This window comes from Ictidomys tridecemlineatus, chromosome 9 (genome assembly GCF_052094955.1).
Source record: "Ictidomys tridecemlineatus isolate mIctTri1 chromosome 9, mIctTri1.hap1, whole genome shotgun sequence".
Taxonomy (NCBI): Eukaryota; Metazoa; Chordata; class Mammalia; order Rodentia; family Sciuridae; genus Ictidomys; species Ictidomys tridecemlineatus.
The window spans coordinates 134,334,183-134,478,361 of NC_135485.1; the positions used below are offsets into that span (position 1 = coordinate 134,334,183).

Genomic DNA, 144,179 nt, shown 5'->3' on the forward strand with positions numbered 1-144,179 from the left:
TATCTTTAGTTCACTTTCCTAATTTTCAACATGGAGTGATGAATGAGTTGGACTTCAAGTTATGTTTCAGCTCCAAAATTTTATAAAGATCCGCTTTCTTGAAGACTGAATCCTACTTAAGCTCAAGAACTTGACATTTTACAGTTATTTAAATGATTCTTCTCACCACCGACTATGCCATATTTACTGATTAGCCTGGAATTGACAACCATCTTCTCAAAAACAAGTTTTGTAGGAGTCGTTCTTTGCCAGTAAGAAAATCCTAGGCCCAAGGGATATCCCATAACACCTGTCTCCAAAGACAGTCTTCTGCGAGTTTCCAGGAAGGAATCAAAGGAGGTCTTCTGCACACAAGGTCATGAGAAGTATCTCTGCTCCATCAGCTTTCTTGGGGCATGGGCAGAAGTGTTCCTCTAGTATCATGGGTAACCTCTTGGGATTTTGGAGCAAGGAGCTCCGTGTCTACTTCCCACACACATGTCGTTCTTTCTTGAGATTTCAAAAACTTTATTCTTTCTGTAGACTACTTAGGAATTCCATTTTATTTTTGTTACTCTGTAAAACCGTCAGTACTCACTGTGTACCTAAAGGAACTCTCCTTCAAAAATTTGACTGTTACAGATTGCAATCATTCATCATGGTAACCACACATTTATTCAGTCACTCATTCCTTTTCTTTTTTAAATATTTATTTTTTAGCTTGGTTGACACAAAACCTTTATTTTATTTTATTTGTATGTGATGCTGAGGATCGAACCCAGGGCCTTGTACGTGCTAGGTGAGTGCTCTACCACTGAGCCACGACCCCAAACCAACTTATTCCTTTTCTTACTCAACTCCTAGCATACTTCTTTGAGGGAGCAACTAGCTCTCTCACAGTGCTCCGGATAAATGGCTTCTACTCAGTACCTCAAATAGGCTGAGCTCCTCTGTGCGTGAAGCCACCCCAGTGGTTCCACCCATCTGCAGTTCACAAGGTTTGCTCCTTCGCAACTGCATGCTCAGAGAGGGCCTCCTGGCCACCTTAAGCAGGCCAGTTGAACTCTATTCCTACAACAACTTAGGCCTTCTATATTACTGTTTGCCTTTTGGTGGAATCCTATCAGTTTGTGAACAGAAAACCTGCCTCGTTGGTTATCCGACACTAAAGTGCTCATTCATGGAAGCTGAATTGGTCATTTGCTTGTCCCAAGTCTTTGAAATCATCACATGAAAAATGTTCAAAGGAGCAGTGATTGGTTGTCTCAAAGCTCTGCCAAGGGTCTTTGTGACTATAAATAGCTGGGTCTTTTCTTCTTTCTTCAGAGACTTTGAACTCCCTCTCCTCCTGTTCCCAAATTAACTTCAATAACTTCAGGAGAAGAGTAGATGTGTTAGTTTGTTTGAGGTTGCACAACAAAATACCGCAGACGGGTTTCAAGGACAGTCCTTCTCACAACTCTGGCGGCTGGAAATCCAAGATCAAGGTGGTGGCAGATTCCGCTGTTGGTGAGAGCCCTCTTCCTGGCTTGCAGAAGGCTGAGAGCCTTCTTGCTGTGTCACATGGTGAAGTCAGGAAGTCCTGGTTTCTCCTCCTCTTCTTAGGAAGATTTACCACCATCCTGGGGCTGCTCCCTCGTGGTCCCACCTAAACCAGGTTACCCAAAGCCCCGTCTCCTGGGACCTTCACATTGGGTGTTGGCATTTCGACATAGGAATTTTGAGGAGACATCAACTCTCAGAGCCTGCTCTGGGGCTGCTATAATAGAGTACCAGAGACTGGATAATGTATAAAGTAAACAAGTGCCTTAGCTCAGGGTTCTGGAGCCTGGCAAGTCTAAAATGAAGGAGACACCTCTGCTGAGGGCCTTCTTGCTGTGCCATCCCATGGCAGAAGGTGAGATGGTCAGAGAAGGACAGAGAGAAAGGGTTTGGGGACCAAGCTTGCCATTTTGTAATGAGCCCACACCCACTATAATGACAGGAACCATTCATTGTGACAGAGCCCTCATAGCCTTGCAGTAGGCCCAGTTCCCAACACTGTTGCCTGGGGAATGTATTTTCCAACACATGCTTTGGGGTAGATACATCCAAATACAGCCCCCATGTTCCATCCACAACCGTAGGCTCCTTATCTTCCAGCCTGTGCCCGCCTTCAAAACCATCAACTACGGCCAGAGCAATGACTTTTGCCTTTTGAACTTGGTTGCCCTTTCTGTAACCTTGATCACTTTTTGAACATTCTTTTGAAGCACGGGATCTAACCATAATGCATATGTAGAAAATGTATTTTCCTCAATTTCTGGGGTCTCTCTAAACATTTCCTTCCTACAGCTTTCCCATGAATGTCCTTATAACTTTCCATATTGAGATATTTTTTAATACCTGGCATTCTCTAGGGCAAAGAGGAAAAAAAGATACTTGCTTTTTTATATCAGGTGCCAATCTCCAAATATCTCAATGGCTTATTCGAACCAGGGCTCAAGAGCTTCTTCCTCTTGCATAAGTCCCCGCACTTGAACGACCTCCAGGTTTCCATGAAAGGTCAGACAATATAGACGATTCTGTCCATCCCATTAGACGGGTCTGTTTCTCAGATACCATGCTTTAGGGGGGAATGGCAATTTGTAAGACTTGGGCCACTTTTATATAGGGTCTCCTTCTTTCTTTAAGATTGAGGTTGAATTAAAAAAAAAATCAATGCCAGAGTCAGTGTTTGAGAATTACTCTCTAGACATTCTTCTTCAACAAGAACTCCCTAGAGACTGCAAAGGAATCAGCATTCTCAACATACTGTGTCAAAGCTGCTGTGGTAAGATTCCCACTTGAACTTCTAGCCAAGCACTTTATGTCTAAGTAGAAGCTTTGAAGAAGCAGCTGGAGAATCCTCACTTCTAGCATTTTCTCAGACTCTGGCATTTCCCCAACCTGCACTGATCCTCGATAACCTAAGTAAAAACTTTCACATCCGTCCTCAAAAATGCCATGGTTATTATTACAAAACACACATTGCATCTATTTGTAGATGCAATTAATGACAGATTAGAATTAATGACAGTCTGTAGTTGAATTCAGTTATCAATCTTTGAACTTTTTCACTGTCTTATTGAGAAAATCTGAAACAGGTGAAAAACAAAATCTTGCAATTTTTTTTTAACTTTTCTTCCCTGTTACCTTTTAATGAGATTTTAACAGATCTAGAATTTCCTGTCACTTTTTTAGGGGGAAAAAAAAAGTTCAGTCTGATCTAGACTAGTTTCGAATTTCAGTTTTCTTTCTGATTTAAAATCATTTTCTTCTCCCCTCACTAAGCCTTAAGTAGGGAAAACTCTAATCCTGAGATAGTATCTCCTTTCTCTCAGATTTAGCAAAAAGACAAAAAAAAAAAAACAAATAAAAAAAACATTCAAAACAGCAAAAGTTGCCCAACAAAATTTGAATTTCAGATAAACAGCAAATATTTTAAATGTAAGTGAATTCCAAATATTGCACATGACATGTTTAGACTAAATTTTCTTTTTGTTTATTTGGAATTCAAATGTAAGTGGGAATCTTGTATTTTATCTGACACCCTGTTCTTAACAGCCTCCAGATCCCCCTGGGTGTTGGAGCTAGGAAAAAGGAAAAAAAGAAGAAATAAATGTCTTGCATAACTGAGCAAATGAGTACAAACAGTTTCCTCTTGCTTGCTTCTCTGAGTCCCGCTTTGTTGCCCTAAGTTACAGAAGCTCAGATGGGGGCTTTCTTCTGGGGGTGCATAGAAAGTCTTGGGAGCTCTGTAGAGGCTTGCCAGTGCCCAGGTTCTTTCCCAGGGAGTGCGTGACTTCTGTGGAGTCCTCTCAGCTTCTCCTCTAGAAGGAGCATAGAGGGCAGTTCAGCAAGTCTACTGCATAAGAATCAGCAGAAGCTCAAGTGCACTTGTGAACCTTGTCTCCACTTTGGGTTGACAGCCACCACTCTCTCTTTGAATAGTTTTGTTGATGACGTCCCTGAACACCCACCTGGTTTGGGTGGATATATCAGTTTGGGTGAAAACAGATATTAGATTTAAAAATGAGTCAATAGGAGGGAAGGTTTAAAAACTTTTAAAAGAAGATTATCTGAAAAGGTGTGGGAAGGATATAGAAATAATGTAATTCCCCAGAACTCTTAACAGCAGAGTGCAGTGATTATCACTAAGACGGAAATGGTAGGGGGCAGTGGTCACTAGAGCTGGAGATGGAGAGCTGTGCCCTCAACCTGACAGGTACTGCTCTCTCTAAGTGACGCTGGAACTCTCTCCTGCCTCCATCCACTGCCAGTGTACCCCACAAGTGGCACCCAAAAGGAGCCAGAAGGCAAGAGAACCCACCGATGCCGTCGAGCCAGGCCAGCTTCTGGGGAGAAGAGCTCATAACGCTCCCTCCTCTGTCACGACTCTGCGTTCTTAGGCATTCTCCCTGAATTTTTAAAGTCTGTTTTTACATGAGGCTGAGGAGCTGGGGGAAGGAGTACCATGTTTAGGGTCTTGTGTGGATGTGTCTGTTGGCATTCGCTGGAATGTGAGTCATGTTTAGCATCTATCACAGGCAACTTTGGAAGCCTTGTAGCAATATCAAAAGTATTAGAACAGTCCCATTCAGCACCTTGATTCAGGTATCAGTGACAGAAAATTATTAGTGATCTATCAAGAGGCGATAGAGGTTTTGTGGAGCCTGAAGCTTATGCAGTTTTGTAAAACCTCTTTGAGGAAAATGGTGCAAAAGTATGAACACAAATTTACATATGAGAGAGACCATGATAAGGAAATAGAAAACCACTTTATCAATTGTAAAGCATTGCTAATTAAAAAAAAAAATCACAAAATCTCTTTAACACAAAGATACCTCTTTTCTCTTCCTATTCTCTGAACACCTCTTTCTATGAGCAAGATTATATAATGTTTTCTATAAAATAACATTGGTGTTCTCCCTCCATCCCATCTAAATATCTGGTAGAATAGTATGGCCTGAACTTGATCCTCCTCCTCTGGAATGGCGGATTGGAATTTGCTTTGATTTATATAGAGTTTCACTACTTATTAATCCTATCAATTTTCAGCATTGCTATAAAATTTACAAAAATCTCTACACTACATTACTGTATACATACTTATTTGTCAAATATACTCAGTTCCTTTTGACGAGGTATCCATTTGAGTCGATTCTCTATTTTTGCCTCTGGGCCGTTCATATTTTGTTTCCTTGCTACCCATCAATGCTTCTACAGAGTTTGTTCACACTGTGTTCTGACCCTTGGACCCATCTCATGGTGTCCATGATGCTGGTGCGTCCACGTGGTCGTCTATCCTCAGGGCCTGGTCCAGGTGGCCATAATGTAATTGCACAGAGAAATGTTGAAAAACCATAGAAATATATTTCACTAAGCCCAATATAAATATATCTCCTCTTCAGTTTCCACTTTGCTAGATCCTTAACTGCCCACTTGCTACTTCCACACCACAGCAGAGATGGGGTTGGAGAGAGTTGATGGTCTCTAGTGGGCGGAGGTAAAATATCATCTTTGCTAAATTTTCAAAAATTCCCAGAAACGCTTCTTTAGACCCTCTTAGCACGCTGAGTGTCCCTGAAGCTCAAGCTTCATTTGCTTCGTGAGAAACACATCTCTGCTTCCCAACACGGTTTATCTTGACACACACTAAATGCTTGCCCTGAGAATAGGTACGGCCCGTGTCTTGGAGGCTCAGATCTTCCGGTGACCCCCCAGGGTCTCCACCTCTGTAACTGTTGAGTCCTTTGGCTCCTTCTCCTCCAGCTTGAGGAAATATTTAGAAACCCAAAATTGTAAGTTTCCCTTTCCCTCCAGGAAACTTTATCCCCCAGGGAAATCAACATGTGCAACCAGATATTGAGATAGACTACAAATACGGGAGCTCCAGCCTGTGGCTGATCAGAAAGCCAGGTACATAACAAACCAGAGAAACTTCAGAAGGACTGGGATGGAGGTGCCTGGGACAGCCGCTCTGCTCACTTGAAAACCTTCAGGAATGTCAGAAATACATTGGCAAAAATTGTTCAGAAAACTCTGCAGGCACGTGTTAATATTCATTTCATTTTTAATCATCTAGATGAAGAATTAAGTCTTGAAACTACTTTTGAATAACTGACGATTTTACTGTGAAGGCACTTGAATGAGCTGATCATGCTCGTAATTTTAAATGAAGCCAGAATTGGATGAACTTCAGATTAATACTCCTGTTTTTTCAATCTGGTAAATTATGGGTAGAATACCAAACTCAAAAAGACCTCTTTTTTGGAGTAAGAAAATAAAGTATTCCTCATAACATTGAATTCTGCTGCTGCTTATTTTGTACTTTTGGTTGGCATTTCATTTTATTTTATTTTATTTTATTTTTTTATTGGTTGTTCAAAATATTACAAAGCTCTTGACATATCATCTTTCATACATTTGATTCAAGTGGGTTATGAACTCCCATTTTTACCCCAAATACAAATTGCAGAATCACATCAGTTACACATTCACAATTTTTACATAATGCCATATTAGTGACTGTTGTATTCTGCTACCTTTCCTATCCCCTACTATCTCCCCTCCCCTCCCCTCCCATCTTCCCTCTCTACCTCATCTGCTGTTGTTCAATTCTCTCCCTTGTTCCCCCCTTTCCCCCTCACAACCTCTTATATGTAATTTTGTGTAACATTGAGGGTCTCCTACCATTTCCATATGCTTTCCCTTCTCTCTCCCTTTCTCTCCCCCCACTCATCTCTGTTTAATGTTAATCTTTCCCTCATGCTCTTCCTCCCTGTTCTGTTCTTAGTTGCTCTCTTTATATCAAAGAAGACATTGGCATTTGTTTTTTAAGGATTGGCTAGCTTTGCTTAGCATAATCTGTTCTAATGTCATCCATTTCCCTGCAAATTCTGATTTTGTCATTTTTTAGTGCTGCATAATACTCCATTGTGTATAGATGCCACATTTTTTTAATCCATTCATCTATTGAAGGGCATCTAGGTTGGTTCCACAGTCTAGCTATTGTGAATTGTGCCGCTATAATCATTGATGTGGCAGTATCCCTAAAGTATGCTCTTTTAAGATCCTCAGGGAATAGTCGGAGAAGGGCGATAGCTGGGTCAAATGGTGGATCCATTCCCAGCTTTCCCAGGAATCTCCATACTGCTTTCCAAATTGGTCACACCAATTTGCAGTTCCACCAGCAATGTACAAGAGTACCCTTTTCCCCACATCCTCACATCCTCACCAGCACTTGTTGTTGTTTGACTTCATAATGGCTGCCAATCTTACTGGAGTGAGATGGTATCTTAGGGTGGTTTTGATTTGCATTTCTCTGACTACTAGAGATGGTGAGCATTTTTTCATGTACTTGTTGATTAATTGTATGTCCTCCTCTGTGAAGTGTCTGTTCAGTTCCTTGGCCCATTTGTTGATTGGGTTATTTGTTATCTTATTGTTTAATTTTTTGAGTTCTTTGTATATTCTGGATATTAGGGTTCTATCTGAAGTGTGAGGGGTAAAAATTTGTTCCCAGGATGTAGGCTCTCTATTTACCTTTCTTATTGTTTCTCTTGCTGAGAAAAAACTTTTTAGTTTAAATAAGTCCCATTTGTTTATTCTTGTTATTAACTCTTGGGCTATGGGCGTCCTATTAAGGAATTTGGAGCCCGACCCCACAGTATGTAGATCGTAGCCAACTTTTTTTTCTATCAGATGCAGTGTCTCTGATTTGATATCTAGATCCTTGATCCATTTTGAGTTAAGTTTTGTGCATGGCGAGAGAAAGGGATTCAGTTTCATTTTGTTGCATATGGAATTCCAATTTTCCCAGCACCATTTGTTGAAGATGTTATCCTTCCTCCATTGCATGTTTTTAGCCCCTTTATCAAATATAAGAAAGTTGTACTTTTGTGGATTGGTTTCTGTGTCCTCTATTCTGTACCATTGGTCCACCCGCCTGTTTTGGTTGGTTGGCATTTTAAATAAAGATCACATACATACCTTTGAGCTGTGTGCTGCATATGTGAAATGCATGTGCAGTCTTCTATTTTTTTAGATGTTTTAACAAAAACAATATCACATCTCTGCCAGAAGTGAGTGGTCTTTCCCTGGAACCAGACATATTAGTGTGTTCAAATATTTATGATAGGGATTGAAGTTAGATTGCTAATACTTCAACTATGTTTTGGGACAGATACATATAAAATGAACTCTTTATGATCTGCCTACCAGGTTAAGCTCAGGTGATTTTTTGCTATTATAGGAAAAGTACAAAACACAGCACTCAGTTGAATGCTAGGAGAGAAACCGGGATGCAGGAAGTGCTTAGGGTTTATAAGAGCTAAGTTACCTACGATATAGGTAAGTCCAAATGAAGTGGAGTTCATTCAAACACCTTGGAGAATGGAAACTACGGCGTCCATGCATAGTTTTGTTGTGTTTTACAATTTTGTTTCTCCGTATTTAAATTTAGTGACTCAATGATCTCCGCAGGGTAGGAAGAGTTCCTATGTTAAACATTCCCAGAGATATGAGGGAATTTTCTAAAAAAAAAGTTTGGGAGCCTTATCATTCTAATTATGCTCATTGAGTAGAATACAGTTTTCTAAAAGTAGTTTTCTTTAGCGCATTGCAGACTTCAGCAAATAATATCTTTGAAGACTTTTTATTGAGAAAAAACAAAGGCAAACAAAGATCTATTCATTGGCAGTCTTGAATAAATCCATAGCAATAAAATGCAAGATGAAGATCCGCCCAAATGCAGGGCCCCTGCGTTTCCCGTCTTCTCCCTATTCTTTTCTACCTGAGTGTGATGATGCTGACAAAGCTCACAGATGTTAGTAGTTACTGGTTCCGTTTTCTCTCCAAAGTTCACTCTGATTTTCTGAGTGAATTCCACAGAGTTAATATCAGAAATAAAAAGGAGTAAGAGATCTCCCTTTCTGGTCATTGTATTTACTTGCTTGTGATTTGTAACCCCATGAAATGTCCAAATTTGTGTTTGGTTTACAGACGTGAATAAAAATTTAAAATTGCATGCAACATTAATTTTAGCTGTGTGACTTTAATTATCCACTCCAATATAGCATACATATATAAACATATAATCAAGTATAACCATTATGTATATAAACATGACATTATTTTACCATAGGACCATAAAATATTAGATTTCCATCTTACTACTTTATGATGTGATATCCAAGTGGTAATAATAAGATTATGGACTAAATATTTACTTTATTGGATTATTCGAATTGTAAAGAAAAAAAAATCCTTTTGCTTAAAAGGACTGTGGTCTTAACCTGTAAATACTTTTTAAACCATAAAAAGAGTAGCACCCAAAATTTCTCTGACAGCTGAAGATCAAGAGTGCATATCAAACTAAAAAACAGACATAACATCTGAGTTTCCATTCTGACGAGTCGTAGCCCATACTTCAGTTTATGTCTTTTCTAATCGATTCAGCAGACCTGACATTGAGCAGCACGTAATATAACCAGTTTGATGAAGTGTGACCTGTCCTAAGGTCACAGGATAAGTTTAAAAAGCTTCTACATGTGTCCCTAAGTCTAGGGTTTCAAAATTGGACCCTGTTACTAGCAAACACATTTAAGAATAAAGTATCCAATTGCTGTGCAGTTTTAAGGTTGACTTGGCTGAAAATTTTGTTTGGGAAATAAATGGTAAGACTAGAGGCAGAATCAAGGCATATTCGTAATAGGAAAGAGTGTATTTTTGTAGGGCAGCAATGACTTTTGCATTTTGTTAATGAAACCCAAACCCTTTACTCTGAGATCTGGAGGTAAGTGGGAGAGTTGTGTTACTTCCTTTCTAGCTCTGAAAGTGTGTAAGTAAACAATAAAGATCAATATCCTGAGAAGAAAAGCAACACAGTGGCAAGGAGGTTTTCTCCTTATACTCCATTACTCGGATCTTTGGCTTCTCCTTTCCAGTGATGTTTTCCTTTCATATATCCTAACAGGAATCATCAAACGTAGGTCAAACCAAGCACTGAGTGATGAGATAAAGCAGGACACTTCCCGAAAGCAGCTGAGGAGTTTACAGGCACACCATCCTTGGTAGTTTGACTTAGGAAATGAACTATTTGCATATTGTTAGCAAATTCCTGAGCAAGACGACCTCTGCATCTGTTTGGAAGTGCTCAGGAGGGAGGAGCAAAACATAATTTGATTTCCACTCTCCCTGACGTTTTTCTTTCCATTACAAAAATCCATCTGAAAGAAGAAATATAGATACTTAAAAGTTCTTGTTTGTGGCAGCGACTGCAGACACAGTGCCCATCTCCTCGCTGCATCCCACACAGCCGTCAGGCACCAGACCCAGGGGCATCCACTTGAATCAATCTTTAGTATTAGCTGAAATAAGTGATTTTTAATAAGTACGTTATTTGTCCCTGGCACCTTGGACTTCAGTGCTAAATCTCTCCCCTGTCTGAATTCATTTTCTGCCACCACTGATGATCAGAGTTGATGTGGGAGGAGGCCGCGGTAAAGAAACACGCTTCATAAAAAGTGTGCCAGCATCCAAGCTTGGTAAATGAGTGTGATTTACTAAGATGGTATATTTGCTTTTGTCTTCTAACATTTCTCCTTGTGGAAGAAACCCTAACATAGCATTTCAAGTTGGGAGTAGATAGACAAAGATCAGGAAGAAAATGGGAGAGGGGAAATTTGGCAGAAGTATTTACACCCTAATAATGGGACCAACAACCCAAAGTAACACCATCCTTGGTCCTGCCTCACTGAGAAGATACTTACTTTTTCAAAATGACTTTAAAGAACTAGATCAATTTTGAGGGTACCTGATTGAAAACTTATGTGCAAAATTTTTATATTATCAATTTTTCCTTTCTTAATAGAGATTATGTTTATATACAGATTAAGGAAATATTTATTATAGAAACATTCTAAGTGGGATAAATTCTAAAACTGCTCCGAGTAGTATAGCTTAAAGTCTTAAAAGCGATAGAGCACTAATCTCCAGGATATATAAAGAACTCAAAAAACTTAACACCAAAACAGAACAAAACAATAACCCACTCAGTAAGTGGGCTAAGGAGCTGAACAGACACTTCACAGAAGAAGAAATACAATCAATGAACAAATATATGAAAAATGTTCATCATCTCTAGTAATTAGAGAAATGCAAATCAAAACTACTCTAAGATTTCATCTCACCCTGGTCAGAATGGCCATTATCAAGAAAACAAGAAATAATAAGTGTTGGCAGGATGTGGGGGAAAAGGTACACTCATACATTGCTGGTGGAGCTGCAAATTGGTGCAATCAGTATGGAGATACCTCAGAAAACTTGGAATGGATCCACCATTTGACCCAGCTATCCCACTCCTTGGTTTATACCCAAAGGTAAAATCAGCATACTACAGTGACACAGCCACATCAATGTTTATTACAGCTCAATTCACAATAACTAAACTGTGGAACCAACTTAGATTCCCTTCAGTAGACCAATGGATAAAGAAACTGTGGTAAATATACACAATGGAATATTATTCAGCCTTAAAGAAGAATGAAATTATGGCATTTGCAGGTAAATAGATGGAACTAGAGAATATCATGCTAAGTGAAATAAAATAATCCCCCAAAACCCAAAGCTGAATGTTTTCTTCGATAAGTGGATGCTGATCCATAGTAGGGCAGGGGGATAGGGAAGAATGAAGAAACTTTGGATTGTGTAGAGGAGAGGAAGGGGAGGGGTGGGACTGTGGGGATGGGAAAGACTGTAGAATGAGACAGACATTATTACCCTATATACATGTAGGATTATACTACTTGAGTGACTCTGCACCTTGTACAACCAGAATTAGAAGTTGTGCCCCATTTGTGTACAATATGTCAAAATGCATTCTATTGTTTAAAAAAATAGTGTTATAGGTTTGATTTTCAATCACAAAGAATGGATGCCACAGGTTTTTGATATAGAATGTGGTGATGAAATTCAATAATTTTCTTATAAATGATATTGTCCCAATCTTTAAAAAAACATGGAATATTTAGAAATTTTTGATAAAAATTTCAACCAAGTTAATACATATCAACCCCTGCACTTTGCAGCTGAGAAAATAGACAAGATGAATCATTTGCCTAATATCCCATTATCAATTCATTACCAAATGGGCACAAGGGCTATTCTTAACCTAACATATTCACTCTCTTGGGTAGGAATCTTTCTAGACTGTAAGACTCATATTAATATGTATGCAATCAAAATCCAGTGACAGCTCTGATAAGTGGATGCTGATTCATAAAGGGCAGAGGGCAAGGGAAAAGGGAGGAACTATAGATTGAGCAGAGAGGAGGGGGGAGGGGAGGGGTAGTGTGCGAGGGGAAGATGGTGGAATGATATGGACATTATTACCTTATGTATGAATGCACCAAGGGTGTGACTCTACATCATGTACAACCAGAGAAATGAAAAGTCGTACTCCATTTGTGTAGAAAAAAAAATTATTTTTTAAAAAAATCCAGTGTCAGGAAAATTTTATATAACTTCACATTGAAAATCTCTGATGTAACATAAGTAAAATATCTCATGGTTCTCATAAAGGTATTCATTCAGAGCACAACACTTGTTAATCCCAAGGTGATTGATTATTCAAACAACACGGACTCCTCGTGTAACTGTACACTCTATTTGGTTTTCAGGCACACAGTGTACAATTTATTAAGGGACAGAAGGCCTATGTTCACTGTTGCACTTCAGAGTTTTTATATGGAGGAAAAGAAATGTGCTTCACACTTAGGCAATCATTATTATACTTAGGAATTTGCGTCTGTAATCATGTAGTTTTTATAATTCTGTCTGGTAAAGATTAATGCTTCTTTATACACTGGGTAAGTTCCAATGGCAAAGACGCGGTCTCCTGGATGCAACCTTAAAAGTGTGCCATTTACCTAAGTTGAGGCACTGTTGAGAACAACTGAGACTTCAGATACGTTTGCTGTTTACCAAGAATCCAATAGAGAGAATAACAGATGTTCTGAAGCATACGTCCCAACACAAGGGGGAAAAATATCAAGAGGTCAGGGATTTTATAGATAGGTTAGAGATTGAAAAGAGGTGGAATCAACCCAAGGAAGCTTCAGAAAACAGGTAGATCTTGAAACAAACCATTAGACATCAGATTCAATATGCTTTCAGGAAATTGTTTCAGAAGACATGGTTTCACTGAGACTCATGGTCACTAGGAAGCAAAGAAGCATCCTGGCTAAGGGCATGAGATGGAGATGGTGAGAAATGAGACCAGGGAACAGCACTTTAGGGGAAGAGGATAGAACATTAAATATGCATACTCTGTATCTCTTCTGCACGGTTCCTAATTTCCTAAGTTCAGAACAAAATACAAAACTGTGGACAGGAACATGATGATGGAACCTCCATAATTTAAAGATTCTAACTGTCAAGTACAGATTATTTTAGTCACCAAACGTTTTGCCATTATTAAATTCTTATTATATGCCAGAAACCAAGCACTGTACACACACAAACTCAGTAAACACAATGATAATCCACTGCGGTAAGTTCCAATGCTCCTGTTGGGAGGACTAAATGGACCAAGGAATGTTGAGCACTGAAGTGGACTTAGCAGGGCCTCCCAAGTGTTAGCAATGGTCGTCATGGTCATGAGATGCTCTGCAAATTAAAATGAGAATAAATTCATTCAAGATCTAATTACATCTTTGTTGGAAGTGATATCACCACACTGAAAGAGTACATGAGTAGTTACAGCTGGAGTTATTTGTGAATCAAGCCTTATGTTAGTATTTGAAGATCAGAATCAGTCATTCTATAAATATTGTAAGGTTTTGTATTTGTGGGTTGTCTGTTCTCATTTATTCATTGTCTTTGATGAGGTGCCTGTTATTACTGAATCTACATGTATGCTCTGGAGTTTGGGTCCGGAGTGTTCCCTAAAGGTCGATTGAGGTCAAGTGCAAGACATTAAGTCATGGAAGGTGTGCTCTCAAAGAAGATGACAGGATGCAATTCCTTTTCTCTTTTTCATCCTGGCTGTGAGACGAATGGGCATCCTACTCTGTGACATGTTCACACCATGATGTACAGTGCAGTCACAGGTTCTGAGCAACAGGTCCAGTTGTAGACTAAAATCTCTAAATTATAAACCAAAATAAAGCTTTTGTCTTTTTCAGTTTGTTTATTTCAGGCATTCGTTAACAGTAATAGAAAGCTGACTCACACAACATGTCTTGAGAATTGATTTTTAATGAACATATTTTTTTTTTTGGTTTTGGCCACCTGATTTTGTTTAAAATAAATATAATATAAAATGTAGTATAAAAATCCATTGAATATAGTATATTATCAGATTCTGGTTGAATTTAGTTGATTCTTTTAAGAATTTTCACCCCTTGTCCACAGTCATGTTGAATGTTTCTCTCTTTGCCAAGGGCTGAAACACTTCACCAAGCACTTCATTCTTCTAAACAGAGATTTTCAGAAATAGCTAGACCCAAGGTTCTCCAATAGGTTGCAGCAGGTGATGATTCTAAGAGACTGCAAGTTAATGACTTTAGTTAAAACTGAAACATGCTTTCACATTCCCTTGGTCTGTGATAAAGAGCAATTAGAGTAAAGTAAAATTGTTATACTGACACTGATATCATGTATGTATCAGTAGTATCAGACGTAACTACTGAAGAAAAGGGCAAAAAACTAAGTCCTTGTGAATATTCACCCTAGGCAATCAGGAATAGAATTATAATTTGAATTAAATTCTATGGATTTTGATTAAAGTATAATTGTTACCTTAAAATTTTTAATTTTTCTGGCCTTTTAAATACTGTATTTACATATTGCAATTTAGTCCATTAAAAGAATTATTAATCAATAAGAGTAGCATGAGTCGATTTGCCAAATAAGCATAGGATTACTATTCTCCAGAAACCTGCAATTGGACAAATATAGGGATGTATTTTATGTGTATTTTTTAAAAAAATAGGAGAATGACACTAGTTTCTAAACAAAAAATATTCTGAGAGACCATTGAAAGTTATTTTTGCAATGCATTCGACTCAACATGGTGCTGTATTTTTCTGTGAGGATTAGGCTGCAACTTTTACAGATAATTGTTGAAGATATATGTTAAACTGAAAAGTGTCATAAAAGTGGAGGAGTCTAGCTCTGATATTTTTCATATTACCTCTCCCCTCCCCCCAAAAAAAAGAAGAAAAAAAGGGAGAAAAGAATTGGAAATAGATTTTGAAAAATATTTATGAGGCTAAAATAATGATCTCAATAAAAATTCAGGAATAACATATAGCTGTGCTGCTATAAACTGATAAACCTCCTTGGCCAGGCTCCAAGTGATACTCTTTCTGGGTAAGTTTTTTTCCCCCCTTAGGAAGATGCAATGTGCAATGTGCACATTGATATGTCAGGAAAATGAGCCCCTCCAGGATACTCTAACTTGGAGAGCATTATATGTGACCTACAAGATTGCATTTATTTATTTATTTGCTTATTTATTTAGTTTGGCTTACTTAGGCCAAAATCACTGTTTTTTAGAACATACAGTCCAAACACACTCCCCAAATAATATTACTTATTTCTCCATTTTTATTTTAATTTCTTTCTTAGCACAGAGAACTTGACTCAGAAAATGTTGTTGTCACCCCTTATTTTGTCTTCCAGGACTTATGTTCTGTGGAAAGTGGCTCTTTGTTCTAGTGGCTCTTAGTTCTTGGGTCTGACTTAAACCCTGCATGGATAACCTGGGGATTCTTCAGCCCTCCCCTTAACAACAGAGGTGACAATATACTTTTACAGTACACAGAGGACGTTTTGTTGCAATGCTGTATTTAGAGTTTACATATAAGACACATAAAAATAAAGCATTTGCTGATATTGGAATTTGTACAGGAGAAGCATTTTTATATATAATTTAATTTCTAATTTTTCTGTAGGGACCTAAGAAAGAAGGTGGTTTTTAGATATCAAAGCCCTTGGAAACCAATGTCAGATTCTCTACAGCTGAAGAGGCGATAATACAGCAGAGTACTGGGGGCCTAGAATTTGGAGAGAGGTATCTCTAAGTTTAAATCATTTTTCGTGGGACTTATACTCTCTGAGACTCTGTTCCTTCATCTGTAAAATAGGGATCATATTATATACCCGATAGGGTTATCATGAGCATTAAATGGTATAACGTGTGATCAGGAGAGTAAAACATCAATAGCAGAGATGACTATCATAATGGGGAAGAAAATTTGTGGAATTGAAATGAGGATTTCAGAGCTGTTTCCACGATAGGATATTTTCTAGTCATATTTGGTCTTCCCCTTTGAAAATTGAGAAGTCAAGTATGAGTCTGGGGTGTGTAAAAATAATTAGAAGGAAAGCCCCATTAACTACTTATTTCTGACAACAAAGAATAATAGCAAGAAACATACTATCCAAAGGACGGCAAGAAGGTGTGCAATGAACGATGGGCCACGGTCTGGGTCCCCCGCATTAGCAATAAAATGAAAGCATCCATTTCAAAAGGGGACTCGTTGAACATCTTGTATTTCGGTTACACTGTTCCAGGCAGAGGGAAGAGGGTAATGAATAAAAGAGGCAAAATGTCCTGATTTCTTAGAGTTTGCATATGGGTAGGAAAGACAGGTAATTGATACAATAAATGGATAATTTATAACATATAATAGAAAGGAAATAAGTATTTTAAAGGAAACTCAAGCAGAAAGAGACTGAGAATTCTCTAAAGGGTAAAGGACTAATTTTTCTGAGGGGATCAGGTTTTGTTGCTCATGACTTGAAAGTGGTTAGTGAGCAGCAGATATCTGAGGCTAAAGTATTCCAGGCAGAGAAAAGAGCAGGGCAAACACCCTGAGCCAGAAGGAAGGTGACATTTCCCAAGGACAACGTGAAAGGGAATATGAGCAGTGGAGAGGGGTAGCAGGAGCAATGCTGTCATAGACGTACCAGGGGACCTTCTAGCCACTATAAGGGCTTCTGCTTGGTATGACAGAGAAGAGAGCTGGTAGCATTTCATATTTGAGAACAAAAATCACTCTGGCTTACATGGTGTGAGTTCTCTGTGATCTATGAAGAAATAGGGAAGGTGAATTTTTTACATTGTTAAAACATGAAATTGAAGGGTAAATGATAAGAACAGTTTCTTAGTCCATTTTGTGCCGCTGTAACAGAATGTCTGAGACTAGGTAATTTATAAAGAGAAGAGAATTATTTCCCACAGTTTGGGAGACTGGGAAGTCCCAACGTCCAGGGCTCAAATCTGTCAAAGGCCTTCTTGCTCATTCATCCCATGGCAGAAGGCAGAAGGGCAAGAGAACAAAATTCACAGACTCCATCCTCTTAGAAGAGGCAGGCAATGATCCATTCATGAGGATTAACATCCCCGTTAAGCCCTCATCTCCCATCACTTGGGTTGGGGATTCAGTTTCCAACACATGCTTTTTGGGAGACACATTCTAACCCTAGCTTTCTGTCCCTGTTCCCCCACCCCCAAATTAAAGTCCTTCTTACATAAAGAAATACACTGACTACATTCCAATAATCCCAAGTCGTTGCTCATTCCACCACAAACTTGAATGTCCACTGTCCAAAATGTCTTTTAACTAAGACATGGGGGAGACTAAGGGCACGATGGATGCTGAGCCTGATTTCCTCCAGCTGTGAGCCTATAACTAAAACAAGGCATCTACTTCAATGGACGTTCAGACATGGGATAGACATTCCCATTCCAAAAGGAAGAAAGAGGTCAGAAGAGAAGAGTCGCTGGGTGTGCTAGGAAGCTTTCTGAGGCTGTGAACAAGACACCTGACAAAGAACAACTCAGGAGGAGGAAAGTTTACTTGGGGTTCACGGTTTTAGAGATTCAGTTCGTGGCTGGCTGACTCCTTTGCTCTGCTCCAGACAGGAGGCAGGACTTCACGGCGGAGGGTCATGGAGAAGGAAAGTTGCTCAGCTCAAGCAGCCAAAAAAGCAGAGGTAAAGAGTGAGGAGCTTGGGTCCCTAGTGACCTACTTCCGCCAGGCACACCCCACTGCCTACAGGTACTGAGCAGTCCATTCAGATTATGAGTCCATCAAACATATTAGTCCCCTCATGAGGTCACCTCTCCCATAAAAGTCCCACCTTCAAATATCCCTCACTGGGGATTATGCTTTCAAAGCAGGAGAGTTTTGAGGTCTAGATCCGAACTATAACACTGACTCAGTAAGTTTAAAGCCCAGCAGGAAAGACAAGATTAATCCTAAAGTTCTAGAATAATCTTTATGGATTCCGTGTTCTATCTTCTGGTTACACAGGGGTGGAGGCTGGGTCTCCAAGGCCTCCAGACAGCTCTGCCTCCCTGACTCTGCTGAGCACTGACTCTTCAGAGCTCTCACACTCCGGAGCACTGTCTTCCGTGGAGGTGAAGGGAACCAGGCCTTGTGGCTCTTGTATTTTGCAGCCTGTTGAATTAGTACCAATGGAGGCCATGGATGTGTATGGCTTGTACCTCCCAGGGCAGTGGCCTGAGCTGCACCTGGGACAGATCCTCAAGCCACAGTGTGACCCCGGGGGAACTAGGAGGCAGGGAATGGAGGCAGGGCTAGAAGTCAGCGATGGAGTCCAGTGGGCTCCTCTCTGTGAATGCCCTGAGGTTCCTCGGTTTCCTCCATGATCTCTGAGAGCCTTCAGGGTGGCCCGTGCACTGCCTGGACAGTGGGTAGGGCCTGGCTGCCTTTCTTCACATTCATCTCCTCAGTGAATGGTCCCTTGGTCCCACCTTTAGTATTCTCTCCCCAACGTGTTTTCTCATTTTATACCTAACTAGGCAGAGGTGTAACCAAATATTTCCCTTCTGCTTCCCCTTTAATTAAAAACCCCAGAAAGTCAAGTGTTGAATATTTTCTGTCATATGCAGGAGATAGATCAAAATAAGGGGGAGGGGGAGTGGTGGAAAGCCCATGAAAACAGAAGAACGGCCGCTGGAGTAGAGGAAGGGGATTGAGGGGAGGAGGAGGAGGGACAGGAGAGGGGAGAACTATGGAGGAAATCAACCGAACCACCCTAGGTGCAAATATGAATATACCACAGTGAATTTCACCTTCATGTGTATCTACAAAGCACTGATTTAAAACAACTATAAATAAATCAAAGAAAGACCGGTAAAGGAAAAAGAATTAGGGGATGGGGTGAAGTGCTGAGTACTAAACTGGAGCAAATTAAATTCCATTATTGTGTCATTATGTCAAAATTAACCCTAATATTATGTTCATCACTTGGGTTGGTGATTAATAAATACATATGTATGTGTGTGTGTGTATATATATATGATAAATATATATAAAATATGATACTATAATGAACCAATAAAAAATGTTTTTAGAATTCTGTCTTTAAGTCATTTCTCTTCCCTAAGTTTACTATAAATGGCCAAAAGGAGGCCTGGGTACTTGGAGGCTTAGTGTTTCCTTTGCCGGATATCTGGTTCATCACACACAAGTTCTCTTTCCACGAAGTCCTAGAACATGGACACAGTTCCACCTAGTTGCTTTGCAATCGTACAAATTGCCGGGCACCGTGGTGCATGCCTGTAATCTCAGTGGCTTGGGAGGCTGAAACAGGGGGATTGCGAGTTCAAAGCCAGCCTCAGCAATGGCAAGGCACTAAGCAACTCAGAGAGACCCTGTCTCTAAATAAAACACAAAACAGGGCTGGGGATGTGGCTCATTGGTTGAGTGACCCTGAGTTCAATCCTTGGTACTCCCGCCCCTGCCCAAAAAGTAAAGCAAATGCAACTGTACAAGTTGCAAGTGTTTTCTCCAGTTTCTATTACCTGTTCTTCTTTTCTATGTGTCCCATATTTCTACCACCATTCTAATCATGGCCACTTTAGCAATCTCTAAGAAAATTTAGACTCCACTTGCTGCTCCTGTTTTCTGAGCCCTCACCAAAATTGCCCTTAATTTTTCATTCAAAGCAAATGAGGTTTTTAATAGGCTCCTTCTCCAAATTCTTTTAGCCTCTATTCATTACACAGTTCCAAAATGGCTTCCACATTTTTTTGATATTTGTTATAGCAATAACCCCACTCCCAGTACCAATTTTATGTCAGTCTATTTTGTGCTTCTATAGCAGAATAGCTAAGCCTGAGTAATTTATAAAGAATAGAGATTTATTTCTTATAGTATTGGATGCTAGAAAACCTAACGTCTAGTGGGCTGCAACTGGGTAGGGTCTTATAACTGCATTATCCCATGGTATGGGTGGACGTAAAAGAGAACACATACACAAGATAGAGTCAGAGATACACATTGCAGCCTTCAGACCTTTTATAATTGTCATGAATGGACTAATTCACGAGGGTGGAGTCTTCATGACCTTAATGCTTCTGATTAGAACCCACCTTCCAACATGTTGAATTGTGAATTACATTTCTAACCATGCTTTTGGTGGGGCACATCCAAAGTTGCAAGTAATGACATGTATTAAGTGAAAATTTTAATATTTGCTAAGCCTACATACCTTTAACATTCCATAATATTATTTAATCCTCACAGCTTATATAAATGGTAGTACCTATATTACCCCAATTTTATCAACGGGGGAAAATAAGTGTACAGAATTTATGTAACTTTTCTAAGATCACAGGGCTAGTGAGTCACATAGAATAAATCTGATTCTAGAGTCCAGACTCCAGTAGGTTTTCTCCTTTGAGACATTAGATTAGATTTTTAAATTTCATACATTTTTGTATAGAGAGGTTCATTTCAGTTATTTCCTGAGATAGGCTAAATAATATCTCCCTAAAGATGTTCACATCGTAATCCCTGAAACCTGCCAATTGTCAATTTATGCAGATGTGTCTTGATTTACAATGGGATTATATTCCAACAAACTCATCGTAAATTGAAATTGTCAGGGGTCGAATGTATTTAGCATGCCCATGTTCCCTACCAAAGGTCATAGCTTAGGAACAGTATGCTCAGACTGTCAGTTGTTTTCCCTCGCGATCTTGTAGCCGACCGGGAACTGCCGCTCAGACTACTGCCCAGCACTGAGAGCATCTTAGGCATGTTGCTAGCCTGGGAATGGATCAAAATTCAAAGTACCATTTCACCTGACGGCATGTGGCTTTCACGCTATCAGAAAGTCAGAACATCGGAAGTGTACCTATTATACGTTGGGAACCATCTGTATTTGCAGATGTGGTTAAATTAAGGATCTTAAGATGTGGAGATTATCTTTGGACATCTGGATGGGCCCAATATCATCACAAGGGAGATCAGATAGAGACAGATAGGAGCTCCATGCTTCTGCTGCCCCTTCCTGCAACAATTTTCCAAGCAGAAGAGAATCTGTGAAGAAACCGAAACAGAGATGTAATCACCTGGGCGGGGCCAGTGTGTCCTGAGTTTGCAACAGTGTTAACAACGTGGGTGAGCAGAGGTACCTAAAACTAGGACCTTGGAGGAAATGAAAACAGGTCCTTCTGAGCTAATCTCCTGGTGTAGTGAGGCTGCTCATTCACTCAAAGTCCCCTGCCTGAAGACTCGAGAGAAATGAATCCTTGGATGATGGGAAACATAAAAATAGAGACGATGCCACTGTTCTCCAAACATAATCATAACTGGTCAGTGTCTAGCAAGGGTGGGCAACTTATTGGTCTATTAGGTGGTAGTATAATTACTCTAAAAACACATGGAATAAAAGACGGCTCCATCAGAATAAGCAATGTGTATTTTCAATGTTTCCATGCCCAAACAACTCAAAACAAACAAACAAAAACCTTCCGACTTAAGCCCCTAATTGATTTTCAGTACAAAACCAGTCTTTGGGGTTAAGGTTGAATCCGCCATTAACACTCATCATGAACTTCTCCAATAAATTTGCTTTCTTATTGTTGTAGGTAAAGTTAAAAATGTTTTCATTGAAGAAAGAATTAATTTGTGTGATACAGCGTTTAGTGAGACATGGATTCAGTCGGGAAAATTGAATAATCCAAAACATTACAAAAATATTCAGTTGAAAGGAGAGAAAAGGATGATCTAAGCTTGTCAACCATAAATTATTCCTAATTTGAACTTTCCTAAGTATGCCACTGAAAATTTTCTCCTTGGAAGACTTTGCATGCCACGGATAGCCCATACTTCATCTTTTAAAACAGCAAAAAAAATCTTCCAGTCGTGTCAAACCCATAAAAATTGTTGGCTGTAATTTCTTCCTCTCGTATTTAAAAAATGTGTCATACAAACATGAGTTATTATAATCAGATGCTTTTCTCATGGTTCTCTGCTTTAGTCTGTTTGGGCTGAAGTAACAAAGTACCATAGACCCAGTGTCTTATATACAGCCAAAATTTATATCAAATTGATCTGGTGACAGGAAAGTCCAAGGTCAAGGAATAAGCAGATTCTGAATCTGGTGACAGCTGTTTCCTGGTACATAGTTGGCACCTTCTCTCTGTGTCCTCACATTAATCCCATTCGTGAGGCTCTGCCTCCCCAAAGCCCCACCTCCTAACACTGTAACACTGATGATTAGATTTCTTTTACTCAGCTTTCTTGCCCTGGTGACCATGGATACAATGGTACAATGAGAACAATTTGGGAGAAGTAAAATTTTATTTGGGGGATCACAGTTTCAGAGGCTCAGTCCATAGATGGCCAACTTCATCCTTTGGGGTTCAAGGTGAGACACAACATCAAGGTGGAAGAGTGTGGTGTGGAGGAATGTAGCTGGGTACATGGCACCAGGAAGTAGAGAGAGTTCTGCTCAGCAAAAACAAACTATTGAAGTCATGGTCCCGGGAACCCACCTCCTCCAGTTATGCCCCAGCTGCCTGCAGTTACGACCAGTTAATCCCTAGCAGAGGACTAATGCACTGGTTAGACTCAGGTTCTCATAACCCCGTCATCTCACCTCTAAGCTTTCTTGCCTTGTTTCACACACGAGCTTTTGGGAGACCCCTCAAAATCCACCACAGCTGTTTTCAACATAAGGAATCTTAGGGGAACTCAAACGTCGACTATAGTACACTCTCAAAAGACCACAAAACACCCAACCATCTACAGATTTTTGAAGAATGACTCCCTTTTCTTTTTCCCTTCCTTTCTCCCTCATTTCCTTTCCTTAAAATGCCAACCAGTGTCCACTCGGTTTGCCGGAAGAGACTTGAGGCGATGACAGCCAATGACTACACGCCTTGACTTTAGGGAAAGGAGAAGGCCTCTCCCAAAGAAGGAGCTTCCTTCTCAGTGAGAGGTTTGCAAATTCCAAGCTACTGTCAATTAGGCTGGACTTGAGTGTGCTCCTGCCAACCAGAGCCTAACTGCCTGCTGTCCTTCAGAAGTTTGCTGACTCAGCTTCACTTACCCTCTCCCCTTCCTCCTCAGCCTTCCCAAGAACAGCTGTCAAGTGTGTTTCCTTTAATGTCCATACTCCTTGACACTTTCCCTGCACAGGATCCATGCTGCGGGTTAACTCCAGCCTGGCTGTCCTTTTTTAAGTTCTCTCACAGGCTGTTGTGCATCTGGCTGTTGTGGGGTTGGACAGGACAGACGCTGGTTTCCAGTTTGCTCATTTCCTTTGCAGGTTGATCAGAGTTTTGGTTGAAGGCTGAACATGGAGCACACTGATGTGCTTTGCTGTTTGCAGGGCTCCTTCAGACGCTCTCCTCTTTGCCCCTCACATTCACGGGTCCTGCCTTTTCACCTCAATCAGCCTCCAAGCCCTGAGACGCGAACAACATACTTGGCTTTGAGGGGACATCACTGTCCTGAATTTCTGAGGTTTCTGCTCTCGTTTGCCCGTTAGCCAGAGTCTTAACATTCTTTTTCTTTGTTCGTATGTTCTATTAGATTTTTTTTTTAAGAAACTGATAGGTGCACACATTAAAAATAAACTGTACAAAAACTATTTATTGGATAGAATCCTATTATAATAACTTCAATAAAACATGATCACTACAAGGCACTAGTCAGGACTTTTTTTTTTTTTTTTTTTTTTTTAAAGAGAGAGTGAGAGGCAGTGAGAGAGAGGGAGAGAGAGAGAGAGAGAATTTTAATATTTATTTTTTAGTTTTCGGTGGACACAACATCTTTGTTGGTATGTGGTGCTGAGGATCGAACCCGGGCCGCACGCATGCCAGGCGAGCGCGCTACCGCTTGAGCCACATCCCCAGCCCCTAGTCAGGACTTTTAAACCCTTTATTATCGCATATTTTACCTTTCAACATTATTCCTTGTGGACTTTTTTGTGTTTGCTTTTGCTTTATTTTATTTTACAATTATGCTCTTGGAATTGTCATAAAGAGAAAGAAAGACCCTGTGAGTCTGAGACCTGGGTGAAACAAACCTGTTTCTTGAGTCAAGGGACAAGGACAGGCTGCTTGACTTCAGGAGGACACCTCAGTGTCGGGCTGGGCTGGCTAGGAGGGAGGCGAAAACAGCAAATTGCTCTGTGTGCTAAATTAGAAGAACTCTCGGTTTCTCTGGACAGTCTGAGAAGGAGGGAGAAGATGAAAGTAGGTGAGGAAAGTCAGACTAGAAATTGAGGCAAGGGTTGACATTCTGTATGGTCTGCACACGTCACACTAAGGGCTCCCGAGAGGCCGAGAGCTTTCACAGACAGAGGCTGAGGTTGAGATGTGGTGGGAGATGATTGGCTCCACCCTCACCAGGGAGAATGCAGATCTGGCAGGAATGGACCAGGTCCCACGAGGGCCGGCTTGTGACAGAGTCAGCCCAGCCCTTTCTTACTCCCTTTTTTTCTTTCTGGACCTTGTGTCCCTTCCTGCAGCGGGTTCTGTTCTGCTTCTCTGCTGTGTTCTGATGCAGTCAGGGTCCCCTCCAGGATGCGGGTACCATGCTCTTTGGAACTCTAGCTGTCACAGAGCCGGGGCCTTCTGAGAGACTGAAGCACCGCGAAGACTCCCTCTCCAAACCTCGAATCTGGCGACCGAGTCAGAAAAACTTCAGACATGTCGCTCAGAGCAGCGGGAATGACTTCATTGAAGGAAGGAGAAAAGGGGAAGGAGACACCCAAGGGAGAGAGCAGGTCCTCTCAGAGAGGTGAGGGACCATGTGCCTCTCCTGCACTCCACTCTTATTGGGGAATTCCAGAAAAGTTTCCAGAGAGTTCCACCCAGGTTCACTTTTTGACTTTTGACAGACAGAAAGGTGACATCAGACTTTCAAGTCCCCATGGTGGTGTCAAGCCAAGGTCCCTTGGCCCATGCTGACTGGCTCTAATTGGATTCTTAACGTGCATCCTTACAGATTTTATGGTTAGAAGGAATTATCCTTATCTCCCAGAGTTTCAGGATCTGGTCACAAAAATCTCCTCCTTGAGGGTTACTTCAGGGTAATTGTCCTCTTCACAACATTATTTGGGGCCTGCATTTCTCTTGCAGTTAACAGGTAGTTTGTTGGAGAATGTGACTCCATATCCTGTCCACTGTGGCCAGACAGGGTTGCAGATAAATTGCTTCTTGGAATTAGAAAGCATGAGGGGGTCAGCACAGTGAGCCCACTTAATAGAATTATTCTCTTAACTTCTTGTGCCTACCATTCACATCTCTCGGTCCCCTAACACAGCCATCAGAAATCCCCAGCCAAATAAGTCTCTTTACTTTCTAAGGTACCCGGCCCTGGGTGTTTCATAGAGTAAGTCAACACGTACACCTGATTTTTGAAGTTGTTTGCTGTGTGACTCTGATACGTAAACTCCCCTGTCAACTCCCATGGCACCAAAACACCACCCTGGTCTTCCAGACACGTGCAAATAAACAGCTTCAATTGGTTGCTGTTTGAATACGTGTGATAAGGTCAGTGTCCAGGTGGGTATGCAGAGGTGAGGAAAATTAGAGTGTGGGCAACAAGCAAAGGCAGGGTAGGATTTAAAATTTAGTCCAAGTAAAAAAAAAAAAAAGCTCAGTGTCATTGGTGGCTGGCAGAATTGTAAGTGCTGTCCTCTCCTCCAAATTTGTACTATAAACAAGTGAGTTTGTCAGGTTTACTTAACGTGACCTGAGTACTGGTAGCATCCCGTGGGTCTCTGCACATTCAGGGAGTTTATTTACCTGAATATGGAGGGCAAGTGTGGGTTCCTAAGTTAAGATCAGGCCAGGATGTGGAAGAGGAGGAAAGACAGGAAGGAAAAGGTACCTTATTGTTAAGGTACTTCAGGGTACAGCATTGGCTTTCAGAGAAGAGAAGTGTTGGGCAACTGGGGCCACGTAGGGAGATTGGTGGAAAGTGGCCACACTCTTGAGCTCTCTCAGGAACAGCAGCCCTGTCTTTTAGATCAACTCCCTACTATTTGGACTCCCATTGGTCTCCTTTTTGGAATTTATTGCAATTACAATCCGCTTATTAATGCTTCTTGCTTACCAGATTGGAAATCATGAAGGCAGGGTCTGTAGGTTCTAACGTGACGCTGGGCATATAACACGCACTCTATTGTCATACACGGGTGTGTGTTCCCACCTGATACAATGCCTGGTAGGTGGTGAATACCCATTGAATGGTTGCCAGAGAAGAATAAATGCACTGATGCAAAGAGCAGAATCATAGACTGAAGAGGCCAATGGACTTTACAGACGGTTCCAAAGTGAATGCCCATCCGTGGCGAGCTGTCAGTCAAGTGGATAGTACTTGCATAATTCACAGGGTGTTGGAGTGGAAGCGGAATTGGCTTAGTAAAAGTTGGTCAAATACTTATTAACATAAACAGATTCTTAAAATGATTCAATCTTAGCATTTGATTGTTTTTTGATTTTAGAATTTATTTCCAGTTCCTAGAAAAACCTGCCATAGTGCCTTAATTATTTTAATAGGTATTATTTTAGTGATTCTGATGCTGAATTCCTCATTGAGATTTTTATAATTATTTTTTATAACGTATAGTTTATTATTTTTTGTTTAATATATAAAATGTCTTTATTTATGTCAGAAACTACACATCTTCATCTCTTTCCCTTTCAGTAATACTTTTATTTTATTTGTAACTATTTCCTCTGGTAAATATCTTCAGTAAGTGCTCTACCAGTGCAAAGCATCAAGTACAGGGCCTCTAAGAAATTATTCCAGTGAATGTTGACATTAGTCATATTGCACATATGCTGTTAGTATTAATGAAGGGAGTGTCCCTTTCAGAGATAATAAGGTTTCCTGCTTCTCAAAAGAGCAAGGAATGCAAATCCAAGTTGAGACTTGTTTGTGATTATATGTGATGAGTCAATATTGTGATTGAAATCAAGCCCCACAATTCTTTAATCATTTGCATTTTTGAAATGGAAACACCAAGGGAACTATGGTACTTCAGATATCTGTAGGACCCATATTTATACTTGCATTCAAAAATTGTTTATGTTGCTTCTACATATTTTCAATGGAGTTCACACATCTATTAAAAGAATCAGAGTAGAAAAAAGTCAAGATTTTAATTACCGTATTTATTCCAGATGTTTTGAAAATGCCCATTTATCAGTGATTGGACTCTGTTTAATACAACCTCAACAATCTGTTTCAAAAGAACACTTGCTGGATTCCCTGATGATTTATAAAAATTTATATCACAGGAGATTAAGTACTCATCCCCAAATCTTCTTCCTCTTTCACATAGAAATTAGGCTTAGTTGAGTGAAATAATTACAGGCAAGATCAGACATATCTAATGATTCCACAAATTCCGAAGATTCCCTGGTGGTGTGTGCTGGTGTGTGCTTACCACCCCTCCCGCTAAGGGAGGGGACAAGGCCTTACTGGAAGGAATGGTGCTCAGTAGGACTAGTAGAGTTTGAGATATCAGACTAATTCGTCAAGTAATTAAATTTCATTCCATTTATTGATGAAATAATTCCACTCTATAGAAAAAAAATTATAAAATAATATAATAAATCCAGGATGCCAATTTGGATTTAGCAGATGTTATTTTGCCACATTTTCTTGAGCTTACCAATTATTTTTATCTTAAAGAAATAAAACTAAGGATCTCAGCAAAACTTTGTCCAGGTAACTCTCTTCTCTCTTGTCTCCTGTTCAGGATTTGGTAATTTCCCATGAGTGTTCCCCCCCCCAGCCCCCAACCCCTTTTACTACTTGTAGAAAGGATTCCATAAACAAGATGCAAGATGGTGTACTTTTAAACTTTAGGTAAATGGTATCAAACTGTGCACATCTTACTGCAACTGGCTTCTTTCACTTAACCTAATGTTTTTGAGATGTTAATACATGCAAATTTAGTTCAGACACTACCTTAGGAATAAACCACAGCTTATCTACCCCCCATGATGTTTTCAAGTTTTTTGTTGTTTGTTTTTTTTTTTCCTGTTAGAAACAGAACTGCAGTGAAAGATCCTTTTGTTTGTCTTCTGAGCACTTATCCTAATATTAATTCTAGATGTTTCTAGGTTAACCTCTAAAGTCCTTTAATAAGTTCACACTCCAGGTTCAACATTTAGGTTATCCTTTTCTACTTTACAGGTAGCCATCTTTAATATGTTTCATGTTGAGAGAGTAAAATGTTAACTTTTCCTTCTTCTCCCTGATAAAATAGCTGCTTAAGATTTGTTACTAGGAAACCCGAAGGTACTTTTCACTTCCTGTAGGACCTCTGGCACAAGGAAGTTAATTTATATTTAGGATCACGATACAGAATCATGGTTAGCTTATGTGTGGCCATATTTTTTTACACTTGGGTTTGTTTATAAATCATGGCTTGGCGCTCGTGAACTCTCAAATCCTCTCCCTTTGCATCCCACCACCCTGAATTTCAAAGTGTTTATTATATCCGTGCCTTTGGGGAATTGTGTGTATGTGTGATTGTGAGTGTGCGTGTGTGTGGATTGCTTTTGCTTATTTCATGAAGAGTTTTGTGTAGAATGGTTTTGGGACCTTATTCTACTGATATTGTGTTAAGAGTCACCCATGGTTTTGCATGCAACTGGAGTTTATTATCCCACTTCATTGTGTGAATAAAACTCAGTTCACTTAACCTCCAATTGAAGAGAATGTGGATTGCTTCTAATTTTTTCTTTTTGATCGTTTCTGTCAACATTTCCTGGTGCATATGAATAAGGATTTCTCTTACTTAAATCACTACTTGTAGAATTGGTAGGTTTAAGGCATGCAAATTTCTACTGTACTGATCTTTGAAAATTTTTATAAGATCCATGGATGAAAGCTCTTTGGATCTTCTGTCAATTTTGTGTGAAGATTTTAACAACTCTTCAGTTTCTTTAACAGTTACCGTGCCGTATGGATGTTCAATGTCCTCACAGTTTTGTGTGGTTAAGTTCAACAGTTTGTCCATTCATCATTCTCCTAGGTTTTTGATCTAATTTGAACCCAGTTTTTGATATGGACTTGTTATCTTTCAATTGACTCATTATTATTTTACCCCTTTCATCATTCATAATCTGATACATCTCTTTTTGGTTAACTTCACTAGAGGTTTGTTTTTATTTTGTCACTCTGCAAAGAACTAGAATTTGTCAAACTGCCAATTTCATTTTCTATTTCACTATCTTAATTACCGTCTTTTTACTTTCAGCTTATTATCTGTTTTTGATTCTTCCATTGAATGTTTAGTCTTTCTTGTTGTCTAATGGAGCCGTTAAGGCTGTAAATCCTTCTCAGTGTGGCCTTAATTATTATTCACAAATTAAATGCAATATTATATTTTATTCATCACTAAGAATTTTCAATTTTTTACCATTTACTTTTAGATTCATGGAGTTTTTATGGGTATTCCAATTCTATTATTTCCAGCTTCTAAATTGTACTGTGGTGGGAAATCATGATGTCCCTCTCTCTCCTCAGAAGTCCTGGAGATGGTTCCTGTGGTCCTCTGTGCTGTTACATGTGTGTCTGAGAAGAACGTGGTTTTCCTTCTAGTTCCGTCTTGGATAAGGGTTACCTTGGCTTGAAGAAGCTGAGGAGAATGGATGGGGATCTTTGTTCACATCTGGGTGTGATGGAGTGTCATTTGTAATCAAACTGTGGACGGCGCACTTCTGAGATAGAGATAAACCTGACCCAGATGAGGTGGTTCTGGCCTGTGCCCAGATTAGTTTGCCTGCAGATTGTTTCACATCGTGATGACAGGCTGGGTCTGGAGAAGGGATGCAGGAAGCCCAGCGCTCACTGCTCTCACTCACAGGTTGTATTCCACCATGGGTAAACTTGAACTGCCCTCTGTGCTGGGGACGAGCTGAGATCTGCGGTATCCTAACTGCACTGGCCTCCTCCTCTATGCTTTAGGTAGGTAAACCCATTGGATTTTCATAAGCAATACTGTTTGCTTCAGCCAATGTTGTTCATTGACAAAATCCAATATAGTGATCATGTATCTATTAGGGTCATTTTATCTACTAAGGTCATTATTTTCTCTCTGGTGAACAATCTGATTAAATCCTCCTGCCTTTTCTTTCTTAAATTGTTTGTTTCTTTTTTTTTTTTTTTACATTTGCATATATATTTTTATAAATACTGTTTTATTGTTTTCCCTAATATGCAAAGCTGATATGATCTTTCAGAAATGGCTTATTCTTATCTTTGTAGTGATCTTCAGTGTACAGAAAAAAAATTAGTTTAATTTTATAAATGATTTTTTTTTTTTTTTTTTTAGAGTTTAACTACTGGTGAGTGCAGGAGTGAATTTTTTTTCAAATGCAATTCAGGAATCATCATGTCAGGTAGTAGGTCCTGGGGTTGCTTCAGCAAACACAATAGACAAAGACGACTCCCACCTTGGCAGTGATAATTATTGCTATAAAGAACAGTAAAACAGTGTGATGATGCAAATTGTAATAAGCAGTAAGTGGGAAGGCTGGTATTTCGTATCTGGTGGCCGAAAGAAAGCGTTTGTGACGAGGGGGCATTAGAGCAAGGGAGCAGGCCGTGTAGATGTCCATCTTAGATATTTTTTCACTATTCTGATGATATAAATGTACTCCTATACAAATATTTTTTAAAATTACCTTTTCATACTTAGGCCTTTAATATTCCTAAATTCTTTGTGTGCATAGTAGAAGCTAAAGATCTACCCTCGACATTTTCTCCATGGACAGCTAGTTATTCTAACGCCACATATTAAATAAGCCACCCTATCGCTACTCTTTGAAATGTGGTCAGTCATACTCCATTGATTCCATTTTTATTTTATTTTTTAAAAATATTTTTTAGTTGTAGATGGACATAATACCTTTATTTATCTTTATGTGGTGCTGAGGATCGAACCCAGGTCCTCACACATGCTAGGTGAGTGCTCTACCACTGAGCCACCATCCCAGGCTCTTGATTTCATTTTTAATTGAATGGGTTTTGTTGTTGTTAACTTTTTATTCTGTTCCATTGGTCTGTTTGGTTCTGTTCCAATACCACACTGGTTTAACTACTGTGTTTTTGCAATAAGTCCTGATTTCCAGTTGATGGAGGGAGTCTTCCTCTTACTAGGTTTGTTTGTTTCCTAATTTGTCTTGACTGTTCTTGAATTTTTACCTTCACATGTAGATCTGAAGATGACCTTGTCTAGTTTTATCAAATGTTAAATTATTATTTTAGTTTGAAGAATCAATTTATTTAATGAGAACTGCCATCTTAAAGTAAGATACTGAGACTTGTCATCCAAGAAAAGGGTGTATAGCTCTCTACTAACTTAAGCCTTCTTATAAATCTTTCAGTAAAGATGATAATTTTCTTTAAAATTTTTTAGGTACTCCATATTTCTTTCAATTACCATAGATACTTTTATTAAAAATTATCCTTCATGATTTTCTGTTTTTAGAAATTTATTTTTTTTGTATAAGGATCTGATATTCAGCAACCTATTGAATATCCTCATTGTTTTTGATAAATTGTAGTGAATTTTCATGGAGTTTCCACTTAGAGAATAATGTTTTCTGTGAATAACAAAAATTGTTTATCTTTTTTTGTGATTCTTAGCTTTTTTTTTCCTTGTCCTTTTGTCTTGGCTAGGATTTCTAATAAAATGTTGACTAGCATATGAGTATATATTTTATTACATATGCATATGTAAAATAGTATAAATGGTTGTAAATTACATGAAAATATTTATAATTTTAACATCCCTTCATTATGTAATTATACAATTTAAGAATTTTTAAAAATGTAAATCTCATATCTCGTAAAACTCAGTGTATAAATTTCAAATAATGTAGTTACAAACAATACATAATTAAAAGGTTATGCTGAATGGCTATTGTTTAATTGTCTTTTTATTCTGAGATATGCCTGATTAGATTATTATGGGTGATTAAATATGTTGAATAATTTGCTAATGCTTTTAGGACTTTTGTTAACACTTTAGCATGCATTTATCTAAGTTTTATGTAAAATCAGATTCTCATTGTCCTTGTTTTTACTTCTTTTCTACTTTTTTAAAAAAATATCAAAGTAACAATAGCTTAATAAAAAGAATTGGTAGTTTTTTTTTCTTTTAATACATAGGGTAAAAGTTTGCATGAGTAAAAAATCATGTGTCCTTTAAATGTTTGTGGATCTATCCTATAAGGTTTGCTTTTGTTCATTTGTTAATTGATTTCTTAACTGTTGATTAATTTCTAACTATAAAGAAATTCATCCAAATTTTCTGTTTCTCCTTCATTCTGTCGTAGTTGCTGCCTCTGTTTTCCTCTGAAGATCTCCTTGTGCCTTGTTTCTTTTTACCTGGGATCTTCCTGCCAAAAGTTTTAATTTGCTACATTTCAGAAAGCCACATGTAGCTCTTGCCTTTTCTCATTATGGTATTTATATCCGTTTCTGTTAATATCTTATTATTCCTCACTTTCTCTGCATTCTGTGGACTTCTCCACTATTCTTTTTTTTTTTAAGAGAGAGAGAGAGAGAGAGAGAGAGAGAGAGAGAGAGAGAGAGAGAGAGAGAGAGAGAGGATTTTTTAATATTTATTCTTTAGTTTTCAGCGGACACAACATCTTTGTTGGTATGTGGTGCTGAGGATTGAACCCTGGCCGCACGCATGCCAGGCAAGCGTGCTACCGCTTGAGCCACATCCCCAGCCCCTCCACCATTCTTTGTTACATTTTTTGTTGTTGTTATTCACTTACCTGATGGTAAAATATCAAACAGCATAAAACATGTATAGAATGAGAAGCTCTCTCCCACTCTTCCCCCTGTCTATTCAATATCTATGCAGAATTTTATGTGGTCACATGTGTGTGTATACACAATAATTGCTCTCCTTTGCTTAATATCATATATATATATACATATATATGATATATGATATTAAAATCTACTGATGGTGCACACATATAATCTCAGCAGCTCAGGAGGCTGAAATAGGAAGATCATGAGTTCAAAGCCAGCCTCAGCAAAAGCAAGGGGCTAACCAACTCAGTGAGTCCCTATCTCTAAATAAAATACAAAATAAGGTTGAGAATGATTGAGCTCAGGTGGAGCGCCTCTGAGTTCAATCCCTGGTACAAAAAAAAAAAAATCTTACTGTTATCAATACATTGACATTTTTAATATTTTTAACAAGCTGGTTAGTATTCCAATCTATATTTGAATAATTATTTGATGATTTCTTTTTCAGGGGGCACTGATGTTTCCAAATTTTTGCTGCTATGCAGTTTGATGTAATTACAGTAGTTTACAATGTTTGTTCTCTTTCTTCACACTTTTTTTTTTTTTTTGGATAAACCATGGGGCAACGAATTGCATACCCCATGATACCACACGTGTATATATTTCACATGCAATCTCTGAAGAATAATAATATTTTCCTATGCAATCACAATTTTATTGTCACACAAGAAAATTTACAATAATTTCAAAGATCAGGGATATAGCTCTGGGTAGAGCAGTTGCATAGTATGTATAAGGCCCTGGTTCCATCCCCAGTACCACAAATAAAATTCCAAATATCATCCAAGATATAATTCTTATTCACATTTTCTCAGTTGTCCCAAATATCTCTTTTTAAACATCTGGGGATTGGTCAAGCTTTACAAACTGCATGAGGTGATTACATCACTTTAGTTTCTTTTAATGTAGCATAGTCTTCCCCCTCCCTTTTTGATTTTTCTACATTGAACTGAATTTCCAGGCCATTTGTTCAATAGACTTTTTTTTTTTTTTTCATATTCTGGATTTTCCTGATTGTTTTCCCATCTCTGGATTCAGGTTCAAAAGTTACATGACATAAGTGGTACTGGACTATTAATATTGGTTATATCAACAGGCATTATTGATGATATTTACTTTGGTCACTGAAGACGTGGCCAAGCAGATCTTACTGTTGTAAAACTATCTTTTCTTTTTTGAAATTTTAAATAATCTTCAGGTAGATAATTCCAAAGTATGCTCATATTCTCTTTTTCAACTAGATTTCATCCAGTGTTTTTTGATACTCCTTTTTTTTTGATCCTTGTCTGAATGGATGATTGTATTGAATTACAGAATTTCTCTTTTTCTAATACTTTTACTGCTTTTAAACTACTATCTATGATCTTTTAAAAAACTTTCTTTCATTTTCTTCTCCTCCATTTCTTTCAATCCCCCTTATAAGCAAACTATGTTCATTGTTTGTTAAAAAAAAAAAAAGTGATAGCCCATAGACTCATTATCTTTTCTGATGCTCAAGTTATGCTAATTTTGGCCCACTTAATCTGTTTCTAGAAGGCGTCTCTTTTGACTAACTCCATTTGTGATTGAGCACATCTTAGATTTATGGAACTGCATTTGTCTCAATATGAGTAAGGAAGAGTATTTTTGACGTATATAAAAGCCATTTGCATTTCCTTTACTGTGAAGAAGTTATTAATATCCTTTGCTCATTTTCTGTTGAGCTGTTTACTGTCTTCCTAATGACTTGTATGAAATGTTGAAGAGAACAGAACTTTGGCTATGATGTTAAATATATCATTCCTATTTTATTTTTTGACTTTCTGTTTTTTATTTTTTGCCATAGATTTTCAACTGTGTTAAAGTTATTATTTTTTTTTCATGGCATCTGGAGTTTCTATCAGTTAGATAAGTTTTCTGAACTGTGGATTCTGAGGGAATTCTATCATGTTTCATAATATGATTGCATAATTACTTTATACCTTTGATATATTATTATTTTATTCCTGTTGTTTGATGTAATTGAAACAACTTTATTTTTTAAATAAAGTTATTTTTCAGGTTTAAAATAAAATAATAATATATTTAATAATATATTATTATTTTATTCCTGTTGTTTGATGTAATTGAAACAACTTTATTTTTTTAAATAAAGTCATTTTTCAGGTTTTCCCAGATAGATATTGAATGCTTCACATTTTTTTCCTCCATTTTGAAGTGATAATTTTATCATTTGATAAAATCTTGAATTTATTTAAGACAATTTCTGGGCTTTGTATTCTGTTGTTACTCAAGAGTTGTAGTATATTTTGATAATCTTACATTCCCATTATGCTTTGTTTTTTAGATTTCATATTTTCATAAAAGTGTAGAATTGCTTTTCTTAGTTAAAAATACTTATGTCACTGTAATGTATAATTATAATGCACCAATAAAAATTTAAAAATAAATAATACTTCTAACATTTTTATTTGTAATTTTTTTCACTTATTAATTAACTTAGAGAATTCTTTTATGACATTATATTCCTAACCAAAAGCATGGCATGCCTTTAATTTGATCAAGCTGATTTCTAAAGATATAAATTATTTGTTCTATACATTTCTTGTTAATTGTGTTCTCGGGTTTGGCATAATGTTTTTCATTATTTTATTTAACTTGTTTATATGTATAAAATCTATTAATTTTATATTTGCTTATTTTTAACTCTTACAATTTATCATATTAGGGATCTTTTGTTGTAGTTGTATTTGAATATTTCCTTTTTCAGGAAATTAATCAAAAATGAGAATTTTTGTCTCATCTTTTTTGTTTTTCATGCTTAAGTTCTTTTTCCTGCCTATTTGCAGTAGCTATTTAATACATACTTACGTTTAAATGATAGTAGAACAATGGGTTTGTCTTATTCCTGACATTAAGGGATACTTCTAAGCATCCCCAAATACCAGAGATTGCACAAGACAGTGCATTCCTTTCTCCCTGTGTCCTATTCAGGTTGGGTCCAGGGGAAAGTTTTAGAATCTGCAGTACAACAGCCTGACAGCAGCTACCAATACTCTACTTACCACTAGTGACCGGGCCCAACTGCCATTTACAGAAGACCAGTGAAAACCTATAGATCCTTAGAGTCTGCCCTGTAGATCCTTAGATTCTGCACTCTGGCCAATATTCTAAAGACTCTATTTTAATTTAGGTTTTGTAGGACAAGACCGTGAGGTGAGGAGTCCTATGCAAGTGATTTGCTTAGGAGTTGCTTCCTTGAGTCTTAGTCACAAGAGTGCAGGAAGCAGGGCAGGGAGGTAACAGAAGACAAGGAAAGGGATAGTTCAGGTGAAGTCCCAACCTGACGCTGCAGGAAGACTTCTGGGGGGTAATCTATACCTTAGAATTTGTTTCAACTCAAGGACTAAGACCTTGGGAATATATTCTGAGACCAGGAATCACTGGCTAACATCCCATAAAGGTACAAACTCCTGAGAATGCCCATTTTTGCCCCCGGGGGAAAGTGGCACCATTAGTCCTAGGATACAGGTGCTGGCCTTCGGAAGCAAAGTCCGAAGAGAATGAGAGGCACAGGAGAAAACAAGAGGAGTGACAGGAAGAGATACAGGGAGAACAGAAGACAATGACGGTCGGTGATATTGTTGTCATTAATTTAACGAATATTGAGAAAAGTGTGCGAATTCCCCAACAGTAACCTTGAGTCATTTCCCCTTGTCATTCCTTTGTATTGGCTTCACATCTTTTGAGGTGATGTTCTTAGATGTATGAAAACATTTTATCTGTACAATGATTCTCTTCATTACTAATATTTTTTTGACTTCAAGTTATTTTGTTTTAACTTCATGTGTTTTGTATAAATAAAAACTAACTGGATGTTGATATTGCATGAATCAAACTAAATCATGTCTTTTAACTGGTGACTTTAATTCATTTAAAGTTATGGATATTACTGATATATTTTTTTCTTATTTTAAGCATTTTGATTTAATTTTCCCTTGCTTTGTCCTTTTTTTCCTCCTTTCTTAATTATAACTTGGAGTTATTGAGTTTTTTCATTTTATTTTTTCTTCTGGTTTAAGAGGTTTTTTTTTCTTTTTTAATTTTTTCTTTTGTTTTCTCTTCCTTTCCTTCCTCCTCATCTTCTTTCTTCTCTTTCTCTTATTCTTTCTTTATTTCCTTCTTTCTTCTACTTTTCTTTCCTTCCTCTCTCATTCTCCTCCTTCCTACCTCTTTTGTGATTTCTCTTAAATTATTGACATGAATGAATGACTTTATATAAACTAATGAATTTATGTCCCTCCCCTCCAATCCCCAAATAAAAGGAACTTACAAATATTACTTTGGTCTCTTCTTATTTTTACTTTATTTTTTTCTAGAGTTCAGACATTTTAATTTTAATTTTTAGTTTTACTTTATAATCAAAAAATCAGAGCATAGTTATTCTACAAGGCTTATAACACAAATGGATGTGCTTACTTTTAAATATCCCTCTCTATTCCTCTAGGATCCCCCTTATATTCTCCCCACTGTCAATACTTTCCCCTCTTAACCTGGTTTTGCTCTGGTTCTTTGTCCCCAGATCTCTGAATGATTTGCCCCTCTTGTTGGTTTATAATTCTAACTTTGTATGTTCAATATCAACTTCCTACTGTGAAAGATGATGACTTAGTCCTCATCTCTCCACCCTCATTCACTCCTTCATGGTTCCCCTTAGAGCTACATAATAATGTTGTTTATACTATTGAGAACTAATGATTATAAAATGTATCCAGTATTTACTGCTCTGTAACAGACAATAGGTTAGCAGTTCAGGACACAGAAATAAAAACGCAATCCTAGATCAAGGAGCTCAAAATATGAGGAGGGACCCAGAAAATTGATAAACACCATCTCTTTCATGTAATAGTTAATGTGATGAATTTAGTAAAAGAAGTTAGAGAATAAAGAAGGTAGCTGGGCATGATGGCTCACGCCTTTAATCCCCACGGGCTTGAGAGGCTGAGACAGGAGGATCACAAGTTCAAAGCCAGCCTCAGGCACTAAGCAACTCAGTGAGACCTGTCTCTGAATAAAATACCAACTAGGGCTGGGAATGTAGCTCAGTCTTGGATGCCTCTCAGTTCAATCCTTGGTACCTGCCCCCACAGGGGGGAAAAAAAAACTGTAGTTTTTGAGGAGGATAGAGTTTCAGGCAGAGGGAATAATAATTTCAAATGTCCAAATGCTGGGACATTCCCATCTTGAAGGAAGAGCAAGCAATGAGCAGGCAAGAAGAGTGATTAGTAAGGGAGACAGTCAAAGTGGAGATTGGTCATCAGTCCCTGTGCTTAAGCCAGGGAAAGCCAACTTTTTATGTGAAGAGGCAGACAGTAAATATTTTCCACTTTGTGAGCCATTCAGTCTTTCTTGCCACTATTCATCTCTGCTGCTGTAGTGTGAAAGCAGTCACAGTGAATCCATAAGTGGACATGACTGTGTCTAATAAAACTTTATTTACAAAAAAAAGAGAAAAAAAAACTATTACAAGCCAGTGCAGTGATTTTGTGGTGCTTTAACCCAACTGCAACGGAGATACTGTTAACAGGGGCTCACCTGATGCTTCGACTATATCCCTTGTCCCTTGTCCCTTTGAAACTTACACATTTTTTTCTCTTTTTCCCAAACTTCTCCCTAACCTTCTCCTTCCTGATCTTCTCTTCTCAGATCTTCTTTTCACTGATCTTCTCCTTCCTGATCTCTCCTCCCTAATCTCATTTTCTCTAAATCATCTCTAAAAAAGCCCCTGGTCCTGCTGATGGGCAGAGTCACAGCCTCTGAGACAGGAGTCTCCAGTGTTTCTCTTTGGCTAGGAGAGCAGTAAACTGTCTTTTTCCTTTTTCTCAAAACCCTGTCATTGCTATTGGATTGGCATCCAGGACAAGGCCTTCGGCAACAATACTACTAGATAGAGGCTGCAGAGCGACCCAGGAGTCCAGAATGCTTTTTACACTTTTAAAAGATCTAACACACACACACACACACACACACACACACACACACACACACTCCGCACAGAACACTGGACAGAAACTGTGTGTAGCCATAAAGCCTAAAATATTTGCTGCCTGGCTTTTTACAGAAAATGTTTGCTAACTTCGGCACTAGATTCTCAAAAACAAATCGGACAATTTTTTTCTTTATTCTTTGAAATAAATTCTCTAGGAAAGGGATATCAAGGATCCCCTTGATTGACTCGAACAAAACAAAACTTGATCCCATCTGTTTTGTTGATAACACTTACCAACTTTTTATAAAAATAATCCCTTTCTTAAAGAAGTTATTTCATAGAGTTTCACATTCTAACCACATTCTAGGTGCCAGTAACCACATGCAGCTAATGGCTATCATATGGAACTTACCTACTTCTAAAAGCAATAATAATGTGCCATTCACATTCCACTCTGCCATGATGTGTAATTGATTTCCGTGTGGTAGGAGGCAGCATATGTAAACAAGGAAACTAAGTACTTTATAAAATCTGAGGGAGATTTTTCAGACCACAGAGCCAATCGGGCTTTCTTAGGAACGAAAACAGCTTGATCAGACTAAGACTTTATAAATGTCTCTCATTTCTGTATATTCTCTTTTATTGCATGAGGATTTGGGGACATGTCTGCCAGTTGTTCTAAGGTCACATCTTTCCTACTTCCAACAGATGAGAGAAGATAGTTGGACTTCTCTTTAGAAATATTCCAGCTCAGGTTATATTCCAATGTATTGAAGTCAGAGAGATGGATATTTTTGGCCAAGCCTAGATTCTATGCCCATATTTATAACCATGGAACAGAAATTGTTCCCACAAAATGGTAGCTACCACAGTATCCCTTGTCCACTTCATCCATGAGTTGCTTTTAGGGAACTAGAACTACTCCTTAAGCACTAAGTAAGTATAGGTGAATAGTCTCTTAATTTGACAGGAATGTTTAAAATAAAGCCAAAAGCAGGAGTAAGAACATACATTTACTTGCTTTGAATCCATTTTTATGGTAGATACTTGAAAACCATCCAAATTCTTAGTTTACAAGCTTAGAATCGATGATTACAAGGGCTTGCTAACATTAACTACAATTCAACATTTTCTTTGTAACTTGCATTTTTTTTTTCAAATTTCTGGGTGTTTAGAAGAGACAGGATGGCAGGATGATGTCTTTGATAGCTATGAACAGGTTTGAAGAAATTTTGAGTGTGACTTTCTGGAATGATCACACAGTTTTTTCTGGCCTTAGTCTACCTTAAACAATTTTCTTCACAAATATTTTTTAAATAATGCAAAAAATGGTATTTAATACTGAAGGAACATTTTTCCTCAAATTTATCTAACTTCATGTCCGAGGGAGCCTTAGTCTCAATTTATTAGGCTCATCATTTATAACAAAATTTCAAATTGAAGCGTCGCTCTGTGTTAGAAACAGAAGGGTTCCCCCAGGGTCTCTTAAACTCAATTTAAGTTCCACTTAAATTTCTATTTCTTCAGGGCTACTATGTTCCCTTTTTGGGGGGGAATAAAAGCCTTTCTTACCCCCCCCTTAGGATCATTAATCAAGAGAATTGTGTAAGTGGGAAGAAGAATAAGGAGCTGGAGGAGAAGTGGAAGGAGGAGTATCTTTCTTTAGTTTCTGTGTTTAGGAGTTGACATGATTCAATAAGAGAAACTTCCCACTTTTATTTTTTGGAGGACATACAGCTGAGAAAAAGTATTAATTTTGACTTTTATTACCCTGACTTGGCATATCCAAAGCAAATTATGTATACTTCAGATAGATTAAAAAAAGGATTATGCAGCCCCAATTATTTGCATGGTGAAACACTGCTGTGGGGTAGTTTTCTCAGGTGCTTACCTAACAGAGCAGGGCTCTGGGATTCCACAGTACTTTTCCAGCAGCTATGTCTTTCTGGTATTATCCTGGCACCCCTCTGCCCACTCCTACCCCACCCAACCTTCCTCTCACACACAGGTTTTTTGTTTATTGTTTTGGTTCAGAAGTTCAGAAACATTTAATGGCGTGTATAAATCTAACTCCAAGATAATGACGTCTAATGCTTCTTGTTAAATTCAAAACCACATACAACCCTAGCCAAAAATAAGAACTAGGATTTCTTTTCTTTTTGTATTTGTTTTTTGTAGACATTTGGTTGGGAAAGTCAGAAATTTAAAAGTGTTTGCCTTTTGGACTTTTTAAATAGAAGCATTTTAATCTTAGCTTACAAGTCTAATACACTTTATTTTTATTACTATAATCTTTTAACAATTCATTTTGATACATAAAGTTATACATATTAATTGGGTACCACATAATATTTCAATCCACCTGAACACTGTGAAATGTTTAAGTTAGTTTAAACATATTTATCCTTTCAAACATGTATCATTTCTATATGGTAAAAACTTACAAAATTTTAACTTTTTAAAATGTACAGTCCCTTATTGCTATTTATAGTTATCCTGCTCTGCAGTAGTACACCAGACTTTGCTTCTGTTTGACTGTAGGTAACTTTGCACTCATTAATTTTAATACATTTTAAAATTATTATCAACAAGGCTGGGGTTGTAGCTCAGCAGTAGTGCACTTGCCTGGCATGTGTAAGGCACTGGGTTTGATCTTAGCACCACATACAAATAAATAAAGCTATTGTGTGTCCATCTCCAACTAAAAAAATAAAAAATAATCATAACAATCCACACATCCAAAAAAAAATAGATACCATATCATTACTTTCATCATCTATTGATATCATTACCTTCATTGACTATTATTTGTATCTTGCTTTTCAGGGTTTTGCTCTATGCAATGCTTTTAGGTAATCATAACTATTGGTTAATTTTGAAAGTAGAAATTTTTTGTTAACTTGAAATGTTGCTGAAACTTCAGTCCTTGTTCCCAATACTAATCCAATTGTGAGACATGGTTTTGAGAAAAAGGAAAAAGAAGTTTTATTGCTTTGCTAGCAAAGGAGAAACACAGGGGACTTCTGTCCCCAAGGCTGTGATTCAGCCCATCAGCTTCTTGGGGGCTATAAAAGAGGTGATCCAAAGATTACATTCCATGCATTGTCTGTTGGAGTTTTAATTCACTTGTTAATTTGGAATAATAATTTCTGAGATCTTCTGATACCATCCCCAAAGTCTGGATTACTTTGTTCCTATGGTGGGTGTGTGCTCAAGGACATAACTCTGCCTAGGATGGGAACAATGAGGTTATATTCAAAGCATGGACACGGTCATGGAAGGAACAACATGCAAATGAAAATCTGTTATCTTCTACTTACTTTAGGATATCACCTAGTGCTGATGAGAATCTGAAGTCACTGTGATTTTTAAATTTGTGACACTCAGATGATAATTTTAAATAGTGCTTTAGTATGAGGTGTAAGAAATAAAATAATTTTGTCTTTTAATGTTGGTTAAGATTTACACTTGTAATGCATGTACAGGCAGAATTTACACAGTGTAGACTCTTCTAACTCTGTGAATACATAGAATTAATTGTGTTGCTAGGATACACAAAATTAAAAAAATAAAATCAGTATGATATATATTATGAAATCTAAATTTTGTTTCTAGAAACAATGCAGCTTCTAGGTGCTTTCGATTAACAAGTTGTGTGTGAAAAATGTTTTATACGTGAGTTAGAGAAAAAAAAAACTCTTTAAAACTAAGTCATCATTTCCTGTTTCATTTTTCATTTTCTTTTGGCTGGCAGGGCTTTCCTCTCTCAACAGGAGTTACTTAAAGTCTGTGAGAAGATCTGTTCGGAGTGGACTTCTTCTGGATTGGTTAAGATCTCTTTTAAGTGTGTGCTTTGTTCTCGGAAAAGCTTAGGTCGGTGAAGCAACATGCTGCTACTGTTTGAAAAAAAAAAAGAGCTGAGTAATGCTGGAGGCTTCTTCTCCGGTGGCTGATGCAAACCTGGGGAATTTGCATCATCATGTAGCTGGAGTAAATTGGTGTGACAGGCGGGAGCTTAAATACAAGCCCAGGAGGAAGCTGAGCTGCTTCGCTAGGGTAGGGCGGCGGAGCCGGGCGGCAGCCACGGTGCTGGGACCAGGAGCAGGGACCAAGAGCCCCGGGAACACACAGGTGCCCGAGAGTCATTCGAGCGCTTTGAAGGATAAAATAACACCTTTGAGTTTTTTCACCTGTGAACACAATAGCGCTGAGACACTCTGAAAGCAAAGAGCAGGAGACCGATCAGTCACCCCCAAAGAGACGCTAAAAGTTTTGCTTTTTCTTCCCCTGTTTGATTTTTGCCCCGTGTGTCACCACTATGGTCAGGAAGCCCGTGGTGGCCACTATCTCCAAAGGAGGCTACCTGCAGGGAAATGGGAAGGGGGCGCTGCCCTCCGCGGGGGGCAGCGAGCCCCCGGAGCCGGAGAAAGTGGTGCTCAAGAAGAAGATCACCTTGCTGAGGGGCATCTCCATCATCACGGGCACCATCATCGGAGCCGGGATCTTCATCTCCCCCAAGGGCGTGCTGCAGAACACGGGCAGCGTGGGACTGTCGCTCATCATCTGGACCGCCTGTGGGGTCCTGTCCCTTTTTGGTGAGTGCACCTCCGTCTCTGGGACGCGTGTGGACGTGGGGCTGGAAAGTTTTGGTCTCCGGGAAAAGCGAAAGATAGTTATCGAAGAGTAAATGAATGGCAAGAGCTACCTGGATTTTTTTCTTTTTCCCCCTCTTGTCTGGGTGTGTGAACTAGGCACACACAGTGCTCCTGGTTGGCGTGATCCTGAGTGCTCTCAGGTTGCTTCCTGCAGGCTATCCTCTTCTCTTTCTGACCCAAACAGACTCTTTTCTGACTTTCCCTGTGCTGAGGAAAGCAAAAAGTTAACTTTGATGACCCAGAAAATAAATACACGCGGACTCTCTGTGCCGGGCAGTGGTGCTTGGCTGGGTCTGTTGGGGGCGTTCTGGCAGCTGGGTGGCTACAAGAAACACCTGTGAGGTGACACCTGGCGCGGCCTTTCAGAGGCAGGACTCCGTGTTCACAGAAGTCTTCCTGACTTTTTATTAGCAGAACAAACGCGTGGCAGTCTTCCTTCTGAATTTTTTTTAGGTCCATGTGCTTGTCAGTTCCAAACTTTCAAATACCTGGTCGTGGAACGATGTGTGATGGACAGAACTCAATTCAATCACAAATCGAGAATATTGCAACGGCCTCAACACATTTCAAGGCATTTAAAAAAAAAAAATTCATAACATCTCTAAACACTTGAAATATAAGTTTTAAAACTGCAGTTGGATGTTAGTTTTCTGTACTTGCCAACATCTGTTTTTCTCATCTGATTTATTTCACTTGGTCTTCAGGGACATAGATAATTGGTCCACCTGTTCACTGAATTGATCTGAAGAGAACTGGTCCAAGAAGTATAATTATTATTATTTTTTTTCAAAATATATTTCTCTTATATTGATTTGAGAATTAAAATTAAAGAGAAAATAAATGCCTTCTCATCGGGTGAGCGAATTACTACAAAGCTACCTGAATTAATTACAAAGGTGACAAAAGCTGGCAAATTGTTAAAAAAAAAAATTGACTTATGCTATGGGGTAGATGTCTAAGATACATTTGCTCTCTTTGGAACATACTGTGCTTAGATTTCAAAAGATACTACAGTTTATAGTTACTAACTCTTTGTTCTAACACTAAGACCAAGTGCTTAACTCTTGGTTGGTCCTCTGTGTACCAATCCATTCATTCCTTCTGCTCAGGTCCTGTGATGGCTGGGGCAGTCATCTAGAAGACTCAGGTTTCCAATTTTAGGAAGAAGGTGTTTTAAATAAAGTCTGTTAAAGCAAAGTCTTAGTATAGAAATATCCTTAGAGGAATTATTTTTGTTGGTCTTAATAGTTTGTGGTATTATTTATGTGAATAAATTGTACTTCTTAAACCATTTATTTCATCACAGTTGTATATCATTATTTTCCCATTATTATTTTTCATCCTTGCCAAATACTTTGGAGTCATATGATGATGAAAAACCCTGATAGAATCCTTAGCTACTATTAATATTAAATGGTTCTGGCAAATGCAGTGCATAGGTAAACAAAGAGAAACCCAACTGCGGATCATCTTTAACATGACTTTGTGCACCCCCAGCCTTTGCTCTTTCTATAGCACCTGGGGTATTTAGAATAAACCAATATGTAATCAGAATGACAACCCTCTCCTGGTCTTTGCAAACTCATGCACTTGCAGTCCCCACTACATGACTCAGTTTTTACACGCAATAAAAGTTTATTCATATGTAATAAAAAAAAACCTGAGTACTAAACTGGTAAAAGGGATGTTGACTTTTATGGTGAAAATATGCTGACTCATAATATCTTGTGCAGAAGCTTAAAAAAAAAAAAACTCTAAGGGGAGTGTAGCATAGCTAAGGTTACACTGGACCTGATATTTTTGATTAGTAATTGCAGGAAGTGTGCTCTTGTGTTAATCAACTTGTTCATATTTGCATTGCATTTTCCACTTAAACTATTAGTATCTCTCAGGAATGCCTCCCTAATAGGAAGCAAAGCAAAACTAGGACTAAGAGTCAAGAATTGGTAGGTATAAGGCTGGGGCTGGGGCTCAGCAGTAGTGCACTTGCCTGTCACGTGTGAGGCACTGGGTTTGATGCTCAACACCACATATAAATAAAATAAAGATATATCAACAACTAAAAAAAGAAAAAAAATAATTCGTAGGTATATAGATGGTCTCCTACTTACAATGGTTTAACTTATTATTTTTAACCTTACAATAGTGTATAATAATAATAAATTTTTTTTAGATGATTTTGCCCAACTGTAGGCAAATGTAAGTATCCTGATCACCTTTAAGGTAAGCTAGTCAAAGCTATGGTGTTCAGTATTTTCAACTTAAGATGGGTTTGGGGATATAACCCTCTGCAAGTGAAGAAGCATCTGTATTTGATTTACAACTTTTTTTTTTTTTTTAATGCCAGGGTCAATACATGTATTTTTTTTTTTTTTAAATCCTGTTTTGAACCTTTTTCATCTAGGCAAAATGGTTATGGAACTTGAGACCTTTAAATGAAAATCTCATTTCCCCAGAATTCAATTTAAACCTAGGGCAACCATGCTGGAGTTTCAGCAAAGCATAGCAAGGTCCAGGTATTGATTCTCTGACAATAAATTCCGAGGTACTTAAGGCTGTTTCCAATAACATTTTATATTGGATGCTTTTCTAGACTGCTGACAAACATGGTAGCTTTTCCCAATAGAAGGTAAATTGCAGCTGGTATAATTAGTTATAAATAGACAACATCTATCAGTGATCCCTGAATATTCATCTGCAGACTAGTTATGTAAGAATGATCCATGGGAATTTTTGAATCCCTCTTTTGGTGAGTCTGGACTCTCTTGCTTAGAGGCTACATCTAGAGTATCATCCTATAGTCTGCTTTTCATTTGATTGTTTTTGCATTAAAAAAAGAATTTCCACAATAGTTTTTGGACTGATGAGCATTAGAAATCGTTTGGAATGGAAATACTGTATTAAAGAGAAGGATCAGATTAGGGGTGATTGGCACATGTTTCATAACTACCTCTGAACAAAGAAAAATTTATTATAAATTTCATTGGTTTAAGGATGTGTAGCACACAATCTACAGACTACAATAAAATTTATAATACTCTTTACTGTAAATTCCAAAAAAAAAAAAAAAAAAAGAATTTCCCTGATTCTGGTAATGTGAGGTTCAGGAATCAGATAAGTGATACTAAGTTTTCACTGAAGATCCAAATTATATTTATGTTGGACAGGTCTGTATGAAGTACTTCTGATAAGTGGTAACTTTCTGCATGAATAGCTTCTGAAGACGCTCAGGCAAACTTAGCAGTATAGATAGAACTTTTCACTTGACATTAAGATCTATTTTTCATTTTCTTGATAATTAGTTGCTGAAATTGATAAGTATAGCGGTATTTCACGTGTGGTTTGCTGTGTTTCAGGCCCAGTGCTCTCTCTGGCAACCATTGTCACATACACACAGCATTCTTGGGAGGTAAAAATGGAGATTTCCATTCCATAGGGAATGAAACTGAGCCTTGGGGAAGTTACATAACTTGCCCAATTCCATGGGAGTTGTATTACTAAATGTTACTATGTAGTTTGTACTTACTTTCACCTACATTAATGTACATGACAGCATCTCTTTTTTAAGAAAGTATACATACTTTCAACCATCCAGAGTGTACGCTTCAGAAATGCCCAGGATGACCTTTCCCACAAACAGAATACCGCAGAATTTGTTGTGTTGACAAACTATATCATGCAAATTAAATGAAGTCTTGCAAGGGTTATAGTCCACATTTTGATGAAGAACAGATAACTCTTACTTACATTAATTTGCCACAGAAACATCATTTGTTAAAAGAGCTCTCCACATAATGAGGTCAGTTTGGGATAATTACTTGTCTTATATGCGGTTATGCTTTTCAAAAAAACAGGTCAGTACTACTGACATCTATCTTCTCTTTTTACTTTTGCTCCCAGGTTTTTTCAACTCCAGATTCTGAATCATATGATATTGTTTAGAAGTTCATGATTACTATTTTAAGTAAAATGACATTGTGCAAATAGAATGAAGTAGGTCTCCAATGTGAGGAAGTTCCAAGAGGAACTTGCTAAGTCTCAGCAATTAGATGACGTCATTTCAGACTCAAGTAGTTACTTTGCACGCAACATTAGCGTCAGTAAGAATTCTACCACTAGGTGGCCTGATTATGTATTAAATTTGTACCTTGTTATTATAACCGTTTCACAGGAGCCTTGTCCTATGCTGAATTGGGAACAAGCATAAAGAAATCTGGAGGTCATTATACATATATTCTGGAAGTGTTTGGCCCATTACTAGCTTTTGTGCGAGTCTGGGTGGAACTGCTCATAATACGGTAAGAACATAAGAAAAAAACAAGGAAAAATAAACCTTGGTCATCCTATTCTTCTGAGTGACTTGATTGTTTTTAACTCATCAGAAATATGTATTTCATGTGCCTATGTTGTAAATGTGTATACTCAGCAGAGAACCTGTGATACATTACCTTTCTGGATTAACATTGTTAGTGTACTTCTATCATTGGCAGTGGTTCAACAACAACACCAGACTTTTAAAGTACTGCTTACCTTTAATCTTTGATTATTCTCTTTTACTTTTCTAGGATAGATGCTTATTTAAAAAGATCTGAAGCATCAAAATCCATCTTGATAAGTCTTACCTTTTGATTGACCAGGCACAATCAAATAGGACAGGAATTGGAATTGTAGATTATGACATGAAGTTATTTAACTTTACTCTATTTTTATGACTAAGAAACATCTGTGCCTGAAAACAGTATCAGCAAATCTTATTCTTTAAAAAATTAAGTTTACATACCATAAATGACTCACTTCCTCACATAAACAGACCAGTGAACTGTAGTTGCGAAAATCTTTTGATTTTATTGTTGTAGGAATGTGTTCCCCTTCCTGATCTTCTTGGCACCAAATAATGCTAAGTCACTCTGAATAGCAGGTTTCCTTCAGCTTTGTGGGAGACTTATGATGTCATAAGAGTGTCACAGTTCCTTAAAGCTACTGCCTCATAGGATGTGACTTGCACTTTCTGATTAAAAAGCTTAATAGAAATAAGGAGGGAGACTTGCTCTTACTGTATACTTATCAAACATACATAGCTGAGAGCTAATAGGAGCTTTTATTCTGTCATTTACAGTAAGTGGCAAATGCAGAGCTAATGAATACCCATTAACACTAATCATGATCTTTATGGTGTTAGGAGTCTCTTTTCAAACAAAGGGCTTCAGAGTAGTACAAACTTCAATGGCATGTCAGTCTATTCTCATTGCAAACATTTCTGCATTACTTAAAACTTCTTATAATAAAATAATGATAAAGGAGTATTTTATTTCTTTTCTCAGGTCCCCTTACCTGGGATGTACTTTCTGTTCCTTTCTGATTATCTGAGGCATACACTCTTCCAGGGCCAACTTATGTCTTATCTTTTTCATAGATAATTGCATGTTTTATTCTAGTGGACAGTGTCTATTTCATCTCTTAAATCTTCTGAAAGATATAGTCTCTGCTTCTCACCTAACAATGAACTCAGCACCTTGTATTTTTTGACTCAGTATTTCAGGTGACTGTGTTCTGTTTCCCTGTATAAATTGCAAACGTTTCAAAAATATAAACCCAGGTTTTAACACTTTTTGTAGCTCTTTTTTTCCCCCTTCTTGTAACTCTTATACTACTTATATGAGTGCCCTGTATATACTGGATATAAATTGATACCTTAGATTCCTGTCCCTCTTCAGCATGCATTTGCTGTGTAACTTTGGGTAATTGCTTGGTATTCTTATGAGCATGATCATTCCATTTGCAGTTGCACAGATATGGTGCTCATTCATTAATTTATTCATTTCACAAACTGCTACCGAATGGTGAATGGCAAGATAAAGATATCTAAATTGGAATGAGTCACAATTCCTACTCTCAAATAACTGATAAACAGATGCTGTTTTAATTTTGAAAAAACTGCTTTACAGTGTGTGTGTGTGTGTACAGAGAAAATAACCTAGATAAATTCTAGGAGCTTTTCAATGTGTGTGTGTGTGTGTGTGTGTGTGTGTGTGTGTGTGTACCAAGATATATATAGGTTAGTCATACAGGACTCCTATCAATGGAGTGATCTGTCAAATAGGCAGAAAACAAATGACTTGAGGAGACACAAGATACCTAAACAATTAGTTGTTCTTTTCTTTTACTAATACCCATTATACCAATATATTTCTTATTAAAATTATACATTAAGTTACCATTGCCAGAAATAATCTGTAAAACACATTCAAGGAAAGAAAAATCACCCAACAGTACATAGCATGGCTCATTAAACTGAACTCAGTCCTTCACAATATACTCAATATGTATTGTTCCTACTCCATGGCACACATTGCATTAAACAATGGGGGAAGAGTGGTTATTCAGGTAGAATAACTTTGTGCCCATAGAATTCAGAGTCCAGTGGGGGAATGGTTATCTATCAGGTAATCAAATAAGTGAATGATAAGAAGATATGGAAGAGAAATCAGGATTCAGTAAGAGTGTACTCTGGGGGGGCCTGACTCAGACAAAGGGTTGGAGAAGCTTCTCTGAACCAAGAACAAGTAAACCAAGATCTGGGCTGGGGACGTCCCTCAGTGATGGAGTACTTGCCGAGCATGTACAAGGTCTTGGGTTTGATTCCCAGTACTGCAGATAAAAAGAAACCAAAATCTGAAGTATAAAATATGGCCAGCGAGTTGAAGAGGCTCCAGGCAGAAGAAAAGAGATTTGGATCTCTCTGGTGGGAGGGAGCTGAATGAAGCCTTGAATACAATACGAAGCATTTCCATGTATCCACAGCACATTTTGAAAGTGCTAAAATGACATGATCAGGTTTTAATTTGCACATTAAAATTTTTAATAAATGATGAAGAACAGGAAAAATAGTGTCATTTGGAGGAAAGAGGAGAGGGTCTCTAGGAAAAGAAGGAAATCATGAAATTTATGGTGCTATCTGGCACCCAAGTCAAGGTTGGAAACACAGAATGGTGGTGGGTTTTCTGATAATCCGGATCCGGCCTGGGCATTAGGTGACCAGAAGAAAGAGAAGCTGAAGGGGAAATTAGACAATGCAAGTGTTTGGAAAGAATATGCATTCATGTATAAATAGGAGTACAATGGGAAAGTGTGTGTGATTTTCTCTTACAAATATTTGAAGAATTAAACTAGAATAGTTTATTATCTGTGTTGCTATATACCATTCTGTGTTTCCAACCTTGACTTGGGAACCGGATAGCACCATAAATTTCATGATTTCCTTCTTTTCTTTGAGACCTTTCTCTCTTTGTATGGAATTAAGAACAATCGCTTTGTTTTGAGGTTTTGTACTAGAAAGACAAAAAAAAAAATACAATGCTAAGTATTTAGGCATTAATTTGCATTAATTTGCAAGGAACACTTATGAATGCTGATTTTTTTTATGTTGAATTTCATGTTCCTTCTTCTCACTATACTCCACTCCATTAGATCTATGCCATTAACAAATTCATACCATAGCTTGAGTTTTATTACAGACTTAAAAGAGAATGAAGACCAGTTCTTATAAGGAAAGCCCAGTCAAGGTCTCATATAATAACTTAAATTTTTATTTTTATTTGATTTTTTTAAACTTGTATTTATTTATTTATTTTTTTGGTAGTTGTAGATGCACAGAATGCCTTTATTTTATTTATTTTTGTGTGCTGCAAAGGATCGAACCCAGTGCCTCACACATGCTAGGCAAGCACTCTGCCAATGAGCTACAGCCCCAGCCCTAAAGTAAATGTTTAAAGAAAAGTATCAAATGTTGGGAGAGCAGGGACAAAGTTGATAGTTCCCAGCCTTGCTCTCAAGGTTGTTTCAGAATAGCCACCAATGTTACAGGCACTGTGACATTTGGAATGCCTAAGTAAACCTAATGAAATATGGAATTCTTAAATTACAGTCTTTCATTTTAAACACATTCTCTAAGTAGTAACACCTTCAGATAGAAAACTTTATCTGAAAATGCTGTTCATTTTTTTTTTCCCTATAGTTAACCTAAATATATAAAACTCTGTTTAGCCCTGCAGCTACAGCTGTGATATCCCTGGCATTTGGACGCTACATCCTGGAACCGTTTTTTATTCAGTGTGAAATTCCTGAACTGGCAATCAAGCTCATTACGGCTGTGGGTATAAGTGAGTATCACAGGTATAAACATGGGAGAGAAGAAAAGGCTTGTGCACAAAGTCTCTTTAGACGTTTTGTCTAGTGGCACTGTTCCCCAAATGATCTTCTTGTTTTGCTTACTGTTCCAAATATGTGCCGGAAAACAGAAAAAAGAATGCACATTTGGAGTGGTCTCTGCTATTACCTTCTGTGTCAGTTTGGCATTGGGTTGATATATATGATGGCCAATCTTTCAAAATAGACAAACAAAAATCACTTTGACAGTAAAATATTTAGTAGGTTGTACCTAAAAAGAGATTAAAGGAAGAAAACCCAATTATTTTGTAGATCTTTGTGAGTTGGAAATCATTCTACCTCCATGAAATGTTGGATCCTAACTCATCCATGATCATGGAGTTATGTTTCTATGTTGGGTGTGTCTGCTGCAGACGGTTTACAGTGTTAGAGGCTGCCATCTCAGTGTCATAGTTTTTGATGCCTATTATTGGCCATGGTAAGAATTTTCTTTAAAGATTTTATAATTACTAGCACAATAGGAGATTTCTTTACAAGCTTCAAATTAGGAAGTTACTCATTTTTTTTTTTAATCAGTGTGAATAGATTTTAGAAACTGAAAAAAAAGAGCAAGAGTCTCATGAACAAAATTACCTAGGTGATAATGAAATCAAATCTGACTCTAACATCCTATCAGATTCCAAATACCAAATCCTTGAATGTCATGGGAGAGGATAACTTAATTCTTAATCATTTTGTTGTTTTTAAGAATCAATTCGATTTAAATTTTAACAACTCAGAAATAGAGAGCTATATATGAATAACCGAATTTCAAACTCATGGAAAAATGGTTAGGTGGTTGCTCTAAGGTGCTTCGACAGAACAATAAAAAGAACAGTGCATTTTTGCAGGAAAACAGTGCATAATTTGCAGGAGAGCATTAGGAATTTCATATAGAAATGTCTCAGATGCTAGGTATATATATGTCTCTGAATTTAATAGACTCATAGTGCATTTCCTAATTTGTCTTGCAAACATGTACACAGCTCTATTCTTCTGTGAGAACTCTGAAAAGAAGAGAAAATTGCTCCAAGTTGACATTTTTCTCATTCTGGGGTGGTAATGGTGTACCTACTTAATCATTGTGCCTTTAATAAACTCTACAAATACGAAGGCACGTCACTGTATCATTCTTAACTCCGTATTCTCAGTAAATCATGCCAGTGTTATAAGGTGTTGTGCAGATTAAGCAACAATGAATGAGACAATATATGTGAAGTGTTTGGGTAACGCTTGCAATTTACTAAGAACACAATACAAATGGTAGCTATTTATTTATTTATTTTTTAAGTCATTGGAACTTCCATGAGATTAGGGACTTTAACATGGTTGTATTTCCAGCCCCTCACAGAACTCCCAGCATGCTGTTTGTGTTCAATAATTCTCCACTCCTGATTGATTTTTATAAGACGAGGTCTAAGAATTGTTTCTCTAGTAGAAAGGTCTATAGTCTGTATACTTGTTAACTCTGGAAGGTTGCATAGCTTCAATTACCTCAAGCAGTAGGGGAATTGCTAGTAAAATGAAATAGTTTGCTTGATAAGATGTTCAGATCTAACACCATGAGATTCGGTGGGACGAACCATCTAAACATAGTGGCTCACCAGAACAAACAACCTGGAAGTGGAACTTAAATGTCACCATTTCTTAGTAATGTGATCTTGGGCTAATTATTAAACTTCTTTAAGCTTCAGTTTTATTTGTTGGTGAAAGGCCTGTGAAAAGATAATTTATCTTGAATGATTGTAGGAAAATGAAATTAAGTTAGATTTTTAAGACTTTGAACAGAGTGCTTTGCCCACAGGAGATTCTTGATAAAGCTGGTATTCGACTAAGAGATTGGACTAACAGCCATTTTTATGCCCACAATATTCTTGTCCCCTAAATGTCTAAGACAGAATCATATCACAGTTAACATATGAAAATTGAGAAGAGAAAGAGTAGTATTTTTGAGAGCTATGTAAATTAGTAATCAAAGTTATTAAAAGCTACAAACAGAAGTCTTTAATCATAACCTATGTGTCTGTTTACAAATCTACAAATTTTGGCTGCTTTGGGCATGAAATTAGATGGTTAGTGATGATATATTTCTAGTTTTGTAAACTTAGATGACTTTCTTTTTTCTTTTTGTGGTGCTGGGGATCAAACTCAGGGCCTTGTGCATGCAAGACAAACACTCTACCCATTAAGCTATATCCCCAGCCCCTAGATAACTCTTCTATTTATCTAAGTTCCATTAAACTTTTTAAAGGGGAAATTTGTATTTTGGGAGATCAGATGGAAATTGGTTTTTTTTTTGTTTGTTTTTTGTTTTTTGTTTTTTTTTTTTAAGTAAAGCAATTAGGAAAAAGGGTAACCATGTGGGTTTTAGAAAACATTCTATAGTAGAGTTTGGTGATAGACTAGTTAGCAAAAAACCTGAGTAACTCTTGGATAAATTTAGACACATCCTTCTATTTTTGCCACTTGTTATAATACTAGCTTTTGAAATATTTTGTAAGATAAGCCTTTGTAAGCTTGAGCTTCTGACAAGGCAATGTGTTCCAACACCAGAGCACAAAAAGGGAAAACAGAAGGAATATTCCTAGACTCAGCAGGAAGTAATTTAAATCAATGGGCTAATTGGGTAAGTCAAACTGTCTTTAAGAAGAATTTGTTAATGGAGCAACAGGGGGTTAGATGGAAATAGAGAAAGAGAAATTTACCTGGGGGCAAATCTCTGCACCCTTTATTTTTCAAAGTGAACTATTGGTGGTTTTCTGTCTGTTAGGGGTGGGAGGATACTGAGATGTAGAAAATAGTTTAATTGTATGAATTCTCCTTGAGGAAAAGAAGGAGTTTAAAATCTCTAGTTAAAGATAGAAAAAGGTCAATCCTGAAGGGTCTTGTTATATCATAGTTAGAGTTTCAAATTTTGTGAAATATTAACCAACCATTGGAGAAATGATAATGGAATGCGTGTGGGGAGCTAACTGAATGCTAATTTAAGCTCATTTTAAAAAAGTATCCTATGTCACTTCTGTCAGATCAATAAAGATGGAAAGTTTTGGCTTATCTAAAATTCTGTCCTTTCTGGTAAACATGTCAGGCACATGTAAGTTTCACTGGAAAATCCCATTTGTTCACATTTAGTGGCTCTCTGATAACCCAATATGACATTACCCCATTTACCTTCCACAGAACACCATTTCTTTTCACTGCTCTTGTTGGTCTAATGAGCACTGAAGTATGTTCAATAGCTAAATCATTGAGTCTCCTAAAACTAGGCCCCATGGAAGTATACACTTGAATGGCAAAGCATTATCATAAAAAAACTTTTTAAGATGTGAGATCTAGTCCCAGATCTATCCCTAACAACCCTCTCCGGGTGTCTCAATTCCTTTGCCAGTTTATTTTATATAGATGAGTTAAGAACTGCATTCCCTTCTCAGATCTTGTGGGAGATATTAGGAGGAGAAAACAAAATAACATTTATATTGCATTGTGGAAAACAGACAGTTCTGCAAATGTATAGCCTTGTTTTCCTGACATCCTTAAATTGTATGACAAAAAGATTCCAGAACTAGTTGTGTGTCAGCATTTCAAATACAGCATGTGGGATGGCTCTTTGAATCTTCTGGAATCTGGGTGGACCTACTCCTTCCCTACTGTAACTGAAATACCCACACAATCAATTCATAGGTGGAAGATGTGCACAGTACTAAAATATACAAATGCTATGGACCAACAACCATGTCCTTCAGGAGAATGATAAGTAAAATGTGACATGGAAGTGTCCTGAGGTCCCAGCTAAGGTAAAAATGTACCTAGGCAGAGAGGAAGAGCCACCATGAGAGTTTGAAAGAACTGTGTGTACTGGTGAGATCACATACAACTTTGAAGTATTATCTCCTTCTTTGAGCCGTGAGTAATGGTAAAAGTATGGGCTCCAGAGTTAGCCCACCTGGTTTCCAATCTTATCTTTACACTTACCGCCTAAGTGCACATAGGCAAGTAAAACAGTATCTTTTGAGTCTCAGCTGCTTATCAGAAAAATAAGGCCAATATTAAGTAACCATGTCATAGACAGAAGGATGAAATAACATTATCTATGTATAAAGTTCTTGTACAACATTGGCCATAATAGTATACATTTATTTGATGTTCACCATTTTTATTTCTGATCGTGAGATCTTAAAATATAGACTGGCTCTCTGAAATTAATTCATCCAGAAAATGAATGCTAACAAAGAGTAAGAGGATACCCAAGCAGCCACTACAAAAAAGCAATACAACTACCCACTTTATCTCACCAGGTAACCTATATACACAGCATTCATATATTTTATCAGTTTAGCACGAAGCAGTCAGAAGCCAAAAAGAATCTGAACTGGTGAGAAAACCCAATATATCCAGACTCTCTAATCTCTCTCTTCAAACCCAACTTGAATTATGGAGCATGCAGAAAGAAATACTTTCCCGTCCTTAAATCACAGTGTCAATCCTTAACATTCCCCTAAACATCCTATTCAAATACAGCTCCCTTCAAATATGTATTTCTTATCTCCAGGATTTATAGATGTGGCTTTCGTTGCTGCATTTCACTTCTTAGAAAACTACATCATAAATAAGCAAATAAAAAGTACATGTCCCTGTATTTTTATTTTGGAAATTTGAGGCAAGCAAAAAAAAAAAAAAAGAAAAAAAATCCAAACGGATACAATTATTTCCTCATGTGTGAAATTAGCAATCGCTCAAAGGAAGTGAAGCTAGGGCCAGAGGACTGGCTCAGATTTTTTTATTATCACAATATGGTTAGATAGTATGTATTTAAAAAAAAAAGTAGATATTGTTTATTTCAGAAACTCAGAAAGCTCTTGCATTTTGTGAATCCCAAATCCCTGTTCAATATTGTTTGATAAGCAACATACACTATCTTAGATTTGCTGTACAGACTCGTGATAAAGCAGCAGTTCTAGCCACTTGAGAAACTTTAGAGCTCTGCACTGGCTCTTTTGCTTGTTAGGCTGTACCTTCAGGGCCAAAGAGATACACCTCAGCTGGAATATGGTGCACCAAATAAGGAGTGCAATGCCTGCAAGCTTTCTCAAAATCCGTTTTCACAGGATTTTGAGAAAGCTTTGAGAAAAACCAGACTCAACCAGAATTTTTGTTTCAGTTGTTTAAGAGCAAGATGTGATCATCATCAATTCATGAGAATGACTTGATTTGTGCCTCCCTTTCCCTAAGAAAACTATTTCTGTTTTGTAAATAGAAAAGAAAACCCCAAATACTTATTTTGTTTTTCTATTTCAGTAGGCATTACTAACTACTTACACGCTTTTGAAGATTAACAGACCCTTTTTTCTCTTTTCAACTATATAGTGGCTAGATGTTCCTAAAATCAGAATGGCCTTTCGTCCTTCCTTCCCTTTTTTCCTTCTTTCTTTTCTTCCTATCACCTCTTTTCCACTTTCTCCACCCTTCTCTTTTCTACTGGGGTGTCCTTGCAGAGACAGAGAGCCGCCTGTGGTTTGGGGAGCTCTGTTTAAAAGAAAACAGAATTCTTTTTTGTTGCTAGTGGGAACAGGAGATCATTTTTTTTTTTTTTCGCTTTCTTGCCAACGTTGAGCCTCTTAATTAAAAAAAAATAATAGTAATTTTCATGTGATGGCTCATTTATCACATGGGCGTTTGCATAGAAAAAGATCACTGGATGATGGAGAGGCCAGTAGAATTGCACTAGATTACTTTCAGTATGGAAGTGATTTTTCTTAGGGAGAGAGAGAGAGCTAATATTATTTATTTTTTGTCATTCCTGATAAAACAACAGCACCTTTTGCCATTGACAATGGACCTATCTAATCTTTTCTGTCTTGGGCTTCAAATGTAGACTGAGGTATCTTCCCTGAGGCTTTGGTCATTCCAATCATGCTCACCAGTAACTCCTTTAAAATACTTCCTCATTACTAACTTCCTATTTTACCTTCTATAGAGTCTTTGGATCCTTTATTTTTTTTCCAGTGTATGAATTATTTTAAAAATGAAATTTATTTATGGATCTATTTATTAACGAAAATTCCATCTTTACAGAGGTTTTCGCAAAATTATTTTGTATAGTTTTTTTTTTTTTCTTTTGGGTGGTGTTTTGCTGGGTGGTGTTTGCTGGGGATTGTACCTAGGGCCTCATGCATATTAGGCAAAAGCTTACCAGGGTGTCGATCCATCCATTCATCTATCCATCTCTCTTGATCAGTAACATGTTGTAAATAACCTTTTTTTTTGGTAATAATTATATAATTGCAATATGATTTCAAATGGCTGTATAGATTTATTGAAAGGATATACATTTAAAAGTATAGGTTGTTTTAAAATTTGCCTTTAAGGATCTACATTGTTTTAAAATTTTATCTTTATAAATTATGTGTTGATAACATTTCACTAATTTATGAACACTGAAATGAGCTAATGATCAGGCAGTAAAACTGAAGAGAACTCTTATTAATGTACATAAGGAAAACTTCCAGTTGCAATTTGAATTATAAAAATTCTGTCAGTGTTTTATTTCATCCCCTGAGAAATAGTTTAGACATGCATCTTTATAAAAATAATGTTTATAGATAATAACCATAAATGTCAGGAGGAGAGTAACTATTTTGATTTATTTTTGATGTCTTTGTTGATGTTGTTGTTTTGGGATTGGTTTTTGTTTGTTTGTTTTTGTTAACACTATGTAAAATAATTTGGAAAGAGCATAAAGTTGAAATTCACTGTCTAGTATAACCTGTCATTCCAGCCGGCTAGAGGAAGAAGGTCTTAGAGCATCTCTATACACCATGTGCCTTAGATTTCCTGAGAATACAATTCATCCATTCATTCAGCAAACATGTGTTAGTAACTTCCATGGACCAGGCATGGAACTAGATTTTGGAAAAATAGAGATGAATAACCCATGTTCTCTCTTTGAAGTTTTCATGGTCCACAAGGTGGGGTGGTGATTGCAGCTTGGGAAACTGTGGGCAACATCATTAAGAATGGGAAATTATGTTAGCTCAGGACCCAGGGTGCATCCTAATCTGAAAATTCTTATGACATTTTACTCAAGTCCTAAAATGATTTTTGGGTAGGCTAGAAGTCAACCTTTCATGTGAGAATTGTAATTAGAGAAAAACTAGAAGAAGAAGGCTGAGAGTGAAGACTAAGATCTAACTTCTCTACTTTTTACTCCTTCTTGAATGGGAGCCACCTTGGTGCCATCACCTAGAGAGGACACTGTTGCCAGGTGAAGCTAAAAAGTGAAATTCAGCAATTTGTGCACTGTGATGGCTGCAGGATTTGGTAGTACAAGACATTTTGGTTTGATCATCAGAGCCCTACACTGTACATCCATTCTTAGAGACATATGCAAAGAACAGAGAGAAATTCTGTTTAGAGGTTTTATCCAAGCTTCTAAAGTTTAATGTGCATAATATCACCTGGAGATTTTGTTGAAATGCAGATTTGCATTCATTAGGTCTGGGGTGGGGGCCGAGATTCGGCATTTCAGCATTTCTAAAACTCTTACAGGTAATGTCAACACTGCTGGTTTGTAGATCTCTCTTTGAGTAATGAGAACCTAAGATGTCTTTGTGCCCATGAAGGTTTGCCTTTTGTAACTTTGACTGTTTGTTTGCAGCTGTGGTGATGGTTCTAAATAGCATGAGTGTCAGCTGGAGTGCCCGGATCCAGATTTTCCTAACCTTTTGCAAGCTCACAGCAATTCTGATAATTATAGTCCCTGGAGTTATACAGCTAATTAAAGGTATGGACTGAAAAGTAAATGCTTTTTAAAATACGTATCTGCTTTTGATCTCTTCTAACACTAACTTTTGCTTGTACTAGCAGAATCCTTAATTAGTCTTTGCTCATGGAACTTAAACTCTAGACTGTCATCTAATTGATTTGAAAGGTTGCTACATTGGGGTGAGCTGGTATTTACTGTTGAATGGCAGCAAGAGGATTTGGGCCAAGCATTCAAACAGGGCATCAGTGAATTCTATTCATAAAAACTGGAGTGAAGATCCAAAGGGGGGGGGGGAATCTGCCAGTAACTTTAACTACAGATAAACGCATTCTTTCACTTTCACTTTAAAGTTGTTCAGTAGCAGGAATAAAGATTAAAGAGAAAGATTTTTGGAGAATAATGAAAAATATTTTATTTAATAATGAATATGAAAAATAATTTTATTATTTTTATTTTATTATTTTTTAGTTATTATTTTTTCTATCTTCAGAGTGATATCCTCAGAAGAGGAGTCAGATATGTGAATGATATTCCTAAAAAACAAATATTTATGGGATGATCAAAACAGTTGTAAAAATTTAACTTCTATGGTTACATTATTTTTCATGTAAAACTTGCTTTAGTACAGACACATCATATTTTCTGGATATTATTTAATAAGAACAGAAGTTGAGGAGGGGATGTCATTTGGAGTTTTAGTGGTTTGGGGAGAGAAGTCACATGCCATTGCTTGATTTCAGTGGAAATGGTTGGCAGGGAAAGAGGTTATTTAATTGGCCATGGGCAACATAGTAGAAAATAACGGGAGAGAGAGAATAAATTGTGAAGAGGTGACATATACCTTGGGCATGTTAAGTATTTAGTGTTTACACTGATATTGTTTTTCCAAGAAAGGGCATTCATAGAGAAGTTCCATGACGTTGCAGAAGAACCGCAGTAAGGCAAAGGGAAGTGCTAAATTCAGCCAAGTCATTGCTCTCTGTAGAGGCATCAAATAACAACAAATGTCGAAAGACTGGTCACTCTGCAGCTGGGAAAGGGAGCAGCTGCTGTCCACTGAATAAGCCTGGTGGGAGATCTTAGAGTCCTGCTGGCAAAATCCTTCCATCTTCTCCAGCAACCTCAATCAGCTCAGAACCACACACCACGCAGACGGAATCTTCTGAGGAGACCAGTTGAGCTTGCTCTGTTAATTTCACCTCGGCCTCCACAGAGCTGGCTTGCACATATTCTGTCTCGTTCCTTGGGAATAGTAGGCCAAATAGCCTGTTCTGTTCTCACTTTCTTCTTCTGTAATGAGTTCCTTCATGGCTTGGAAAGTACAGAAATCCCTGGTCACCAATCCTGGTTTAGTTCTGGTTGAGATTCCTAGGTCAGATGGTCTACTAGATGGGACTCATTTTTTTTTTTTCTTTTTCTCTTTGGTGAAATGTCAGGCATTGTAGGTAGCACTGTAGTCCTTAGTCAGTCTTGAACCCTTAATTATATACGTGTATGAAGTGGGGTTTGACTGACCAAATGTATTGCAGGTTCCTTGAGACCACGGGTCAAAATATAGCTCTTGGGGTGTTTCTGGCAATTACAATGGAGTGATATTTTCATTAATACTTATGGCATCAGTGCTTCATATGACCAGGACTCTTCCTAGTTCTTGAACAGAGAAGTCATCTGTGAATATTATCACAAAGCAAATTTGAATATCGTGGAGAGCATTCTTAGCAGATACATTTTCTCTATTACTATAAAATTATAAAAAATCGTGTTTTTCTTTGTTTCTAAACCAATCACATATTTTTTCACTCCTCTGAGGCTGCAGGGGGAGAACGACTTCCCTGACACATATTGCACATTCATTTTTACTCTAATCAGATCCTGAAAATAATTGAATGTTGTGGATTCACTTATGAGGACTTGTTGATCTTTCTTTTGAATATTGTGACTTTCATCTTCCCGAGACCTCTGTGATGCAGCCAGAATATTCCTGAAGTTTAGAAATAAAATGCCTCTCTTTTGTAGCACTCACAAAATGGCACTTTTGAAGGCCTGTGCCTGGGTGTCAGCCTCCGCAGAGGTTTCTTCTTTTCATCTGGTCCTGCGCTCTTGGGTGTTGCTGTCCCTTCAGGCCCGTCATGGTAGAAGTATGCTCAGCAGATGCTTTTGTCTGAATTCCAGTATTTGTATTTTCTTTCTGTAAGGACACAGAGATGTCTTAGTTAAACAGGCATTTCTGATTCACTCTATCATTTAAAAAAAAAATAAGTTATATTTGGAAACTGGTTACTTTGAGGGGGAAAATAGCTTAGCATACAACTCTGCATTCTCTGTTTCGAGTCCCCAAACTCACTCACGGTGTGTCATCATAAACATCCTGTCTGGCAGTGCAAGCAACAGCTGAGATTTGGTTTGAAAGAGAATGTCTTCTACATCAACCATCTTCCAACCTACTTTTGTTTGTTTATATAAGGATTTTTGACTTTGAAACAAAGTCATTTCCCATTTAGGTTATCTCATTTGCTATTTTTTTTTCTGCTAAAGTTTAAATATCAGCTCACTAAAATTAGTTTGAATTTATGATTTTTTTTTTTTTGTGTGTGTGTGGTGCTGAGGATTGAACCCAGGGCCTTGTGCATGCAAAGCAAAGCAGTCTACCCACTGAGCTATATCCCTAGCCCTGAATTTCTGATTTTTGAACTACATAAAAGATTAACAAGAAAAGGATCCTCTGCAATTTTCAAATTAGGAAAAAAAAAGTGATGAACAAAAATCTTCTTGTTAATGCAAAATTTGTTAAAACATAGTTTAGAATTCAGTGTTTCTAAATGAAAACTGTGATGTTGGGACCATGTTAATGAACTTTCTCTTTAAAGAAGCAACTGGTAGGCAGGTGTGGTAGTGCACACCTATACCAGTTACTCAAGAGGTAGAGGCAGGAGGATCATAAGCTGAGGCCAGCCTCAGTAACTTAGGGACAGTTTGTCTCAACATAAAAAGCTTAATTCAGTGGTAAAATGCCCCTGAGTTCAACTCCCAGTACCTCTAATTAATAATAATTACAATAGTAATAAACAATAAGGACCCTCGAGGATATGCTTTCAATTTTGTGGGTAGCATAATCTCTGTGGCAATTACTCAATTCTGCTGTCATAGAGTGAAATAAGCCACAGATGATACACTTAAATGAGTGGGCATGGATGTACACCAATAAAACTTTATTTTAAAAAGAGGCTTGTAGGTTGGTGTGGCAGATTTGTTCTGCAGAGTTTCCAACCCCTGTTCCAGAGGCTGGTGTCTAATGGTCTGCATGGGACAAACAGGAAGTTAAAGACATGGGACAGCAACTCTGGAGTGTCTCCCTGCCTCCTCAGTGGAGGCACACCCTTGGATATTTCTTTGCATTTCTTCCCAAACATTAGAATCCTAAAAACCAAACTAGCCCACTCCTAAAAGCTACAGTTCACAGAAAATCCTTCCGTCTTCTTTCATGGTCCAAGTATGAGCTCTCTTAAACAAGGGCTGGTTTCTAAGATGTCATCCTGGCTATGACATGATTAGAAGAGAAACATGAAATTGTGTGGGTGGTGATCAATGTACCTGTGGGACTTGTTCTTTAGCTTGGGTACAGTATTAACAGGTAAAGTTGGCAACAAGTGGAGAGTGAGTGACTAGGTCTCTTTTCCCAGGGACAATGCTTAGAAGAAATAAAAACCAATTCTTTGTAAAGCTCTAAAGTCTTTCTATTCTAATTGCAGGGCAAACCCAACACTTTCAAGATGCCTTTTCAGGAAGAGATGCCAGTATTATGGGGTTGCCCCTGGCTTTTTATTACGGAATGTATGCCTATGCTGGCTGGTAGGTTGATCTCTCTGGATTTGAATGGTTTGTATGGCCCATTGATTCCTTCAGGTTCTTAGATTAAATGTCGAGCAGGGTGCCTGGCGAATGAGGGTGGCGGTGCTCCAGTGTTATATGGTACTTGAAATGAGAAGTCTGGCCGGTCCCCTGCACGAGGCCGGCTACCCTGCACATGGCTTAATGCAAAGCTGGTGTTGGAGGAGTGGAAAAGTGTGATGCTTCCCTTCAATGAGCTTGAGGACCATGGTCAACACACCTAGGACAGAAGACAGGTTAAGAGAAAGGCATGTCAAGTGACTTAACCAAAGTTGAAGATGACATGGGAGTGCTCAGAAATGAAGACCCCCAAACTCAGGGAAAACTGTCTATTGGTACCTGAGGTAATGGTAATAGATGGAGAGTGGAACCCAGGGAGCCCTTCCTGTCCATCCAGGTTCTTCGTGGAGTCTCCAAATAGCATCCCCTGCCCCTGCCCTCCCCAAGGGTTCAGAGAAGGAGCCCTTTGGAACAAGAGTCTTGTGTGATCTACTATGAGACAAAGTTGATCAGGGCATTTCTTTATGTCCAGCTCCTAAACAGAAAGGCAGAAGTTAGAGTAATTTTCTAGATCCTCTGGCTTGTCTGGGGGGAGGAGAGGAGCCTGGGATCCCCCTTGGAGAAAAGAATTGTCATTTTTATGGCTGGCCTTGGAAGGAAAGGAAACCCAAGAAAGAAGGGTGGGAAGAGGTCAGAGAGATCTTACTTCTGTGGCTGTTTGTTTCCTTCAGTTGAGAGCACTCAGCCTGCCAAGGCTCAGAGTTTCGGGTATTGTTTTCTAAGCCCCAACACCATCAAGGTCACTGCCAGATTTAGCCCAGTGTCACAAGAAACAAACAAATACTGGGTCTTAAGAGCCAGCATAAATCACTTATAATTATGTATCCGTGGGGACAGAACGGTGCCATTAGGTACTAAAGATTAGAACTTGGCTTGTCAAAAGGTCTTTCAGCTGAAGCTCCAAGGATATTTACAAATAGTGATTAATGAACTTTTTTCTACTTTCTCCTGAGAAAGAAAAAAAATTCTGATACAGAAATAAATGAGGCATTCCCAGGAGGTTACAAAATGGTTTCCTAAAGGCAGGAAGGGAGAAACCAAGACAATAAAATCATCTGTACCAGAACATGTGTAACATTTTAGTGGACCCTAGAAATTCATCAGAATGTCCCCAACATCTGAAAATAAAAGTATGCTACAAAGATGATTAAAGTCATGTTGCCGCAGATAGCAGATATGATTCCTTTGATTGGGGCATTGGATAACAATACTCATGAATCAGTATGGAACTTTCCCTAACTAAATTTTATTTATCTAGTAAGCTTTAATTGAAATGGCAGTTTTAAGAAAGCCCTGTAGGCACCCCCCACCAAAAAAAAAAAAAAACACAAAACAAACATTTAAACATCCAAAACAGTGTGGTAAGATTAACTTTCATTGTTTTGGAGTAGATCATGGCACCATTTTGTTTACTTATTTATAACACTAAGAGACAACTTTAGCTATAAGAATGTTCTAGGACCTACAAAATAATACCAGGAAACTTCACTAGCTCAAAAATTAAGTAAACACATTTCAAACACAAATATAACTTCCTTTTGTTTCTTTAAGCTTTTAGGCTCCTAACTTGCATCAAATGCAGGGAAATATAAAGGTATTTCAAAATAAATGTACCTACTAATCTCACTGAATTATGAAAACATGGCATTAGAGGAAAAGGAAGAGCGTATAGCGACTTAAGACTTGAGCATGGCTTTGAAGCAAAATATGATTGAAGGTTGTTTGAAGATTGTAGCTCGGAGACCAGTGTGAAAATATTTGTATATTCCCAGAATATTTTTACAGTCATTGTGTGTAAGCATTAATCACTCAGTGTTTTTGAAGTCCTTTTACATTTGTCCAAAGCACAATGTGGTGCTAGGCAGAGAAAAGAACCGAGTGTGATCACAGGGTTAGAGGCTGAATCGACTCTCCCCTGTCTATTCAGCCTCAGTGAGAGCTAGTGGCCTGGGGCAGCCGCCACGCTACTCTGAGGGTCTCTGGAAGCCTCAGCGTGGAGTGGGGAGCTGGCAAAAGCTTTCAGCCTCAGCCAGGCGCCGGGAGCCTGGTGGTACTCTGTCAGGAATGTGGAATGTGGAGATCATCACCAGAGAGATTTGATTAATTCTGTTGAATGGAGGTCTCTTGCCTGTGAGTCCCCTGCATCTGTTCCCACGGAATCTTAAAAGACTTCTCTCCTCACTCCTCCACCACCCGGCTCAATATTCTGGTCACCTGCTTTATGTGGTGCCAGGTCCCTCCACTTCTGAGGCTTTTGGGGGCCAACAGATTTGTCCATGTATAAAGAGTCTTTTCATTTCTAATTATCTGATTAATATTGAATTTTGTTGATGCCAAACCCCAAATATGACTCTGTTTACAGGATGGAAGTGTTTTCTGAAAAGCTTTATACTCTCATCAGAGAATCCTTTTGTCTACTCCCTATTTGAAAGAGGAAGAAGCTCCCGATTTTCCTCATATTCTTGAGGGTTCAATCACAGTGTTGGAAAATAAGTCCAGGATTTCAATGTAGGAGACAGAGTGACCGTGCTTCTGTAATGGGTGGCTACACCATCTGAACCCTGCTTTCGGGAGAGGGTAGAAGTGCTCTGATGGCTGATGTACAGCTATCAGTCTGAGAAAAAAAGGATGCTGTGTTTAGGAAAATAGTCTATTGGTTTGGAATTCTAGAAGAAAAGTAACTATCAGATGCAAGTGGAGAAGACAGAGGCTAAAAAAATTCCCAAATAGAGAGGCATTGATTCACTTTCTAAATGTGAGTCCTACCATATGACAGCTCCATCTTTCCTGATGTGGCTCGACATGCGAGTCTTAAACGACTCAGACATAGAATCGTAAATAGGGGACCATAAATGAGCCACTTCCTATATTGCTGCTGGGACAATGTTTAACTAAAAAAAAAAAAAAAAAAAAAGGAGGCATTGCAGATGAGGCAGACAGAAGCAAAGCATCTATTGTCACCAAGGTTAGTGGCCAGCTTCTTAGCCTGTCCGGAAAAGCAGCAAGACCACTGTTGTCCTGGGGACCTTGCTCGGCTCTGAGCAGTTGAATAGGAAAAAGACGCCTCGGAACCTTGGAGAACCTGAATAGAATCACCTTTGGGCTCTGAGGAGCACAGAACCTTTCCAGAATGATGAAAACTTCTTCACAGAAACATGATTAGGGGAAAAGAAATCATTAACCCAGCGAGGTCACAGAGTTGGGTCAGAACAACTTTAATACGGTTGCCAATATCTGCATTCAGAGAAACACATCTGCCAGTCCCCCTGTGGCTCTGGGGAACCAAACCAATTTCAATCCCATATCTTGATCCAAAGTTAAATATTGCTTGGTGGGATTTTTTTTTTTTTTCCTAAACCGTGAGCCAGAAAGTAGTTTTTCAGTTGTCTTTTTTTCCTCCCTTTTAAAGCTTATCCTCAATGGACTTAGACTTTCTAAAGCACCTGCTGGGATTATTTTGTACCATTGTGTCAAATCTAATCTACAGAATAAGCTTCTTTTAAAAATAATTCACATGGTTGGGTATTGGAATGTGCTGCTGGCATTACAGAGCCTTTTATGCACAATCATGGAAAAGCTGAACAATAGATTCTGTGAGCATCTCTGGGGGCTTTGAGGAGATGGAATGCCCAAGAATTCTGTGGACTCAGGGCTGGAGATCACAGAGCATAAAGGCCAATTTCCCACAGGATGTGATGTTTGGACTAAAATAAGAAGCGTTCTCCTTCTTTTCCTCCACTCCCTGCCCCAGATCTTTCCTCCTTTCCCTTCTCCTGCCCTCTCCTCCTCTCTGCTGTTCTCTGGAATCATGGAAAACATTTGAAGTTAAATTCTTTCTTCATAACTGTTTCCCCTTCTTGCTTTAATATTGTTGGAAAAGACTCGTCTCTAAAGCAACCTTTAAGAAGAAACTGGCCATCTTTGACATAAGAAATCTAGAAACAGTTCTTCATGTGTGATTTTTTTTTCATTTTCTTCCTGTACTTCCTATTGCCTGAGGCTTATAACAAGCACATCAAATCTCTCTCAGAGAACATATTCCAGATATATGCACTGACTGTTGCTCGCTTTCCTAGTATAATGACAACCTCTATTTTTAGAAATTTAACTTTCTAGTCATTAAAAAAATGTCTTGGCTACTGACCTTTTATATCGCCTTTATCGCTACTCTTCTCTCAGTGTTTCAAACAGAACTACTTAAAGCCTAGTCCTTCCAATTGCTGGCAGCTTCACCTTGAACGTCAACTCCTACTTGAGAATTTAGATAAGGTTTCCATGAAGATGGAGCAAGACAGGTTTCCTCTTCTTTCTTTTAGGCTGTGAGGTAAGCACATTAGCTGATGGGCTAATATTCCAGCCATCAATTTTAGAATGTAGAGAATTTGTACATCAAGAGCTGTGCTCCTGGGTACCCATGTAAAAAGTTATTTTTAACCTGCTGCAAAATAAGATATCAGGAGTAGGTTGAAAACATGATTTCCTAGTTAAATGAAGAGATAGCGAGTTCTTTGTTTGTTTAGTTCTTTTTCTTTTCTTAATGGTCCCTTAGTTTTCCCATTTCCATGGTCTAGTCGTCTACCATGCTTACTTCATGATGGAATCGGCCTCAGCCTTACATTGTGAAAACCAAATAAAGAACTATGAGGGCTTTAAAGGCTGGCTAGCAGTCAGTTCAGATTACAAAACAAACTCCAGGATTCGAATGCTAGACAATCCCATATGGGATTGAGGGAGTCATAGAGTGAAGGAAATTTCCCCAGGGCCCTGACATTTGGGTAATACTTGCAATCCTGTGGAGCTTGAAAGGAACCTACTGTATGCCCAGAATATTTCTTCTCATGGAAAAAGACCCAGAAAGTGTTGTGGATTTAAAAATGTACAAAATCTCCTGCTCTTTAGTTGGTGATTTATGGTGCAAAGACTATGGATGTGCCTGAAATTAACAGGCCTATGTGAAAAAAAATGAGAACAGTCCTGCGACGTGAGGTTATTTGGGACATATTAACCTGAAAGGAAGATGTGTGAATTGAGGATTTATCACATTTTTATTTTTTAATTACAAATCGACAATTAGAGTTGTATATATTTATGGGCTATAAAGTGATGTTATTATTTATGAATACTATGTGGAATAATTAAATGGAGCATATTGACATATTCATCACCTCAAATATTATTTTTGTGGTAGAACATTTGAAATTTACCGGCCCCCTCCCCCCCCCCCCGAAGTTTTGAAATGTATATTATTCTACCATTTGTGGTTCCAACTTGTACACTGTGTTTCTGTCTAGGAAGTCAATAACAGTTCCCTAAATCTAGAAATGCTACTGTCTTATAGCAATGTAAGTTTTGATATATGTCTCCCCTTCTGAATTTGGAGGGGGCAAAGGCCGTCTTATAAGTTCTCTTCCCATTTCCTCTGCCGCACAAGAACTGCAGAATACTAGACTGTTGCTCTTGTCATTGGGCATAACCACCCTGACACATTTCTGTACTCAGCCGGGAAGACCTCACGCCTCCTCACCAGGGCTACCACCCAGGGGTGTTAACCACTGAGCCACACCCCCAACCCTTTTTATTTTTAATTTTGAGACAGAGTCTTGCTAAGATGCTTAGGGCCTTGCTAAATTGATGAGGCTGGTTTTGCACTTGGGATCCTCCTGCCTCACCTCTGGAGTCACTGGGATTACAGGTGTGCACCGTTGCACCCAGCCTAAATGTTAAGAGTTCTTGAAGCTCAGGTTGGGGGATGCGTCCTCTAAAAATCTCCCTTTGACCTCCCAGGCTGGGCTTAACTCCACCCCTGGCTCCCATGTGCTTGCACTGCAGAGAAACTACGGAATTTTCCACTCTCAGATCCCTACTGTTAAAGTTAGATGCACTTCACGTGTGGCTTATAGAAAAAATAATCTATGGGTTTTTGTTGCTAGATATTTTCATCATACTATAAGTATTTTTAATGAAGTTTTCATAATCTGTGTTCAATTTTAAATATTTAAAATGTGAAACTTTGGATTACAGTGGTAAAATATATTAATAGTTGCTAATTTGTATGCTTTTAGGTTTTACCTCAATTTTGTTACTGAAGAAGTAGACAACCCTGAAAAGTAAGTAGCCATATTTACTCTGAAATTTTTATGAGGAATAAAATGTAAGATTACCTAGTTGAAAAAGCAGAGCCAAAGAGAGAGTTTAGTGGGGGCCAGTTACCACGATCATCTTCACCACCAATGTCATTGACATTATCTTAGGCACATACAATTTATTTGATTTTATCATAAATTATGTGTAAATAACTTAATTATAAATTATATATCCAATACTATTTCCTTATAACCTAAAAAAGAATAGAGTTGTATCTTAGTAACCTGTCTTACATAAACACATACAATGAACTTGATATTAACTCTCAGACGCAAGTGTAGCTTGAGCTCAAAAAGTTCTTATTTCTAGTAATACATGTTCTTTTTTTCATAACTATTTGATTAAATAAAATAATGTAATTAATGGAAAAGAGTTATAAAAGCATGAAAATACATGTAGCATATCATAGGAACTTGTGAATTTGGAGACCTGAATCATTATTTTACCTTTTCTTTCTAAATAACAATGTGATGATTGGATGATTGAATGGTGATTTACATAATGTTTCTAACACAGGATAAGAAGTATGAATTAATATTATGCTTTGTGCATAAACATTTGACTTTGTACAGAAAAACAACATGCAAATTTATGGAGAAAAGAGGGAAAAATAATAAGCAGCATGCAAAATATAAACTCTAAAGTTATTTAATTTCATCTTACTTTTATTCAATACCTGCTGTGCTCCAACCATGTTGAGGCATCTTCCATGATAAATGAGGTTTGTCTCTGAAGATTTTATTTTCTATTTAATGAATCAAAGCTGTAAACAAGTAAAGGTAGCAGTGTGGTTGATACCATAGTAGGGTACTTCTTCGGTGTGGCAGAGAAGAAAGGAGCAAGTACTTGACCCTATCTGGAGGGATGCTGCTAATGCAGAGTCTTGAATGAATTAGTAAGAGTTTCCCATGTAACTAATGAGAAAGAGAAGGGGGTAGAGGTTGCTTGACTTCTAGGAAAAGGAGCAAGTACAAAGGCAGGTCCGCATGAAATAACCTGGACATCAGAGAAGATGCCTAAGGGTCAATGCAGATAAGATGGACCAAGGAATTCTGGCACCTGGTGTATTGGGAGGTAGTAAACTGTTGGGAGATGGCTGTCAGGAGGTAGATCTGGCCAGGTGAAGGATGTCAGACACAGCCAGCAATGAATGCTAACAGGATGCTTCAATATGATTGGCTCAACTGTTGTGCAAACCAATATGTAATATAATTGTGGAGAAAGCTACTTTATTCAGACATGTGACCAACTTATTATAGTATTGTCATATTTATAACTGGAATTGAAGGCAGAGAACACACTATTTACCAGGAACCCGTTTTAACATTACCTGGAAATGATAAACTAACTTATGACAATAAAATCTAATGTTTACAGAAAAAAATAGGTGAAGTACTTGAGAATTATTAGTATATAAGTGGAGACACAGAGAAAAGACTGCTCTTAACTAGATTTTACATAAAATATTTATTAGATTTCCCGTATGTGAAAGAAATAACTGTATTAGGACTGTGACTTTTGAATCTGAAAACATTTTAAAGAGACGCACTTCTAAAATCTAATGTAAGGGAATATTTATTATGGAAAAACATGGCAAATTGTAGGTTTATAGACCTACAACATAACATTTATTACAATAGTACTTCAGAGATGTAGTTCAAATTCTTTTTTAGTGTTACTTTAATTTTATTTGCCATGTATACATTACTAATGTGTACATCAAGTATATTTTTAAACTCTCTCTGCCATTATTATTATCTGAATTTTGGATATATTCTATCAGAGTGCCTTGCCAGTCAAGAATTCTCTTTAATTCTTTTCTTCCTTAATTTAATTTCATTTCTTAGTTTCTCACACTGATAATGTCCATGATTCAATGTATACAAATACTAAGGAATAGTGATAGTGATGTGATTCAGTGTTTTGTTTTGTTTTTCTGTTGCAAAGAAATTTTCTTATCTCAAAAAACAGAACAACAGCACGTACCTCTCTGGTTGTGTTGGTAAGTCAATATGTATCAAGTACTTAGATTATCGATTGTCACTTTTTCTCTACATTATTCTTTTTACTACTGTTACTGATATATTCTTATTTTAGAGAAAGGTAAACTGTTATTCAGATAATAGTATTATCTAAGTTTCAGTATTCTAAGAAAACATTTTTCTTTAGTGGTTTTGAAAGAAATATGAAAAATTATTGCATATCATATTGAAACCTATACACTACATTTTCAGTACTGAAGTTGACTATGCGTTTCCTGATCTCTCTGACTCTTGGGTACAGATTTCATTAGCATTTTTATATTTAGAGAAAACAAGCCTACCTTTTAAAAGGAAAAACATGAGCTATATGAGTTTTATAAAAATGTAAACCTAACAGTAAAAGCAGAGTTTATTACTTGTGATTATATTAGATGAGATATTATCAACTTCTGGAAATTTTCATTTTTACAAACTTCATGAAATTTATCTAGAACCCTTTAAATTTATATACTTTCTTAAGGTCTTAAGCTAAGGGACTTTGGGGGGAGAGGGAAGAATCTCAGTTTTGAGGTCAATGTAATGAGCAACAGAGAAACAGCTTGAAGAGAGAAGCCTTTGACTTTTCATTCTTTCACATTTGAAAACCCAAATAGTTAGTTCCTACATGAAATATTTTGTGTAAAACTTAGCTGACACATTTATTTTCTCAAAATTAAAATATAGGAAATGCACAGAATCTCCTTAGTATACAGTCAAGGTTGATGTTGTGTTATGTATTTATCAACCAAACTAACTCAGGGTTTGAGCATTTGCATTAGTCTTAATTTTGAAAATGACATCTCCTGACAATGTTAATGATCAGTTTAGGTCTTTAAAAACTGAATTTTATTTTTAAAACACAGAAAATACTTGGGGAGACATTTAGGGTAGACTGTTAAGAACAGATGGTACAATCATGTGGAGCTAGTCCAGATGCGTAATTTGTATTATTTTGTAGGTAGATATGGCTCCAAAATACCTTTAGTAACGAGGGAGAATAATTACAATCCCATCTCCTTTGTGACGTGCCAAGATAAATGTGTTTCCCCATCAGTCACGAGCCTGCATTTCCAGGTGTGCTGCGACTTGCAACTTTCTGGCAGCTGGTGTAATGAATCATCAGCCAACGATACAACACCTTTCACTATCCTCCTCCATGGAGGCCATAAAATCTCCCCCAAATCGTGACCTAATGGAAAAGGTGGTAATTAATTTAGGTTGGTGAAAATAGCAATGTGATTTAAAATACATAGAATGCAGAGTCAAGTTTCATAATCTTGATCGACTACCCTGTACATGTAATTTCATTTTGAGAAATCTTTCAAATTACCTAACATTACTCTATAAAACAATTTCCGAGTTGCTGTTAAAAACTTGCCCTCAGTGTTGTAACAAGAGAGAGAGAGGAACTTGGATAAGAATCTCTGTTCATGTGATTACATTTATAACATTGAGACGTTTTCCCAGGCCTTAAAATATTTTTTTTTCTCCAAAAGTAGCTTTGGATTTATGGAAATAGCAATCTTTCAAGTATAATTATCGCCATTGAACTTTTATAATAACATAAGGATATTACCTTTAATAATTATCTATAGCATGGTGACTGTCTCCACATTTGAATGTATTAGAATAAGATTAGTATTTTGAAGGATATGAATGTCTAAAGTTTATAACGTGAAGGTCATAGAATCCCAAGGAATATCTAAATTTAAAAAATGCCATTGTTTCTCCAAATGGCTTGTATAGTAATAATGACTGAATATATACTTTAAAAAATTAACAGTGTTTTTGCAAATATATTGAGTTTTGCCTTATGACATTTTCTTTGAATATACAACCCATTATTTGAAAAGTTATACAGTGCAAAGAACATATAATTAAGATGTATGTTTATAGTCCCGTTCTTAGATTGATAAATCATGTCTTGTGTTGATGAAAGCTAAGAAATGAATTGCTTTGCTTTGACCTTGGGGGTCTGAGATTAGTCAGTCTGTCTATTAGACTTGTTCCCCGTGTTCTTCTCACTTCATTTATTCCTTCTGTTCTGAAGACTTGGAAATAGTAGACTTAGAGGAAGTCAGTAAAGCTTGATATCATCAGTCATTTTTGAAGAGCAGGCTATCAACATGCTCTGAATAATCAACTTTAATAGAAGGTTTAAATAATCAGAGTGTCATGTTTAATTAATACTTTGCCTGCTTCCAATTTATATTAATTGATGCCTCAAAGTCATCACACCTTGTACCAGTGATAACTTAGAAAAAGAGAAACTTGGTTGGGAAAAACACTTAGGAGACCTTTAAGGCAGTGTGAGAGGTCAGATTGAACCAAGTGGTCCCAAAACAATCTTCTAGTTTGCATTCATTTCAGACGTCCCAGTCTTAAGAGTTTTAGTGTATTTGTTTTCATTCCTTATTGACTCTTTAATTCCTTATTACACTGCTTTATATGGCTTATAAATAACAGGCAATATAAAACTGTTACTTGTAGGCCATATAAAACTGTTAACCTGATTAAAAACACAGCAAAACAAAACAAAAATCTGCCTAAATGTGTTGTAGCCAAGGTGCATGACAGAAGGCTAATGATTGATTTGAAGTCCTTCTGTCTTATATTTTGTTATTTTTTAAAAGCTGCAGTTTTCTATGAGACAAATCTTAATAGGTTTAAACTTGCTAGAAAATAATCTATAATGTTTTGACAACTTGTGTGTGGATTATAGTAAAATTCTGTGATTTTTGTTGTTGTTGTTGTTGTTAATGTTGTTACAAGGTTATGTGGTCTGCATTCTTAGAATATTTCCAAAGTTTCTACTACAAATCCTCAGGTGATACATGTTCTAAAGTTATGTAAACTAATTTTCAAAAAAGTTACATCACTGAGAATAAATGCATATAGAAAGATCTGGATTATTAAACAGATTTAATTTGTAGATGTATTTGCCAAATGAAATTCTTTAAAACTGAGGTCTCCTAGTAGAAGAGCTTAAGGATTCCAAGCCCATTATGAGGCAAATTTCTTCTGAACCTTGGCTTACCAATTTTAAATAGACAGTGATATTCCTATATTATAGTTCTCTTGAGCTTGTGAGGATAAAATATGTGAAATTCAAAAATGTTAATGAGCTCAACAAGTAATATATATTGTAAAACTGAATTTGTAGCCAAGTTTACAAAGATTTTCCCTTTGGCAAAATGAGCCCTTCTTTTATTAAGGAAGACAGGCATCACGAGGATCATCTTAAAACATGACACTGTTAAACTCTTCTATTTTGTACTTTTCTCCTGAAAACAGGCAGAAAGTTTGGTAAATCCTCTTTTAAATGTGCTCCATAATAGGAGTATAATTATACAAGGGTGGGCACTGTGGCAGACAAAAGGCCAGTGTTTGGCCAGATGTTACCGAGGTGAAATGATTCCAGTTCAGAGAGAAGGTCATCAAGTGGCTTTTCTTGCTTTTGTTCAGTCTAAAAATTTTTCCCTAATGAAACGCGTGGTTGATGTACCTTGGGATCAAAATTCTTGCATTTCTCAGCTTCACATATGCATAAAAAATACATTTGGCTCCAAGACAGTTTGTTCATGTAAGGCTGAAGTGTCAAATAAGTGGTGCAGAAATTATAGGATTATATTAGAATATTTTATCATGGGGTAATCGGAGAAGACAGATATTAATCCTTCAAGTGCTTTGTGGAAGCCATTTACCTCCCCCGCCCCCCCAGGATTCCAATACCATTGTGAGGCAAAATTTGAAGGGCACTGTTTTTGAATGTTTTACTTCCTTTCATATTTCTAAGTTCTAATTTTAGGCTTACTGAAGTTTATATTTTGAGTCCAAAATAATAAACTTGTTTTAGGAGCAAAAACAATGGCTAATTTAATTTTACCCTGTGTTTCTATTCCCTTTAGCCAAAAATAACAAACCCCAATAGGTGAGATGAGTAGAAAGAATTAGAATTTCAGAATTAGAGGGGGTCTTGGAGATCATCTAATCTAGTTTCAACCAGATGTACGATTTCCTTTGTAATGTCTTTAAACGCTTAATTCTCATAAAAGATGAAAAACTGGCTACAGCTTCCCTGAACTGGGCTGCCCATATTCTTCTCTTGGCTAGACTGACCCGTAACCTTCCAGCTGCTATCACCAGTTTCACCTCAATTAAATTTTTGATTGCAGGGCATAAGCAATGTGCATCAAATGTCTTTGACTGCAATAGGTGTAACCCAAGTGAGGAATTAATAAGCATATCAGAGATTCCAGAGGTAGAATCTCTGGAGTCTGACCTATTGTGTGTATTCAAACATTGACTCTGCTTTTTGATCTGCTCTTATCTGAAAGGAAGTAGCTCCCTAACAAGGATTGTCAGTCATTAGATTGACTCCTGCTTTTCCATTCACACATTTGTAGCTCCCTTCATCCATATTCTTATTTACACAAATGAGCTACCTTCACTCTTCATTAGGTGTGTATTTATTTCAAAGTCAGGTGATTGTGCCCAAAAATGTGGCTCAGAAGTAAATTTTTACATTCTGGCTCATACTTGGTGAAAAAGTACTTAGACCACCAAAATCTAGTCTGTAGACCACTGGCTGCTTGGACATTCATTCAATTTCAGTGTTGTTTAAGATTCTCACTGAGACAGAATAATGTTATAAGTTGTTCTTTAGAACAGAGACAAGATGCTATCGGGTCTTATATTCACACATGCCATTCCTAGAAATAATTTTGATAATTTTGTTCTAGTTATTCTAATGTTGACTCAGTTTTAACAGTCAGGAAAAATAGGAAACTTAGGAAAATCAGCAATTCTTGAATTTGTCTGGGCACAAGTCAAAACTGTATTACCAATATAACCTCCTAAAGTGAACCAAAAGATGGCCTTCATTTTTATGAACTCCAAACATATTTGCTTACTGAGTCTTTGAAAACAGCACTGGTTCAGAAAAATTCAAAATTCTAATCCTGCCTCTTCCTAACAAGCTGTTTGACCTTGGACAGACCTCTGAATTACTTCCGAATCCTTTGTTTGCCACTTTTAAATGGAAGATAATAATCCCTATATTATGGTTCTCTTGGGGTTGTGAGGATAAAATATGTGAAATTCAAAATTGTTAATGAGCTCAACAAATAATATACAAGCACCATCTGTAACCAAAATGTATATTCTTCAAAGATTAGAACATTTTGCAATCTTTGAAAGAACAGAGGATTAACAGAATTGTTTTATGAACGAGGGGTGCCTTTTCTACACACATGACCTATTAATCAGCTTGAAAAGTTGTTCTGCACCATCAGCAGAGTGCCCAATTATTAGTAGTTAAAAGCTTCATGAAATGGTGAGAATTGCTTTTTTTTTTTTTTAATTTTATAGTGTGCAGCCTCCCTCAGGTGACAGTATGCTCACACATCATGATCGGAATGAATGTCTTGGCAGATTATTTGTTTTTCTTCTGAACCAAATATTTGTATGCCCACACCCATATTGTCATTGTGACACAGTTGGCTGACAGTGCTGATATAATAGATGGACTGTTTGTATTTCCACTGCAGTCATCTATTTCTAAGTTCACTATCTTACCAAGAAACCCTTTTATGAAATCTGACAAACAAGGTCCTGATCCTAGTGGCTGGCATCACATATTTTAACATTTTGTTTTTTACTTTTTCCAGAAATGAAGCTATTGAGTTGATACAAAATAGGAGCGTGCAGGTTTACTCCCAGATGGCTTTTGGAATTTTTGCCTAATTTTAAAATATAAAGGCTTTCTTTAAAAAATAAAAACAGCTTTTTGAAAAAAAAAATCTAACTCATGGATAGAGTTTGGGGTCAAGGTAGTCTTTCAGATTATTTTTAATAACATGATGTGTGTTATCTCTGTCCTGCGGTGGAAAAGCTTGAGGCTCAGAGAAATGAAGTCCTTCTATGGCTGCGTAGATAGCCAGTGAGAAGATCAGGATTGTACTTCGTGTTTGTCTGGCCCAGGGCTCGTACTCTCTTTAGGACACTGGCTGGTCTGGTTGGGAGGTAAAGCAGAAGTGATCTGTGATCTGCACACCGTGGTTTCCTGGCTAAGGAAGTGACTTTGTTATAGAAAAGGAAATTACAGGAAGAATAGGACCTAGAAAAGCAGAACAGAGAAATGGCCACGTCTGAGGCAGGGCGTGGAGTTACACAAAGCCTCAGGGGAATTGTTGGTTTCAGGGAATATCGTGTAGACGCTACTACTAAAGCGAGGGTCTGTGAACAAGTGGTGGAAATGGTGGCAGTAGAATGTGGATGCTGGTATATGGTAAGCCTTAGGCTCCATCATGAGAACTTTGGATCTTATCCAGGAGCCAATGGGAAGGGTGCTGTCGCGAGTGTTTGGTGCATGGGAATCAGTGCTTGCAGGGGATTATGATGGCAGGTTCAGGGCTGTTTTGGTTGGGACACATAAGCAGTTTAAAGACAACTGTAGTTCATTATGACATATTTAATCTTCTTTCTAGTGCTTATTTTTAATAAAAGAAAATATCTTTGAGAAGTTAATTGCCTCCTACACTTGAACCATTAACAAAACGACACAGGATGTGACAGACATCCTGTCAAAGAGAACCAGAAACTCCCATCCCAGAGACGGAGGTTAAACTGCTCAGAGAAAAAAAGGATGAGTCAATATGTGTTTACACATCCTCTGCAGAAGTATAGGGTTGTCTTTTCTTCATTTTAAATTTAAAAGATCCTATCATATATTTTCCATGCTAATGGGAAGAGTGAATGGGATAAACTAATGTGAAGATAGTTTACTTTAAAATAAGTTTATATTTTATTTATATTTAAAACCATGTTGAAATGAGAATTTGATTAAGCATTGGAATTCCCAAAAGAGAAATAAAAAGGATTATTGTTTAGTGACAGTTTTTGAGATATTCAGGTTGAAAAGTTGAGACATACTATTGCATAGGTTTGCCTCTAGCTCTGATATAGTGAATATATAGGAACCAATAGTGAGGAAAGTACTGTAGTTCAGGCTTGTGTTATTGGGCATGGGGAAATGCCGCATACTAGTGAGATAAAGAAACCCCAGGCTAGATTTGAAGATCAAATAGAATACCACGTCAGAGTTTGGAAAGATTTCAAGCAAAATATGTTTAAGATTTGGCTTGGAATGACTCAGTATTCTACATGAAGTGTAGGTCTAAGGAGGAGAGGGCAATAACACTACCAGTTCAGGCCGGGAGCCAGCCTGGGACAACTGGCAAGATAAGCACAGAGAGGAGGTTCACACCGGTGGTGTCGCAATTGCTCCAGGCTTGGGGTCAACAGGCTACGATTCTGGTTCTGGTTCTGGAGATATTTATTCTCGTGAACCTGTGGCATAGCACTTGGTGTGCCATAATGTGTGAAAAGCCGAGCTCTGGCTTACTGGCTACAGGGAGGGTGTCGTACAATATTGGTATTTGAATATTTTTCAAAAGCATGCATTCATGCGATTTCCCTTTTCACTCCCTTTCCCTCCCACCTCTCATCCCTGTTTAATGTAAATCTTCTTCTCAAGCTCTTCGGAAATCGCATGGAAATGGAAGGCGATCCTCAGGGTTATACAAAATGATATATAAGAGGAAAGGAGGGGTAAGACAAGATAATACAAATGGAAGAAATGATTTACAGTAGAAGGGGTAGAGAGAGAAAAGGGGAGGGGAGGGGGGGGAGGGGGGATAGTAGAGAATAGGACTGACAGCAGAATACATCAGACACTAGAAAGGCAATATGTCAATCAATGGAAGGGCAACTGATGTGATACAGCAATCTGTATACGGGGTAAAGTTGGGAGTTCATAACCCGCTTGAATCAAACTGTGAAATATGATGTATTAAGAACTGTGTAATGTTTTGAACGACCAACAATAAAAAAAAAAAAAAAGAAGAGAAAAAAAAAAGCATGCATTCATTCCTCTTGCCAACTACTAACTGGGTACAGTTGTGAGAAAGAGCAATACTGTACTCATATGTCTGACAATGCCTTACTTTGAGTGGACACTCAGTTAATGGTAGACCATTTACTTTTTACTTTTGTTATTAAGCAGCATGCGGTTAGCTCATTTGCAACCCTTCTAGGCTAATCAGAGCAGCATTTGTGAAACTGAGGAAGCTCTTTCTTTTCTTCTCCATCAGTTGAGTGTTAGGTTTGATATCCATGATCACAAGGTCTGAAATACCTTGCCATGGGAAACAGAATTTATCTCATTCCCAGAGTCCAACATTTCTCATTTTTGATATTGGAGATTATTTTACAAAAACATATGATATTTCTGTAATTAGCTTTCTAAGGAGACAGCTGCATGTTTTTTTTTAATCACATGTTTTTCCTGGCTAAATATTTACAACTGTGCTATTTTCTGTTTCTTTCCTTTCATTAAATTCTTTCTTTCTTTCTCTTGCTTAAAATTATGGAAGTGGAACAGATACTTCTGGTCTATGACAAAAAACTTAGCAGCAATCAATACTGCTGCATATTAGTTGTGATCTCTGAATCAAATACAAGGAGCACTGTTCTATATATTAAGCTATGCAATAATATATGAAAAATTGCTTATGAAATGAAGTTTATGGCATAGCACTAAAACAGGCCATGATACTGGAAATACGTAGTCATATAAGACAAAATGAGAGACCAAAGATTAGAATGTATGATTTTTATGGGCAAAGTTGCCTCTAGAATTCAGAGACAGCCAATCACACAGTGTTTTTTCTGGGCATCTCAAGTCCCTTCTCCTTCAAAGGGACAATTCTGCTGGCTTCTCATAAGCCATTATTCCTCCTCTCTCATAGTCCATAATCATGGTCTCTCTCTCAGGGATAGAGAGCAGGGGAGGTGGGAATGTTCCTACATTTCAAAATCATTTCAGTTTACATCATACCTGCACATACCTATTTACCTTCTTTCATTACACATCGACATAGCTGAGTTTATTAAAGGAACTCATTGTCATGGTTAAAACCACAGTAAGCTTGACCTTGAAAGAATAAATCACAAAGGCCTTCAATGTTAGAGATAGAAGGGGAAGTAGCCATCCAATTCCCCATCCCTTTTCTTATAAAGACAAAGAAGAAATTAAAGCCATAGAGGTGGATTAATTTGTCTATATTTACAAGCTAAAATCCTGATCCTTTCTGGTCTCTTTTGAAAACACTTTGTGTTGGTGAATACAATTCCAAGAGAGATGGTTGTGGCAAGATTTTAGCCTTGAAATTAGCTTGGGGGGGAAGCAATCATTAGAAGTGACCTGTGTGTCATTTGAGAATAGAATAAAACTGCTTTTAAAAAATGTGTAAAAGCATTAACATTTGTCTGCATTCAGCTTCCTAAAGCTGTTATTCAAACAGATAATGAAAGAGGGTCTTAAGGCTAGTAGAAGTAAGTAATCTATTCCAGGTCATTTAATGAAGGTCATTTGGTTCCAAGATTAAAACAGAAACTTTATGATTAGGAAATACTGAAATGTTAGGATACTAGAAGGAAATAGTTACTTTTTATTGTCTCTAATATCTAGACAGATATGCTGGCTCTTAAAATAGCTTTGATATCTCTTTAGGGGGCAATATTTAATTTTTCTGTTATTGGTATTGTCAAACAGTCAAACTTCCACTCTTTATATTCTGGCCTGAGGCAGGAAAGAGAGAAATTGATATAGAAAACATGATTGACTTTGTTTTTAACCAGCAAATGACAGAAGAAACAAGGGAGATAGATAGCAAGTGGAGGCAATGGATTCTAAGATCCTGTTTTGTAGTGGGCTCGGGGTCTTGGGTAGGAAAGGTTAAATGTGTTTTAAATGTATGCAAGTGTTTAGCTATTTGATCTTTGAGACGCAGTGTGCTCCTGCCAAGGAGAGGTGACCAAGTGGCAAATGTTGAGAGAAAGCAACTACAAATTGAACTCCGTGATGTTGCTCTCAGAGCCGTGGAACTGTTTGTCTTCAGGGCAGCCCGCACTCTGAATTGCAAACTGTGGCAAGGGAGAGAGCATCCATTTGGATGAGTAGGTGCTTTTTAAACCTTGCAAGCCTGTGACTAGCAGAGGAGTTGTTTCCTGTTCTCCAAAGACAGTGTTCCTAGTGCGCCTGTTGTTGCAATAGCCCAGTGGAATTTCCTCCCCCTTAACCTGGCCTGCCTACGCCACCCTGGCCTCTGCTCCAAGGACACCTAGAGGCACAGGAGCTCCTCATTATCTTGTTCCTGTATTCTCCTAGGGGACACTATTATGTGTTCCGCTTTTAAATGGCTGGGACTCAAAGCTCCTCACAGTCGACTAAATGCAGTCGTCCATTTAGTCAAGAGCCAGAGAGAAAAATGTCTATGTATCCTGTATCCTACTAGAAGTTAGAGTAACATTTTCAGTAGGATTGGAAATTATTTTCATAGGATGTTCAACGTAACACTACAACAGCTTTCCCCTTTTCTTTTAGTAATAATAGATGGGCAAATTTTAAAATGCCAAAAGAAATTATGTCGAAGTTTCAAATCACCCGTAGCCACTTAATCATATCAAATAAAGTACTCACTTGTAATTATGCATTTTGTTCTCTCCAGTGGTGTGTATGTATGCACGTGTGTGTATGTATTGTGTTATACTGCTCAAGACAATGCGCATATATATTCTCTTCATGACTTTGACATTATATTATGTATTTACTTGTTTATTTATTGTCTGTTTACCCATGGAAGGAGCCACAGTTGTGTATGTGCTCTTGATTTCATATTCACAGTATGGAAAGTACCTCAAAGTGTGCCCTGAGGTCTAGATGTGCTGCATCCCAAACTCAACTGATGGATTATTCATGTGACCCTAGGTCTGTCCTGCCTTTTGTCATTTCCTAGCATTTCATTAAATTTTCCTGTATCACTAAAATTTCACTAAACACCATTTTAATCGTACACTAGTGTATACTCATTTACCTCTCAGGCATTGAAAACATTTCCAATTTTTCTTAATAATGCTGGTTATACATTTTGTATTTAATTATTATTATTATTATTATTTTGGATTGAACTCAGGGGCGCTTGACCACTGAGCCACATCCTCAGCCCTGTTTTGTATATTATTTAGAGACAGGGGCTCACTGAGTTGTTTAACACCTCATTTTTGCTGAGGCTGGCTTTGAACTAGTGATCCTCCTGCCTCAGCCTCCCAAATTTCTGGGATTACAGGCGTGTGCCACCACACATAGCTTGTGTTTGAATCTTTATCATGCTAGGAAAATGCATAACAATTATTTTCTTAGGATAGACTACTAGCAGAGAATTCCTGGGTCAAAGGCAATGAATTCTTAAAAAGTCTCTTTTTGTGTTGCCAAATTGCTTTCCAAAGTGAGTATTTTAATTTCTTTTCCCAATAGCAATACCTGAGAATTCTTAGCGCATTGACTGTCTACTTTTTAACCAAAAGTCTTTGCTAGTTGAAAAGCAAAAATTTCACTTGTTTTACTTGCGTTTATTTGATCACCAGTGAGGTGCTATTGTTTCACGTTTAGTAGCTACATGTGGCGATAAATATTGGTGATTCCACAGAATTCTTTGGGTATTGTTGATATTAAGTTGTTATCTCTGTGTCTCTCTTTTTTAAATTTACTTTTTAGTTGTAGTTGGACCCAATATCCTTATTTTCTTTATTTATTTTTACATGGTGCCGAGGATTGAATCCAGGGCCTCGCACGTGCTAGGCAAGCGCTCCACCACCGAGCCACAATCTCAGCCCTAAGTACTTATCTCTTATTGTTTGCAAATAGTTTGTTCTAATTTTTCATATCATTCTATTTTCTTTATGATTTTGGCTTATCAACCTTTGAATTTGTAGTTAATTGTAGTAAATACTTTTATTTCTGTGGATTGATTTTTATGGCCACAAATTTTCGTACATCCATCTCTAGTTCATTTAAACCCCACCCATATTTTCTGGTGGTCTATTTTTCTTGGTTTCTTTTTTACATTCAATTATTTATCTGTAATGCATTTTCCTACATTATGATGTAGACTTCTGATTTTACACCAAATTTTCCAATACCCAGCATTATTCAATGATTCATATTACGTCTTAGTTTATGATACTTATATTATACTTAGGATACTCGTCATGATATTATGTTAAGTTTTATGTTATATACTAAGATGTATTCCAAGGTAATCTTTTCTTTTTATTGTTCTATTGACATATCTTCCACTTACTATGCAATTTTATTATTATAAGTTTAAAACATTGTTTTTCTTAGCTGAAGGGAAGGGTAGCTTTACTTATTGGTCTTTTCTCTGAATAAATCAGCATTGAGTGGAAACTATCTGCATGAGGAAGCATTTCTATTCTTAGCTTTACATGCATATGGAGATAATCTGGTAGCTCTTTCAAAGTCAAAGCTCATGGTTTTTTAAATTATCTTGAATGTATTACCTCTCACAATAAAACCTACACTCTATAAAGGTACATTCTATGTATGTAACTATATCTTTACAGTTCAGAAGTATCTTTTTTCTGCATATTATGGTTAATTATTAATTTAGCTTCTCTTTCTTCTTTCACATTAAAAAAAAAGTTAACTAGTTAAAATAACCTCCAAAATACCTGTCAATCACATCAGTTTTTCTCTTTTTTCCCCATTTGGCCTTTTACCCTCCTAAACTTCTTAACAAAATACCTTTTAAAATAATTTTATATTTTTCAGACTATTTTTGACAAAATAACTAATGCCAAGGTATTGACCCAAGTATCAATGGAAACATCAAACCATTTCTTTATGATCCTGGCAGTCATTGACCTTGCCCCACAAGGGATTAACCCTGAACAAATTCAACTCTTAAATATTTACCCAACTACTTGGATTTATAATCATGAGAAATAATCCTTTGCCACGTGATAAAATGATAATAAATAGGGCTCCTAAACAATGAAAAACACGGATTCCAATATACACGAGAAAGAGAGAAGATCCATTTTCCTCTGACGTCTTTCTTTCTTCTCTTTGCATTGAGTATCTATAGTATGTAATCATATTCTTGACTCTTAGGTATTTGCTACTTTTCTTAAAAACTGGGAGTGGCAGTGTGAGCTGATCTCCTCACCAGCCTTGTTTTCCCACTTGGTACATTCTAAATTATGCATAAAAACTCAAACGGCAGCAGCCCAGGGTGTTGCTCCTGCAGATCTCACCGAGGAAGAGCAGGACGGTGCTGTCTGTTGCTGGACAGTGTGGACGGGAGTCTTCTGGGCGCCCCTTCCGTGCCTAGGGTGGCCCTGGTGCAGAGTGTGTTCTTCTCAGTGGGCTCCTCTGGGGTTCCCAGGCCAGATTCCTTCCAGGGCTCTGACGTCCCGTGTTTTCCTTCTCTGACTCCCCACTGGTGGCTCCAGCCGTTCGCACCACGCTGTTTTTGTGTTTTATGAAGAAATGTTCATGTGTGGCTGCTGTGTTTGATATTAAATCTGAGATGAACTTCAGGAGGTTTCCTGCTTTTTATTAAAAATGATTTTGGCTAGGGGCAGTGTTATCCTGTTCATAAATCAGGTGCTGTTAGAGATTTAATAATTTAAAATGCACATGAGGATTTGATGGAATAAACATTTCCTTTCTCTGTTAAATCTTAACTCCCTCCCGCCCCTTTCTCTTTCCATTCTTTTTTTTTTTTCTCCCCAAAGTCTTCTTTTGGGAGATTTGTGCAGATGTATCTGATGGCTGTGAAAATAACGTGAAAGGGACATTTAGAGAGATACATTGGTTGAAGTGATTTCTACTTGACCAGTTTTGTGTCTTCCCATCACTACTAGAAGCACCCTTTTATTTTATTTAATTGACTGATTTCTTCAATCACAAATTATGTCTTCCAATAGAGTTTCCTTCCCTTCCTGTTCTGGTGAGCCATTTCTTTTAAGGAAATGTCCTGGAGAGAAAGAGTTGATAAAAAGCAAAAGGTTAACAGAGGCAGAGAGGCCTTGGGAGCCTTTGGGGTGTGGTTAGAAGCTTCTGTGTCCCTTCAGGAGGATAGACCATCCGGACAATGCTCAGCAATGCTTGTGTTAGAGATTTGGAAGAAATATTTTGGGAGCACTCTAGAATGTTCAGCGGACAGAGTTAATTCCTTCGGAGAATTTGGTGAGTGTGAATACATGAATACAAATATTAAGAAAGACTGACGTTAGAAGATATTGTGTCTTTCCACAGAGTTAAAATGGCAGGGAAGGAGAGCAAAGGGGTGTGAGGTCTCCTTAGATAAGGAGGGAGGTTTCTGGGAGGCAGAATGTTGGATCAGAGACCTGCAAGAATGGGGAAGGTCTGCAGAGAAAGTACTGTTCCAGGAATGGGGCCCTCCACTTCTTGTCCTGTCCCAATTTTAGACTTTAGAGAGGATGAATTTTATGCACGCTTAATATCTTTATCCCTTTACTTATAATGATGTCTAGCATATAGAAGACATTTGACAAACATTGGTTAAATGAATGAACTCTATGTCATGTTGACAGATAAAATTGACAATAACCTTCATAACATTAGTAGAGATGCCCTCCTGAAATTCAGATGATAAAAAAAAATATTTCAAATACAGTTTTGATAAAAGCCAAAGGTACAAATATGATGACCCATGAAGTCGCTTCATGAGTACCTATGATAGTGTGGTCAATGTACGTGGACTTCCAGAGGTCTGACCTGATTGCAGACAGCCTTTTTAGAATGCAGAAGAGTGGACAGATCACTTATCCTTTAAATTATCCTCTGTAATGATCTTTTTCTTTAAGCCAGGCTGACACTTTGAAGTTGTAATGATGGAAGGGTGCTTTGATGTGCTGTAATCCTGGCTGAGGACAGAATCACATCTTTAGAGGACAGAAGCGAGTGTAAAGTTGACACCCTTCTCTCCCCTGAAAGACAGAACAAAGCAAAGGCAGAAATATCCTTAGGATGCTCTGGTATATGAGCAAGAGCTTAACCAAGTTTTCAAAGAATTCTTTTACTAAATCTATATGGATGAGCTTTATTTGCTAAGATTATGGGAAGATGAACTTTCCCTTAATTCAACAGCCTCTTCAGCTGCTGAGAAAGTATAATCCCAGAGGGAACCAGTGATCTCCTATGCTTTCTGCTCGTGACAGGGACTTGACTAGGTTCAGCCTTCAGATTGGAGTCCAGAGACTTTTTCCTAGTTCCATGAAATCAATTTAGCACAAATATCAAAGGCAAAACCCAGAGAAAAGATGCCACTCAAAGACAGTTTGTATTTCGGACGGAACGTGTGGAAACTTTCTGTTGATAGGAGTTTGGAGAATGGAGCTGGGGGGAAATACACGGGAGGAGGGGTATGAGGGAAGGTTGAATGTGTGCAGCCTTCTGTGTCCCTTGAGCACATGATTCCTGAGCCTCTGGACAGTGCATTGACTTAAGAAGCATGTTCCTGGAGAGGAGTCTGCCTAGGAATCTTTGTAGTCTAAGAAAAATACATTAGTAAATATAAAATGAATGTACAAAGGCTTATTTTTTTTAAAAGGTTTCACTTTTTAGCTGAAAGATAAAAGATCGTAACATTTCCATTTCTGCTGGGAATATGAATCCTCATGGACGGACAATCTGAAGAGGACTTGCAGGGCTCTGCTGCTCTGTGGACTTTTGTGACCTTTCATGGAGCTGAGTCCTCTTCATCACTCTCTTGACAAGGACATATCATCTCTGTAAACTGGCAGAGTGCTTAGCCCATCAACTCTATTTTTTCTCTTTCCCACCTTTCCCTCTGCGCCAGTAAGCTGCTGTGTCCTGTCCTCTGTGGCCCTGCCTTTGGGGTTGACCACTCTGACTGAAGCCAGGCCATCGGTATTGGCTTCTCTATCAACTTTATATTTTTCCTGTGAAGATTAGCCTTATTTGCTAGAATTATTTTTCCTGTGTTAGCTTAGAAGTATGAATCGGGACTAGAGTAGTGACTTTAAAATTACCTTAAAGCTACGGAGGTATGATTTTAAATAGATTAATGTATCTAAAACAAATAAAAGAGAACTTATCCGGTTGAAGTAAATGAGATCAAGGTAGTCTATAATCTTACCCATTTTTCCACCTACTATTCTGATTTCCAGAGAACACAATTTGAAAACCAACTACCAGACATGAAAGTAAAATGATCACTATTAATTGGACCAGAAATGTTGGAGGCCATTTTCGATAGTAGAAGCAATAGTTTGTGATTGAAGGTGTCCATGTTCATCTCTTTGATTTTTTATTGTGCAACTGTCAGAAATGGGACTAGACCTAGTGTATAGCATGTCATCAGTTCTTTCTAAGACGTGTGTTTACTGCTCGAGGAAATTTTGACTGTAATTCCCATATACCATGCCAAAGTGGGTATATTTGGTTTATGTTGCATGTTCTCAATAGAATAGTATTTATTTAACATTCCATGTTTTAGTATGTGTTCGAATGGGGAGAAAAGGGTCAACTATGCTTTGTTATTTGTTGCTAATTTTCAGAAGTGTAAAGAGATTTTACATTTTAAAATAGTAAATCATGGGATCTATCTTTGCTCTGTATCTGGGAAGTCTGAAAAATAATTTTCTTCTATGTAAGATTTTTCAGGTGAAAATCTATTTTTATTTGATATTATAATTTGGGACATCATTTTAAGAATTTTATGTTTTTTTGTCTCATAAAACAAATAATATAGAACAAAACCATGAGCACTTATTTTATTTAGACTGATTCAGTAAAAGCGAACTTGAAGAAAAAGAACTCTTGATATAATGGGAGCCCTTCTTTCATCTTTTTATTACTTAGGGTAATGCTAGCTGCTACAACAAGCAAACCACAAAAGTTGAATGGCTTTAAACAACCAAAAGTTTCTTTCTTGTTTCATGTAAGAAAGTTGGTGTCCTTGGGTCCCATCTTGGTGTCCCTGGGGATCGGTGGGCCAGGGACCAGTCACATTTCCACCTGTGGATCCTGTGACCCAGATTCCTTCCACAGTGTGGTTTCATCACGCACCCAAAGTCCATGTGTTAAAAGGTCGCCCCCCAGCGGGGTACTGTTGGGAAGTGGTGGGACATTCAGAAGGTGAGGACCAGTGGCAAGTCTTTACTTAACTGTCCTGGAGGGGATTTTGGGACTTAGACTCCTTCTTTTTCTACTTCCTTGTTTCCTGGCCACGAGGGGAGTGGTTGGCTTGGCTACACACTCTGGTCAGGATGTGCTCCCTGTCACAGGCCCAGAGCTGTCAGGTCAATGGATCATGGATGAGAACCTCCCAAACAGGGAGCCAGAATGAACCTTCTATCTTTATCAGTTGACTCTTCCAGGTGTTTTTGTTAAAGTGATGGAAAGCTTTCTAACACAGGTGCTTTGTAACTGACTCCTGTCAGAGAAGGGCTAACAAGGCAATCCCTGGGCCTTCAATTGATCTATCTACTTATATTCTGTGGGTGAGAATGAGCCACATTTCCCCATCTAGATACAAGGGAGTCTAGGAAGTGATCTTTCTATTTGGGTAACTTCTTCTCAGGAATTTGTACTTTGGAAAAAGGAACACAAATTTTGTAGGTCTGAGCCATAATTTGGAATCTCAGGAACACTATTTTTTTTTTTTAAAGTTCCCTGAGATGTTGCAAAGTCTTAATGTACTTTAGACCAAATCCTGATAAAATCTTAAGAGACGCATTTTAAGAATAAAATAAAAACTAAACACTTGGGTGAAATTTAACTTATTTAACTATTAAAATATTTAATCTTGTATAATTGCTAGCATTTTATTTGAAACCAATTTTGTCTTCGTACACTACAACTTGCCTACAAATATGTTTCTGTTTATCCATGCTAAATGTGCATAACTATAATATATCTGGAAGACACACACTAAATCTTCAGAAAATGAGAAAAAATGAGATGCAGACAATGCAAATTTTTTGAGATTGTATGAAATGCAAGCAAGTGAAAATTTAGGCTCAAGCTACATTTTGCAGAATAATTTTATTTAGTGATTAATTTATTCTAGTGGTTCGTAGGGTGAAAAAAGTATTTAAGGGATTAAAAACGCTTATATCTATGTTTCTGATTGCTTATTACCCTGTATTTCTCAGTCATGAGTTTCCATTTTAGTTCATTTCTCTGTGTGGCTTGGGCTTCAAATGATCCCTGTAGCCATTTTTTCCCCCTGTGTAGTTTGTTTCACTCTCCCCCTCCTTTATGCGTCTCTGTACATTTTTAACAAGCCTCCTTCAGCCCTGCAGTCTTTTAATCTCTGTCTGTTCATTTCTTGCATCTTCCTACAGGTCTCTCTGTCTTCTCTTTTCTGTTTATGGAATTCTTCATCTGTGGACAATGGAGAATGGTGAGATTGAGATGAGACCCCAGAGCTATTGAGACTTAAAGTGACTCAGTAAAAACACCCATTGCCTTGCTGAGGTTCAGTGAAGAGCAGAGGGCAGGTGTGGAATGCTAGAAGTCAGTGGGCTCTCTGTGTGCCCATAGGTGACAATGTGCCTGTCATATCACTGTGTTCCACCTTGGCCCACCACAAATTGTCGTAAAGCAACGACATGAACCATGGACCTTTAAAATATGTGCATAAACAGGGTTATTGTATGTTTCCTTCCCCTCAATTCCTTGTTATGTCTCTGTGAATGCATTTCTTTTATAATTTTTTGATAACCCCGTTCCCTCTCAGGGTGGATAAACTAGAAAGTAAGAGCCATAGAACTGAATGACGAGGAGGCAAAAAATCATTGAAAACATACAGAGAAATTCCCACAAGTCCAGGCATCTGTAGTCTAATATTTTCAAGTTTAGAAAACTATCAATAATACTTATAACTTAGCCCTTGCTGGATACATCAGAAATCACATAGGCAGGTAGGATAGTGTGTGTCCAGGGGTGTCCGGAGAATTTGGTATGAACCTGAGTAAGCAGAAGGGTGTGAACAACTTGAAGAAGAAAACCACACAAATGAAAAATAGGGATAGCTTTTCTTTGGAATATGTGTGTATATGTAGATATACACATATTTATTATATATCATTTATGTGTATATATACATATATCCCAAACAGTCATGCTGTACATATTTGTCTACAATATGTGACTATGTTTGAAGGGTGGGATAAAATTAATAGTAGTGGTAATGAAATAAAGAGAGTAATTCTGCAAAAAGTAAATCGGTGGATCAAAAAGAAGTAAAAGATGTTTGAGTCATTTCTGAGTCAGAGTGCTAGAAAATGTGAAAAGTGCTAGTCACTATGAAGAAAATGTGAAACAAGTGTGATTCTAATATACCTAGAATTAAGACATACTTAACATAATTATAAATACTTGATGCAGAGATAAATCATGGTTCCATTTCAATTATATAGAAGCAAATAGTCCCTAGTTTACCATCAAAATTGTTAAATCCCTAAAAACTCCCTGGTTCTTCTTTTTATTTCTGGCATCTCAGATGTTAAGGGGTTTGCCATTTTTCTACCTTCTTGATCCTCTCTTTTATTATCTTTTTTCTCTGAATATGAAATACATGTTTTAAATTATTAATGGCTTTTAAATAGAATCATCATCCACCAATTTGGAAGGTTTCAGAGCATCACAAGAGTAAGCTTTAACAGAACTGACTGCCATCATGCCCAGGCTCACAGCACAAGGATGAGTACAGATGCCCCAGCACCAGTGAGTTCTGTGGTCCCTGCTATGTGTGTCCCAAACAGGGATTGTACAAGAATGATTTTGGTTTCTGCCAATCTCAGAAAATTTTGTTGCAGTTATACAGTAAATCTGGAAAATTCTAAATTCATGTGATTAGAAGATTACTCTTGTGGTCTATCAGAAATCCAACATTCAGGCTTTCTTGACCATGTAGAGAATCAAAGCTTACTCATTCCATTTTCACAGCAGTTATCACTTTTAGCCAAAACGAAGCTCTGAAAACAGGAGACATTTCTGATATTCTATCCTAGGGCTGCACAGCATATTGACAAGGTGCATGATAGTCTTCATTAGCTGAAAATTTATTTATGGTGTGGTGACTATTAGGTGCATAGAAAAATGTAGTTGGCTTAAAATGTATCACACTGTACAAACTGGCCTTCTGATATGTGATCATTTATATAAAGTGAAATATGTATTTGTCAACCAGTAAAGATCTTAGGAATCTTGTATCCAAGATGAACGAACGTAGGCATAAAATAGCGACCAACCATTCCATGACAGGATATATCAGTTATGTGGAGCCAAGCACTGGAAGATCTGGGCTCACAGTCCCCCCCTCTCCTCCACTACTTCTGTGACCTTGTTTGTATCCTTCACCACCTTAGTTTCCTTGTTTGAAAAAAATGGGGGTGTTGCCTCCTATTCTGGTGGCTTGTTGTGAATTTTGTTTGTTATTTGTTTCTACTCTATCTCATCCTACAATGGATTAAAATAAATAAGTAAATAAATACACACACACACACACACACACACACACACACACACACGAAGATAAAATAAAATGCAATTGCCAGTGCTTTGTAGATTTTATATATAAGCCACCAACCATCACTATTGAAATCATTTCTGGGAAGGTCTATCTGTTAAAGTGCTTCTAAGCAGATGTTCCAGACACTTTTGTTTACCAAATAAAACATGTATCCACGTGTGACATAGACCAGTTAGAGGTGACAATTTAAAATATGCCTGGATGACAAGATCATTCAGGACCTTTTTTGAGCCCTGGGGATCAAACCCTCACCCATGCTAGGCGAGGGGGGAGTGCCAGGGAGTCACCCCCCACCCCAGTATTCCAGAACTTTTTGATTGAGGAACCTTTTGCAACCCAACAGAAATATCAGATCCCCACACTTACTGTGTTAATTGGAAAGAACATCATAATGACAATAGCTCTTAAGGATTAAGTAACTCTCAGGGAATTTGCTTTTTGTTAATCATAACAAACACTTGAGAAAGAGTGGAATTCACAGGTGTGTCATTTTTATTCAGCGCAAGGCAGGGCCTTTGTTGCATTTCGGGTTGGTGGATGCTCAGTAACACAGAAGCTTTGAAATATCAGTGGCCTGCCGCTTCCTTCCTCTAATTCCTCTTATTATCCTGTGCCATTTGCCTTAATCTTGGGTTACTAACCACGCTTATCTGCCCTCTCATCTAAAGCCTTCAGAAAGATTCTCTGGCATGGCCTAATAGCTTTTTATCAGCTCACCCAGTGGCTCTTACGCTTTGATGCTCCAAACCCAGGAGTTAGCCACGTGGCACTGAGCCCTTCTGAGCGCGCCAGTCGCTCTCCTCCGTAAATGACTGCTGTTTTGTGCCAAGGCAGCCACAAGAATGTGCCACCCCTTCCCTCTCCAATTGAGATAGAACCCAAGGACGGAGTCTGTGGCTGTTTAGCCCCTCCGCTTTCCGATGCCTATGGTTTCATATTTTCTCATTAGAGAGAATCACTAGTTATGTCGTTCACTGCCACAAGATTACACAGCTGCTCTCCCTGGTCTCAAATTTTAAGCTCTTGTGATTTCTCCCTACACCCCCCACACCTATCTTGTATATGTGGCTGACAGTAAAATTGTTAATCATCTATTTGGGCTTATTTGACAAGCATGCTTACTTTTCTTCCTTTCATATAAAAACTTGTCTAGGGAAATTTATTAATGAACTTGTTTTCTTTTAAATAATAAATAATGACTTACTTGCTAAGCAGTGAAACTATTTGAAATATTTCACTTTTACATTGCAGTTCATGTGATACAGAAAAATGGTAAAAATCACAGAACATGTGTTTTTTTTCCTCCTTTAGAGTACATCAAACTGCACTGTCAGTGAATTCATGAAAAGTACAGTCTTGATAAAATCTTTTAATAAACTTCATATTAAATAGCTATGATTTCCCTGAAAATTAATAAACTTTAGGGACAAACACATGAGAAACAACAAATGCACAGTAGTGGTTAAAATGCTCTGATTTCAAGGTAAGGTAAACACACAGGTGAATTCTGTGTTTCCATTTACCTGTTATGTATTCTTGAAAAATTATTTAAACTCTCAAAGACTCCATTTCCTCATATATAAGGTGGTGCTGATGCTCTTGACTCACAGGATTTTCCCAGGATGCAATGGGGCCAATATGCAAAATGTTGAGCACAGGCCTGTCTAATGGCTGCAACTGCTGCCACTATTTTTGTTAAAAACAAATTGAGAAAAAAGGAAAGTCAACCTAGAAGGAATTTCTAGGATGCCTTCTGCTATGATCAGTTTAGAAAATCACTTTCAGAGAGATCATAGCATCTAGGCAGAGAGGCAGGAAGACTGACTTGGATGAGCTGGGATGGGAGGCTCCGTTCTATGCTGGGCATGGTGGGGTGGGAGGATACAGTATGAAACTGCAGACTTATTTCTTTCTGTCATTTTGCAGCATCATATGATGCAAGAGTACTACCTGTCCTGGACATGTTAGGTTACTTCTCTGTTCTTAACAACATCACCTCCTTTTTTTTTTTTTTTTTTTTTTTTTTAAATTAATGGAATGGAAACTTTACATACCTTGATGGAATGCTTGCAAAGAATAGAGAATTAGTTTCTCTACTGCTCTCCTTCCTGTCTCTCTCCTACATAGAAAGCATTTACTCCCCATTTGGGACAATGATAAAAGCTAAATGGATTCAAGTTTAAGATAATACAGTGAGGGATGAAAAGGCTGTGTATGTACCTTCCTGTTCTCCTTCCTGCCCTTTTGCATTTACATACAGCCTTTCTTTAAAAAAAAAAAAAACAGAATTCACCTTTAATTTGCTTTTATGTCATTCACCCCCTTGTATTTCATTGGCTTGGTAATTTTCTTGCTTAGATGTAGCATTTATCAATCACAACTAACAAAGCATCTTGTGGTGTTCACAGAAAATTCCACAGGACTCTCCATGCATGGGGGAATGGGAACATCTGCTACTCGAAAGTTAGGATGCCAGGATTTGGAGGTCAATGTGTTTCCCCATCAAGGCTTAAGGCTTTGGGGATCAGGGGAAGTGTCAGACTCCAAGCAGCATAATGAATGGTAGCTGCTGACTGGCTAGGTTTGCCTGTTCTCAACAGGGGATATTGCTATTCGACATAATGAGCTGAGACTTAGTGTGCTAAACACACCCAGCTTGGACAGCGAGGCCGGCTGTGCTATTCTTCCTCCTGGTTCTGAACTGCATTTTCATCTTGGAAGAAATTATATTGAGGTCTTCATTAGTGGCACCCAGCAGGGTGAAGACTCTATGAGGGCTGATAAGCACTACGGCTAAAAAAATGATCAGCTTTGTGTGAGGAGTTGAAGGTTCAAGTTGCCTGAACTGGAAAGAGTCTGAAGAGGCGATTATGTTAAGCAAGTAATGTGTATCGGTAACAGGGAATCAAATTATTAGGGTCAGTAACTTCCTGGCTTTCCCAGTGCATTAAATGAAGACATAATATTACATTTGTGCTGGGTACTTCTTGATGCCATACAGTGTCAGCACTGTCCAGTCGTCCGTACTTCACAGCATGTCACCTCTAATTTCATGGGATTATCTGCACTGTGGCTTTATTAGATGCTCATGATCTCCAGCTTCCTTTGAACTCACAGCAGGGCAGTGCAAAGTCATTATCACGAACACTTCTATGCTTCTTGTGTTACATACGAAATTATTATTGCCATCACTTAGAAAGGTAGATACATCCCACTCTCCTGTTTCCAAAAGTCTGCACTTATTTGTTGACAGGAGAAGCTACTGGAAGGGAAACTGCTCCATGTGAAATGTGTTTTTGAGGATGTTTTAGAAAGGCTATCGGTGCATCCGTATTAGAAAGGTATATAGCACAGTGGGCCTCAAGGTGTGTTCCCCAGGTCAGCAGCATTGCACTGTTCCAGCAACTTGCAAAAATGCTAATCCTATCCAATTAGAAACGCTGGGGTGGGGGCCTCAGGTTTAACAAGCCTTCCAGGTGATTCCGGTGCATGCTCAAATTCAAGAAACACGGCTGTCACCTTTATGAAGTGAAAGAACAAGACAGATCCACAGGTTCCAGGGGCATAGCAGTAGATGAGACAGAAATCTGCCCCCATGGACCTTATTAAATTACAAAGGAATATGCGGTACTTGATCCTGATGAAATGTTTATAATACCCCAACAGAGCTTGTAATTATCACAGCTACCATTATATTCTTCATCTGAACTAGTCTGTTGCCTTCTTTGGTGGTAGAGATGACTAACAATAGATAACTGATGAGTGATTCCTTTGTGCATTTCAGAACCATCCCCCTTGCTATATGTATATCCATGGTCATCGTCACTGTTGGCTACGTGCTAACCAATGTGGCCTACTTTACCACCATTAGCGCTGATGAACTGTTGCTTTCCAATGCAGTGGCAGTGGTAAGTCCAAGTTGAAAAAATGCCAATTTGAATTTAGGTTAATGAGTTGATGCAATTTTATAGTAGTTCCCTGCAGGAGGAAGTGTTTTGAAATTCGGTAATCTTTTCTCGACCTGAATGATAATGAATATTTTAAAAATGTAGAGCATATCTTAGCATATTCCATTTAACTGATACGGCTACGATCCTATATGATTTCTTTTTTTATTTTTAATTCCTTATAAAACATTTCCACGTATGCCTGCTTGAAAACCTGTCAGGGCTTTTTGAGTGGAAGGTATGATTCTTCCAATGATCCTTTAAGAATAAGTGGAGAGTTACTGAATCTAAATAAATGCTTTTTATTTTTGGTATGCAAATTGCATTCATTCTGTACTCTTTCCTGTTTGTAAACTTCCCAAATGCTGACTTAAAATCCTTTCCCCAAAGTATCACTTAAGAATGTTCAGGTGGACCATGCATATGCATATTTGTTTGTTGTGGTCTATCCTTTGAATACTAGTCTTGGGATATTAATAAATTTGGGAAATATGAGGTGATTAAAAGTTAAACAGATGTTGTTGCTATAGTACTCTTCCGAATATTAAAGATGCTAATGTGCATTCTAACTCCCTAAGAAGTGGATACACATAATTTTACATTTTCTGAAATTTATTTGACACCAGGACCAGATTTTGGCCCCGAAGTGTTATAGCACTTTTATTCTGTGACACATACTTTAATTTTGCATAACAATTTAGCTTGTAAGGGAGCATCCACTCATGACCTCCTAACAATGAAGGGTAAAAAATTAACTTTCCATCCCTGAATGTCAGTTCCTTTTAAAATAGTCAGTATTACCTCATATCAGCAACATCCACAGGGAATAAATTATCTCATCTTGTGTGAACCTATGTATGAGTTCACGGTGTGCAAAAGACTTTTTTCCACTGCTGCACCTATCAGACAATCAAATGTACAAAGCTTATTGATCTTGGGTCAGTCATGTCCTCCTTCCAGACCAAGGGCAGCACTTATTTGGGGGACATAATGTGGCCCATTAATTACATAGCGCTGGCCGCATCAAGGACAACTAAAGAATCCAATATCTTTTTTTTGGGGGGGGGGGCAGGGGATGCATCTTTCATGAAACTTTGCAGTGCTTCATACAAGGAAACTTGAGCATTTTATCTTGTATACTTTCTGGGGCTTGTCAGGACTTGTATTTTTGTTCTCAACTTTTTAGAGGAAACCACAGAAGGAAGTGGCAGATACCTACCTGAAGGGGAGGAAGTGGCTCCATAAACAGGTTCAGCTACTATGAATTTTCTAGGAAAAAGATTGTTCAGACGGGCTCATATACTTAAAGTAAATGGTCAAGCCATTGATTGTTTTACTTATCCCCTCGCCGTGGGATCTGTATGTGAAACAGACATCCATAAAATTTCTCAATGTGTACCTGCCCTTCACTGCAAAGATGTGGCTTTCCAGGCTAGAAAGAAGGAACCGTGCAGAAGGATTTCTGTCCCTCAAAGTAGAGAGCTTCTGAATTGAGCTTTTTCCACTTCTCAGCGTCACAGCTGATAGACATCATGGTTGATAGAGAGTCAGTCAATGGATCGCTGCTCCTGGAAGGTAGAGAGAAGGTGCTTGTTTGGACCTTTGCTCACGGTTTTGCAACATGCGACACCAGGGGACCTGCTTCTGATTATTGTCTACGGGCTGAGTCTGACCCTCACCCAAAAAGAAGGATTATAACACACACACACGTATCGCCAGGCTAATAGAAAGTCAGAGAGCAAGTTCGGCCTAAATGGTTTCATTTTATTCCACTTTCTGAAAAAGCATTAATTTGCCTCCCTTCTCTCTTCTCACCAGACCTTTTCTGAGCGGCTCCTGGGAAATTTCTCATTAGCAGTTCCCATCTTCGTTGCCCTCTCCTGCTTCGGCTCTATGAATGGGGGTGTGTTTGCTGTCTCCAGGTGAGCGAGTTCACATATTTCCAGAAACACATTTCTGTTTTCGAGATTGGATGTGATAAGGATAACTTTGAAAAGAAAAGCCACCCTGCCTCCAAACCAGTCGTTTTTAAAGGGACAGGCGAAGTTTGCAGTTGGTGCCAATCTGCACAGCACGTTTTATTCTGCCCATTAGAGGGCGCTGGTTGACCACGCACAGCCTGCTCTGAAGATGGACAGGTGGCATTTTTTTTTTTTTTTTTTTTTTATAGTCTATCTGCAGAGCCTAACAACTGCATTTTATTTCTGGTGATAAAATCTGGTGCCTGGAATAAAAGTAAAGTAAGAGACACCAGAAATATCACCACCCCGCCATTGTATCCCTTTCGTTTTGTTTGACGTGAAATCCCCTTTTTTTCCCCTTGTGATAAGATTAAAACCCGATCAGGTAAATATTGGATGGTGTATGTGTGCGTGTGCACGGGCTGGAGAGTGTGTGTTGGGTTGGAATCTGGAACTACATTCACCTTCCATTGTTTACCTGTAGGGAGAGCTGTGCCGAGTCAGGCACTGCTAGGTTTCTCCTCTAAAAACAATATACCATGTTGGCAGATTTGGTCAAAATTGAATGCACATTTCCTAGGATGTTCTCATTCTTATCTGTCAAGTGAGACCTAAGTAACTGGCCAAGGAGTGTCAACCCCTTGTGTAGGAAAGAGATAGACGTTTTCTCTGGGATTTCTGGATTTTCCATTTGAACTGATCAATTGTACAGTCAAATCCACCTGCATTTTTCTCCCATCAGGTTATTCTATGTTGCGTCTCGAGAGGGTCACCTTCCAGAAATCCTCTCCATGATTCATGTCCGCAAGCACACTCCTCTGCCAGCTGTTATTGTTTTGGTAATGCATATTAACATGTATATCTAGCTAGAACGTCGAAAAACAGGTTAGCGGAGACGAATTCAAACAGACTTTAGCTAGTGCTAAATTGGCTGTATTGTGTATCAGACGGAGTCTGGAAGGCAAGAGATTTTCCAAACCTTCTCTTTACTCAGTATTTCCTATGTGTATTTGATGCATTAGCATTAGCCACATGGCTTCTATTTCACTTCTGTAGAAATTTGTATGGTCTAAGGAAAACAATTAGTCTGTCTCCTCTCATTGACAGAGAACCTCAAAGAAAGGGATATAAAGTTCCAAACACTTACTAAAAGAACGGCTAAAAACCACTGTCCAAAAATACACAGATGTCTCATCATGGTATGAAATGTACACAAAATTATTCAAAGCATTGATGAAATCCTGTTGTGCAATGATTCTCTATTTAAAAGTGAGAAATTTGAGAGCAATCCTGCAAGAAAGAAGAGCCCCCAAACTTAAATTTAAGATGTAGAATTCTCTATGCAGAGAAAAGTGTTTGTGAAATGTGTGATACAAAAGACTGTAAAAGGTGTAAAAGTCCTCAAACACCCATTGGCAATGTTATAGTCGTTTTTACCTATGATTTTGTAACATTTTTCTCAACTGGAATCTGCTGTCAGGAGTACCATAGAATGCATTGAACATTTTTTCCCCCATGCATTTAATTTGTTTCAGAATGTTTCCTTGAAATTTCTCTTTAAAGTACGCACGCTCTCTGTGCGCATTCTGGAAGTTAATGTCACTTGTGGGAACGGAATGTATTATTCTGTGAAGAAGGCTTTGGGTTTAAGCCTTTGCTATCAGTCATGTTGTCCTTGGCGGGTGCAGCCACAGAGACTTGCTATGCTGTTCTGTGCGCTCCATTTTTTCCCGCGGTCTTAAGGGTCACACATGGCAAGCACACAGGGACAGTAAACGTGGAGGAAGAAAAGGTCAACATTTTGCATTCAGGAGACAGCAGATCCACCTAGCAGCGGCTGTGTTTCCAAGGGCTAATCAGAGAGGATTTGCAGAAAGCTTTTCTTTGAATTTTCCAATGGGGCCCAAATTTCGTATTTATTATTGGCTATTTGCTAATCATCTCAATTTCTTTTTTTTTTTTAAAGTTTGAATGGCATCATAGCCTGTCTCCTACTCTTTGAAAACACATTCATTTCTCTCAAATGTAAAGGGAACTAAGATCAAAACAAAGCATCTGTATAAAATTCCACTTGAACTAGGGGCAGTGATAATGGTACTCTCTTCTTAATGTTCCTGGTATAAAGGGGGTGATAAGAGTAGAATATAGAAAAGAGGTTCTTTTGATCATGACGATAGTTTATCAGTATAGATAATGATTTGCCAAAGATGATGATGATGATAATAATAATAATAATAATAATAATAAGCAATGACATTGTTTGTTATCATTGATGTTCTCATTTAATTCACCAAGCTTGGCTTTTCTCCTTTGTCCCCCCAGCACCCTTTGACAATGATAATGCTCTTCTCTGGAGACCTCTACAGTCTTTTGAATTTCCTCAGTTTTGCCAGGTGGCTTTTTATCGGGCTGGCAGTTGCTGGACTGATTTATCTTCGATACAAACGCCCAGATATGCACCGTCCTTTCAAGGTAACCTCAGCAATCTTGATGGGTTTACATAAATCTTTCTCCTAATACCTAGTCCTCCCTTTGCCATCACTGGATGATGGGGAGGTTGGGCAGGGGCAGTGTCCTGTGGAATAAAATGTTTAACTCTTGCAGGGAGCACCTTCAGAATGGATTTATTTTATATAGGAAAAAAAAAGTAATTTGTCAAATTTTTTCTACGTGACTTTCTGAACTTTGTACGTCTTGGTTTTGAAAAGAGAGAACATTCCTGGATTTTTGTTAAGTTGATTTTTCATGAATGGGTCCGGTGACCTGATGTGTTCAAAGCGTGGATACTTCTGACTTCATGCTAGTTAGTTGTAGATAGCAAAGGCATGGGGCTTATAACCTTATCAACGAAAACTCTCAGGAGGCAGCTTCATACAACAGGCATTTTTAGCATTTATATGTCATAATGTGTTACGTTGCTCAGAATAAAAAGGAAAAGAAACATAAAATACACAGAGAAAGAGAAGATCTGTGCATTTATCATCACCCAATAGAACAACTGATTGCTTTTTAGGAAGGCAGAAGAATAGGCTCGTCATTTCCATCCTTGAGCCTTCATGAGTTGATCCAACCTCACTATTTGCTTTTAAGAAGTAGCACAGATAATGTTGTCAGTCATGGTGTCAGAGTTTGCTTCTAATTATATTCACGGCCTAACTCTGGCAGCATCTTTATTAGCGGTTGAATAGGAGTTGGCCTGTTTTATTGCCATTCGTTCTTGTTGTGCATCTCAACAGAAAATCAATATGCACTGAAAGGCTTTAACACGGAACTAGCTGCCAGCCCTCTCGATGCCACATTAGAGTGGATTCTAATTATACTCATCAAAGAACCAATCTTTCAAAATCAAACATAAGTCATAATGGTGCTTAATTCATGAAATAATTCAAATAGGTCGTCTCTAGTGAAACGCCCTTTTTTATTCTTAGATTTTTGTCTCATCTAAGGGTTTAAGAACCCGTTCATTTGGATTTCAGGGGGTCTGTGTAGCACATTTGCTGCACTGCATGAAAGATCTTGCTTCCAAGTAGGCTGGTGCCAGACCCCTGGTCACATGATGGAAGCTGATCACATGACAGACCTGTGCATTCTGACCCCGCCTCCTGACTCTTGCTCCATGTCTGAAGTGACCTTTTCTGTGCTGTGTTCCAGGTGCCGCTCTTCATCCCGGCCCTCTTCTCTTTCACGTGCCTCTTCATGGTTGCCCTTTCCCTCTATTCAGACCCATTCAGTACTGGAATCGGCTTCCTCATCACTCTGACGGGGGTGCCTGCGTATTATCTCTTTATCATATGGGATAAGAAACCCAGGTGGTTTAGAAGAATGTCAGGTAAGAGTTTACAGCAATTCCTGAACCTCGTGTGACTGTGTTGCAGGAAACCCACGTAGGTGCAGACAACCATGCACGTCTTAAAAATATAAAAAAAAAATAAGTGCCAGGATTGCTAGTTGGACTGAGTTAATGTACTTTAATTGGGACCTAGAGAAAAGAAAGCAGGAAGGACATTTAGGGCACAGCCATTGAATCCTTTCAGGGTATTTAGTTTGGGCCGCTCTTATCATTTCTTAGAAGACTGGCTTTTTCAGATAAAATTTTATCATCAGTTCTGTAAACGACCTAATTGCTCTTTTGAATCCCTTAATAACCTCTTTATTTGTCTTCTGGATTGAATGCAGCTTAGTATTTCTGTATCATAACATATAACTCGACCAGTGACATGAGGGTTGCTGGGGAGTTAGGTGGAAGCCTGGGAGTGCATTCAATATCGTGATCATGGCACTACCTTGGTGGGAATGTGAGTCACGGAGGATCATAATGACAGCAAAAACAAAGGGCAGAATAACAGTCACATTTATTCTGTGGTTGCCATGAGTCTGCACATGTATGACATTTAATCCAATACCCGTCTTATGAGGTGGGAAAAATGATCATCCCCATTTGACAGATGTGAGCATGGGAGAATTCACACCACTCATTCCAAGTCCCACAGATACAAAGGAGGAGGAGAGCTGGGATTCAAACCCAGGGAGTTCTGGACTTTAGAAAAATCATCAGGGGTGCTGCCAGGATGCATGAGAAAGAGTTGAAGCTAAAGATAGAGAATCAGGGTTGGTGGTTTCTGCGGTAATAATGATGAGAATCAAGGAGACTTGAATCACAGGATGTATCAGCTGGGGAGACAGGGAAGGATATTATGGAGGAAAACCCAGGAGAACCTGGTGACCTGCTACCGTTAGGGTGAAGAAAATATAGTAGACCAGAGGGGAGATGGGTGTCAAAGAGCTCAGTGCTCTGTGGCAAGCCCCTGTGGCAGGAGCTCTGAACAGCTCTTTCCCCTACTTGAACATCTCCATCATTCCCCAACAAAGTCCTCATAACCTGGGTGGTGTTATTCTCTCCCTGACGAGGAAACCAGGGCTCAGGGAGATGAAAAATTTATTTTGAGGGTACAGATTTTAAGCACAGAGCTAGTATTTGAATCCACATCTGCTAGACTTCCAGGTTCCATACTCTGGTTCTTTATAAATTAGATACCTGGTAGAAGAGAAAGACGGCATCTGGGAGGTATAAAATACAGATAGAGGGGCACTTATATCCTTGGTGGTGAATTTGGTGAATTTAGAGTTCATCATCCCCTTTATTTTGTAGGTCTTTGTTTTAATTCACTAAGTTTATCATAATCAATTTTTTTAAAATCCCACTTAAAAGTACAGGGAGATTTCCATTAAAATTGTCAATTGATAATGTGTCCACTAGAAAACAAAACAGAAAGAAAAAAAAAAACCCCTTAATGTCTATGTTGAATTTCCATTGTGTTCAACAAACTCATTTAGAAACTAGTCATTAGGAGTAGAGTTTTACTACAACTTTTGATTAGTTTCAAATTGGCATTTGGTATCTTTAGACCCTATACCACTATTTCTACTTGTATTTTAGCTTCTAGATGGCAACACTGTTCCTAAAGAGGTGTTACAATGCAAGTTCATTTTTCTTTAAGTCTAACTCATGTACATTGTTTTCGGGGGCAGGGGTGGGGGCAGGGGTACCAGGGTTTGAACTCAGGGGCCCTTGGCTGCTGAGCCACATCCCCAGCCCCATTTTGTATTTTATTTAGAGACAGGGTCTCACTGAGTTGCTTAGCGTCTTGCTTTTGCTGAGGCTGGCTTTGAACTCAAAATCCTCTTGTCTCAGTTTCCTGAGCTGCTGGGATTATAGGCATGCACCACTGCACCAGGCAGGTGCACCACTTTCTTTACCCCGTATTTAATCTTTGTTTTTTAATTAAGTCATTCTCCTTCTCTGTAGAAGCATTTTAGTTAGGCTTTTCTCTGTTGTAGACACTAACTATAGAACCTATTTGGAAGGGGAAAACCTCTTGTTGAACACTATTCACCATTGGGATCATTTGACTAGTTAGTAACATGTAGGACAGATTGGTGCCCATCACTGTGAGCTCTGTGTCTACAGACAGTTAAAATGCCTGATCTCCACAGAGAGCCAGGAACCTTTAGGAAGAACGACCCCCGGCCCTGGAGTGGAGCTACAATGAGAAAGAGCTCATGAAAGCAAATGTCTTGTCCCACTTAGTGGGCGTTGAATCCCTCCTTTTTTTTTTTTTTATTAGTTTCCAAATGGTATTTGGTATCTAATTCTAACAGCTCTTTCCTCTTGCTAACTAACATGTGTGTCCTGTACTATTTCTTTATCAGTTCACACCAAAAAACAATTTTTTATGTTTCATTCTTTGCTGTCTTTCCCTGTTCATGCAATTTGGAGGGTTTTCCCCGCTCCTATTTTTCTGTCTCTAATGATGTTTTGAACATCTCCAAGGCCGCTGAATTCAGTGTTAGCCATTTGTGAAACTAGCAGCAATGGAGTAGTCCCGGAATGGTTATTTGGTTCTCGAAAATGCCATTAAGTCTTACCAGGGAGTGTGGCCATTCTGCCTTTAAATCGTGATCATGGTAACTCTTTATCTTTATAGCTGCCTTGAAAGAGAGTAGCAAAAAGCAACAATCCTCTGTAATTTTGTTTGGTCTTTCTCATAGGCAGAATTCTTATAGTAAAAAATAAAGAAAATTCATAATATTTATTGCTGCAATCGCAAGTATTTTCTTAGCCTTTGGCCAAAACAAAATACATAGAGACACACTAGAGTCCTAAACTGCCAGCCGATCCTTGCCCCCAAAGTGGACTTTTTCTTAGAGAGAAACTCCACTTGAACTTGGAGGCCAATAGAGCCTTTGTTTAGACCAGTTTGTTTAGTGTTTTTGTTTTGGCAAAATTCTTCAGCTTTTATGCTATCTTTTTTTAGTCCTCATATACATGAGACCATTAGCCTGGGAGAATGAAAGTCTATCAAAGCACATCTTTCCTGGACTCTTCCCCTGAAAATGAGAGGTAACTAAACAACCTTCAGAAACCAGTGAAAAGCTGCTTGGTACTGACAGCTGGGGAATGTCCAGAACCCCAGAATCTGAGATTTTCAGAGATCTCATGAATTTTTCTGGCCACAGGATGCCAGTATTGAACCACTTTTTGTATGATAACATTTCCAGGGTGAGAAGAAAACACGCTCTTAAGGGGATAGAGACAGAAAGCTTTTCTCCTGCCATCTGTAGCAGAGTGCTTAATTCTCCTGGTTGGTTGTTTACGTTATTTACTTATTTATAGATATCTGAGCCTCTCACGCAAGGAAAAAGGGGAAGATACCCCACTAACATATGCAAAAGCACAGAGGTAGCAAGACCCAGTGAACAAGGCCAGGGCCTGCAGGAGCTGTTTTACTTGGTTACCTCTATCTATCAGCCAAACCCTGTCACAGGAGAGAGCAAATGGGGTGATTGGAAGCTGGTCCCTCTTACTCAGGGAGAGATATGGAGGGCAGCATTACTTAAACAAAATCTTTGATTGTAAAAAATCATTCTGGGCAACACTAGGAGAAGGACTGTAATCCATCTTTGTGGACTGTGATCTTGTGACTCCGGATTCCTAAAAGCATATGCTGCCTTTTTATAACACCCCTGAAGCTGGATAATGCATGTGCAGACTTTTCAGGTAGACTGCAGCCTAATATTTTCAATTGATGAAGCTTGCCTACATTTCTTAGATCTTCATCATAGAGACAAAATGAGATCATGAATGTGAAAAAGGTTTGGAAGCTTTTTTTTTTTTAAAATGCTATTATTGTTAACATAACTTCCAGGGCAGGTTGGCTTTGCATTACTTTACAGACTTACCCACCTTTGGCGATAGCTCCCATGCCTGTGCCAGGTAGGGTTGATTTTTGCAAGGTCAGTTGTTACAGTTTATTTATAACAGCTGAACCGGAAAGGTAAAGCTAGAAATACTATAGTTGCTATTAGACCTTGTCTGTTGCAATTACTGAAAACTCAGGATGCAAGTAGTAACGTGGGTTGATTCACCTAAAGCCACCAACCTCATTTGAGTGTGGATGTAGACATGGCTGTAGGAAGGCATGTGTTCCCACCTTTCTGGGGAAGTTTCTCAAGAGGCTTTACTTGGCTCCCTTGAACACCCTTGTCAGGCCCTACTGCTGTAAGTCACCTAGAAGAGCAAAGTTGGTGGCCATCTTCAGTCAAGGCCAAGATCAATCATCTGCTGAATGATGAAAATTATTCTAATCTTGAGATACCAAGAAGAGATGATAGAGACTCTTATATTTGTTGTTTTTGTTTTTGATTAAATAACTCTAGTCCCCTGTCTGCCTACAAAAGTCAGATCTCCCTCACTACTGCTGCATATTTACTTTCCCCACAAAAGTCTCTTTTGATAGGATAATTGTACCATTTCCCTTTTCTGTAAATATGGGGTTTAATCGTTCTGGAGTGTTCCCTTATGCTCTCAACTGAAGAGTGGGCTGTGACAAAATATATTCTGAGAAACTTTGGCATAGAATTTAACATTTGCCAGCACTGTGCCAAACCCTTTGTAGTTAATGTAGACTATATTTCAGTGTGCTGAGGAACACAACATTGAGGAACATGCTTATAAAACAAAGGATGCAAAAATGTCATTTGCAGTGTTAATGATTGCTTGCATGGGTTCTTATAACTGACAAGTCATAAATGAAGAGAAAGACTGTGTTTCTGAGTGTGTCTGGATGAGAGATGATCTGGGTCTGAAACCATCAAGAGGATAAACTCTAGCCTGGTCCAGGATTAGTAGAAACTTGAAGAGGTTCCATAGGGATCAATGATAAAGAGGCAAACAAAAATGTCCCTGAAGCCAGAGTCACAGAGTTCTAGGACTGTCGAGATGAAATGACCTTAGAAATCTTCTATCCCAGAGGCTCTTACATTGTAGTGTCTACAGAATTACTAATGAGCCCCTCCTTCCATTTCCAATTCAGTAGGTGTACAATTGAGCTCCCCAAAATGCATTTCTTCTGTCTCTGTTGATGCTCATGCTGCTGGTCTGGGGACCACACCTTGAGAATCATTGACACAGTCCAAGTCTCTCCCTAGGCTTATGAGATAAATGAGGCCCTGGGAGATAAGGTGATGTGTTCAGTAATACATACAAGTTGGAGAATGGAAATTGTATTCTGATTCTTCTCCGGATTCTTCTGGCTGTGATCTCATAGGTACAGAAAAAACAAACCAATTTCAAACTGAATATGCAGTATATTCTTGAACATTCATTTCTATCTTGGTCCTGTTGTCTCAAAATATTTGCAGTTGCCTGGTTCATGAATAAAAGTCCTTATTTGAATGCAAAATATTAATGTATTCTTGCTGAGAAGCCATCATGGGGAGTTACAGAAGTGACAAGTAAATTAATTGAGCATGATAGGATTCTAATGAAGTAAATAATCCTTGAAAGTACTGTATGAAATAGGTGGTTGTGTGTTTTCAGTATTCATCCCCCAAATAACTCATGTTTTGCTCTTTTTATGCATTTCTGGTTTCTATGCATTTTTAATTTTTCTTTTTCATTTATTTGCAGATAGAATAACCAGAACATTACAGATAATACTGGAAGTTGTACCAGAAGAAGATTGTCGCAAATTATGAACTAATGCATTGAAATCCTGACACTCTTCCCAAGGGAGAGATGCAATATGGATCTTTAATTCATTTCCTGAAAACCTGGAGTATTGCAACTTTGGTGATGGACTAAAGGAATCATTTGTTTTTATTCATAGCTCATGTATTAAAACTGATTTCTGAGAAATTTAGTTAAAACTCTATGTAGTTGTAGAAAACTAATATGCAAATTGCATCATGAGTTCACATAATTCTTGAGTCTCTGAAAGCTAGCTACTTGTAGGGATTAGGAAAAAAGACTAAAGGAATAGACAGTTAATATAGTAGTCATTCTCTACAACGTATGTATCATGACTGAGAACTTTTACATTGATGACTGAGATGTTTTCTGTACATAGGGGTTTTGTAAACATGGTTTTACATACTGTAGATGACTATACTGTGAAAATGTTTTCTATTGTTCTGAGAAAAAAGAATATATGTTATTGTTGTGGCAAAGAGGACAGAAATTGTATATTGGCATTGCATTGCTTCCCTTAGATATCAACTTGGATATCACTCATCCTTTCTTGGATTATATACTCAGAGCACTTGAACAAAAGATGAGGGGGAATGTACGAATTTTCTTGAACATATTAAAGAACAGCTTCTAAGAGCTGTTGTTTCTGAGACAAACCCAAGAATTGTGTTTGAATAAAAATCCTTGAGAATGTATTATGTTAGATATCTTTTCACTCATTGTGAGGAAGGTCCACAGTTAATGTGCCATTCGGTTTTCATGTCAATTCATTTGATCAAGATGTTGTGTCCATTTTGGTAACAAATTAAGAGTAGACTCCTGTTTTTCTAACAATTTACCCATTGGTGAACAAACCTAAATATATACATTCTTAAGTCTTCAAATTAGAATATCAGCATGAGAGAAATCACCAATAAAGAAAATATTCAAAACATTAGGCCCATCTCTGTAATTGCATCTTGATGCAATGTTAGTAATTTTGAACAATTTTTTTTAGTTCATGACTATTTTAACATGGTGATGAATTTTAACAGTTTGTGCATTTCCTTTATGTATTTTATCCTTTATTAAACTATTTCTGTGGGTAAAACTATCCAGATCAATTAGGAAAAGGAATGTATTTACATAAAAATATAGGAAGAAATGTCACTGCTAAATAAGATTCACAACTGATGTTTCTAAAAAAATTTCACTTCTGGATCTAGGATTTGCCCGTAGTTTCCTTACCTTAATCATCATTCTATCTGCAAATGAGATAACTGATAATAAGTTTATTGAAAGAAGGAGAAACTGCATGAGTGTGTGTCTTCAGACAAGTGGTGTTATGTCAGAATTAGAAAGTATTGTAGAATTTTCAAATGAGAGTAATGTAATTATGAAAAATTTAAGCTGTTATGTATACACATCTAAGATTAAATGGTCAGTCATGGCCAGAGTATGTTTCATCCCTTAATTTTTGTCTGTTTGAAAATAAGAAATTTTCAAAGAATTATACTGATTAAAATCATTAAGACCAGACAGAGTTCATAGATAATTATTCAAAGTAGAAATGATGATTTAAAATGTGGAGTAATTCCAATTCATTAATTTTAATTTTTACTCTTATCACATTTAATATATACCCAAGATTGATGTTTATGATGAATGTAGGTTACTAAGAAAATTCCTATCACTTTCTTTTATTTATTCTTTGCATAGGGTTTTCAAATTTTGATTTGTAGTCCCTTTTCCACATCTCTGCCAACTATATATTATTAAAGGTAAAAAATTATTTTATATACTAATTTTTACACTGTCTAGACCATAAGATCTAAATAGCAGATTCTTCTTGAGATTTTTCTAGCCCAGTGAAAAATATAGCAACATCTCTTGGAGAGGAGAGTTTTGGGTAGGATTTGGTTGTTCCTGAAGTTAATTTGCTTATCTCACCAGTAGCTGATTTGTCTCATGTTTTTATTTATTCGTTTATTTTGATTCTAATATCTCTTTAAATGTACCATTGTAGGTCTGATTAGTATACATATTCATGATTCTTTCCCTTACTTTCCACAATGTTTTGTCTATTGCCTAGTTTCTAAGCCATTAGAGTACCAATTTTAACTAGACAAAAAGTCTGCCATTTATTTTTTTTAAAAAGCGATGGCAATTAGGTCATATTTTACTTTATTTTTAGGAAACATCAGGAAAAACAGGGTTTCTTTAATCAAGAAATGAGCATTTATAATTTGTATTCAAAACAGTATCATGTAAAACATATTCTAGTTCAAAAACTCTGCACACTTGAATGTGCATATTTTTATGCCTAGTAAAAATGTTTCTCATATCTTTAGATTGATGTATATGTATATGCACATACGTGTGTATGGGCTACTCATATTTATATTTGTGCATACTCAAACATTTCTATAACACCATGAGTTTATTATTACAGAAAGTGGCCAGTACCCAATACAGTTTAAAATAACCAATGTGCTATTTTCAAATATTCTTTTTTAGCACATAAATTCTCAAATATTTAATTATGATTTAAGAAATATAGTTAAGACTTCCAAAGCTAAAACATAACTAAAATTAGGAATGATTTTCTTTTCATGATTAAGAATATTAGCAGTAAATATTTTTCTCATAGAGCTATTTTGACTCTATTATTTTAAAGTGTTAGATTGATTTTTACTTTGATCAAATGAAGAAAACTAGACTATTACAGATCGTGATGTGGTTGACCGGAAGTAGACTGTGTTCTTGTCTTTCTTTAGGAGATTACTGATCTGTCCTAGAAAAGATGGCTGGCTCCATTTCCAAACATAAAACTTAGGAGTGTGCATCCACTCCATGTACTTACACTGATGCTCCTTCAGCCCAGCTGAAGTCAGATATTAGGTTACATTAGCAATGGAGGGCACTTTCTCTAACACTAAAATATGTACATTGAAACACTTCCAGATTGTCTTATTTATCTGGTGGAATTGTTTCCCCAATTGCTGTTTGATACATCAACAGATGGTTAACAGGAGTATGATTATATAACAGAATACTTCATGAACTGTGAGGAGTCTTCAAGAAATTCATTATTTTATCTCAATTGGCAGATGAATGTAAGGTGATGAAAGATATCAATTCTGACCTTTGTTAATGTTATCTCTTACAATTCAGGTATAAGTTAAGAAAAGATAGAGAATTGAAGGTCAGCGTATCAGGAAATGAAGAGTAGTTTCTGATTAGAGGTAACTATTTTGATGTTATGCAACATATTATGTAACATAATTGGAGAATGTTAAAAATGAATTGCTATGCATAAACCAATATCCTGAGAAGCTAATGAAACATAAGTTGCAGCACCTTTCACATAGACAGGCCCCTTCCAAGATCCTGGACCTAATTTTGCATTAGGAATCTTGTATAAACTTTCTTAAAGAAGACCAGCAAAAGTACATTTGCTTCTAGCCCCACACAAAATCTGCATCTATTTCTGTGAGTAATGTAAAAGAATTTCCTTTATTTTCCCCATAGAAATAAGCATGGGTCATTAATAGGATATATTTTTAAATATTCAACTTATACATTAATTGAAGTGTGTAGCTTTCTCACAAGATATGCACTATTTAAGGAAATAGCTTCACCTTTATTGTATTTTATGTGTCAGTGGTAAATGACAGAAAAACAGCAAATGTGGTTTTAATCATAGGTCTTTTTCTTCATTTGAAAAGGAATAGATAAATTTGAGATTTGAATACAAATGACTCAAGAAATTTGAGTTTACTTGAATATAATCTTGCTTCATTTTTACTCTACATGATATGCAGTATTTTGGTGCTGATAATGTTTACAGAGATGCATTTTATTTTTCTAACCATTCCAAGTCAGGAATTAAATCATGGCATTGTGTAGCTGGCAAGAAGCTCATTGTGCATATTAATTAGAGTAGATAATGAATTATTTCCATAGCTTCCATTTACATTATTTATATGTAAAAGAATTATTGCCTATATATGTATTTTTAGCTTAATTTCCCCATAAACAGTATTTTAAAAATCTATTTTAATATCTGGAGTGTCTAAAAGTGTGACCTCTAAGTAGGCTGTAGTTTATTATGACTGTATTTAAAAAATGTAATCCAGCAGTCAGTTTTTGAAGATAATCCTTTCTCCCTTTTATTGCATTTTCAAATTAATTGGTGTCTGAAAATAAGTGTTTATCTATTTTTAGATCAAATACAGATTCACAAAAGGGTTCATCTTGGTCTCCGAAAGTTCACCCATTTTCTTCATGTTGTGAGATATCGTCCTTCCTTACAAGCTCATAGCAACATTAACTTGACCTTTGAGAACCATTTCTCCATCTTATTTGAATAAATTAATGATTCTTTTGTTGGATTTTTTAACATTAAGCCCTCAAAATAGGAAGTGAGTCTTAATTTGTATTCACACAATTATCTAGATTTTCTTAGTGAATCTAGATAATTAGTGAATTTGCCACTTACATTGACTTTCCTGGGAGTATTTTCCCCTCTTCTTAGTTAACCACTGACTTAAAACAGTGAGGATGGTTCCAGTCTCCAAATAGCTCTCTGTTCCATGTGCGTATTTCAGCCTGTGTGGATCAAGGGTACATTTATAGCATCAATAACTGCCTATACAGTTTTATAGATAACGATTCTCTCCAGAAACTGGAGCATTAGGCATCTGAGAGCCATACAGATGGCGGCAGTGATTTGAAAGTGAGCATACTGTTTTTCCCCTCAACCTATACACTACTGAGTTTTTTTAAAGTATGATTTTCAAGTGAAATAATTTATTGGTTAGAAGACCTACTTGCTAAGTCCTGGTTACCTCTTGTTGAGGCCTCTAAAGGCCACACTGAAAGCCAGAGGGGAAAAGAAAACAAAGACCAATGCGCAGTTATCTCCTTTGCAGTAACGACTCTATTTTGAGCACCTTTTGCAACAGGGAATTTTACATGGCATCTTGTGGAAAAGTGTGTGAGGTCTTTGAATGTTGCAGCTGTATAATTGGGTAGTGAGTGGCTTTACTTTAACACACATTGTGAAGTTAGACCACACATTCCTACTAATGAACCTGATTAGGGCATGTTCAAGTAGAGCCAGTCAGAGGACGATGCACTGTGGTTCTCTGTTCCTAGAATCCAGATGTCTTACATTAAAGATTTCTGAATTAATTTTTTTTTCATGGAACTTTTCCATTCTAAATTTCTAGTTGCTGACTAATATAATATGAAAATATAATATTAAAGTAGAAAAATACTTTGGAGAAATAACTACGTGGTTTCAAATGAATGTATGCTTATAATTTACTAGAAATGGTCTACATAAACAGCTATGTATATAAATTATTGCAAACACTACCCCATAGCACTTTTTATTAATCTGAAAGCAAAAAAGCATTATATATATATGTGTGTGTGTGTATACATATATATATACATACATGTATGCATACACACACACACACACACACACACACACACACACACATAGTTATGGTTATTGCACAAGCTACCAGAAACCTCCAACAATTTTAAACAATCTGATCTTCTCCTTAGAGAAATTTTTTATCTCGTAGTTTTTCCTTGTGATGTTATTACTGCTGCTATCAATCTGGAACTAAACTTTTTTTTAGTGTGTGGGTACCAGGGATCGTACTCAGGGGCACTCAACCACTGAGCCACATCCCCAGCCCTATTTTATGTTTTATTTTGAGACAGGTCTCACTGAGTTGCTTAGCATCTCGCCTTGCTGAGGCTGGCTTTGAACTCCAGATCTTCGTGCCTCAGTCTCCCAAGCCACTGGGATTACGGGCATGCATTGCCGCTCCTAGCTTGGAAATTAAGCTTTTAATACTTATGTTTTAAAAACTGGGTTCTTCTTTTAAAAAAAAGGTGTCCACATTCCAAGAGTAGAATAATACTTCACTCTCTTACTTTGTGACTCTAAATTGGTAACCATATCAGGATGTACTTTGCTTTAGCAACGTGTTCATTTTGAACACAGACTTTGGCGGCAAATCTGTCTCTGTGGATGGATTGTAGCACAATAGTGAGGAGTTTTCAGTAGTACTTCTCAGTATTTGGGAACTTTGCAAATGTCCGGATCAGATGTGTGTTCGCCCTGTGCAAAGCAGATGGACGGACACCTTGTTGTGTTTTACTGATGCTAAGTGTTGGCTACCTGTGGTTTCATAAGCACATGCCAGAAAAGCCGAGACAAACGCGACCTCTTGCACTGAATGCTTGGTGAACTTAATTGTCTTACTTTTCTGTCAAGGATTTGACTACATGTCATAGAACTTGATTCTTACTTGTCATATTGTGGATTACATGGTAGGGATGCACTGGTAGAGATGGTTTTTAGTTACTAATTCTGAATTTATCTCATGATAAGTCTTTCATGTCTTATTGTACGTATATCTGTATTTACTTAAATTGGGTTCTTTTGTAGAGCTTTGTCTAAAAATTTGACCTAGTACACAGTAACTTTTTTCATTTATTACAGGGTAGAAAAAAATCATATGTGTGCTGGTATGTCTATGCTAATGTATTATTATGTCTTTAATGATTAGAATTATTATTAGGTATTGTATGTAAATGCATGTAAACACCATTTATATTTTATGGCAAGCATCAATGATTTGCATCAATTGAATCTACTCTTGAGGATTATGTTGAAAACCATCTCTTTTTTGCTGTGCTTAAGTTATACTTTACAGACCAGTAAATCCCTAAATCCCTAAATTGGATCTGGATTGCTTGGAATGCTTTTTTTTTTTTTTTCATACTAGGAATTATATCCAGGGTGACTTAACCACTGAGCCACATCCCCAGCCCATTTTTAAAATTTTGAGATGGGGTTTCATATCAAGTTGCTGAGATTGGCTTTGAACTTGTAATCCTCCTGCCTAGCTGGAATGCTTTTGTATGACTTTGTATCAGTCCCAAATTGGGGGAACATGATGGCCTAGTGATCTGAACTACAGGATCAGAAAGATCCAAAATATTGAAGAATGATCTTCAATATTTTTAGTGGTCCTCATCTCTGGCTGAGTTTCTTCACTCTGCTTCTGATAATGGAAACTGGTAAAGGTGATGGTATATATTTTGTACAAATTTTTCACAATGTCTTGTGTTGATTGATAAATTCTTAAAGAGCAAAATTGCTTTTCTGCATCTACAGTCCAATCATATTTGGAGGACTAAAATATTAAATATGAAAATATAAATGGTGCAAAGGGAGTTTGATTTATGGATTGCATTGTTTCTTTCTTAGGGTTCCTTGGCCCTGGTGCCTGTTCCAACATGTGATATGTGAAATAAAATAGATTTTTCTACTGCTAAATGACTTCCCTCTGGGGAAGGTTCTGGTATAGCAATCATGCTGCCAGATGGTGTTTATGGGCTATTTGTGTAAGTGGTAAGACGCTATGAAGTAAGTGTGCTTTCATCTGATGGAAACTCTTGATGCATGTACTTTCATATGGAATAAATTTTAGTGCAATATGATGTCACTCAATTTGCATCGAATTTAATTTGTATTTATGTGTATGTATAGCTGTTACACTTCTAGCTGCTCCAAAATTTTATATCTGTTTTTGTACATATTTTTACTTGAAGATATTTTAAGTGAACATTTAATAAAATTTGATAGTTTAATAATAATTGTTGTGCTTCACTTCCTTTCTTTTTTTCTTTTTCTTCAATATTAGGGATTGAACCCAGGGCCTTGTGCATGATAGGCAAGTTCTGTTCCACTGAGCCACATCCCCAGCCAAGCTTGCTTTCTTTCTTATTTAATGGTGCATATTCCTTTAAATTGAAGGCCTTGGCCTTTAACGATTAGGATTATTTATCTATCACTGATTCTGTAAATTTGTTGAAGCTTTTTTCGTGGTAGTTGGGATTGAACCCAGGGCCTTGTGCATGCAAGGCAAGCACTCTACCCACTGATCTATATCCCCAGGCCTGGTGAAGCATCTTTCTTAACACCATATTTCTGTACTGAAAACTGAATGTGGTGGCAGATGCAGTCTCCTGTAAGCACTCTTCTTCCTCATGGCCACATGAATCTGTCCTTGGGCTGTACCTGGGCTGGTTCAGAATCTTTTCATTTCTTGTCTGTAGCAAGAATTTGCTCCCTCCTCTCTCTCTAGCCTTCACATGTTTCCCTACAGTGATCTTCCTGAAACACAAATGAGGTCAAAATTCTCAATGGTTTCCCATTTATGTATTTATTTATTTTTAAAGGAAACTCTTAGTCCAACAACCTATTGCAAAGACTTTCCGTGAAAAGACAGTTAGGCTCCTGCATTCCTGACAAGAAATATTTTTAATAATAATATCTTGGAAAAAAAGTTATGATCTGAAATGTAGAGCAGAAGAAAACCTAAATTTTTCATGACTCAACTTCACTTTGAAATAGACATGGGAGATTAAGCAGCACTTTTTCCTGTGCATGTCTTGGGAGAATAATGAAAAAGGAACCTAATAACTTAGGCACTAGTAAAATTTATACAATTTGAAAGGAAATAGAAAACATGTGATATGCAGCTATTCTTATTTTAAAATTAATGAACATGGCTGACATGCATTTTCTAAAATACATAAGGTCTGGTCATTTGTTTTGGAACTTATCATTAAGTTTTTAAACATGCTGGTTGGGGTTCACAAAAACTTTTCTGACTGGGATATATCTAATGATTTTCTATTTGAATTTTTGGGCCATGTCTAATTCATATTGAGATGATTAGACATCTGGAAGGGGGTGGGCAAGACACAGGGGTACTTTCTCTTTTGCCTCTACATGCCCTAAAAATTATGTTTGCAGACTTCCTAGAGGTCTGTGTTTGAAGGTCAGGGCTTCATAGCCCTCTTATTGTTTTTATGATCTTAAAAGCTCAAGAACACCTGGTCACCAGTGAGCAACGGCTGAAACCATGATCTAAGAAATGTTTGATGTTTGAAAGAATTCAGAAATAAAAAATAATTAGGATTCAATGTCCTTTAAGATTTTTAGCTTCTAAGATTTATTAATCTCTGAAAGACATGAAACAGGATTCATTAATGCAGCCTAAACACTACAAAAATAGAAATACCCTCCAGCTACAATAAAATCACTTAAGCATAAATGGCTGTAACCCAAAGAAATGTCTAGAAAACCAGTTGTTTTTCTTCTTAAATTTTTCTTAAAAATAAAAGTTGCTAATCTTACTTTTGTCATAGTAATTAACATTTTAATTATATAACATGCCATTGTTATCAAGTATTTCATGTCCTAAAATCTAAAGGCAATATAAAGATTTCTTTCATGTTCTGAATTCTGCCTAAACTTATTTATCTCCACTTCATATTCCCATTTTTCATAGTGTGTTATTCAATGAGCTAAAGTCAAAGTTTAGAGTTATTCATTTATTGATTCAACAAAAATCACTAAGCACCTCCCTATGCCAATCAATACAATAGTGGGTGCTGGGAATACATGGTTGATAGCTTGGATGTTGCCTCTGCTTTGAGAACTGAGGAATTAGTTGGGGATATTTTTTTTTTCTTAATCATTCAAATGTATGGTTTCAAATTAGGGTCAATCTCAGGTGCTAAGCAACAGTACAACCAGGTGAACGTGATCGGGTCTGGGAATTTGGGATGACTTTCCTGAGGATGTAGTATGGGTGGATGTTGAAGGATGGGTACATGGTACCCAGATGAAGAGGACGAGGGATGAGGAACATTAGAAGCAAAGTAAATAGTGACAAACGCCCCAAACCAGAAGCAAAGCTTGTCTAAATAAATAAGAGCCCAGTGCAGTGGCAGCACCAGGACAAAGTGTCGTTTCCACCTCTAGAGAGCAGAATCCCAGAGGACTCACCAGGCAGTATTCTAGATTTTGTCTAAACTCAGTACAACAGTGTGGATGAACACAATGCACACATACTATAAACACTGAACTTCAACAAAATTCCAAATCTTTCCCTTTCCTCGCAGCACCTCCAGATAGCATTCTTTCAAATGGTAGGAAGAAAAATGACTTGAGTTACACTTCTTTTTTACTATTCCCATATTTATCCTATTTAATTCCTGTATTTGACCTATTTAATTCACATGGCCCCAAGTGTTTGTAAACTGTGATAGGCTTTACGATGTACATTTTGAAAGAGAAAGCATTGGAAGAACTACACAGCCACAGATTGTGTTACCAGCAAAGTTACAGTTGTGTCTCCTTAGCAGCGCCCCCCCCCACCTTCTATACTGTTAGATGACATTTGATCTACGTTGTTGAACCCTTCCCAGCTGTTATCTCTGAATAGTTTCTGATTTCTTTTATTTTCTTCCTTTAGAAATGTTCTTAGGCACATTTAATATATTTATCAGAAATGTTCTATTGGTACTTTAACTGTTTAACCTAATCTTAACTTCCAAAATTTATTTATTTATTTTTTTGCTCACATGATACCACTAAGCAAAATCTACCTCACAGGACATGTTATTGCAAGAAAAGATATCACTTCTCTGATGGTTTACTGTGAAAATATAATTTTTTAAGTATTTTCTCTGGTTCCTTAGATATACAGAGGATGATTTTAGTTCTTCCACTCCGTAATTCTCAATGAAAGAAAATTAATGACTCTAGCGAGAAAACAACAATTTTGTGTAAGGAATTAGAGGAAAAAAGAAAATGTTCTCTGAGATTAAAGAGCTATTCCACAGAAAACAGGTGACCCTCTGAATCAGTCTTTCTCACTCAAATTTCCCTTACTGAAGTCCTGTTATTGGTTGCTTTTTTCCTATACAGTTATTGGTTTCCTTAAAAGAATAATTTGATATCATCCAGGTGTGCCTATGATAAGAAAAGGTTAATCTAGAAAGTCTATGATTATTAGTAAAAATACTTTCTCAAATTTCAGTGAGAGAATATTGAATCAAAAGACTAAAAGGGCAGAAGAAATTGAGCGACGGTTCAATTCTTTAATGGATGTTATTTATCACTTTTATGAAACTTTGTATTAGCCACTTGCTTTGCGTTGACTAGGATTCTCCTCACCACTCTCCATGAATAAGACAGATGACAAGCCCAACTTCCTTTTTTGGATTAAGAAAATGAGTCCAAAATAGCTAAATGGCTTGCCTAGAGCAACAGAGAAAGTCAAAGAGGTCAGAGTAGAAATTCTAATTATCAAATCACTCTTAAATTTCAGACTGTGGAATCAAAGCATCTCTTATGTGAAGACAAGTACTTGGTTTTATTTATGAGTCAATCCATTGTTAATTTTTTTTATATCTACTCTGTGATTAGCAGTGGATCTTTATAATGTGGGAAATGTGCCACCAGTCTTCAGCTATAGGAATACAAGAGTAATTACGCATGGGTAAAAATGAATCCATGATAAACCAGTACAACATACAATTTAATCTTGAAACCATGTGTTTTACCTGTAAATACCTTAAGGACAGGAGGATAGAAGTTGATTTTGGATTATGATGCCGTGTGTGTTTACAATTTGAGTAAAACCACACAGTTAACGTGCACTGTGATTTTGGTTCATAAAAGACTTCCATCTGAATAGAAGAGAGGTGAACACATACAGAGAAGTTGATTGTGTCATATCCACTTTATATCAGGAAAAAGAACTTGATCTGAAGATGGACACTTCTGAAGATAATAATGTGGTCATAGTGGCAACTGAGCAAGGTCATATTGTCATACTGCTGGAGACCTTACAAGGAAATCGTAGGGTCAGCAAAACCTAGCTGATGAGCTTTTGCACAAACATAGGCATAAAGAAGTTTAAACTGGGATTGAAAATGAAAGGTCAGATAAATAAAAATTTTTGGAGAGAAAAACAATAGGATTCTGTGGAGGGTGAAGCGCAGGCTGCCATTGGTGAATGTTTTTGAAGAGATGAAATTCTCACAGAATGTAATACCTATAAAAGGTTTTCTCTACACCCCCCCACCCACACACACACACTACGTACAGTTACCCATGTACATAAAATGTGAAGAAATCAGGAAATTGGAAACAATATGAGAAATGGAATGCCAGCAGCAATAAGACATAGATGGTTAATATTTATGAAACATGTATTGTGCTTTTAGCACTATTCTAAGCACTAACTATATGCTCATCTAATATATAAATTAAATATTAAAAACTCATTCAATCCTACGGCAGTGTGTAAGGTTCGCCCTTTTATACAGAAACCAGAGTATGATTGTATAAATGGTGTGAGTCTACATCATGTACAACCAGAGCAAAGAAAAGTGGTGCTCCATTTGTGTAAAAAATAAACAGATAAATAAATAAATAAATAATACAGAAACCAGAGCAGGATGCAGTTCAGAAGTTTATCCAAAAGCACATAGGAAGTATCTGGAACATTTTAGATGACTTTAAATAAAAGCATCTCAAATTATTTCTGTTTTCTGACTGCCAAATGTTTTATTTTTAGTCTATTTATAAATATTGGAATTTTAGCTTACTAGACAAAAACAGAAAAACTTTCCATCAATTGGAGATTGGTGATGAGATTTTCCTGTTATAGCGGTGTTTACTAAGACAATGCCTCTCCTAGCTATGGGCGATGAGAAAGAGGGAACTGTGACATGGAAAGTTTTCTCACCACTGAACAATCCAACAGATAGTAAAGAAATTCAAGTCAAATTACAGGCTTAGTTTCTATAATCCTGCCAGGAGAATGAGGAAAATGATTTTACTTTTAATTAGCTGTCCCATCTCCTGCATGGTCTCTTGGTTTCAGAAGTTTCTGTGTTGGTAGGAATAGGTAAGCAGTGGGCAGAGCAATAGAGAAATTTATATGGATCACCAACTTTTGGTGGCAATTTTAACACTTCAGAAATTGTTTAGATCAAACTGACCAAATATGAAGATTCATATATATATATATATAATTTATATTATATATGTGTGTATTTATATACATAAAATTAAAGTTATCAATACATAGTACATATAATTAATATCTAATAAACAAATATAGTTTATGAGCATCTATGGACTATTCCGCCAAATTTCTAAGGATTCAATGAAAACAAATTAAATTCTAAGGTTTTAATATCACAGAGGTTCTGGCAACAACATAGCAAAATCAGAAATCCAATGCAAAAGGATAGTTTAAAATTCTGTCCATCTGTGATCTTATAAACAAGTGTGAAGAAACTCATGGTAAAATAATTATAACATGCTTAGAAGTAGATGATATTGAAGAAGACAGTCTACTCAGGTAACAGCTAAAGCAGTCCATGGAGGGAAACTTGCTGGGCAGAGGGAATAGAGATGGGGCTACGGGAAAATCCACAAGGGCAAGCCAGCAGAGACTGAAATGAGGAACTGCTCAGCAACATTTTAAAGAGAAAATAGCTTTGAATGAATTAAGTGCAATTATAATGTATTCCATTAAAGTCGGTCTTTAGAAATGAAAGGGTGTTATTATTTAAAAGCAAATGAGAATGATACTGAGGGTGTTAGAAATGCCTGTACTAATGAAAAAAATTGTTCATGGATCTTGTAAAATGCCTCAACCTTTTCATTTATTTATGCATCAAAGGTCTAAAAAAAAAAAGAGAGAGAGAGAGAGGAAAAAAATAAGGCAAAAGAAGTAGGTTGGTTAGTTTGCTATTTTAGCAAGAAAAGTCCACCTCCCGGGTCCCTGCTGCAATCCCCTGCTTCACTGGGGAATTTACTGCTGTTTTCTGGGTTTCAGAGAAAAAGCAAGAATAGAGCAGACATTCACACTTCTCAGTTTCTCTGGTAGAATCTATGACCTAATAATCTGCAGTGTCCAGGTAGTATAATTTTCAAGTAAGATATTCTCCACAATTTACCTTTAACTCAACAGTAAATGAAGCAACAAAAGAAGCCTTGAGATGGGCCTATTAACCTTTCAGCCATGGAATAAAACGGATGTGGCCATGGAAGATCATTACAGAGGCTTTTGCTGGATTCCAGTATGAATATCGATTTTAAATCGCTGTATTATCCTATAGAATCTCTTCCCTTCATTTACCAAATATGAATTTTATCTGCATCATATGAATGCAATGGTAATTTATACTTTTAAACTGAAAGTCTACCATTGCAACCTCGATTTGCTTTATTCAACATTTCCAATTATAGATAAATTTCCCAGGTTATAAATAACCGAATGAGTTGTGGTGTTTTATAACATGTGCTAGCATTTCTTTCACTGGAGACATATGTGTCTGTCAGTTTATCAATATTTTATTTTAATTCACTGTTAAATAATTTCCTTCCCTTTGCTAGAAACTTCATATTTTCATAGATGTACAATATTTTTTAGTTTAATTCCAAAAATTTAAGGCATTCAACAAACTACTACGTGCCAAGTTGAGTGTTGTGCATTCAAAGATAAGTTTTTTCTTGAGTAACTAACAGTCTGATGAAAAAGAGACACATACACAGATATAAGAGATCTTGAATGGGGCATTATGGAAGCAGTTGATAGTACCATCTCATCTCATCTAAGGAAAGCAGAGATGAGATTCTGGAGAGATGATTTATCAACAAGGTATTAAACACTCACCTGCAAGGGCTAGGGGAAGAGTTGGGACTGTGGAAAGCATTCTAGCTAGAGGATAAAATGTCTATACAGTGAAAGAAGTCCCAGACTGCAAGCAGGGTCTGAGGTAGGAAAGAAAAATGTAACTTGATGATGTAGGCAAAGGCCAGATCCTAAGGGACCACATAGTTCTTGGGGAGGAATCTCTAGATGATTGCTTTGGGTGGTAAGCAAGGGAAAGTGCTCAGAAGACCCTCTATGGAGCAGAGAACAGAATACAATAAAGAGATTGAAGCAGTTCTAGGCAAGACGTAATAGGAACCCTCCCTGGGCCTGGACATAGAGACTCAGATAAAGGATGTATTTATTTCCTGATGCTACTACAATGAGTTCTCACATATTTAATGGGCCCAAACAATGCAAGATCATTATTTAAACAATGCAAGATCATTATTTAAACAATGCAAGATCATTATTTGGCAGCTCTGGAGTTCAGAAGTCTGAAATAGTCAGTGGGTGGAAGATCAAAGTGTCAGCAAGTTATGTTTCTTTTCAGTGCCTCAGGAAGAATGTCTCCAGCTCTCCTGTTCCTTGGTTCGTGGCCTCTGCTCTGGATCATTTGGGCCTCTGTTTACATTGTCACACCTCATCTCTGTGATCTTTCTGCCTCTCTCTCACAAAGACCTTTGTTATTGCCTTGGGTTCATCTCACTCAGATGATCCAGGATAGTCTCCTTAGAGTCCCCTTTGTTACATAAGGTGACATGTTCCCTGGTTTGGGAGATCAAGATGTGAACATCTTTGGTGGGCCATTATTATTTCCATTACAGAACATAAATTGAAAAAGTATTTAGGAGGATTTGGCAACTTATGAGCATAGTGTGGAATAAGTGAGAGAAAAATGAGGAAAAAAGAAAAAAAAAACTCCCAGGTGTTTAATTTAGTTGATTTTAAGAACAGAGATTCCATCAGCTGAAATGCAGCATACAGGACATAGAACCATTCAGGGATGAGGACTGGAACGTGGGGCCATGTAGATATGGAGGTGCCTATGGAACTTCAAGCCAAAGGAGATTTTAGTATATCTGAACCTGAAGTCTGCATGAGAATGCTGTTGGAGGTTTGAATTTGGACCAGAGTTTAAAGCAACGTAGGGTGAAATCACACAGAGAAGACTGAAAGTGAGAACAGCAACAGGAAGTCTGCATTTAGGGGTTTGAAAGGTGAGATGCCCTGAGCATTGACCGAGGCATTGGGCTGGGGTTGGGGCTGGGGCTCAGTGGTAGAGGGCTTGCCTAGCATGTAGAAGGGCCTGGGTTCAACAGGCAGCACCACATACAAATAAATAAAAATAAAGGCGTGTGTCCATCTACATATTTTCCATCAATTAGAGATTGGTGATGAGTCTTTCCTGGTTTTTTAAAATATATATATTTAAAATATATATATATATAAACATACATATAAATATATATATTTAATACACATTAAATATATATTTATGATGCATATCAAAATATATAATATGTTATATATAATATATTATATTAAATATCATTTAAATATTTATATATATTTTTAAAAATGGAAAATTGGAAGAGAAGAACATCCTGGGAGCCAAGGGAACAGCACATTCGTTTCTTACACGGGATGCCCTGGGAGGGAGGCAGCGCTGATTGTGTCAATCAATCTCTGAAGCAAATGGTGAGCGCCTGGGCAGCTGCTCTGGGGTATCCTCAGCATCTCTAGGTTGCTCTTCTGGGCGCTGCTCAGACTCAGTTCATTTTCATTTTCTGTTTTGGCTTTTCCGTATTCCTCTCCAGGCTGGGAGCACACACACACAGTGACTTTCGTTTGTGTTTTGCTACAGCATTTCTCCTCTGAAGGAGAAAATGGCTGACTTCAGAAGAGAGAGCCAGTCCTCAGTAGCGGGCTCAAGTACAAGAAGATGTTCACGAAAGTACCAGGCAGGGGGAAAGGGGGTGAGCCGTTTTGCTCCCCAGAGAGGAAAAGGAAGAGTGAACTAGGAGTCAAGGTGAAAGAAAGGTGGCAAAAGAGAAGGCAGGACTCGGATGAGGTTCCAGGATCCTTGGATTTTCACTAACGTTTCCACACACACAGATTCTTTCCTTTGAAGTAATAACCAGACTGGCTCTACATTTGTCACCTGAGCTAAACAAAACAGAGACAGTGTTTACAGAGCAGGTATTTGAAGAAAGTGCCATGAAAATGTAATATCTGGGAATCTGAAGAGCTCACAAGAGGCTTTCAACTCTCCTAGACAAAAAATATTTCAAATAGGACATTCTAGACCAGGGCTATCCTGTAAAAATTCAATGTGAGCCACAAAACACATATGTGATTTCCAATGTTCTTAGTAGTCATGTTACAAAAGTAAAAGTAAATGGTGAAATTTATTTTAATAGCCTTCTGAATTTCATACAATATGTCCAAATATTATTATTTTTGTACACAGTTCAGAAATTGTTAATGAAATGTTTTGCATTCTTTCTTTTTTTGGTATTAAGTTCTTTGACTCTGTGTGCACTTTATACTTGCAGCACATCTTAATTTGGACTAATTACATTACAGGCGTTTAATAGCCACAGATGGCAAGTGGCTACCATTTTGATCACCTGTTTAGTGGGTTCACTTTGGACTGGTATTGATCTGTTCCACACCTCGCCAAGACATGAACCGATATCAGTCTATCTGCAGGAGTCCAGTGAGACAGCACACTGACACAACTAGTTAAGCAAAGGAACTGTGTTACTCACAAGGGACATTAGAAGCCCAGGAATCAGTCAGTCTCCCAGGATTCAGGAAAGTGCCCAGGGTGGAGGGAATCTCATCTGTGTATACCTATGTCACACCACAGTTGAGGGATGCTGAAAGGCACTCTTAGGTTTATATCTGGGGGTTACTAAAATCAGTGAGCAAAAGTCTTGCAGATGTCCTGTTCTAGGCAGGTTGGAACAGAACTGGTCTGTTCCAGTCAGTCCCTCCTTATCTTAGGATATAGTATTTCCAGCACATTTCACCATTCTTCTGAGAACTACAAGCAAGAAGTGGGGAGAGAACAAATTGGGTTTGCCAAAGCCATTTAGGGACCTGTCCTACAACATCAGAAGTTTAGATTTTCATAGTATAGGTAACTTTTGTTCAATTTTAAGATTTCACTTTTAAGTGCTTCTCTGGAATTCGTTAACTAGGATCAAATAAGAAAGCTTCATCTTGAATGATACTAGGCCAGTAACACATTCTTACCATAGCTACCTCTGGATATGTCAACTTTGCATCAGCAAAGGCAGCTTCTTGACTAGGAGGAACTTAGTTATGAGCTGGCGATGTAGCTTGGTGCCTAGAGTGCACGAGATCCTGATTTGGTTCCCCAGCAACACACACACACACACACACACACACACACACACACACACACGGAAGAGAGAGAGAGAGAGAGAGAGAGAGAGAGAAAGAGAGAGAGAGAGAGAGAGAGAGAGAGAGAGAGAGAGAGAGAATAGTTAAACATTAGGTATTAACTCTTTTTATCTAGAAAATGCCCTCCCCCCAAAACAGCAAGGGTGACCCAGTCAAGTCCTCTTACATAAATATTCAAATTACAGACCTATTGAGAAACACAGTAATAGTATTCAGAAGCGGGAGAGTTTTTAATCTATGGAATACTTGGAACACATACACCCAGTCCATGATTGCTTATGCGAACTGTGGATTGTTGGAAATGGAATTCATGGATTTATGAAAGCTATTTTGGTATAAATGGGGGAAATTCCATGATGAAGAGGTCCTCCCCCTGTGTAAGTAGCATTGCTGCATATGTAATCAGAGATCCTTTAAGTTAATTGGGCCAGGAGCTATGTGACGTGGCAAAAAGACTCCAAAGAGATCCACTAGGGGTCCTGGATATCTTGCTTGGCCTGTGTTATGGATTATTTTAAAACTCAAAATTATTAGGAAAGCTTGATATGGGGTAAATCTGATTCATGTGAGTTTGGTTTGATAATTCATTTTTTTCCATTAAGAGATTGGAATATTTAGTATGAGGAAAATGAAGTCTATGAAATATGCTTGGTTACTTGATTGAAATAAGCCATGACTATTAAACAAGTACCTGGTACCTAATTAGGTTACTTCATTGACAGTGGTGCTGTCCGAAAAGGGTCACTAGTCACCACATGCAGCTATTTAGGTTGCTTAAAAATTTTTTCTTAAAAAATTTTTTTTAGTTGTAGATGGACACAATATCTTTATTTTACTCATTTATTTTTATGTGGTGCTAAGGATCGAACCCAGTGCCTCATGCATGTAAGGCAAGTGCTCTACCATTGAGCCACAATCCCAGCCCAAGGTTGCTTAAATTTTTTAAAGTTAAAAATGCAGTTCCTCAATCACACTGGCCCACATTTCAGAGGTTTCATAAGCACATGTGGTTAGTGGGTACACTTTGGATAAGATAAATATGAACCTTTCCATTATTACAGAACATTCTCTGACATAACACTTTGCTAGAGAATGGAGATATTATTGGGTGCCATGAACTAGAAAGAGGACTTTATTTTCAGTTAAAAAATTCCAATGAAATATTGCACAGATGTCAGGTATAAAAGTAGAAAACAATTTGTTTTGGTCTTGAGAGATGAGGGAGAGTGGAAAAATGAAGAAAGGTTTAATGGAGAGAGACGCAGGGAAATAGAGGAATGGAAGGCTGTACCTTCTGCAGTATAACTACATACTTGTGACTGCAACATTTTAAGTAGCATTACTGAGCTTGTGAATAGGTAAGTGGTGTATGTGTGTGTTTGTGTTTACATGTGTCTACTGTTAAGGGAGGTAAGTTTTCTTTATGTATGACTCTGTATAGAGATGGCACTAAGACAAAGTGAGGTTCTGGAATCAGCAATTGTGGAAATGGCTTCGTCTTTTCTAATTACTTTAGAATTTGTGGTTTAAGCCATACAGGTAGGTCTTTAAGAAAGACCAGGAAGCCGGGCTCAGTGGCACACTCCTGTAATCCCGGTGGCTTGGGAGGCTGAAGCAGGAGGTTTGTGAGTTCAAAGCCAACCTCAGCAAAAGCAAAGTGCTAAACAACTCAGTGAGACCCTGTCTCTAAATAAAATACAAAATAGGGCTGGAGATGTGGCTCAATGTGGCCCTGAATTCCCTGGTATCCCTGAACACCAAAGAAAAAAAAATAAGGGAAGATATATTAGATATTTTCATTATATTAGTATATGATATAGTGTCTGACATAAAATAGATCCTCAATAAAATGGTCAAATGAATGAATTAATCCTATACAAGTTAACTTTCTTGAAGCAATTTCTGTTCATAAACAATCATTTGTGTGTAGGGGTTTAATGTAACATAATTTTTGATGAGTTTGATTTTGTAATGACAGTGTGAATTTAGATCAATCACAGTCCAGATAGAGGTGCCCTATGGAGCTAAAAGTTATATTAGCTTGTATGGATATCTTTTAACCTTTGGAAGTTCATAATATTTCTTTATTTTAGATTTATTGCTATACTCAAAAACTCCAAAATGGCTAAGAAGGCATAATTCTACAGCATTTCTTCTCCAACTGTAGAATAAACCTTAAAAGTTCAAAAAGATTTTTCAGATATGATTAAATTGAAAAAATGCAAAAAAATAGATGAGATGAAGACATTGACCCTTTTAATTCACCTAGCCAAAATAATTCTAGAAGTACATCTCAGTTTTGATTCCAGAAAACCAGTCCTGAGATCTGATTTAAGTACCAAATTGTCTGGTCTAGGAACTGGTTTAGATTCTGTGTGGCTGAACTGTATAAAAAGAGACTTCATTAAGTTGGCTTTTCTTCTATTTATACCTTTGTCATTTCCTTTGATGTTTAAGTGAAAATAACACATAAGAAATCATTGCTGACAGGCCTAGAATTTGTCTTCTATTATTTATTGTGATATTCCTCTCTCCACCCACCATTACACTCTAACAAGTCAAATATCAGTTAAAGCGCTGTTTAAGACCCTGTAATTCACAGCATGGTATCTGTTTTGACTATATTTAATGGCCAGCACTTACTCTAAATGAGTTAAAGCATATTATTGTGTAAGCATTTATTTCCACTACTTTACTGCCTTGGTAAAACATTTTCCCACTTCTCCACTGCCTTCCTGTTCTCTTGTAGGTTTAAATCACAGGCTGTAACTAGCTAATAAACAAGATTAGATACTGCAACAACCAGGTTGATAGGTGTAGGAAATTACACTAAACAAATGGAAATATATATAAATATATATCTCAAATACTCTGGCCTGACTTTTTTTTTTAACATGTCTACATCTGTCAGAGATTCACCTTCTTCCATTCAGTCCCTCTGCATGGTTTTCTCTATCTTAGAAAATTGTATTAATATTTATCTTTTTGCTTGAGCAAGAAATTTGGCTATTGTTCTTAAAAATCTCCCCACACTGCCTCATGCAAACATTACATTTGGTGACTTTAGAATCTAATTATAGCATACAAGATAATTTGAGGGAAGTTAATCTCTCCCCCTCCACCTTATAAAATTACCTATATTGTGTTAATGTGCATTATCCACAGATAACTAATTATATATGCTTTAGTTTTTCTTTCATTCCCAGTATTTTTGTATTTCACATTTGGGTCAGTCATAATCTTGACTTGCTAAAATTTTGTTGTGTTTAATAGCTTTGAGTTCTTCAATAAAAAAGGAAAGAGATATGGATATATTAAAATCATCTCTTGCCATTTTCCTTAAATTGTCTTCTACAGAACTCTGAAAAAAGCCTGGCAATTTATTCAATTTATTTAAAACGTTGGATAGAACTCAGTTTAGGTGCTAGAATTAGCCTTCCCATAAACACAATGTAAATGTTTATGCAATTAGGTCACCCATAGAACAGCTGTTCAGAAATCATTCCACCATCCTGTCAGCTCTCTCTGTCAGGGTCAGAGTATGTCCATAACACACTTTGGTTAGTTGGCAAGTTATAATCACCATTTACTAGCTTTGTGTAATTTTCTAGAATAAATATCGAAGCCTATTACAAGAATATAATAAACATGATATGTACATATAAGAAGCTACAAGCCAATGTCAGGGACAATACAAAGGATATTTGTAAAAAGTAGAATTCATAAAAAAAAGTAAGCTTGTAAAATGTACTCAAACTTTGAATATCAGGATGAAATGATCTTTACAGTTTCATTGACAATGCTAATAGGAGACAAACAACATCAATGGAAAAATAAGTGAATATATGTGGGACAGAATATAGCCATTAGAACACTTTCCACAATATTTAAACTATGAATATGCTCATAGAATTACAATTAATAAAAATAAATAATGTAAGAGTCAACATCATATACATGGTGAAAAAAATCAAAGCAATGCAGCTTCCAGATATTTATTTTCCAGCCTTATGTAAAAAACCAGATCTCTTGCAGCTAAGGTCTCACAGTTCTGTTATGTCTTAATGCTCCATGTTGGTGTCATCTACTATACCTTCCATCAGTTTATGAAAGCATTGGTACCTGGCTTGTATCTGTCAGAACAGGCTGTATCACAATGCAATAATGAATGACTCAAACATCGTATTGACTTATAATGATAAATGTGTATCTCTTCCTCATGCTAATGTCCTCAGTTGTTAGCTCTGACTCTACCCTTTGTTGTATTCCCTGTAGTGCTCAGGGTGATGTAGCCATCTGTCTTTGGAACTTTGTCACTGCAGGGAGAAGAGAAACATGGCAGAGCACACAGAGACTCTTAAATCTTCTGCCACTCCTCAGCTCACATTATTCCATGCACATTTCATTGGTCAAAGCCAAGTCACACATCAGCTTCCAATGGACATGTGGAAACATCCTTCCAAGAGGGACACTGAGGAAAGTGGAATAGTAATATTTGACTTTGCACGAAACCACCATCATCTCTTAATTCACCCACCACCTCACATTTTCTATAACTGCTCCACTTTAGCCATGCATACCCATCCGTACCCATGACACAACCTATACTAGGATTTTAACTTCTTAAAGAGGTTTCAATACAAAAAATTCTGCATTCCTGCAAAACCTTTTGACTCCTTAATTGGGAAGATATAGAATTGTCACTGGAGGAGGCCCAAGGAGCTCCTGGAGAAGGGGACCTCAACTCAGGACAAGTGGGGTTCTTGACAAATGTCACAGAAATGGATGTGTAAGAGGCACAGAGATTTACTTAGGAAAGCAAGAAATACCCATTCAAGAGAGAATGTAGGTCCTCTTGAGAGTGATAGGTGTTCTTTTCTCAGGCTCTTCTTTTTCATTTGTTCTAGTTAATTACACATGACAGCAGAATGCATTTTAGTTCATTGTACACAAAGGGAGCACAGCTGTTCATTTATCTGGTTGTATACAATGTAGAGTTGCAGCATATGTGCAGTCATACATGTACCAAGGGTAATGATATCCATCTCATTCCACCATCCATACTACCTCCATGTCTTCTCCCCTCCCTTCCTCTCCTTTGCCCAATCAAAGTTCCTCCATTCTCCCCATGCTCCTCTGCCTTATGGATCAGCTTCCAATTATCAGGGAGAACATTTGGCCTTTGTTTTTTTGGGGATTGGCTTACTTCACTTAGCATGACACTCTCAAACTCCACTCATTTACCTGCAAATGCCATAATTTTATTCTCTTTTAAGGATGAGTAATACTCTATTGTGTATATATGCCACAGTTTCTTTATCCATTCAAATATTAAAGGGCATCTAGGTTGGTTCCACAGTTTAGCTATTGTGAATTGAGCTGATATAAACACTGATGTGTCTGTGTCACTATAGTATACTGATTTTAAGTCCTTTGGGTATAGCCCTAGGAGTGGGATAGCTGGGTCAAATGGTGGTTCCATTCCAAGTTTTCCAAGGAATCGCCATACTGCTTTCCAAAGTGGTTGCACCAATTTACGGTGCCACCAGCAATGTATGAGTGTACCTTTTCCCCCACATCCTCGCTATCATGTGTTGTTGCTTGTATTCCTGATAATTGCCCTCCTGACTGGAGTGAGATGGAATCTTAGAGTAGTTTTGATTTGCATTTCTCTAATTACTAGTGAAGTTGAACATTTTATCATATATTTGTTGGTCAATTGTTTATCTTCTTCTGTGAAGTGTCTGTTCATTTCCTTAGCCCGTTTATTGATTTGGTTATTTATTCTTTTGGTGGTGAGTTTTTTGAGTTCTTTATATATCTTGGAAATTAGTGCTCTATCTGTGCATGTAGTAAAGATGTTCTCCCATTCTGTGGGCTCTTTCTTCACGTTGTTGATTGTTTTCTTTGCTGCGAAGAAACTTTTTAGTTTGAATGCATCCCATTTATTAATTCTTGATTTTATTTCTTTTTTTCTATTTTTTAATGTTGGTAGTTTATATTGGAGCATTACAATTAAGATATTAAATATAATATAAACTCATAAGGTATATTTGGAAATTAAATTTTGAAATAATACAAATACTTTAAAGGTATGATGTGCCAACAAATTTTAAATATTTATCATTAAGATTTAAATTTCAGTTTTATATTAGAAAAACAGTTTGGTTGATTTTTTAGTGTCTATAAAGGTTGAAAGGACAAGGGAATGATTTTATTTCTTGCACTATAGGAGTCTTGTTAAGGAAGTCAAGACCTAATCTGACATGATGAAGATTTGGGCCTACTTTTTCTTCTTTTAGAAACAGGGTCTCTGGTCTAATTCCTAGGTCCTTGATCCACCTTGAGTTGAGTTTTGTGCAAGATGACAGATAGTGGTTTAATTTCAATTTGCTGCATATGGATTTCCAGTTTTCCCAACAGGCTCTTCTTTTAAAGGAAACTTGGTAAGGGATGGGTGTTGGAAGATGTATGGGGATGATATCAGTCTGGTGGTTTATGGTGGTCTGTGCTGATGTGGACTCCATTACTTAATTAGTAGATAAAGTTGGAAATAAACTTTATGAACTAGATTATAAACTTCTTAAAAATCATATCTCTGTATAATTTTTTTTTATTGTGTAGGTTAATATCACACAAGGTAATTTTTTAAATTACATGGCAACTCTGAAATTTACAGATTTTCCAGAAATTTGGAAGTGATAGGCCTGGGAGAAAAAATATTTGGGGAGTAACAGGCCTGAGAGAGAGAGAACTGGCTTGGGAAGGAGAGGTGTGGGACTCTTTGGTGCAAGTTTTTAAAATTGAAGTTGTAGTTTACTTCTCCTTCTTTTGTCTCCTTTCTACCTATCTTTAAAATTTCTTGTCAGAAGCACTTTACTTGAATGAGACTCCAGGAGAAGTATTGCTCAATGTCAAAGGTGCATTATCTTCCACTTGTAATTGGCTTTCCTGTGTCTGAGCTAGAGTGGTCTGCTACCTTTGGTGGTCTGAAACATTCTCCTTGTCATGAGTACAAGGCCATAGGTATTTACATCCTCTCTCCCTTTTGGATCCTTTCCCACAGAACCAGGTCAGATGGGTGAGTGAAGTGAGAATAAGACCAGTAATTGCTTTATAAAAATTGAGGTAACCATCCTTTAAATCTCTGAAATATTCCCCCTTCTGCTTTTTTTCTGCAATGGCTTTTCTTGAATTGAATAGGCCAAACATTTGACCATTATTTGGTCTTTGAGTTACAAGTTAAAAAAGATTTTCTTTTTAATCCTTCAATTCACAAACTTCTGGCCTTAAACATAAGTAGTTCCTTTCTAAATCATAAATGGTAGTTTGTGTGGGTTTGTATATGATCTGTGTCATCGTATGTGAGTTCCAATTTCTTTTACTTCTATGTTTTCCCAGATTTCTGAAATATTCACTTCACACTGAAAGTGTTATTACTTCTGCAGTCATACAAATTATTTTCAAAAACCAACATAAGAAAACATAAAGCATAAGGAATCTGAGTGGGGGAGACTGTCTTTAGGAAATTTGGGTACAATTCCAAGGCACTTGAGATATGTGACTTGTCTACATTTCTACTTGTCCTCACTCTCATGATGAAGGATGTTAATGTGACTTTCTGATGATGTTAGTTCAAATGATTCACAGATTTCCCCAAATCTGTCCTAGGAAAATCATCCCTTTCTGCAAATCTGGGTGAAGATGAACAGAGAAGGTAACACAAAGGAAAGATACTACAGAAGTTTCTAGAACCTTGGACCCATGCTCCACTTAGAACTCCTGTGAGTTACCTGAGCTAATAGGATAAAGAACATCTTACAACACATATTTCCAGACTAAGTACATCTAAGAAACCAGAATCAAAGGTGTCTGTATGTCCTATCTTGTTATTCCCTTACTGAAACACAACTAGGATTAAAGATTTCTAATTCAGAGCACACTCATCAATAAGCACAAGAGAGTATCAGAATCAGACATATTTGCTCCAAGCCTTGGTTGTTTGTTTTGGGTATTCTCTGAGGCACAGAGCTTTCTGACCAGGGGTCACAGAATGCCTTTCAAAGTAGTTAATGGTCATCTCTTCCCTCACTTCCAATAGTGGCCTATTTATGTAAAAAAAAATTAGATGGTGAGACATAGAATCACTAGAGTCAGAGACATGGGATGGGGGGGAGAATGGGGGGGGGGAGAGAGAGAGAGAGAGAGAGAGAGAGAGAGAGAGAGAGAGAATATGAACCAGCATGATCTTAAGAAGAAAGGTCTTGAATAGTTGTGTACTTACATGTATTCACAAGCAAAAGGTTGATAATATAACCCAGAACCTTTCATCTCATTTTAACACTCTTTCTCTTCATGGGAGAAGTTGAACTTGTTCAGAATACTCTGTAGCCAACACTTGATTCAATTGCTAAGGCTAGTCATGCCATGTTGAAATGAAGAAATGGACATTGGCATGAATGAGAGTAGAGCAATATTTCAAATCGATTAGAGGCAGATTAGGCATTTTGCTTCTTGGAGAGATTCAATTCTTGGTCTTTTGCCATCACTGTGTTAAGTCTTTACCCCTACCCAGTGTCAAATTTTCATCCATAAATATTATTAATAATGTTAAATTCTAATATCTCACAGAATTTGTAAGAAACATGTATGTGAATTATTAAATTAATATTCATAAAATGGACAAAGTAAACACTTCAAAAGCAATCCTTTCCATATCAACAGCTTTATTATGATTTGCATTATTTTACAAATGGCTTTTAGAGATATGGTTTACTGGAGCAATATATATTTATCATTGTGGATTCCCTGACTGTCAAAAAAATTTCTTTTTGAAAAACCCTTAAGAAGGTATTCTGATTTAAAAAATAGAAGTGAAGTCAACTTATACAAATTAAAACAATTCTAAAGTCAAACCTGAACTTATAAAAAGCAAACAAAATTTAGTTTAAGAAGAAAAATGAAAGCAATCTACAAGAGTTTTTTTTAAAAGAATTTATGTATAGAAAAAGAATTCTTTACTGCCTTAATCCATTATTAAAGGTGACCATTCATCCTTAGTAATCAGATCAATTTGTGCTGAAAATTTAGTTGTATATGTGTGAATTGGAAGTGATCTTATTAGTGTTCTACTACATCAAGTTTGATAAAATCCCCAATCCATTTCAGTTAAGTTTCTATTGATCCACTTAAGAGATCAATTTGGACTTGTTCGATTCTTTTGTCAAGGGATCTCATCTGGCTTGAGTTTAACATTATGAAATAAGTGTGATTTTAAAACATAAGAGAGAATGAAAATGAATCCAGACGAGTGCTGACAATTATATGAACTGAAGCGTTTGAATTTCAACATCTGATAAGAAATTACCACTTCAAAATGGCCTAGAAAAAAAAGAGGACCAGGGGTCACAGAGTGTCTTTCAAAGTAGTTAATGGTCATCTCTTCCCTCACTTCCAATAGTGATCATGTGCCTGTGTTATGTGATGATTTGAAACCTGACAATCAAAATATAGCTTTAGCTTCGTTTTTTTCAACATATTGCTTGCATACTTACACTGATGTTCATTAGCAAGGTGCTTCCTTCATATCTATTTTTTCAGTTTCCTATTATTTTCTGCATTTCATGCTATTTTTTCCCTAGAAGAGAAAAAGAATGGATTTTAAAGTGTGTAGAGATCTCAAAGACAATTCCTGGAGTTCCAACTGATAATCATCTTCTTTTCCTTGGGCAGTTTCAGAAGTGGCCTTAGAATGAGAACTCCTTTTCCCTCAATTCCATTTTCTTATTTCATAAAACAAAGAACTCTTTTTAGTAGGAAGCAGTATACAAAACCCTAAGTTCTTCCTGGTAAAGAATAGATATGTAGGTCTGCAGTAATTCTGCATTTATTTATTGTTTCAGGGAGGTTCAACTAAAGTGAGGACAAAGAGATTGGAGGTAGAGACTATGCATAATGCAGAAAAGTTAGAGTCTGTAGTTGATGGTCAATATGTTACTTAATGCCATGTATCCACCAGTTTCAAGTTAAGAGAACAGAGTCACTATAAATACCTTGGTAAGATGCCTGGCAGCTGAAGCAGGGCATGAACTCACATGCACCTGTGCCAGAGTTGTACACGTGCTCTAACAGCACCAAAAAGGCATTGGGAACAGGGGCTGGGGTTGTGGCTCACTGGTTGAGTGCTCGCCTAGCATGCATGAGGCACTGGGTTTGATCCTCAGCACCATATAAATATAAAAGATATTAAATATAAAGATAAATATAAAGATATTGTGCCCACCTAAAACTAAAAAAAAAATGTTAAAACAAAAGCATAGGGAACACATGATGGCAAGACCCTGGTCAAGGGGACAAAGAAGATGCACCATTTTCATCATAATTTTATTTCAATTATTATCATTAAATAATTATTAAAGTTTATTTTTAAAGGTTTCTCACATGTATGGGTTTACTAGATTAAAGGCAATGGACTAGTCCATAAAATTCAGGCTGACACACACAGAAAGTTTTTGGGTTCAACCCATTTCATTCTATGGATGAGTAAATTGAGACCTAGAAAGTTTGCAGGTTTCATCCAGTGTACACACAATTATGTGACACAATGTGACATAAGAACATTCTATTCCGTCTCACTCTCAGTGTTTTTCTGTTCTACTTTATTCCTCCTTGAAGAAACATTTTTGACTTAAACCTCTGCTGAGAGCCATTAGCCAAGTATGTATGACAATTTCCTTGCCAGTGTATCCCATGTTGCTTAGAGGAAGGACTCGTGGAAATGGACTTGCCTTGGATATTTGCAGTGACATTGCATGTATGCTTGAGTAAAGTGACCTTGCTCAAGGACCAGGCCGGATAGGGGTTTAGGGAGTATCCTGCTCCCTGAGTTTAGGGCAGTTCCAGGTTTAAGGTGTACCCTGCTGGGAATAGGGGGTATCCTGCTGATAAGAGCCTGGTGGAGTACAGTGGATTCTGCCCAGAACGTGAATTTCCCCAGAACGTGTGTAGAGTGCTGGTGTGAGTTCGGGAATAAAGAATTGCTGTTTGAATCTACAAGGCTGTGAGTGGCTCATGATTTTGTGCCCAGCCAGACTGTGGCAAACCTCTGCACGAGTCTCCCTTTAAAATGCTTTGATCCTGCAACTGGCCTTATTGACATTTACTTTCCAAAGCTTAGTCCCGAGAGACTGGATGGCTTCTTGCTCCCCTAGAGACCATGCTGTAAGAGGAGGTGACAGATATGATTTACCACATCCTTCCAATATAAGAAATTTATATTTACCCAATTTTCCCCAGAAACCCCAAGAATGTATCATATGCCATATATAACATTGGGCATCATGTATGAAGAAAGGCACAAAGGAAGAGAGACCACCTCTCTGTTTTAGCATGATCTAAGACTTAGGTAATTTTATTGATCCGTTCTGTTTCTCATGTCACATTCAGCTATCTTCACATCAGCTTTGTAATGATTGAAAATGCTTACTAAAGGACAGATTAAACATTCAGCTCAAATTTATTCCAGTAGGCAGAAAAATAAAGAGTGTGAAAGCGATGGAATAAATTTTTTTTTCCCTCAAAACTACATACAGATAGGGGAAAAAATTATAGCAATTGCAGACTAAGCTTTCCATCTAACAAAACTCTAAACTGCAATACATTACAAACCAAAGTCTATTGTAAAATTTTACAATTTAAAATCAAACTCTGCTGGTGCAGTCATAATAAAAATCCGAATGCTGAGATTTCTACACCACCCAATACCTGCTCTGCCTTTCGTTTCCGTGGGATTTCTAAGATCACCTGAACTCATTACAACCGAATTTTGTCCAGTTGGTTAGTCCTGTTCATTTTTTACTAGTACTTTGTTATGACATGCAAAATATTAAGTTGCTGATGTCATTGACTCATGGTCATAGCAACACTTGGGAGTGTAATCAATCTTCAGAACAACTTGTTGTTTGTATAGTTTCTGCCAGTGCTGCATTAAGGAGTTTTTCCTTTCATACTCTTGAAATCCCAGGAAAGTTGCCTTTCTTTCTTCTGAATGGTGGGATGTGCCTTCTCTGACTTTCTGGAAGAGATTGGTGGAAGTGACTTGCTTTCCATGAGCTTCTGAAGATGCAGTCCACTCTCCAGGAGGGTAGTAGCCATTCTACCATCTTGTTTATCAGGTCAAGCAAGGGTGAGAGCAAAAGTGCATTTGGGCAAATTTAAATAAAACGGGAATAAGCGCAAACCCTGTCAATTCCTAGAGGGTGGTTAGTGAGGAATGAGTGAGCTGAGAGGGAGGGGGTAATGGGTGTATGTTGAACACACAGAGGCATTTCTGCTTCAATGGCCACAATTTGTGCTCTGCTTGATTTCTTCTCTTTCCTGTTGCTGAAAATCTCCACACACCTCTCCTCTTTACTGTGCACCTCCACTACTACACATCCTTGTTTCCACTTGGCAATTATATCAGTCCCTCTGTTCTATCTGAAAGGAGAAGATTGACAAGCTTGTGAGTAAAACCTGAATCCAGGTAACTTCCCTTCTTCAAATTGCCTAATATCTTACACAGCATATAACACATTCTCAGAATTTCTGGGAGAAACTGGATCCTTTGTACAAGCCACCAGGGATAGAATGGAGGAGAGATCCTTGTGGCCAGAGTCCCAACTCCTTCATCAATGGCAGCATTTTCTCAACAAGATGAAGAAACAGGGTTACTCCTGGTCTTTTCAGGTGGCCTTGTGAGGTCCACTGTGCTTACTTGTCTCATAAATTTTCTTAATGTTCATTTCAGCTGGATGTCGTAGAGGAGAAGAGAGAACAACTCTGATTTCCCTCAGGTCTGAGCACCCATTTCGATGAACTTAGAGAACTTAGTAATGGTCATGGAAGAGAGTAAAAGGTGATGAAATGATGGGGACATATGAACTTGTGAGAAAAAATGTTCACGGAAATTGAGTCATTTGTCATAAAGAAATGAAAGAAGAGCAGGCATGATGAATGTCTGGTGACAGAGATTCTAGCCAACCAGCTCCCAGTGCGTGGAATGAAAACACAAGTCAGCTAAAAGAGCATGGGATGGAAATATGAACCCCCAATTTTATCATTATCCCCTTAGTTGTGAGGCAAAGACAGCGACTCATTGATCTCACATGTCAAATTCACATTGTGTTTTACAATCACAATTTTAAAAATTCTGTTTATTTTTGAATTGATAAAGAATTATTCCGTATGTTTATGGATTACAACATGCATATATTTTGATCCATGTATATACCATAGAAAGATTAAATAACATAAAGATCAAATACCATACCCATAATCTCACCAACCTATCATTTACTTTTTATAGTGAGAACATTAGAAGTCTATTCTTTTCGCAGTTTCAAAATATACTACACATTATTTACTAACTGTAGTCAACATGCAGTAGAAGAGATCACTTAAATGTATTTTATCATCTAACTTGGTCAAATCTCTTCTTTCCCATTGTTCTCCACACCCCAGTCTCTGGGAGCCTCCTTTCTACCCTCTGTTTCTACAAGACTGACGTCTTTAGACACCATATATGCAAAATGAGATCACATAACATTTATCTTTTTGTGCCTGTCTTATTTCACATTGCATAGCATTCTCCATGTCCATATCTATTGTTGCAAATGACTGAATCTCCGACTAACAACTGAGTTGGAAGACTGAACAGAATTCTGTTGAGTATATACACCACATTTTCTTTATCCATCCATCTATTGATGGAAACTTAGGTTGCTTACATAGCGTGGCTATTGTGAACAATAAACATGGAAATACAGATGACTCTTTGACATATCCGTTTCAGCTCCTTTGGTGATATACTCAGAAGTGGGTCCCATCATAATTTTTAAGATTTCTCTCCAGTGCCACCTCCTTCGTGCAGGCTTCCCTATTTCTCCTGCTACTTAAACCTTCCATCTCACACCTTTCTAGACACAATTGTCTCTTCTGTTGCACTTATAATCTGCTATCAGTTATAGCAGTTTTCATTCAACTGTATTGCTTTCATGGTGAGTTAATTTCATAGCAGATCTAACCTCCTTAAAAACATGAATTAGATTCTTTTAATAATTTGGTAATAAAAAATCTGTCACAGTGCTTCATGCATAATTAGAGCTCAATAAGTATTTAAAAATAAACTGAAAGAAGGTTACTAGAGAAGTACATAGTTTCTCTCTCTCTCTCTCTCTCTCTCTCTCTCTCTCTCTCTCTCTCTCTCTCTCTCTCTCTCCCTCTCTCTCTCTCTTTTTGAAACAAAGCCTTTAGCAGAAGAGGTTGAATGTGCATGGACCTCTGTGGAGCATGAGGAAACCCAGGTGATATAGCTTTATTGCTCCAGTTGGGAATATTATTCCAGCTTCTTGTCTTTTTCTGCCATCTTCCTAGATTTTATAATTCTCAACAATTTTAACCAACAAAAGATACAGTCATGTTGCTTAAGGATGGAGACATGTTCTATGTGATGTGTCATTAGGTGAGTACATGGCTGTGTAAGCATCATTGAGTGTACTTATCCCAAGCTCCATGCTGCAGCCTCCTCCACACCTCTTCTGTACAGAAAGCCCATTGCATCTAGGCTGCAAACCTGTACAGCAGGTTGCCATGCTGAATAATGTAAACAATTGTAACACAGTGCTTAGAATGTGTGCATCTGAACATATCTAAACAGAATGGGTACACCAAAAGTACTACATAAAAGGTAAAAAATGGTACTCCTGTGTAGGACACTTACCATGAATGTAGGTTGCAGGAGTGGAAGTTGAGTGAGTAGTATGTGAATGTGAAGTCCGAGGACATGACTGTACACTACTATGGAACTTATAAACACTTAGGTGACACTAAATTGACCAAAAGCCATTTTTTTTCAATGATAAATGAAACTTAGACTATGGTAACTTTTAGTTTATAAAACTTTTAGACTTTCTTTTTAATTCTCTGACTCTTATAAAATTTAACTTAAAACAAATTGTACAGCGATACAAGATATTTTCTTTATATCTTTATTCTTTAGTTTTTCTATTTTGTGAATTTTTAATTTTCCAAAATGTTTTACTTTTCAGACTTTTTTTTTTTGTTGTCGTTGTTAAAAACTAAGACACAAACACATGGTAGCCCATGCCTACACAGGGTCAGGATCACTAGTGTCACCATCTTGTACCTCCATGCATGCCTTGCCGGCTGGAAGGTCTTCAGGGCAGTAGGTGCATGAGGTTGCCACCTCTCTTGGAATCCCTCCTGAAGGACTTGTCACCATTTCATTGCTTATTTTTTTATTAATAAGTAGAAGGAGTTCACTGTATAATAACAATAAATAGTATAGTAAACACGCAAACCAGTATCAAGTATTATGTGCTGAACGTAATTGTAAATGCTATTGTTTTTATGACTGGTAGCATCCTGGGTTTGTTTATGCCGGCATCTCCGCAAACACGAGTCATGGGTTTCAACATTACAATGGATATGTCACCAGGTAATGGGAATTTTTCAGCTCCCTTATAATCTTATGGGACCACTGTTATGTATGCAGTCCAGCCTCGACTGAAAGGTTGTTATGCAGTAACTATTTAGTTGATATTTAAATTTAATATTTAGCAAGATCCAAATGAACTCAAGTAAGAAAATTGAAAACCCAGAGAGTGAAAAAAAAAAAAAAAGAAGGTATCAGAGTGGTCCACTGCTCCTCACATGGCTCACTGGCTTTTCAGTGGGATCCAGAGCACCAGAGGGAACCACTGGATGAGCTGATTTCTTGGGCAAGAAAACTGAAGTACAACACTGTGTTACTATAGAAACAGAGTAATATCCAGAATATGCTTACTTTTACAGTTGGAAATTAACCTACAGGGACAGGAAAAGTTCATTTGTTCATTCATTTTCTTTTTATGACCAGTCATAATTCCTATGAATTAGTTACCAATGAAAATATTCTGAAATAGTTCTTTACTCCTTACTCTAGGTACATGCAATGTTATTAAAGAGAATCAAAAATGAAATGTTGACCACTTTGCCATGTCCAGTATCTCCTTATCTCCCTTACATTCTCTGCCGGTGCCCTCACTTTCTTCTTAAATCTAATTGAGAAAACATATATCATCTTTTGGAAGGAGTTTTGGGGAAAAAAAAATCAGAGCTTCAATGCACGCATATTGTGTTGGGATAAGAGGCCTATTTAACAGTGCTCAAATCTGAGTCTGTGGCTGACTCCCTGGTCTGTGTACTAGGCCAGTTCATGGCATTCAACAGCAGAGGATGATACACAGGACTTTGAAATATGTGTGCAAGTTTAATGGCTGTCTTGAATACTGGTTTCTTAAATAAGTTTTTATCCTGAGTCATATTGTATCCTGGCCCCATGAAGGGAGACCGACCCCATCATAGATGAATAGGCCCTGAATGTTCTAAATGAGTAGAATATTGACCCCTACACTTTGCAGCGGGGTGGCGGAGCAGAATGGTGGGGATGACTTACGAGGCGAGTCTCCAACATTAATTTAGGTGACATACTCTTCCCTCCACAAATAGCTTCCATGTACTCTGCCCACACAGCAAGCGCCTTCTTCTGAGTCAGCAGAACATTGGCTCACATCCACCCTTAAATAACCAGCTCTTAAAAAGCCTCATAGTCAGGCCTATAGATGCTAGAAAGGAGAGAGACCTTGTGTTTGTCAGATTTCTCATTTCACATAAGCCTTTTAATGCTTCTATTTAATTAGAATATTAATTTTTGGTATGTTCTCATTAGAAATAAAAATATGCAAATTAAAAAACAAATATATACATCTGTGTGTATATATACAGGGGTGTGTGCATGTACCTCACAACACACCAAGAATATGAAAGATATGGAAACATAAAGGAACATGAGGACAGATATGCATCTCCTTTATGATGATTTTGGTGTTACTCAGCTTCAAATTCTAAACTTTCATTTTTATGTGAGTGAAAAATACTATATATATTTTAAAGTACAGTGCTCAAGGAGGTTCTTTGGAGAGATAAATGGTCAACACTGGGTCCCATTTATGGTTTATTTTCTTGATGCATTTCGGCAGCCTTGGAGAGCGACATCCTTAATGAATATGAGCACTCTGCATTTTTAATAATCTTCCAGCTCTGTAAATAATAGAAGATATTTTGAAAGCCAAGCTTTCTTATCTTTATGTTTTATGTGGAATTATAAAAATGAGGCAGATGGGCAGGTGAGAGTTTTATTTATCTTACCTTTCAGAGGAGAAAGTAAGGGCCAAAAGTGAATAAATGTCTTGTCTGAGTGCTAAGAAAAAATACGGGGTTGATAGATCTTTTCTGAGGCTAGTTTCAAAATCATTTTGCTTTCAAGAAAATGTCTCACAAATGGTCATTTCTTTGTCATTTAATAATATCACACACATATAACATATTTGACTTTAAGATAATGGAGGATAAGTCAATATGGACCATTTTAATTTTTCTGTGTTACTTATACTGGATATTGTTGAACATATTTAAAGTAAGAAATTGGAGAAAGAGAAAATAAGTAGAAAAAAATGAAAAAAAATTAAGGGGTAATATTTAATCATACAATGTATTTCATAATGTCCAATAATCTTGGCTGAAAATTTAACCTCAATTTTCCTAGTAGCTAACATGGAGAACATTCAAGAATTTTATTCCTGATACTGAAGTATTTTCTGTGTATCCAATAGTAATCTTATAAGAAATACATATTTCCAGTGTATGCTTCCAAAATGATGTACTTAACAAAATGAAAAAATAGCTAAATTAAATATGGAAACAAACTACATTTTAATAATTGCATAAGCCAAATTATTTTTGGTATCAGACTTTTAGGTGGAATGAGATGGTCTCCTGGTTATGCCAAACAACTGAAAAAATTTAGGTCCATTCCATGGAAAATTGTAAGTCAATATTCAATATAAGCTGAACAAATCTTCTTATCTCTATAAACCATATTGAAGGAATGCCAACAATATTGGCCAACTGTGAGAGGGTCCATGGATATATTTGGACCTTGATACCATTTTATCGTTCCATAGATTATGTAAATATTTGATTTCCCTGCAGACGTTAGTTTAAATGATGTTAACAATATTTGTTGAGTAACAGTTATGTGACATGGCTCATAGTTGCTACAATGATTCAAAGCAAATCTATAATTTACAGTGCATATAATGTAGCAAAATCATGAGACAAATAAACCAGACTGTAATACTGTACACAGTAAGGAAGGCCCTCCAGAAATTCCAACAGTGATAGTATGCAGAAGATTAGGATGGACTTTTTAGAAGGGATAGAAAAAGGCTTCATGGAAGAGTTGACATTTGACATGGAAGAGTTTGACAGGGAAGAGGAAGGTAATCAATGCATGAAGAATGTCATGATTATAAGCTCCCAGGTGGCATTCACTTCCTTTCCCATCCTTGAGAACTTGTTTTCAGT

General features: G+C 37.4%; 1 protein-coding gene across 1 annotated transcript; it reads left to right on the plus strand.

Moving 5' to 3' along the window:
* Nucleotides 1-42,926: 42,926 nt before the first annotated feature.
* Nucleotides 42,927-114,522, plus strand: Slc7a11 (solute carrier family 7 member 11). The gene is made up of 12 exons (XM_005327579.4): nt 42,927-43,703; nt 47,935-48,061; nt 51,807-51,922; nt 59,623-59,748; nt 63,480-63,579; nt 69,741-69,785; nt 96,084-96,207; nt 98,065-98,168; nt 98,950-99,046; nt 100,530-100,679; nt 101,859-102,036; nt 107,677-114,522. The coding sequence occupies exons 1-12, from the start codon at nt 43,427-43,429 to the stop codon at nt 107,742-107,744; spliced, it is 1,512 nt and encodes a 503-aa protein (XP_005327636.2). The 5' UTR covers nt 42,927-43,426; the 3' UTR covers nt 107,745-114,522.
* The last annotated feature ends 29,657 nt before the right edge of the window (nt 114,523-144,179 follow it).

Bases quoted from the DNA above. Each gene is read 5' to 3' on its own strand.
- Slc7a11 (XM_005327579.4), top strand. From the start codon at position 43,427: ATGGTCAGGAAGCCCGTGGTGGCCACTATCTCCAAAGGAGGCTACCTG. The intron at 98,169-98,949 runs GTGAGCGAGTTC...TTCTCCCATCAG, and splicing joins GGTGTGTTTGCTGTCTCCAG to GTTATTCTATGTTGCGTCTC. The intron at 100,680-101,858 runs GTAACCTCAGCA...GCTGTGTTCCAG, and splicing joins ATATGCACCGTCCTTTCAAG to GTGCCGCTCTTCATCCCGGC.